At 44.9% G+C, this 127343-nt stretch overlaps 3 protein-coding genes across 4 annotated transcripts; 2 read left to right on the plus strand and 1 right to left on the minus strand.

Moving 5' to 3' along the window:
- Window positions 1–11525: 11525 nt before the first annotated feature.
- LOC308478914 (Krueppel-like factor 15) lies at window positions 11526–28006 on the plus strand. 2 transcript variants are annotated; one of them, XR_013987358.1, is made up of 4 exons: window positions 11526–11644; window positions 16539–17579; window positions 23338–25371; window positions 25583–28006. XR_013987358.1 is itself a non-coding variant. In XM_081009106.1 (3 exons), exons 2-3 carry the CDS (start codon window positions 16642–16644, stop codon window positions 23516–23518), a joined length of 1119 nt encoding a protein of 372 aa, XP_080865232.1. In that variant the 5' UTR covers window positions 11526–11644; window positions 16539–16641; the 3' UTR covers window positions 23519–28006. The 2 variants fall into 2 exon arrangements, 1 of the variants encoding a protein (XP_080865232.1); XM_081009106.1 differs by having other exon boundaries at window positions 23338–28006.
- A 2615-nt stretch (window positions 28007–30621) lies between these two features.
- Window positions 30622–52398, plus strand: ELK4 (ETS transcription factor ELK4). The gene is made up of 6 exons (XM_081009103.1): window positions 30622–30843; window positions 38316–38531; window positions 40202–41083; window positions 42051–42167; window positions 43980–49198; window positions 49302–52398. The coding sequence occupies exons 2-5, from the start codon at window positions 38325–38327 to the stop codon at window positions 44076–44078; spliced, it is 1305 nt and encodes a 434-aa protein (XP_080865229.1). The 5' UTR covers window positions 30622–30843; window positions 38316–38324; the 3' UTR covers window positions 44079–49198; window positions 49302–52398.
- Window positions 52399–53950: 1552 nt separating this feature from the next.
- On the minus strand, window positions 53951–98322 carry MFSD4A (major facilitator superfamily domain containing 4A). Its single transcript, XM_081009086.1, has 10 exons — window positions 97719–98322; window positions 81733–81931; window positions 79791–80030; window positions 68400–68568; window positions 64756–64871; window positions 62677–62850; window positions 59855–60002; window positions 59080–59150; window positions 56991–57111; window positions 53951–55170 (listed from the first exon to the last, which is right to left on the minus strand). Exons 1-10 carry the CDS (start codon window positions 97949–97951, stop codon window positions 55106–55108), a joined length of 1536 nt encoding a protein of 511 aa, XP_080865212.1. The 5' UTR covers window positions 97952–98322; the 3' UTR covers window positions 53951–55105.
- Between the last annotated feature and the right edge of the window lie 29021 nt (window positions 98323–127343).

Below are 127343 nucleotides of genomic sequence, written 5' to 3' on the forward strand. Positions count from 1 at the left end.
TCCCAACCCACCAGCTGAAGACTAGGAAGTTGAGGAAATGCGAGTGGTGCTAGCCAGGAAGCAGGTTTAGAGGACGAGAGCAAGCTGGGAAGTGGGAGAGGCTCCACTCCATCTCCAGTGTCAGGGGAGGGGTGTGTGTGTGTGTGTGTGTGTGTGTGTGTGTAAGATGCGCCCACAACACTGGTGCACCCCTTCTAAGAAGAATGGCATGCTGTTACTGGGCAAGTAAGGGTGACGACTGTGCTTGGAAACTGGCATGAGTACAAACTGGAATAAATCAGATCAAGCTTTCCTCTTGGGGAATTGTGCATTATGGGTGTGGTCCAAGTGATGGTTATAGATTACCATGTAGAAAAAAGTTTGAAGCTATTTGTACTCGAGGACACTGGCATCTGCAGCTAACGAGAGAGCCAAGGGCTTGAGGGATGGGTTTAGATGTGGGGGACATAAGGGCTGAGTCGAATATCCCAAGTAGAGCTTGTCGCCCAAAACCTAAGCTTGAGCCAAAATGATACCTAAAAGCAGAGTCTTGCACTCTTGAGCACTTGCAAGTATATCAGATATGGGGACTAGAGAAATGTCACTTGTGCCTGTACTCTGCAATATGAAACTTTGAAGCTGTGTGCCATCCTCTTTGAGCCTCTTAATTTCCTGTTTCCTGGAAGCAATGAAATTTCTGTGGTTGTGCAGCTGGGAAAGAATATTTTGAAACTTAAATCTGCCCAGGCTGCTGCTTTCTACCATATTTTTTTTGCATCTTAATTTGGGAGGGAAGAGAATGTTGCTGCTTCTAACCCTGCCCCAAGATGGATTAGAAGAATTTTACAGTTGGAAAGGACACTGCCTAGTCCAACACTGTCCAGTGCAGGAATCTTGCACTGCTGCATCCCTGGCAGAAGGTTGCTCAGTCTCTGCTTAAATGCTTCCTATGAGGGAGACCTCTCTACCTCCCAGTCTGTTCTGAGCATCCACCAGCTCCAGTGATCTGCAGTGTTGTATTCGGCAATCACCCATAAACCTTCATCCTCTAGCAAGTAGCCAGCTCTAAATAAGCACGGTTGTTAGGAACTCTCTCTTTTTACACTTGATATGGATCACTGAAGAATCCATCCAGCCATCGGGCAACGGATGGACACATCCCTACTATTGCTGTATGGCCAGTATTAGCTCAGATACATATGGGGTCCATTTTGCAAGCTTTCTTAGAGATCAGCTGAGTGGCAAGTTCTGACTCCTATGTTACTGATGTGCTTCATCTGCCCCCCCCCCCCGCCAGCTTTATTTAAAGGGAATTTATTATCATTGTTTGGGCCAGTGATTGGGTGGTGCCTTTACTTCTCAACAAGAGATTCCTTTGGATCATTTGTTTTGGGGGAATGTATTTCCCATTCTGTGTCTTGCAAAGCACTGTCTGCAAACAAATTGTGATTCTATTTATTTAGGGAAGTAAATATTTTGTACAGTTTATGTGCAGGGGGTATTAAAATTTATTAAGGAGTGGAAACCTTTAAAAAAAAGTGTATGTGCTTGTTTCTTAAATTAACGGATGCCAAGTTTTTTTTAAATTATTAAAAACAATTTGTATACCGCTTTACTACAATGTCTCTAAGCGGTATACAAGAAATAAAATACAGAAAAGGTGAAAATCAGTTAAAACGATAAAATCTGACTTCAGCCAAAATGCCTGCTGGTAAAAGGATATAAAATATAAAATAATATAAAATAGACACTGGATGACCTCAACTGGAAGAGAGCTCCACAAAATTGGGTCCATGTGGTGGATACAAACCGTGCACCTGAGTCATTGGGGACCACTAACAGTGACTCCCCCAAACACCTCAGTGATCAGGCAGGGATATAAGGGATTAGGTGGTCCTTGAGGCACCCTGGACCCAAGTTGTTAAGGACCTTATAAATTCATACAAGAATATTGAACCTGGCCTAGTAGCATATGGGCAACCAGTGCAAGCTTTTGAGCACTGCTGACAATAGTCTTTCCCCATCAACAGTTTACCTGCAGCATTTGGTGCCAATTAGAGCCTCTGGACCAGGCCCAAGAGTAGACCCTCATGGAGCACATGGCCATAATCAAGTCTTGAGTTACTAATGCATGAATCACTGTGGCTGCACTACCCTTTTCCAAGAATGGCTGTCGTTGATGCACAAACTGCAGGTGGTAAAAGGCACTAGAATGGACCCAGGAACATCCTGAAAATCTAAGCCTGTTCTTTCAGTGGGAATGCAACCCCATTCAGAACAGACTAATACCCTTGTAGTGGAAAGAAAGGTTACGTTCCAGCCGTACACATCCATGCACAAGAAATGGAAGAAAGGGGAAATTGTGAAGAAAGATTATACATGAGTAACCAGCAGTTGTAGGGTGAAGGTCAGGTGGGCTGAAGCTCAGAATGAGATAGGTTAAAAATAATATTACAGGCTTATTCAGCTATGGGGCTACCTTTGAAGGTGACCCGGAAACTGCAATTAATCCAGAATGCGGCAGCTAGACTGGTGACTGGGAGTGGCCGCCGGGACCACATAACACCGGTCCTGAGAGATCTGCATTGGCTCCCAGTACATTTCCGAGCACAATTCAAAGTGTTGGTGCTGACCTTTAAAGCCCTAAACGGCCTCGGTCCTGTATACCTGAAGGAGCAGCTCCACCCCCATCGTTCAGCGCAGACACTGAGATCCAGCTCCGAGGGCCTTTTGGCAGTTCCCGCATTGCGAGAAGTGAGGTTACAGGGAACCAGACAGAGGGCCTTCTCAGTAGTGGCGCTCGCCCTGTGGAACACCCTCCCTTCACATGTGAAGGAAATAAGCAGCTATCCTATCTTTAAAAGACATCTGAAGGCAGCCCTGTTTAGGGAAGTTTTTAATATTTAATGCTGTACTGTTTTTAACATTTGATTGGGAGCCGCCCAGAGTGGCTGGGGAATAAATAAATTATTATTATTATTAATATTATTATTATGTTTGAAGGAAGACGAAGAACGTGCAAGTAGGTGCTTTGCATTGAGAAGGAGAAATGCTATTGGGTGACAGAGATGGCAGAACTGCTCAACGTCTCTCTGACTCTGTCTTCACCCAAAAGGAAAGCAGTGCCCATGCTTGGGATAACAGAATAAACTACGCAAGGAGTGAGATGAAGCCCAAGATAGAAAAAGACGGAGTATGAGAACACCTGACTACTTTAAACCAATTCAAATCTCCAGGACCTGGTGAGCTGCACCTAAGAGTACTAAAGGAGTTTGCAGATGTAATCTCAGATCTTTGAGAATTATTGGAGAACAGATGAGCTCCCTGGGGACTGTTCTCCCCATCTTCAAAAAGGGGGGAAAAGAAGATCCAGGTAACTACCAACTTATAGCTTGATGTCAATACCAGAAAGGGTCCTAAAACAGTTGGTCTTTAAGCACTTAGAAAAGGATGCTGTGATTACTAAGCCCCAGCATGGGTTTCCTCCAAAACAAGCCATGCCAGACAGCTCTACAATTCTATGATTCTGTGAGCCTTCATCCAGGTAAGTAGGATAATTACACAGTTCAAAGATGCATTCCAGCCAGGCAAAGATGCTCAAGGAAGTCACTGAGCAGGGGCAGTGAAAGGTGTGGCCTACAGAGAAAAGGAATGGCCTAGACTAGAGAGAGCCACAAATTGGCCCACATGCCAGAAGCTCCCCACCACTGATATAAACACACACGTGAAAAACTGAGCTCAGTATTTTCTTTGCTAAAGCTTCTATATGGAATTCCATTAGCAGGCTTCCCAGAGAACTACATTGGATGTGGGGGGATGGCAGATTTAAATTTTACCCACCACTGAATATTCATGCCGGGGGGGGGGGAGAAAGCCACCCACTGATTGCTGCCTGTCATGCAGCTGTTGGCACAATATCAAAAAGGCAAAAGTGTACACAAACAGAACAAGACAAAGGGAAGTAGAAGATATCAAAACATGTTTGCCTCAAGAAAACAACCTTTGGCCTCTCTTACAAATACCCAGAATTTGCTGAGGCAAGGATGGTGAATTATTTTTCTTCCTGAGATCTTATATTAACCTAATTTCTACTGCAACACTGAATAAAGAAATAAGTTGAGGGATCATCCTTTGAGGCTATTTCTGAATTTGCAAGTATAAAATCATAGAATGGTAGAGTTGGATGGGACTCTGAGGGTCATCTTAAGTTCAACTCCCTGCAATGAAGGAGCTCAACTAAAGCACCCATGACAGATGGCCATCCAACCGCTGCTTAAAAACCTCCAAGGAAGGCGAGTCCACAATTTCCTGAGGGAGTCCGTTCCATTGCTGAACATATCTTACTGTCAGAAAGTTCTTCCTGATGTTTTGTCAGAATCTCCGTTCTTTCTTGTAACTTGAATCCATTGGTTCAAGTTCTACACTCCAGAGCAGAAGAAAACAAGCTTGTTCCATGTGACAGCCCTTTAGATATCTCAAGATGGCTCTCAGATCTGCTCTCAGTCTCTGTTTTTCTAGGCTAAACATACCCAGCTCCCTCATAAGGCTTGCTTTCCAGACCCTTGATTATCTGGTTGCAAAAATAAAGGCTTTATGGACAGAAATCTGACCAACACTTATCTAGTATGGTAACCCTGATAAATATCCCAGCGCTGATAAATATAGAAGACAATGGGAATAGGGGATGTAGTACTAGATATAATATAGACTAGTAGAGATGAGTATGTGCAAAGGGTTCTGCTTTAACAGGTATTTTCGCACTTAACACTTTTTTTTAAGGTCTTAATAGAAAAATAGGTACCGCTCTGGTGGGAAGGTAAATGGCATTTCCGTGCGCTGCTCTGGTTCGCCAGAAGCAGCTTAGTCATGCTGGCCACATGACCCAGATGCTGTACACCAGCTCCCTCGGCCAGTAAAGCGAGATGAGTGCTGCAACCCCAGAGTCGATCACGACTGGACCTAATGGTCAGGGGTCCCTTTACCTTTTAGTATTGTATGCCAATGGGTATAAAGAAAATGTACAGTTTCCCTCCCTAGTTGATGCTGTCACTAATAAGCTCTTAGCTGCCTGTATGCTGGGAGTGTAGCATTTATCTTGCCAAAAGCTGAGCATATCTTCAAAGCAATTAAAGAAATTAGTGGAACAACAACAAGCCATTGGCTGAGGAGCGGCTTAAAGCGTGGAATGCTATGCTGTTGAATAAACTTAACAGTAGTAATTAGATCTAAATTAGGGGGAAATCTCAGCTATAAATGATGATTTTGAGAAATGGAAGGAGGGACTCCTTTGGGGTATGCTTCCATTTATTTAAGCATTTAAAAAGGAGGAACAGCCCAAGAGAAATTTGGCAACCGACCCATTGATACAGGCCCATGCAACTTTAGGCTTGGAAATAAATCTGGTTTGTTTCCACTGCTTCGGTTGCAGACCAACTTCCTTTGGCAACAGGTACCTGCTGGGGCACGGGTGGTGCTGTGGGTTAAACCACAGAACCTAGGACTTGCCGATCAGAAGGTCGGCGGTTCGAATCCCCGCAACAGGGTGAGCTCCCGTTGCTCGGTCCCTGCTCCTGCCAACCTAGCAGTTCGAAAGCACGTCAAAGTGCAAGTAGATAAATAGGTACCGCTCCGGTGGGAAGGTAAACGGCTTTTCCGTGCGTTGCTCTGGTTCGCCAGAAGCAGCTTAGTCATGCTGGCCACATGACCTGGAAGCTGTATGCCGGCTCCCTCGGCCAATAAAGCGAGATGAGTGCCGCAACCCCAGAGTCTGTTACGACTGGACCAAATGGTCAGGGGTCCCTTTACCTTTACCTTTACCTGTTGGGGAAAGTGAGTGCTGAACCTTCAGGCTGAAGTCCAGTGTCCCACAGTCTAGCTCCCCCCCCCCATTAGTATCCAGAGAGTGGCAGATTATGGGGGTAGAAGCAAACAAGCCCTATGTCAGCACCTAGACCCAGGTGGTCATGTTTTAAAAATATCTTTTGTAGACAGGAGGTGACCAGCCAGTTATGTAGATTTTGTCAGCATCGCCCTTGAGCCAGTGCCACCAACTGGACTCATCCACTTCAGCCCCGACTGGGCTAGGCCAGCTGGGTAGCACTTCCAGAGACCACCTTCTGCACAGGAACAGGTCAAAGTGCTGTGGACTCACAGCTTAGAGTTGTGAGCACTGGATTCACTCCAACAAGAAGACAGTCGTCACACAGCAGAGTACAGCAGAGTCTAGCAGAGTATATAAACAACTCGGAGAGCAGCTCTGTAGAATATCTTCTTTATTCTATCTACAACTATTATACAACTATATGCAGAGCTAAATAGGTCTAAGCATAAATGAATGCTGCACTGCACTGAGTGTCTGCAGCTGCTCTTAGCAGCAACCTTATCTCTACACACGATCTCTAACACTCAGTCTCTCTCTCTCTCTCCCTGACACTGACTGACTGACTGACTCTGGTGCTGGAGCTGAATAAGTAGAGAGCAGAACACGCCTCCTCCTCTCTGGAGAATCAGCAGACTCCTCAGGAGATTCTTGGATATGGGAGGGGTGAAATCTCCTCAGATTTATTATGTTTACTACAGTATATGCTTGTTATAGTATTTTTACTTTAAAATATATATTGGACATTGGCCAACAGAGTAGTTCCTTGAACCAGTAACAGTATCTCAGCCTATCCTACCCCACAGGGTTGTTGAGATGAACTGGGGAGGAGGATGACTATGTGCTATGTTCAGCCAGGAGCTCTGGCCAGCTCCAGTGCTGGTGGCCTTGCTTTTTTAACTAAGGCGTTTTTGACTTTTCAACTCATCAAAAACTGAGGCTGATACACATCTTGTCCTGTAGGTGGTGCTATAAGATGTTGTAAAATCTAGAAAGAAGCACTGTGGTTAGGATTTTACATTCGATGAAGTCCCTTTATTTTGTGGATTTCAGCTAGTCCTCTGGTTACTGTCAGTGCATCAGTCCCTTCTATGTTACTAAACTTTTGGTCATAAATCCCAGTTTAGTGATCAGCAAGTCCAACTCTGGAACAAGCTGCTGCCAGCTTGTTAAACCTGTAATGGTGTCTTTGCTCCTTCCCTTGTTTCTCTGGCATACAAGAATAATTATACATTTCTCTCGGTCTAAGTAAGCCACTACACCACTTTTTGATTATTCTGGATGGTTAGCAATTAATTAATTACTTTAACAGATTCATATGCCACTCCTCTTCAAAGCCTCAAGGGTAACTAATAATAAAATATAACAACAGCAAACTTGGTTCTCTTTGTGGGTCCTTAGGCGGCAGCATCATCAGTACACGAGATAAAAATAGCTGCAGACTCAGGAACATCCCAAGGTTTTCAGAAGTACAAAAAACACCTTCCTGAGCAGGAGTGGGGAACTGTGGTCCTCAAGATGTTGCCAGATTCTAAACAGCCAATACCATTTTTCCAGAGAACTATGGGAATTGTAGCTCTCTGAGGGGGAAAAGGTCTCCAAACAGCTCTCAGCACCCTTAACAAACTACAGTTCCCAGGATTCTTTGAGGGAAACCAGTACTGTTTAAAGTGGTATGATACTGCTTTAAATGTTGTAGTGCAGATAGGGCACCAGGGAAGTCCCCACCAGCACCATATTGACAAGACATGTTGCCAGGCTGGCAGCCTTGAATTAATGGAAGTTTCTAAGCCCTCTTCAAGGGCCTTTGTTTATCTCTTCCCCGGCATTCCCACACATCATGGCTGAGCATCACAGAAAAGTTGTACTCTGCAGAGGGCAATGCCTGTGCAATCGCAATGCAATTGCTGGGGATGCTGGAGTTGCGAGTTCTCCAAGTTGCAGATTGGCAGGCACAAATTCAACGGGTGCCCCTTTTGCAGGATGGCAATTGCTGGGGATGCTGGAGTTGCGAGTTCTCCAAGTTGCAGATTGGCAGGCACAAATTCAACGGGTGCCCCTTTTGCAGGATGGCAAAAGGGGCACCCCTAGGAATTATTTGTGTCATACAGGTATTCACCATGTGAATTTGATACATTAAACCGAGAATCAGCCCCAGGCTACATGATTACATGCCGTAAAACCTACAGCCATAGAATCACGGTGTTGTAGAGTTGGAAGGGACCCCACGAGTCATCTAGTCCAAACCCCTGCCATATAGGGCAGGTGAGAAAATTTCAAAATAATCATCAGCATTCCATTCATGTTTACTATTGAAATCTTCTTAATTTCATTAATATCACAGTCATGCTATTATTTTGTTTGCATTTCATATGCCCTTTGTCTGCATACCTGCACCTTCAATTGACATTCCCAGGGTGGCTTACTTTTTAAAAACAACAACAACAACAACAACAACAACAACTAAATCAAAAACCACAATATCAACAATAAAACTGCTTCAGCCTATTTAGTCCCATTGATGTCAATAGAGCAACTGCTTGTAAGTTACTGCCTTGGAAAAAATGGGCCAAAAGTAAAAGCTTCAGGCCATTAAAACTCATGGCTGTTCCCTGCCTTGGGGGCACTACCTGTTAAAACATGCAATTTCACTGTGGCAGAAATCTGGGCAGTTCCCTAAATAAATTAAAGAAAGATCAGGCATGCTGTCAGCCTGCAGAAGAGAAGTTAACGATGGCAACTTCTCATTACCATTCCTAGTAAGCTAATTATCTGCAAGTTAATGCAAGCACCTAAAGCCTTCTGGGGAAAAAGGGGTAATAGTAACGATCATGCCGGATCATGCTCTAGGGATGAGAGAGTACAACTGCCATGGTGAATGAATTAAAGAATTTCATCCTGTCATGTGTGGCATGAGACATAGCAGTCCTCTGTTGACAGGATGCTTTCCCAACCTGGTGCCCTTCAGATCGGGGCGGAAACACCCGCCATACCTGACCATTAGTCATGCTGGCTGGAGCTGATGGGTGCTGGAGGCCAACATCTGGAAGGGACCACATTGACTACCTCTGCTCCAGATGTTGCTGGATCCCAACTTCCACCAGCCCCAGCCACCATGACCAATGATCAGGGAAGATGGGAGTTGTATTCCAACATCTAGAGAACATTAGGGTTCCTTCTGGATGAAGGCTGTTCATTGAGCATTCGTCCCGATTTGTTCCCACCAGGTTTGCAAGGGTGCTGGATGATGTTACATCACTCAAACCGTTATTCCATTACGTTGCATTGCATTTCCCCTCTGTGCTGCTACTTATAGGAAAAAGATGGATCTTTTGGTGAAGTGGGTTTGTTGCGCAAGAGCTCTGAATCAGTTTTACTTGTGCAACCTTAATTTGATGGTATGTGATTGAATCCCACCTGAAAATAGTGACTGTCTGGGAGCATCACAGGTTGGGGAAAGCTGCTATAGACAAGCCCTGTCTTCTTCTTCTTCTGCTGCTGCTGCTGCTTAGCACTAAAATATTGCTATTTGAAGCATTTAACACACATTGTCTCCATAATCCTTAAGACAGCGCTGTTAAGATAGGGCATTGTGATTATCCCCACACTGCAAGGGGAGAGGGGGCTTGCGGAAGGCCGTTTATGCTGCAGTCCTGCACCCATTTACCAGGGAGTAAGTCTTCATGAGCTCAGTGGAGCTTACTCCTCAGTAGACATGCTGCAGTGCTGTTGAACTCCCAACTCCCATCAGCCCCAGAATGACCAATGACTAGAAATTATTGCAATTCAGAAACATCTGGAGAGCCACAGGCTCCACATCCCTTTGGCCCAGTGTTTAAATCACTGGGGGGGGTGTAGAGAGAGGAAAGGACAGGATTGGCATCCGCAGCCAACATCATTGGGCAACTGCCAGGACACTAAGTCCCACTGGTGCTGCCCTCTTCCCTTGCCCCCCCCCCCCATACTGGGCAGTCTTAGAGACAACATTTAAAATTTCTCACAATGAACTCAGGCATTGTAGCTGCCCTACATTACAGCACTGTTGCCCATTAGGCCTAACACAGAAGGAAGCCTTCCAGACTGAGGCCAGTTTGCATAGGACCAGGGCCTGACCAAGACATTTTGCTGCCTGAGGTGAAGGGAATTGGTAGGCCACATGCCCCAAACTCCCATGCAAAAACTGATTGGACCATCAGGTGAGGACAGCAAGTTTATTTAAGAGGTGCAGAGCACTCACAGCTGTTATCAAAACACCTTACCACTAGCTCTCGCCCTCCAGTGACTGCCACCTAAGGCAGCCACCCTGCCCTACCTAATGGTAGGGCTGGTCTTGTGAGAACTCTCTCAAAGCTGCACATGCCAAAGAGGGTCTGACACACACCCCTTTTTTATTGCTTGTATTTATATCCCACCTTTCTTCCAAGATGCTCAAGGTGGCATACATAGTTCTCCTTCCCATTTTATCTTCACAGCAGCCCTGTGTGCTGGGTTAGGCTGACAGGCATTGACTAGACCAAGGTCAAATAGTCAACTTCGTGGCCTAGTAAGGATTTAAACACTGGGCTCCCAACACTCTGACCACTACACCACACTGTGATGACCCCATGGCTATTCGTTTTAGAAGGCTACCAGGAAGGGTGAGGTATATGGATGGCCTCATACTTCCACCCCACATAATCCAAGCGAATTGTTTGGAATCATATTTGGAAGTTGAATCACATAAGAGATGCTCTGGCAAGGCTTAAATTGATGATTTGATATGCAATAGCAATAGCATATGGTATGTTCGAAGTTCTCAAAATTAATGGAAATGAACAGCACCAATAAACATGTGACCAATTTACGGCACCATGCTGTGCTGTGTATATTGTACACCACACAACTCGTGATACAATGCTGAACCACTTTGAGGCTTTCTTGTTTAGTTTCTAGAATCAAGTGGAATATAAATTTAATGAAATACGTATGATGTGCAGATCATATAATAAACTGCAGATGATCTTCCCACCATCTAAGTATAACATTTCATTCATTTGTTTTTTAAAATATTGTTAATGTTTAACTTACATTGGACATATTTTTTGGAAACACATGCACCCCGATCTTCACATACCTAGATCTGGGGAGGCACACACACCGGGTTGAGAAACACAGATATAACTAAATTGAAGAATATATTGCCATGATTCAGAAGGTTTGCATGCTATCAGACTTCATTCTCTGATGGGATTTCAGCATAGCTGAGCAAGGGAAGGACTTCCCCCAATGAAACCCATACCGACCCTAATAAACAGCTCTTGCAGATGTGTCCACAGACGTGTTCCTTAATTAATGCCAAGCTGTGTGACCCAACAGCTGCACAACTTTTAATTATGGCATTATAAGCTTAAAATCAGTTCAAATGAGCCAAATAAGCTAGGTCTCCGACCTCAAGACGGACAGCTTATCGCATTTTGAAGTAAATGACCTAATACACGATCAGGTGACGTTATGTGTTCGCACACGTGCGCGCATTAAGTCCAATTAGCGACCTGCGCCCCTCTCTGCAGCCACGCGCCGCCGGGCCGTGTTCTCCGCAAGCGGCCGCCACGTGGTTCTCCGGGACGCAGGCGAGCCCCTGAGACGGCCTGCCCAATGGGGCAGCTAGGATGGAGCCAAGCCTTCGAGGGGGCGGCACCCTTGGCTCCAGCTGGCACTTTCCCCGCGTCATGTGAGCGGCAAGAGCGCTAGAGGCAGACCGAGCGCCAGCAGGGAAAGGAGCGCGACGTCGCTGGCAGCTGGGCGATGGTAAGGGCGAGCGGAGCAGCCGAGCCGGTGCGGGGGTGCAAGATAAGCGCCCCCCCCCCGGGATACGGCCCGTGAAAAGGGATGGGGTCGATGGGGTGCGCGCGCGCCTGGAGCGAGCCAGCGGCGGAGTTCTGCCCCCGAGTTAGAGACCTGGTGGGGAAGGGGCACTAAGTGTAGGGATCGCTGGGGCGCGCCTGACTTGCCCCATCCTGTTCAGCGCACGCGCCCTTTCCCAAGCTAAGAAGTTTGATCACAACTGGCTGAGTGGCGGGGATGGAAATTTGGGCTCACCTGCCCGGCTAATCGAGGTGTGTGATGTGCTTGTTGATGAATGTGATAAAAGACGTTGCCCAATCACTCCCACTGAAATCTTTCGAGTTCAGGAGGCGTATCTTCCTGTAGATTTATTCTCATTTTTATCCGCCCTTTTTGAGTTTATTTGGAGCCCGGGGGAAAAGGCGGGGGGTGGAATCTCGCGCGCCAAGTTAACTTCGGGCTTGCTGTTGAGTCCCATGACCTTCGGAGGGAAATCTGGACGACGAGCGGATTTTCCAGCCGATCTTCGCCCTGTGAAAGCGCTACTCCAGAAATGCAGACTATGCGCGTCGCTCCCTCCCCGCTGACAGATGCAATCGGGTTTTAAGTGCGGGAATCCGGCCAAGCACGCTCAACTTCTAGGGCAAGGGAGACGTGTTGCAATCGCGTGGAGCGAAAAAAAGGCTGCCTGGCGGACGCGCAGGTCCCTCAACAAACAGTGGCAACGGGGCGGGATGCAGCCTTGCGCCGCCCTATGGGAAGCGCGAGGACCCGTTGATTGACGGCAAGCCTGCCCCTGCTGCTTGATTGGAGGGCGGGGTTCCAGGTTGCCCTGAATGGGGAGGGCAGAGGGGGAGGGTGCCGTCGTCACCTCTCCGTAGGGCAAGTCGCATGAGCTCGGCGGTGCCAAGAGCGCTGCCCGATTGCACGGGGTGGTCTGCGCCGGGCAAACGCATGATTTCCGACTGAGCAGGGTGCGCGTGGCCTGCGCGGTTCCTATTTATGCCCTTCAGTATCTGATCGGGACAAATAGGCAGAGGAGAAGCTCGGCCCCGCCTTCTCCATTCCCCAAGCCCGGTGGTTGCTGGAGTGAGACACTTTTCACAGGGTTTCTACCTCCCCCACCCCGTGTTTAACCATTGCCCAGGCCAGAGGCATATCTAGATGCTGGCGAAACCTGCCTCCATTGGGGGTGCAAACAACCGCCACTCTCGAAATCTCTCGGCAGTCAGAGGATCCAACTCTGAGGGGCAGAGGCCCCACATAAAATATTTGAGGCGGCCAGCCATTCAGCCAAAATATTTGAGGCGGCATTGTCAGTCAAATGATGTGTGTGCATCATGTGATCAAGTATGCAGGGTGGGGCTTACCTGCTCCCCCCCCAAATATTTTATTCAAGTTGGCACCCCTCTCTCCAATTATCTGCGTAAGGTCATGAGTTTTAGATTAGAGCTGGGAGCTGAGGGGTGGGAAAGTAGTATGAAAGTAGATCACTGGAGAGTGGAGACTATGGGCTGTATGTCATATACATGTGTGGCGATGCATCATTTTGTGTGTGGGGGGGTACCTTATTTTGTTTTCATGCGCCATCCTTTATTTGTATTATGGCCAAGGACAACGAAAGCTGGTCCTGAGCCTCTCGGGACCTCGTAGAGCCTTGCCCATCACTTGCTACAATGGTTATTTTGAATGGAGATGTTTTTATATATTTAGTTCCTATCCCACTTGTCCCCTCAAAAGAGCCCAGGGTGGCAGACACCAAAGTGGAACAATTATGCAATTAAAAGTAAAGTAAGAAATATAAGCAAAACATTTAAAAACATTTCAAGAATTTTAACATGCAAAGCAATGTGCTCTACCGCTGAGCTGTGGTTCTTCTCCTAAATGGAGCGTGGAAAAATCCCAGAACTTAAAAACTGAGGTCATATTGTAGTGATCTTGGTTATAGCTCTTCAGGTTGCAAGAGGATTAAAGAGGAAAAATATGATAGAGACATGACACTAATTAAAAGATCTAACTGGCTATTTTGTTTTTCAGTGTTTAGTTTGGTAAGTTGAGAATAAAAAATAATAATTTATGTTTGTTGGCAAAAATAGGCAGAGCACACCTTAACTCTGCTCACAAAACTTTACTTATACCTTTATCTAAACCCAGTTCACACATCCAGTTTTCATTTGACTGTTTGTTCTTGGGAATGCACACAAACATCCAAAATAATTGTACACAACTTTGTGTATATAGACAAAGGCCATTACAGTGCCAAAATAAATGTGTAGCCCATTAAAGATAAAGTGAGGATACTTTAAAACACAGGTGAGATTTTAAAAATGGATTGTAGCAAAATTCCCACAAATACAAAATGTACCTTTCCTGCCTACTTAAAATAAAGTGGGACTGAGCCTTGACAGTGTTCATTTTCTTTACCACCTGCCAGAACATTAATACGCGAAAAGCCCTAACAAACACCTTTTTAAGGAAAAAAGGAAGGAAGGGGCATGTAATTACAAACAGGAAACATTTTATCAGTGAAAAATGAATGGTGTCGACTGAAAACTGGCCTGTATAAAACTAATGGTCAGGTCTCTAGCTCTTACTATTTCTTTGTTGTGGATTTGTAGGGGAAACATACATGGAATGATTAAGATTCAACAACCTCTGGACTTAATTTTAATCAAAGCCTGCTACCAAACACTCCTAGAGGGAGGGGAAACTAAGAATGAGGCTGGTTCCTCCCATTCTGTCCTTTGTAAACACCTGGAGTAGGTGTTGATCTAGTGTGGGAGCAAGACAAGAGGCACTTCCAATCTTGTGAATGGGGTTATGAAATGCATTGAGCAACATCAGGTCTTTGACCCTGTGTTGCCGCTGGCAGACCTTGAAATACTTTAAATGCTGCTCCCTTAAAGGCTGGGTGTGTTTATTGAAGAATGCTTCCCCAATCTCCAGCGGGGCTTTCAGCAATATGAGAAGATAGCAGTGGCAAAGAGCAGCATGGACAAAGCTGAAGGAATTTCATGCCTTCACACTCTCAGAGGCTGTGGGTTCTCTTGATCCAGTCTGGGTTACCTCCTCCCCACTTTGGCTATGTTGTTGGCACCTTGCTAATGCATGATCTCCTGGGATGCAAGCCAGGGCAATGTGTTTGGAGGTCCTGGGCTGCCCAGACTACAAGACCGCTCCACTCAGCCTTGCTGATGTAGTCCAAAGGAAAGCAGATCAGTATGTTTGGCACCAGCTGGGCTGCAGGAGTTACCAGAGGGCATCATCCAACCATTGTAGCGACTTCACTCCCGATTTGTGTAGGGTTTACTCCTTAGCCCTTTCTTCTCTCAAAGATATCTTGCAAGGCAGTGGAGGTTTAGGGTGAGAGTTTTCCTTCTCCTAGATGGAAACCTCCTTCCCAGGTTGACCATCTGCCTCTCACTCCCCTCTGCAGCACGTGCAGAACCTGCCTTCCTGACAGTTGAACCCACTATTGGTCTCATCCATTCAGTCCCCTGGAGCCTGTCTTCTCATGTGGGGGAAGTCCCTGACACATCAAGGGTTTGAGACCCATCGGCTACCCACACCTGGTTTAGACAGCCAGCTGAAACCACTTCCTGGGGTGTAGCCACTGTCACATGCTGCCAGCTTTCAGGAGCCCAGGTGAATGCTGAGTGCAGGGTGGGGACCAAAGATGGAGAAACTGCCCAAGAAGGAGCAAACGTACGCCCCACCAGATTTTACAATCCTTCCCTAACATCCCATACACCCCTTTGGCTATATACACATCATATATTTAAAGCCCAAGAATCCTGGGAACTGCAATATGTTAAGAAACTACAGCTCCTAGGATGAACTACAGCTCCCAGCGGGGAAACTACAGCTCCCAGGATGAACTACAGCTCCCAGTGGGGAAACTACAGCTCCCAGGATGATTTGCTGGAAGCCATCTGCCTTAAACATATAGGGTGTACCCAGTGCTTTTTTTCCTAAAAAAATGTTTTGGGGTACTCTCACTTCCGTGAGACTTGGGAAACACCGAGAAAGGAAAGGAAGCTGCCAAAGGGGATAAGAATGGAACTGACAATTAACCATGCTAGAGAAGAAACTAAAAATTTAATTTTTTGAAGTTTCTTCTCCTGTTAGATTCACAAAATGTTTAGGGGTATGAGTACCCCTGTGTACCCCCAGAGAAAAGCACGGTGTACCAATACAAGCCCATCACAACTAATATTGATGTAAGTGTGAAGAGAGACATGGAACAGAATCTGAGGTAACCATTGTTTTTTGGAATGCTTTTCACATTGACCCTTTCTAACTTTGGGTGAAATTGAGAAACTGCTAATGGGACAAATACGATTTTTCCCAGGCAAACCTGTCTATCATTACCACATAGTTTTGTAATCCATAGTATGACCTGTTTGAGGTTAACCAATATTTCTTTTGATTCGGTTATCAGATGCAGGCCTTATTTTGTTTCAAAGAACTACATTCTTGCTTTCAAGTGGGAAAGAGCCCTGGCAGATAGGCCTTGAGTTGGACCCCATTAAAGAAATTGCCTCTGTTCTTCAGTCTGTTAAACCCTTAGGGCACATCCTTCCAGATGGTTCTGAATGAGTGCATTCAATGCACTGTGTGCTGGCTAGAGTTCAAACAACGGGTGGATTCTCAAACAGATTCTTGCAAATTTGAATTTGTATTATCTTTTTTTTCAAAATAAGGATTTTAAAAGGGGGAGGAGAAGTGGTGTTTTTTTTTTTAACACTGAATCAGTTTATAGTAGTAAATCAAAGTAGTATATAGATCCCTTCAGGTGTTCTGTATTCCCTGTATTACTATTTTTAAATTGAACCTCCTTGTGGTTGTCTTCCTGCAGGTGGATCTATAACCAATATTCATAATTTTCAGCTCGTTGACATAATAGTTATATTATATACAGCGATCAATACATCTTTTTATGAGGAGGCGGCGGCAAACCAATGGTCTCAGTAAATCATAGCAAACTGGTGTCTGCTTCAAGTCAGCTGACGGCTTCAGCTCCCATTCAGTTAGCCAACGCTGCAGATGCTCTCAAGCATGAGATGCCACCACTGAATTTGTTGCAGGACTGCAGCGGGGAGCAGGCTTCTAACCCATCAGCTATCTCCAACTTAATCTGCACATCAGAGACGGGTGTTTCGCAGTCCAAGGTAAAGAAGGATGGGGAGAAACCACAGACCACTATCTACGAAGCCTACCTCAGACTTCCTGATTTTTGCCCGGAACTCTCCCGGGACTTTAGCCCTACACTGGAGGAGATTGAGGAGTTCCTGAATGAGAAAATGGCAATTCTCAAAGATGAGCTGAATGACAAGCAGCAGGCAGGAGGACAGCTTAAGAGAAAGTCTGAGATCAGCTTGGGCAGCCCCGGGGAACAGTCTGTTCCTGTAGCTGTTCCGGATGAAGGCCTTTCCTGCTCTGCTCAGTCAGGAGTGGTAGTTTCTGGTGGTACAGGCAACCCAGGGACTGTGGGGACTGTCCCAGTTGTCCTTCAGATCCAGCCCAACCAAGCGAGTGAAGGCAACTCGCCAACCCAGAGCCCTGTTGGTGGTATTAGGGTGGCTCAGTTGGTCATCAGAATGCAAGGGCAGAGCCTGACCGTTCTTCCCCAGGTCATCCAAAGCCCTTCAACAGGCACAGAACAAAAATATGTACGGATAGCCCCTTTGCCTGTGACACTGAGGCCTGGAGTTCTTGGAAGCGTGAAGAATGTGGAGGCCAGGGCCCCCAAAGCCTCCCCTCCTGTCATCCGAGTCCACAAGTGCACACATCCCGGTTGCACAAAGATGTATACTAAGAGTTCTCACCTCAAGGCTCACTTCCGACGCCATACTGGAGAAAAGCCTTACACCTGTACTTGGCCCAACTGTGGCTGGAGGTAAGTGTGTGGCAATAAAAACGGCCTGGTTATTTGATTATTTTTGTTAAAGTTGACAATTAACTTCGTTGCTCAATGAAAGCTTTGTGGGATCAGATAGGCTCACTTAACTACTGGAATAAACTACCGTAGTACTTCCAGCCAACAGTGCAATCATGTATATTTCTCAGGCACCAGTCCCATTGTGTTCAGCAAGGCCTACTCCCAAATCCTGTACAAGTGTGTTTAGGATTCCAAGGTTACGTATTGGTTGAGAAATAATTTAAAATGTATTGCCTGAACGGAAGTATACATGCGTCCTGGACACAACCCACTAGACATTTCTCTACAAGCTCTGCTGAAATGGATTGGAGCTGTTCAAGAATATCGGTGATCATCATTGCTGCTTTTTAATATCACCACCTGTGTCTTTTTAAAGGAAACAATTCCAATGAAAACAAACAAATCTCATATTTAGTCAACAGTGAATGAATCTTTCACTGATGGGATTTAATTAGCAATTCATGTTATTTTTCCATCCCTGGTCAGATAATGACTGATCCATACACAGCACTGTTGCCATACTTTATTCTTTTATTTCTTCAGCAAGGTTTCTGTTCCTCCTTTGACTGCCAGGCAGCTCACAAATGATAATGCTAGGGATCTTTAGGAGAGGAATTGAAAATAAGACTGCCGATACCATAATGCCGTTATACATATCTATGGTGCAACTGCATTTGGAATACTGTTCCATACGGTTCTGGTGGCCTCACCTTGAACAGGATATTGTAGAGCTGGTAAAGGTTCAGAAAAGGGCAACCAAAACTGGTCAAGGGGACGGAGCAACTTATCTATGAGGAAAGGTTGCAGAATATGGAACAACAGAAAAAAGTAAAAGTAAAAGGTGATGTAATAGAAATTCATAAAATGATGCATATCATGGAGAAAGTGGCTCGAGAAAAGTTTTTCTTCTTTTCTCCTAACACTGGAGCTTGTGGACCTCCAATAAAACTGAATGTTGGAAGATTCAAGGCAGATAAAAGAAAGTACTTGTTCACGCAGTGCATGTGGCCTAGGACCCACATACCTACGGGACCGCCTCTCCTGATATGCCCCGTGGAGGACCTTAAGGTCCACAAATGACAACATTTTGGAGGACCCAGGTCGCAAGGTGGTTAGCTTGGTCTCAACTAGGGCCAGGGCCTTTTCAGTACTGGCCCCGACTTGGTGGAATGCTCTGTCACAAGAGACTAGGGCCCTGTGGGACTTGACATCTTTCCGCAGGGCCTGCAAGACAGAGCTGTTCTGCCTGGCCTTTGGTTTGGACTCAGTCTGACCCTTATGTTTCCCTCCCCTTATGGTCTTGATCTATCGGCTACTTTTAAAACGAGGCTGCGTTTTAAATTGCATTTTAACCTGTCTTTTAATTTGTGGTTTTTTTCTCCCCTCCCTCCATTATGTTTTTACTGTGATTTTATTGGTGCTAGCCGCCCTGAGCCCGCCTCTGGCCGGGGAGGGTGGGGTATAAATAAAATTTATTATTATTATTATTATTATTATTATTATTATTATTATAGTTAAACTATGGAACTCACTCCCCTGGGAGACAGCCATCTAACTGGATGCCTTCAAAACAGAATTGGAAAATTCATGGAGGAGAAAGCTATCCAGCAGCCATGATGGCTCTGCTTTGCTTCCATGGCTGGAGGCAGTAATGCTTCTGAATACAATGAGGGTGAGCCCTCTTGTGCTCAAGTCCTGCTTGTGGGTTTCCCACAGGCCTCTGGGAGGCCATTGTGAGAAGAGGATGCTGGACTAGATGGGCCATGGACCTGATTCACCAGGTTCCTCTTCTGTTGCTATTGCTATGATTTTATTTTCTTTGGGGGAAAGGCCATAGCTCAGTGTCGGAGCACATGCTTCAATGGAAAGTAGCCCAGGTTCAGTTCCCAGCTTCCTAGGGAAGGACCCCTGCCTAAACCCCTGGAGCCAGTTGTAGACAATACGGAGCTGCATGGACCAACGGTCTGATTTGGTAGAAGGTGGCTGTCTGTCTTATTAGCAGTACAGTGGTACCTCGGGTTACATACACTTCAGGTTACACACTCCGCTAACCCAGAAATAGTGCTTCAGGTTAAGAACTTTGCTTCAGGATAAGAACAGAAATCGGGCTCTGGCGGTGCGGCAGCAGCAGGAGGCCCCATTAGCTAAAGTGGTGCTTGAGGTTAAGAACAGTTTCAGGTTAAGAACGGACCTCCGGAACAAATTAAGTACTTAACCTGAGGTACCACTGTACGGGGGAAAGGCTTCCTGTGTTGCATTTTTGCTTATCTTGCAACTGTTCGAAGGCATAGGACCTCTTCCCTGATGGGAGAGGAAAATAAAAGGGTCCTTGCACTAGCCTCCCCATGCACTATAATTGTGCAACCCACCATTCTTTTTCAACAGCTTTGTGAATAATTTCACCTTAATCGTTCTTCATTTCCCAGAATTAAATCCATTAGTAGATTAACCGCAGTTTACAGACTTCTGTGACCTGCTAGGGTGTAGCTGATAGTCTAGGTACAAGCTCAGGACAGTCATGTGGCAAGGAGTTCCATCTTTTAATAGGTTCCCTTCTTTGCTGATCCTTCCCATGGGGAATACATCTGATGTGCTGAAGTGGCAAAGCCTTCAGGGATTGCATTCATGTCTGCCCATGCTGCCCCTTGTACCTTTTCCTCAAGCAGATGGTTTTGTTTAAAATTTGAAAGCCTCCAGCTGTCGTGGCATTGGTGGCAGGGACTTTCCAAATGTGAAGAGGCTGCTCCTAGTGAACCTGCAGCTGCCAGACTTTGCAGGGGCTTTGCAGCCATTGCTCAGGGCATCTTGTGAAAAGAGGAGCTCAGTAAAATATCGATATTGTTTCCAAAATACGGAGGGCATTTTCCAAGGGTACCAAACAGGGGAGAAGGGCAGGGACTAGAACAGGCCCCCAGGCAAGGGTTGCACATATTTGCTCCTCTCAAGCAACCTGAAATCCTTAATAACATATAGGGTTGAATTTACTGTTTCCTTGAGAATCATTCTCAAGGGGGTCCTGTGTGATCTTGGCTGATCTGCTTCCTTCCAGCTTCTTTGGCTGTAATGACCTGAGACTTTGGAATGTATCCCTGCTTAACTGCAGAAAGTGAACTCAGTGGGGCTTCTTTCTCCCCCTTGTAGCTCTGGTAAATGTATTAGGAATCTGTTTGATCTCTGCAGTGCTCTATAAAACCAGACTTCTCCGCTACATTCGATATGAGCTGCAAATGGAGGAGGAGTCAGTGAGCATAACAAGCTTCTGATTCCACATTCTTTTGTGGACATTATGGATGGGCCCATCTAATGACTCTACCATATGTCTGGGTCACTGAGAATGCACGGTTTTTAGTTCTTTCCTGCAGCATGTATGCGTCTCCTATATCAGCAATGGGGAACCTGTGGCTCTGCATATGTTACTGGACTACAACTCCTAATAGGCTCAGCTACAATGGTGGATGGTTAGGGATGATGGGAATTGTAGTCCAGCAACACCTGGATGGCTGTTATAGGTTAGCCACCCCGGCTTTGTATTTTCTAGATTTTTAAATAAGATTGAAGGAGCATCTCCACCCCGATCGTTCAGCCCAGACACTGAGGTCCAGCTCTTAGGGCCTTCTGGCGGTTCCCTCACTGCAAGAAGTGAGATTACAGGGAACCAGGCAGAGGGCCTTCTCGGTTGTGGCACCCGCCCTGTGGATTGCCCTCCCATCAGATGTCAAGGAAATATACAACTATCTGACTTTTAGAAGACATCTGCAGGCAGCCCTGTTTAGGGAAGTTTTTAATGTTTGATGTTTTATTGCCTTTTTAATATTCTTTTGGGAGCCACCCAGAGTGGCTGGGGAAACCCGGCAAAATGGGTGGGATATAAATAAAATTTTATTTTATTTTTATTAAATAAGTTTTCAGTAGCCCAGTGGGTTAGAGTAGATCTCATAACTGCCACTGAGTAGATTACCCAAGGTCATCCAGGGAATCTGAGAAAGCAGATGATCCAACTGGATTCCTTCTTTCTAGGGTTGGTGACTGTGAGATCTCCTTCATAATTGTATATTTGCCTTTACAAGGTGCAGAAAGTTATGAAAGGGCAGTGTACCAGTTGGGATTTCTGAACTGTTTTCAAAGGCTGCACATGTACTGGCATATTTGAAACATATAACCTATCTGCATATGCGCCCTGAGGATCTGTTGCCAATTGCCAAATTCAGTGGCATGTACTCATGGGTGAGATGGACACATACCATTTCAAATGCAAGAATGTATGTTGTATGTGCATGCACAAAATCTTTAATATGTGATATATTCATTGAAAGTGTTTTATTCTGCTCTTCATCCAAAAAAGACTTCTAGAAAGAAAAGGGATTGGGAGAGAAGAGGTGTGGGGGATGGGATGATTTCAGGCACTATTTCCTAGTTACAGATTTCTAATCATCCTTAGTCATGAGCTATTTCTCACGATCTGAAGTTGCAGGGTTTTGTCTGCCCATAAGTCTTTCTGAGATTAGAAAAAGAGACAAAGTTATTCCCTTACATTTCCCCGCTCAATGGCACCACTTTGGTTCAATCAAGGCCCTTTGACAATTAAAAAAAAAAAATCTTGTCCAGGGTTGTTTCTGATGTGACTCTGAGTGGATTGTCAGTGAGATCATGTCTGGTCTGTTCCTGAATTATTATGTAACATTGGACAAGTTGTGCTTCCTTCTTCGTCTTTGTTTTCCTCACTCCAAACAGAGAGACAGTATTTCACAGAAGCTTGATGACTTTGTTAATCAAGACCTTTGTTTGTCAAGGTCTTTGAGTTCCTTTGTTGGAAGGCACTCCTTGAACTTGTTTTAAGGCTTACTGCTCTTGTCGAAGGCTGATTTTGTTCTACATCATGTCAGCCTTGGTTCATACGTGAAAAGAAATGAAGGAACCAATAAGGGGTGGGAAGGAGAGAGACAGACAGAATGTCAGTGGTACACAAGAATAAAGGGACAAGAATGGGCCATTAAACCTCTGTCTTTGTGCACCTTTGAGAGGTTTATATTTTATTTATTATCACCTTAATATCCCACCAAGGAGCTCAAGGTGACATACATAGTTCTCCCTGACCCCTTCATGTCCTCAAAGCAACCTTGTGAGTTTGGTTAAGCTGAGGGACTGTGGCTGGCCCAACCTCACCCAGTGAGCTTTATGAACCCTGGGCTCTCAAGTCCTAGTCATCTCACTCTACTACATTATCCTTTTCACCTGAGATGGTAAATCTGTGACCCTTCACAAGCTGTTGGGACTCTAGCTGCCATCAACCTTCATCATTGGCCATGCTGGCTGGGGCTGCTGGGAGTGGAAGATGAACAACATCTGAAGGACCATCAGGTTGTGCCATCGCTGCCCTGTCTGAGCCCAAGAGTGGTTCATGACCTATAGTCCCAATGCACCAGAAGCCAATGAATTGCACCTGTCTGTTTCCAAGTGGCAAAGATTCATGTCTAGAGAAGCTACTTTCTAGCATCTTGCGGTTTCGAAATGTGAGTAGGGAGCATGTTTTTCTATTTCTGAAATAGACACTGGATTCTTGAGAGTCACACTAGAGCAGCATCTGCTAGACAAATCTGCTTTATATCCCAGAATCCTCTCTTGTAGTTTGCTTTGACTGCTTGTGAAGCCATTTGGTGAGAACAACCTCCTTGGTTCACACAACTGTGCAGTAAACATCTCTTCTTCTGTCTGGTAGGTTTTCCCGCTCGGATGAGCTCTCTCGCCACAAGCGCTCCCATTCTGGACTCAAGCCTTACCAGTGCCAAGTGTGTGAGAAGAAATTTGCCCGCAGTGACCACTTATCCAAACACATGAAGATCCACAAAGGGTCATTCAGTTTGGGAATCCGGACAGCTCAGGGTTGTGGTCATAGCTGACTCTGCTTTTCCTGCCTTGCCAAGAAAATAATTCCTGCCCAAGTGAGATGACAAATGCAAATATAAAAGACGGCTTTGTTTGGAAGGGAGGAAAGGAATTGACTTGTGTAAAGTCTATTGGGAAGACCAAAGCCTGCTTCTACCTGAACATGCCTTTCAATCAGGACCTGCCTCCAAACAGGTCTCTGATACTTGTGAACTCTTGTAAAACTTGTAATTAAGTTTGTGGGAAATATGTGACAATAAAGGATGTTGGGGTGGGCAGGGTGAGATTCACTGTTTAGATCTGAATTTTAGAATATGGACTGTTTGGGCCAAGGATGGAAGAACCTTTGGTCCTCTAGACTGTGTTGGTCTACAGCTTCCATTATTTCTGACCATTGGCCATGCTTGGTGAGATTGATGGGAGGTGGAGTCCAACAACATCTGGAAGGCCACAGGTTCTCCACCTGCGGTTTAGGCATTTCTAATGCTTTTTCCTGTGGTGTACACATAGAACAGTATTGGAATGGGTGGGTGTGGGTTCTTTTGCATTTCCTTCTGATTTAGCATCCTGCTTGATCACTCAGCCACTGATTCTGAAACTGTAACCAATGCAATGAAATTACAGGTGAAATATTCACTAAAATGGCAAATCTCAAAGTTCAGAGCTCGAATATCAGTACCAGGAAATCATATTTTCCCAAGTCTTTATTTTCAGACTATACCTCTCTAAAGTCATATTTTGTCACTCCAAATTGGTTTCATGGCATTCAGTGTAATTTGTGTGGTGCGTAATGGTTTGTCTTTAGGAAAACAAATTGCTTTGTTGAGTACTGTGAGTTGTTATTCTATAGCCCCAATTTAAATGTTTATTCTGTGAGCTGTACACCGCTTATGCCTGAGAATGGGACTTGGGGCCCAAGACCTAACCTGTACACATGTTAATCGATGGTGGGAAATGTAATCTGATTTGCCTCTGAAATAAGGCAAACAAGAGTGTCCTGAGTCTGCCCCAGACTGTAAAGCAGAAATGAGGAACCTCCGGATTGCTGGACTACAGCTCCCATTATCCCTAGCCGTTAGTCATGCTAGCTGGGGCTGATGGGAGTTGAAGTGTAATAATAGCCAGAGGGCCACAGATTCCCCATTCTTGAATGAAGTTTGGTGGTACAGCCTTAAGTATTGCACACATTGCCTATGGTTGCAATTCTATGCCAATTTGTTGAAAGTGAGCCCCACTGAATACAATGGACTTGTTTTTGAGAAGACATTTATAGCATTGCACTGTAAATGCCTCACATGCCTTTCATTTGAACTTATTTTGATCATTGTTAATCCACCAGAGCTGTCATTATGGTTTGTTTTGCTTTTATTATTCAGGTTGCTTAACTTACCTTGCATCCATGGAATTCAGGGCTGGAGAGAGAGAGAGAGAGAGAGAGAGAGAGAGAGAGAGAGAGAGAGAGAGTGATTGATGCAAGTCCCAACACAGTCAGTCTCATGACTGGGTGGGGATTTAACACAGGTCTACAATGGTGTTTCCGTGCGCTGCTCTGGTTCATCAGAAGCGGCTTAGTCATGCTGGCCACATGACCTGGAAGCTGTCTGCGGACAAACACCGGCTCCCTTGGCCTATAGAGCAAGATGAGCGCTGCAACCCCAGAGTTGTCCGCAACTAGACTTAACGGTCAGGGGTCCCTTTACCTTTACCAGGTCCCCTGTGGTAGCCATTATGACAACTTCCACCTGATGATTTGTTTCTTTAGTTAAAACGATGAAGAGTTGTGCAGCACCTTAAAGCAGGAGTGGGGAAGCTGTGGTGCTCCACTTGCTGGGCTCCCAACTCTCATCAGTCCCAGCCAGCATACTCAGTGGCCAGGGGTGGTAACTGCTAGCCATGATGGGTACATTCTACCCCCACTGTTGGACGCAGTATTACCTATGAATGCCGGCTGCTGGGAATCACAAGATGGAGGGTTGCTGTTGTGTACAGGCCATGCTTGTGGGCTTCCCACAGGCATCTGGTTAGCCACTGTGAGAACTGGATGTTGGACTAGACGGACCTTTGGACTGACCCAGCAGGGCTTTTCTTATGTCGTTGTTATGCATAAGGTTGCAGGTTCAATCCCTGGCATCTCCTGGTAGGGGTGGAGACCCCAGAGAGCCACAGATAGTGTAGACATTTCTGAGCTAAGTGGACTCATAGCCTCACTCTGTATAAAATAGCTTCCAATGCTCATGTGTCTTGAACCTATGTGGCAAGATGCCTTGTTTGTTATGTGTCTCCACCCTGTTTTGATGCAATGGTTCTTGCCAGAAGTTGAGAACAATAGCTTACCAAGTGCAAGTCTAGTAGCCTGCTCTCAAACATGTTTACTTGGAAGTGTTTTGATTCTGAGATACATATGTTAAGCGTGCTTCTTGTTGTTGCCTGCCTTGGTTATTCAAGCCTCCTTCCCCTGCGGGCACCTTCTTTTTTCCAGTCTGTGCCAGCCTGAGTGACTCATACACCACCTCTTTCTCTTTCCCTTGCTCCAGCTTTCTATACATAAAAATAACTTTCCTTTCTCCAGCTTCATTATCTCACATTACCTTCTTTGGATCTGCACACACTATACCTTGAAAGCACATTCTAAGCACATTCTTTCCCTCAAAAAAAATAAAAATAAAATAAACATAGGCACTGTAGGGTTGCTGGGAATTCTAACTCTGAGAGGGGTCAACTACAGTGCCCAGAATTCTTTGAGGGAAATAATGTGGTTTGAATGTGCTTTCAAGGTAGAGCATGTACTAATGTTCAGGCTCTGAACTGGGCTCTAAATGAACATCTAAAGAAGCTCTGTCACCATTATTCCTCCCACAGAATGAGCTTTTGTTGGCAATATCGACTTAGTCTAAAAGGATGTTTGAAAAGCACCTCCTACGGGAAACTGTGCTATGACAATTCTAGCTATTTAAAGCCCTGAAAAAGAACTTGTGCTCACAGGTGCAGAAATCCAGGAGTCATGCCCAGCCATGCAGACAAATATATTTGCATATGTCACAGTAAAGAAAAACAAACTGAATCAGTCGTCATAGCTGACAGAGTTACTTGTCAACTGCTGCATTCCCTCTCGGAAAGGAAAATGAGGTTTGGCAATCTGTGTGATTCTTCCCCGCCCTCACTCTTTTCTTAGTTTTCATATAAATATCTCTTTTTAGGCATCCATCAGTCATCCTGTGATAAAAGCCCTTTATCTCACATTGGCCTCAGATTAACTTCTTGGCTGTGTAAACAAAGTACATGTTCAAAAGGTCAATCAGAGGTTGCTGAAAGTTGAGAGAGTCCACAATCCATGGCAATACTGGAATCCCCATTTTCTTCCTTTTCATCCTAGCATGACACCATCATGTCAATACTACCAGAGTCATTAACAGTTCACAGTTTCATAGGTCGATTGCCAGTCACAGTGATTTTCTAAATTCAGCCCACAAGGAAGGATGGCTGGAAAACAGACTGGATTATCATTTAAGCAGATGGGCGGTTAGCTCAGGATAACAACCTTGGGCTAACAAACCTGAGATAGCAGGTACCATTGTTTATTGCCTGAATCAACCTATAGATGGGCTAACCCAAGTATCTTCAGATATAACATAAGTTCAATCAGGGGCAAGCAACATGCCCTCAGCCCAATTTCAATTTGGGAGACAAGGAGGGGGGAAAGGGGTTTACAGACAGAGAAAATTGAATGAAAGAGGGAGAGAGGGTAGGGGAAGAACCACAGAGGAAGGGTACTTCTTCCTACTTTTAACTCTAGCCCTTCCCACTACCAACATTCAGCTGCCAATATGTTCTATGTTTGTTCATGACGCTTATAATTTGTCTTTCTTCCATCATGGAGCCCTAGGCAGTGTACATCTGGTTTCCAGGGAGGCACTCATTAAAGAACTCTGCTTTAACTTCAGCAAGGTGCTGGCATGTTGTGATATTATCTTCACAGGAATACAACCCATTGCAGAAAGAAAAAAAAAAGGTTCCTGGACCCTGATTTAAAGGGATAAAGAACTGTGATAAAACTGGCATGATGACCTTTTTTTGGCGTTGGCGGGAGTGAATTCTTACTTTCACAAAGATGCCTGCAAGTTGGGCTTCAAAGAAAGGAATGCCTGGCTGACAGCAATAGTTTTTCAAGCAAAGACAAGGGATGTGGTGCACTTAGGCACGCTTGGCTATCTGTGCCAGACTTGTCAAGGCTGCAATTCTTGAGGTCTGTTTAAATTGCCTGGTTTTTTGTTTTTTTAAAAAATATTTACATTAATACATGTTGGATAGGGAAGACAGAGTATGGCTTCACACAGTAGCTGTATCCTGCTCCTGTGTGAGAGACGTCTTGCACTTGGGCTGCTACATGATGCATGAGAGCTCTGACTGTATTTATGCAAGTGCTAGAGGAGGAGGCAATACAAAAACCTACCGCTGTGTGGTTTCCAGCTACCTACAATAAAGTATGGGTCAGTTATATGCAATTTTGTTCCACAGAATTACTTGGAACTCACATGTCACAATTTTCCTCATAACCTCCACCATTTCATAGGGGAAAATAGGCCTAGACCTGTGAATATGTCTTTGGGTGGGCCCAGGGGTGTGACTTAGCATATAAAGGCAGCTCAGGAAGGTGTGGCATTGCAAATGTACCACAGGCAGAATACAAGGCAAGTGAGGCACATAATACACATGCACTGTACTGTTGACTGTTTAGAACATGGGTAGGCAAACTAAGGTCCGCGGGCCGGATCAGGCCCAATTGCCTTCTGAATCCAGCCTGCAGACGGTCCAGGAATCACGGCATGGATAGCCAGTACGCACATGCTTTCCCTCCCCCTCTCACTGCGCTGCCTCCTCCCTCCCTCCTCCCGGCTTCTCCCTCCCTGCCTATAGGAGGAAGGGGGCTGGGCTTTGTTGGTGCCAGCAGCAGCAGCGCTCGAGCGGCCATTTTAAACAGCCCCTTTCCAGAGCCCTTTAGCGTGCCGCTCATTGTCCCTCCGCCTCCAGTCCCTGCCGCTCGAAAGACATAGGTAAGCAGCCACTGGGGCTCATGGTGCTCTTGCATCACCCCCCCCCCATATAGTCGGGCCCCCCCACAAGGTCTGAGAGACAGTGGACTGGCCCTTCTGAAAAAGTTTGCTGACCCCTGGTTTAGAAGATATTGTCCCATTTTATATGCAGATTGTACTTAAGTATTTATTTATTTAGCCTGCTTCACTGAATGACATGGGGCTACTTGGTTATCCGCGTGCTTTCATTCGGCTGTTTCCAGTCAGCGAAGCCAAAGCTAAATAAATAAATCCTTAAGCACAGCTTAAGTGATATTAGTTGGACCTGTGTTAAAATTCCTATTCTGCTATGAACCTAACTCTGACTGTGGGCCAGCCACTTTCTCTTCCTGTATGCTTGCCTCCTAGGGTTGTTGTGGGGATAAAATCACCATGCCTAGCACTTTCAATTCCTTGGAAGAAGGGTAGGATGCAAACATAGCAACATATAATTCAGGCTCTTTATGTGCTTACACACTGGTGTTTGTAGCAGAAAAGTGTGAAGAAGGCAAGCTTGTAAATGCACAATTGGCATGTACCAGGAGTCTAACCATAATTTTAACTTCCAGAGCATTCCCACTGCATGTATGCCGATGCTGTGTGCCTTTCCTTTATAGTTTACGGTGTTTCCTGCAGCAAAAACTGGCACACAGTGGCAGATGCTCTAGTGTGCGAAACATGAAACAGCTCCAACAGCATGTAGCCTCATCTGAATTGTGTCTCATCTGACTTCATCTAGATTGCACCTAGAGGTTAAAGTGCTAAGCAAAGCAAGCCCAGAGGAGAGTTCAAAAAAGTGGCTTTTCATGGCTGCATCTTGTGCCTTTTATCTTTATTGTGAGCAGGGTTACCAAATAATTGTGAAACAAGTTACTCTTTGCCTACTTTGTGCAATCTCTGTAACTCTTAGAATTTTCACTTTAGCTACTTGAAATAAAGGGTTGCCTTTATGGACACTTGTGCTATATAATCCAATATAGCAGAATCAATCTTTCTAGTTTTACAGCAAGACACCCAATGTTCTCTCTCTACTCATCCTACCTCTGCCTTTGAGGAAGGCACATCATCATCTGTAAACCAATGAAATAAATTGAGAAAAATAAATTGAAAAACACCACAGGTTTCAGTGTTTTATTGCAGCCACAGACTTTGGCAAAGTGTCCACAGGGCAGCTTTTACTGCGGCAAGTGGGGGGCAAAGTTTGTTCAGAACATGAATTTTACTTTAGAAAGAGTATAGCCACCCATGCCCCTTTGTCTCTGAATCCTTGCCTTTTTCCCTATTGAAAGTTATCTCCTGCTTGTTCTCTAACATCAGACAATTGGCAGAACACCACCTCTCCTCTTAAATTATTACATATCCATCCTGCAATCACATCCTCTGGCCTAGAAACAACTGGCCTCTATCCCGGGTGCCAACTTAAAAAAATAATAATGGGGGGGGGGACAGGTAAGCCCTTCTCCCACATAATTGATCACAAGACACTATTTGAATGGAATGCCCAACAACCTGGGAGGGGAGGGGGCTGGCCCCTCAAATAGTGTGTGTGCAAAGGTACCTCGGCCCCCAGGAGCTGGCTCCTATGCTTCGTATGGGTTTTGGTCTGTGGATTTATCGCTTTAAAGCTCTGCAAAATGATCGTGGCATTAAACGTGAATAGAAACAAACTAAATAGATTATCGACAAGAAAGTGGGCGTGCCTCCACGGGCGCCCTTGGCCACTTGCTTCGAGTCCATGCAATAAATATTACAAAATGACAAAACACAAGCATACACCACTCCTCCTCCTCCTCCTCTCTCTCTCTCTCTCTCTCTCTCTCTCTCTCTCTCTCTCTCTCTCTCTCTGGCCTGTAGAGGCAGCCAGCAACCACTTATTAGAAGGGGAAAAAACTCCAATCCCCACAGTGCCCTGCGGGCGGGAGGCGGGCCGAGCGTTTTCATTGGCCCACCCTCCGACTGCGCCTCCATACGATTGGCTTGGCCCGCAAGCTCCATACCTCCCTTTCCCGGGAGGGTGGAGGGGCGGAAGTGGTGGGTACGGCGGCCGTAATGAGACCGCGGAGTCCGCCTGCTACGGAGTGAAGCTGCTGCCCCGTCAGCCCCCTTTCGCGACGCGGCTCGCTGCTTCCGCGTCGGCCGCGAAGGGATGGGGACTCGCACTCGGAGTCTCCGCGGGGACTCCCGGCCATGAAAGGCAGGGACTCGGCAGGGGGCTCAGCACCTGCCGCCGCACGGGGACCGCTTGGCGCGGGCGGGCGGGCTCCGCCTAGGTGAGTGCCGGGCCGGGACCCCTTCCCCGTCGACCTCCGTCCCGCCCCGGGCCCCGGCGCCACACCCCCGGCCCGGCCAGGATCGCCCTGGAAGACGCTCAGCCCGCGCGGTGGCCTCTGCTTCCCTAGGTGGGACGGACGGCTGCGTCCTCGAAGGCTGGCAGAAGTGCTCTCTGCCCATGCTCAGGGGAACCGCCTTGTTATTAATCCAGGGGCTAAGCTAGGGCTTTCGTACAAGATTAAGCTCACCCCCGCATCGCCCGCCCTTGTGGTTCCATGTGGGGCTGCTAACCAGTTTCCCCCGTTCTCTGTTGCAGCTGCTTTATGGGTTTCTTCCCATTCCTTCTCTCAACTCTACTCACAGAGTTGGCTGTGTTGTACCTACTCGCTTCTGTAAATAGTAAAATCAAATTGGTCAGCATTTGCTGCCAGTTACATTAGTTCCACTTGCTGGTGCATAGGCTTCTCTACAGCGTGTTATCTCGCTGGCTTCTTTCAAGCAGCCCTGCCCAAACTACTGCCATTTTTTTTACAGGTGAAGGAAGGAGGGAATGGGTGTGAGAGTTCTGGCTAAGCAATAATTCGGAAATGCCTTCCTGGCCCGAGCAGCTGAAATATTGGCAGAAGCCCATTAGTTTTTCTTTATAACTGATGTTTATACATTGTCCTGCATCCCTTTGGGGCTTAACTACAGACCCAGCCTATGGAATTTAATCTCAGTTTTGTCTTCTGGTTTCTGCAGAAATCTTAAGATGTGGTTCCTCAAATATGTTGTTATCTTCCCAGCTGCATCGCTTTTCAGAATCTTTCATCATGGCTTTCCTGGAGTTCATGTCTCCCTATTTTGTGTTGTCTGTTTCTTCTGGTTTCTAGCACTTATGACAGTCAGTTTCTTGTTACCCGAGGCTGCATTTGCATGAATGTGAGTAAACTGTGTTGGGTATTTCTGCAGGGTTTATTCAGGAGGACACAGCTTCTATACTGGTTGTGTGTGTCATAACAACAGGATGTCATACACAGCTATCCGAGAGTTATGTCCTTCCTAAAATACACTCTGTAACTTACAGTTTGGGAGTGGAAAGAATAAGCCCTTCTCTTGTAATGCTCATGTGAACAAACACCTCTTTAAAAAAGAGTCTGTGCTCACTTTAGCTTCTCTTTTTGCATGTTTCAAGAGGTTGTGACTTTAAAAATAATTTGTTAGTTGAAATTCCTAATGGGAATATGATCTGGACTTGTATCAAGGTGGCTAACCTGTGGCTTATCAGAAGCTGTTGGACTCCTATCAGCTCCAGCGTGTGTGGCCAGTGGTCACAAATGATGTGAGTTGTAGGCCAAATACAGGTTAATCACCCCTGCAGAGCCTGCCATTATACAAGATCACATTGACTGGCAAAAGAATCTGAACTGTGGCCTGGCAGTTGCACAGTGTGGCAGAGACACCTCTGCATCCATAGCCCTGTCACCCATACCAGCTGCTGCGAGGGGAAAAGGAGCTCTGTACCAGTGGAGTGATGCAATCCAAACACACACACATACCCCAGTGTGGGCAGTGGGGGTTGAATTATACCCTAAGCCTAGTTCTGTGTTTCTAGCAGAGGCATACTTAGGGCTTGGCAAGGAGCTGTATCAGCTCCCCCCCCCCCCAGTAAAAAATAAAAATAAATAAATCACTTCTGTGTTTGGTCTTGCCACGACAGTGGCATCATGTCGCCACACACATATATGCCATACACTCCATAGTCTCCCATGGTCTGCCTTCATATCGCCTTGCCATTTCTCCTGCTCAGCAATGAAATTCATGGCTAAACTCACAACCTTACGCAGATAACTAGGGTATGCTTCTGGTTTCCAGTCGTTAACACAAATTAGCATTGTTTACCTATAAACAAGGCACTTGGATATATGGGTAAACTCTGGCCTATTACCTTTTTCTATAACAATCCTGTGGTTCCTAAAACCAATTAGAAGAGATAATAATTGATCTGTGTTATGTGATCTGAGTTATGCATCCCAGACATGTCCCTCTGTTACCATTTGACTCTCCTGGTGTCCTGTAATCTCTATTGTCTTTTCTTCCCACTGCCCCATAGTAAAATCCATTCAGCCCATAGATTGCTACTTTTTTCTGGACCCCTTCCTAATTTCCCCCCTCTTACACAACATGCTTACTCTTTTCTGCCCCATTCAGATTTTCAGAATCTGTTAGTATTTCCTCACATTCTTGTTCCCTTTAAGTTTACTTTAATCTACTCCTGCAGCAACTATTCTGCTTCTGTTCTAAGGGAGTCCTATCTTTCCTTAAGTATCCCCATTTGCTTCATTGCATGTGGCCCTCATCCATTGTCACTTTCTTCTTATTGCCATTGTGGCAAAATACAGTGGTACCTCGGGTTAAGTACTTAATTCGTTCTGGAGGTCCGTTCTTAACCTGAAACTGTTCTTAACCTGAAGCACTACTTTAGCTAATGGGGCCTCCTGCTGCCGCTGCTCTGCTGGAACACGATTTCTGTTCTCATCGTGAAGCAAAGTTCTTAACCTGAAGCACTATTTCTGGGTTAGCGGAGTCTGCAACCTGAAGCGTATGTAACCTGAAGCGTATGTAACCTGAGGTACCACTGTACCCCTTGCTCCTCTTTGCTTGCTTTATACCCAGCTGCCCTGCTTTGTGTTGTGTTTGGTTTGCTGCTGCTAACCTGGCCAAGAGATGGGACAGCAGTTGTGGGCAGGAACTGGAGCAGGGAGACATAGCGGGATGTTTTTGTGGTTGGTAGGAGCAAACTAGAAAAATAAACAAATGTATATTTTTGAAAACTTAAACTGGCAGAGGGGTTCATGTTTGCAAACTGCTGCAAACACTTGAATTTGCTTATTATGGGGATCTTTCTACCTCTCTTCCATTGGAAAAAGTTGCAAAAAGTATATTAAGAACTCTTTTCATTGACGAAGTAAAAAAATTCCTTCCTGTAGCACCTTAAAGACCAACTAACTTAGTTCTTGGTATAAGCTTTCGTGTGCATGCACACTTCTTCAGATACAGGAAGGAATTTCCTTCCTGTATCTACAGGAAGGAATTTTTTTACTTCGACTATGGCAGACCAACACGGCTACCCATCTGTAACTCTTTTCATTGAGTGTGCAAGATCCCTTAGAAATGCTTCTGAAAGCAATCAGTGAGATGGGATGCTCTGTCAGTGTCTGAGTTATTTGTATGAAAATCCTTGGGCTTCATTTTTGTGGTGTGAAGTCTGGTGTGTGTGCGTGCGCGCATATACAAGCCAGGAACTTGGAAAATGAAAGCAACTGCTAAAAGCATTGAAATCTTGCAGTTCTGTTCAGGACTTTGATCTCTGTAAGGTTATGGTAGTTATTTGTAATCAGCTCTGCAAGCCTACCCTTTCTCCTGTGAACTTTGATTTCCTCCCCGGAAATGCTTACTGAGATCACAGCATTTTCTTAAAACAAAAATATCTGAACTACAATAAGGATGCATTTATAAATATTCCCCCCTATAATAACAAAGTGAATGGCTCTGTGCCAAAAAAAGATGGCATTGAAATGGGGCCACCCAGGGAGAATAGTTTTGGCATATTCAAGGACAGAGCCATCAAAGGGGGTGGGATACAGGAGCTGCTGCTGTATTTGTCCCCAGCAGGGGACCTAGACTCTAAACCTTGCAGAATGAAAGCCATGAAGCAAAATGTGCAGGCACCATTTGAAGTAAGCCCATACTGACATCCTTTTGGCACCAGGTGTTGAAGGAAAATGTCATTGTAATGTGGGGTGGAATTGAACGTAGCTCTGACTGGGGTATGCTTGCATAATAGGACCTCCATGCCCCCTAACCCTCCAGAGCTGGTGGGGTGTGTGTGAGGGGAGGAAAGTTTAGTTGCATGAGCAGACCTTGTTCCATGGCATATGCAACAACTTAGTTGAATTTATGCTTCCGTTTTCAATGTAAACCACCTGGAGACCTTTTAAGTAACAAGCAACTAATAGGACTAGTAAGTAAGAATACCTTTGCAGCTGTGCTGGAGTAGAATCAGAGTTGTTGAGGGATGAAAAGGAAAGTGTACTAGTGCACAAAGTTCCCACCCATCTCTGTAGTGAGGATGCATGTGTATTTTTGTCCTAGCTATAGGATAGTGGCATAACTATAGGTTGTTTTTTTACCTATATGACATCATTATTTGCTAGCAAAATGCCTGAACAGAAGCAAAATGGTAAGCAGTTCCTTAGAAAGGTGGCTTCTATACTGAAAAGTAAACACCAAATCATAGTTTCTTAGCTGGATTAGTGCAAAGTGACAGAGTTGATCCTTTGCATGTAAAACTGGGGTTTCCTCAGTTATCTTACCTGGTTGTGTCTTGAGGCAGATACCGTATTTTTCGGACCATAGGACGCACTTTTTCCCCTCCAAAAATGAAGGGGAAATGTGTGTGTGTCCTATGGAGCGAATGCAGACTCCTCGGCTTCAGCGATAGCAATGCGAAGCCTCCGAAGCCTGCGCTCCGGAGGCTTCGCGTTGCTTCCGCTGAAGCCAGGAGAGTCTGCTCTTTGAGGCTGGCGGTGGGGGAAAGCAGCGCTTCCCCCATCGCCAGCCCCAGAGGATGGGGGGCAGCGAGAAGGCGCGCGACGCCTTGCCGCTACCCTCCAACCCGGCTTCGAGGCTGGCGGTGGGGAAAGCAGCGCTTCCCCCATCGCCAGCCCCAGAGGATGGGGGGCAGCGGGAAGGTGCGCGACGCCTTGCTGCTACCCTCCAACCCGGCTTCGAGGCTGGCGGTGGGGAAAGCAGCGCTTCCCCCATCGCCAGCCCCAGAGGATGGGGGGCAGCGGGAAGGCGCGCGACGCCTTGCCGCTACCCTCCAACCCGGCTTCGAGGCTGGCGGTGGGGAAAGCAGCGCTTCCCCCATCGCCAGCCCCAGAGGATGGGGGGCAGCGGGAAGGCGCGCGACGCCCTCCCGCTACTCTCCAACCCTCCTTTGGGCTTTTGCGGGAGATGGGGGAATTCCCCCACCTCCCGCAAAAGCAGGCAAAAGCCGCGCGCTCTTTAAAGGGGCTCCGCGGCTTTTCTAGGAGGTGGGGGAATTCCCCCACCTCCTAGAAAAGCCCGCAGGAGCCGCACACCCTTTAAAGAGCAAGCGGCTCTTGGGGGCTTTTCCCCAAGGAGGGAGAAGGGACTGACTGGCCGAGTCAGTCCCTTCTCCCTCCTGCGGGCTTTTGGGGGAGATGGGGGAATTCCCCCACCTCCCGCAAAAGCCCGCAAAAGCCTCGTGCTCTTTAAAGGGGCTCCACGGCTTCTGCTGGCTTTTCTACGAGGGGGGGAATTCCCCCACCTCCTAGAAAAGCCTGCAGGAGCCGCGCACCCTTTAAAGAGCGAGCGGCTCTTGGGGGCTTTTCCCCGAGGAGGGAGAAGGGACTGACTGGCCGTTTCAGTCCCTTCTCCCTCCTGGTCGAAAAGCCCGCAGGAGTCGCGCGGGGCTCCTGTGGGCTTTTGCGGGAGGTGGGGGAATTCCGCCACCTCCCGCAAAAGCAGGGAGAAGGTCTTGGAGTAGCGGACAGGCTGCGTGCAGCCTGTCCGCTGCTCCCAGAGCTGCGGGGGGGGAAAAATCATATTTTTTTCCTTGATTTCCCCCCCTGAAAACTAGGTGCGTCCTATGGGCCGGTGCGTCCTATAGTCCGAAAAATACGGTAATCCTGTTGGTTCTAGTCAGAAGTGGAGTTGAGGGGGGGTTGTGATCTGCTGCTTCTGAATATCCAGCAAGAAACAGATTAAAAGACTCAACACAGGCCTGTTCTTTTAACAGTATAGTCTGCTAGTGTTGCATATCTGTGTAGTGCGTGTCTTGAGTTCTTTAAATGACTCCTTTCCTTGGCAAGGTCCCATTAAAAACAGACGGAATGACAGACTCTACCTAAAGGGGGAGCAGGGAGAAGTACCTGCCCCAAGGCAAAGTTTAATTAGGAATGTTTAACCCTGTTTTGTCATGCTAGATTGTCCTGCGAATCCTTTTATAGAGCCAACTACATTCCATCATCTCCTTTGAATATGCCGAAGAGTTTCTTCTACAGAATTATTTCTTACTTTTTGTGTTGATTCTGTAATATGTACATGCTACCAAAGTTATTCTGGGTATCAATTTGCACCACCTGCCCTGCAACTGGCAGTTTGTATATCTCAGCACTTAGTTTAGTGAAAGGACCTTGAGGATAGTGGTGGGCCAAGACTTCAGCTCCATCCTCATAGTGACCTTCCAGTAAGTCCTGCTGCTACAGCCTCTGCTGTGTCTACATCTCGCTTTGGCCTGTGTGAGAGGAAAAGATAGCCCCCATTAGACTGGACTTTGCACACTGTTTGCCAATGGTGAATTTCACTCAGGTGAAATAAGAGCTAGGTGAGATGAATATTTCCACCACTGAAGAACCTCTTTATTTCAGTGTGCTGTATATCTAACTGGGTACCTCTCCTGCTTTTTTCAGTTGTAGGAGTTTGGAGGACAATATAATATTAAAGCTAGAACTTGCAAGGTGCCTGCACCAGCGGGTAGCCTGGCTGCCCATCTCTCCTTCTTTGAACAGGGATGTGGTAGCAGGTTTCTGTCTGTTCAGACACTACAGTTTTTCAGGTGTACATGTAAGGTGGTAATATGTGAATATGACCCAACACATGTTTGCAAATGTGTAGATTTACTTGAACATTCATCAGAGAGCCAGGATTGGTGGTTGCTTATGAAGGGTATATTTGTTTGCATAATATGAAAATTGGCCTGGGCTCCTTTCATTCTCTAATCCAGAGCTGGCCAATGTTGTTTGATTACAGCTCCCTTTATCCCTGACTATTAGCCGTGCTAGGAGAGGTTGATGAGAGATGGAGATCAACAGCATCTGGAGGGCACCACACTGACTATCCCTTCTCTAATGTGTTATATTTTATAACTCAGATTTCATTCAGAAGTAGAATTTGAGTGCTAAAATTAAAAGCAACATGGTGGCCACTCCTTGAACAAGACGACACCCTTTGCCCCTCCAGTATCAGTAGTAATGCATTTTTTTAAGAGAAAAAAATGTAAATTGTAATTGTGGCTGTTTCGCTTTGTGTGTGCTGTTTGTGCTATTTTTGTTTTGAACGTTCTGCAAAGAGTCTGATCTGGCTGCTGCACTGGCACAGTTTCTGATGAGCAAAGCTAGACTTATGGAGGGACTTTTCATAGATAAATGTAATGAGTTAGTGTGGCTCTCCAAACTGTTTTGATTTAACTAAATGAGACTCTAAATAGTCCCAGTGTAGAGAATGTGGCCCTCCTAAACTTTTGTCTTTTGTTTTTGTTGGTAACTCGTGTTTCTCCTCTGGCAGTACTGATTATTGCAAACATATCATTTATTTTAGGAGAGATGTGCATGTGCCCACCCCCCCAAGCATTGTGCATGACCCCTGTGAGAATCTTCTCAGCTTCTCTTCTTCTGCATTTCAGCTCACTGCTATGGACAGTGCGATCACGTTGTGGCAGTTCCTTTTACAACTCCTCCAGGAGCCTCGGAACAAGGATGTCATCTGCTGGACCTCCAATGACGGAGAGTTCAAGCTGCTGCAGGCAGAAGAGGTGGCCCGCCTCTGGGGGATCCGTAAAAACAAGCCCAGTATGAACTACGACAAACTCAGTCGTGCTCTCAGATATTACTATGTGAAGGTAACTCCAGCATTTAGTTTGTATCAGATGTGTAACCCTCCTTTCCTTCTGCCTCAGCCTAATGAGCTTTTCTGTTTTCCAAGGGTAATGCAATGCTATACAGTGGCACCTTGGGTTAAGTACTTAATTCGTTCTGGAGGTCTGTTCTTAACCTGAAACTGTTCTTAACCTGAAGCACCACTTTAGCTAATGAGGCCTCCTGCTGCTGCCGCCCCGCCGGAGCACGATTTCTGTTCTCATCCTGAAGCAAAGGTCTTAACCTGAAGCACTATTTCTGGGTTAGCGGAGTCTGTAACCTGAAGCGTATGTAACCCGAGGTACCACTGTACAAGCTTGGGTATCATGAGAGCTGTTTTCTGTGGCTGAGAGTTTAGCTTTTCAGGCCCTGAACTACTTCTAAAGAGTTATTAAGTGTCTTAGACGTTTAAGTGAGGCTTTCCAAGAAAATCACCTGTCAGGCTGCCAAAAATGAGTACAAATTTCAGGGAAATGAAAGCCCTAAAACCACAAAGTAATTACAACTTGCTATACTCCTGTGATGCCATTTTGTATTTGGCACTGTCCTAAAATATTTTGTTTTAAGTGTGAATTCAAGTAGACTTTAATCTCCCCCACCCTTTTACTTCACACATATATATGCATTGCCTTTTCCAGAATAGTGAACAACATAGGAAGCTACCCCACCTCCTGTGCAAGTGCATTCCTTCCCCCCCAGAAGGAGCCTATTCAGTGCTACTCATGAACAAGGAAGAGGGATATTTTCATATGATCTTATTTTGCAAACTGTCCTTGTGTGGGTACATGGCATAAGAAGTTCCGGAGGCCTGCAGATTAGAACTTAAAGTTGAGATAACATTGGCTTGCTCATTAAACTTACAATTCAGTACTTCAGTAAGTACAGAAGGAAATAAGTGTTGCTGAATACGGCTTAGAGGCATTGAAGTGGCTGCAGTTCATGCTGTTCTGCTGAATGTCAGCTGCTTATTTCCCATCAGCTACATAAAAGTTACATAAATCTTCTCTCATTTGAGTACTTAACCTTGGTGCTGTAACACAGTGCGCCCACAGATGCAAACACAGTGCCCATCTTCAGTATTTGGGCTTAAGCTTCCTTGCCTTTTAAATCAAGGCCATAAAATGTGTAGGTAGTAGACTGAGTCTGGGCCCATTACGTGTGACATAAGTTCAGGGCCATTATGATTTAATGCACATTGCGGATGGGCTTTTTAGTGTGTGGGTGGCCAGACAGGAGAGAAATGGCAAAACTTTCCATGATCAGTGAATGTTCTGGATTCAGCCAATGCTGTAGCCTTGTTGAAGCTAACTGTGGGTGTGCCCTGATAACTGCAGGGATGAACAGTACCTAGGACTCCCCCACCCCCTTAAGCCACTCTGAGTTTCTAAATGGAAGGGTGGGATATAAATGTAGGCAGAATCCAGGCTAAGCTAGTTGTACTTCGTTTCCATTAAAATCAATGGGGCTTGGTCGTTGCTGATTAAGTGTTAGCAACTTAGCCTGGATCTAACACATAATAACTATTTAACTAAGCTTGTCCTCAAATGTAAGTAATTTTCTTATTGAAGTGGGGCGTCCTTGGGTTGAGGCTCCGAAGCAAGAATTCAAATGAGAGGAGTGCCTGACGCCTTCTTATTGTTTGATGTTTCCACAGAACATCATCAAAAAAGTGAATGGCCAGAAGTTTGTTTACAAGTTTGTGTCTTACCCAGAGATTTTGAATATGGACCCCTTAGTGGTTGGCAGGATTGAGGGTGATGCCGAGTCTCAGACGGGCTTGATAGACGTTAGCAATGCTGCAAAGGACGTGGAGAACTGTGGGAAGGAGAAGTCTCAGCCCTGTGCAAAGTCCTCCAGCCGCAATGATTACATCCACTCAGGCCTATATTCTTCATTCACTTTGAACTCCCTGAACTCTTCCTCTTGTGTAAAACTCTTTAAGCCAATCAATATGGAGAACCCGACTGAGAAACCGGTGGAGAAGAAAGGTCCTCAGGAACTGACACCATCGGTCATAAAATTTGTGACCGTGTCCTCCAAAAAGCTTTCGATCTCCCCCCTCGCCTCTACTGCTCAGCCGCCCTCTACTCTGTCAGCTGCTTCCACTCTCCCTTCTGGCTCAGATGAGAGTCTCCAGGCTTTGGAGTCCCTGGTAACACCGAAAGCTGAGACGTCCACATCCTTGCCATGCTTGACCACCAATTTCACCCCTACGCCTCCTGCAGCCTCCGTTTCTCCTCCTCTCCAGGTTCCTCCCAGGTCTCCTTTGCCACCTTTAAGTTCTGATCTGGCTATAGACACAGATCCTGAGCCTGTGTCGTGCCAGCAGCTGGAACATTCTCAGAACCAAGTCTTCGAGTTCAAAGAGCAGGGTTCTTCCATGCTAGAAAAGGAGTTTCGTCATAGCCGAACTAGAAAGCCTAAAGGGCTGGAAATTGCTCCCACTCTGGTCATTACTGGCAGTGACCCAAGTCCGCTGGGGATACTAAGCCCTTCTCTCCCTACTGCTTCTCTTACACCAGCACTTTTTTCACAGGTAATCCTGTCTTCCGTTACTTCTGAACCAAATCCTGTATGTGTGCAGGAAGCATGGCAGAGAGATGACCTCTTCAGAAGAGGTGTGCTAACTTTTCTAAAGGTTTTGAGTGAACAGACAGGGATTTTTCAAAGCTGGATGGAAATCTAACCTGTTGCCTGTGATCAGGTACATAGCCAACCAGACCAAGGTGTGTTTAGTGTAACATGCACTGATCTTTACATGATGGAGGTAGAGCATAGAGTCAGTTCAGAATGCCTCAAGTTTCTGGAAATTTTTGGCAAGGGTGGGATGAAAATCATTTGAGAGATCCAAACTTCCTAAGCTGATTTTTCATGTTTGGATACATGAAAAGCCAATGCAAATGTAATGCTCTTTTTGCAGTGTGTCTGTGCTAGCTTAATTTCAAAGAGAGAAAGTATACAGCAAGGTTTAGGTGCATGGTTTTGTTTTTTTTAAATACTAGCTGTGTGAGTACAGCATGAACAAAGCTTAGATGTCAGAAATTAGTTCAGATCACTGTTAAAAGTGGCCATCTTTGCTTGAATCTGTTCTATCTAGCTCATGTTCAATTGTAGATTTGCACACATTCACCAAAAGCTATTAAACTGAAGTATTGACTTTCCAAACTTGATCACCTGCTGTTTTGGGTGTCTGGTGCCGTCAGCTGATGCTGAAACAACTGCCTTGGCTTCCTTGGAGCGTGGTGCTGATAATGCCAAGGTTTCAAGTTTGATCCCCATATGCTGCACATTCCTGCATTGCAGGGGGTTGGCATAGATGATCCTCAGGATCCCTTCCAACTCTACAGTTCGATGATTCTAAGCCCAGGTGACCTCGGTGGCTTGGAAGTGTTAAATGCTTGCTAGTTATACTGCTGGTAATGGAAGTTCAGGTGTTCAATAGTTTCTTATGTTAAATTCATATATTAAACTGGTGTTGTGACATTGTTTTGTATGTCTCACAGACGCCTATTTTGCTGACCCCAAGCCCCTTGCTCTCCAGTATCCATTTCTGGAGCACTCTCAGTCCAGTTGCCCCTCTCAGCCCAGCAAGATTGCAAGGTGCTAACACCCTTTTCCAGGTAAGTTCCAGTGGATGACTTCAGAGGTGGAGCTAGCTGCTCTGGCACTCGGAGTGCCACATGTGCTGTGTACCCGGGGGCGGGGTAAGCATCCCAGGGGGGCGGGGGGCGATGTCACCCCCCCTTCAGGGATGACAGCAGGGGCGGGCAGCACCCACCGCACCCCCCTTACTCCACCAGTGGATGACTTATGTAAAAGAGCCAGTGAGATTTGCAAAAATAGAAATATCTCCTCTTCTTATAGGTTCATTTAGAAGTTCATCTCAATTCAGATGGTTCTCCATTTGAGAAACATGCCACGGGCTCCTGCGCTCCCTCCTCTTCTGCACAGTTTCACTTTCACTTTGCAGCTTACTGCTGACTTTAGATGCTGTGACAGTGAATCAGAAAACTGTGGTTAACACTTGCTCTGCAAATCAGAATTTTAAAAAAGCATGCTTTTCCAATTCTGACTTGGAGGGTGAGTGCTAACAATAGTCCATGTAATCCAGACTTTGTAGTACCCTTAGTTCTGGAAGCCTTCCAGTTTAAGCACACTGGACTGGAAAATGTTATTTTAATATGTTCTTTTTAGCTTTGTTCTTTTAATGGAAAATCCTTAATGAAACATGGAACATGAGCACAGTGGAGACCGTGTGTTAATCCCGAAGAGTAAGCATAGTTTTGTCATTGGGGATAATCCAATGGTAAGATGAGCAAATAATGGTTCGCTTTGAGTACCACACCCGATTCCAGGTGAAGGATAGCGTTTAGTGATTGAATAGGAACACATTGAGTATGTTGTTATGTTGTGTACAGTGGTACCTCAGGTTAAGTACTTAATTCTTTCCGGAGGTCCATTCTTAACCTGAAACTGAAGCACCACTTTAGCTAATGGGGCCTCCTGCTGCTGCTGCGCTGCCGGAGCACAATTTCTGTTCTCATCCTGAAGCAAAGTTCTTGACCCGAGGTACTATTTCTGGGTTAGCGGAGTCTGTAACCTGAAGCATATGTAACCCGAGGTACCACTGTACATAAGAGTAATTTTTGTTGTTGTAACCGCCCTGTGATCTTTGGATGAAGGGTGGTGTACAATTTTTCACTATTATTCAAGCCTTTCAGAAAAATTAAGGTACAGCTTGTATCTTTAATTTGTGTGACGCGGTGTACATCAAAATGGCGTAAGTAAATTACTCAGTTCTTCTATATGGATGCTGAGATGAAAGAACCAAGTTGTGATATGCAGGTTCAGGTATGCGTATGAGATATATATATATACATAGAGAGAGAGAGAGAGAATACTCAACGTAATTTACAGCAAACTTTGAAGCTTGAAGTGGCATTTATATATTATGTGCTGGCAGGAGCTAAGAACAGCTGTCCAAAGCTGCTTTTTAAAAAGGTTTTCCAGTTGATCTGTTAATGGGCAGAATAAAAAAAGAACAATCTCACAAGCATTTTGGAGTAAAAGAATTCAACCCAGGATAGCCTTTTATCTCAGTTACTGTAGTCAAAAGTGGCCCAGTGAAAACGCCCTCTAGTGACAAACTGTTATAGTACCAGGTTAGAAAAATGGAGGCATTTGTCGCCACGTCATCTTTGGTGGCTTTGCTCCCCTGGTTCGTTTCTGTAAGATCATTTTACAGTGTGAGTAGTGAACTGAAAAGGCAAGTATGAACAGACGAGCTTCTTAGAAATGGTAATGTTAAATTGTTAATTATTCTGCTGAAATGAATAGTCTCAACACACCAGCTATCAGTGGAAAAGATAAATGCTAGTGCACAGAAAACTTTTTACACTGGTGCAATCTTGGTATCTGTTTCTGTTTTTCAGTTTCCATCGGTGCTGAGTACTCATGGACCATTTACGATGTCTGGAATGGACGGGCCCTCCACTCCTGGGCCTTTCTCCCCAGATTTGCAGAAGACATAGGTTATGGCCTTCTGGGAAAAGGACAGGTGGAAATCAGGATAAAGAGGTTTCATCAAAATGATGAAATCTGGTTTTCAATATGGGGTTTGCAATTCCACAGAGACAATATGAACAGGCTTGGGTTTTTTTTCCTATTCCCGGTTTAAATGCCTTTTAAAAAATTCCTTTCAAGACATAAGGGAATTTTTATGGAAACGCCTTAATTGGAGACTGTTCTCCAAGATCACTTTTCTCACCTGGTTCTTCTGATTTAAGAAGGCTTCTCTTGGTAAAGCGATTTTTCTTGAGGTGGGTGGAATGCAATGATTGACTCTGCAGCAGCTGATACCAGTCACAACTTTCCTTTTTGACTGGTAACCTTTTGCCCCTTTGCTTCTTGTATAACCTATCAAAATATTAATCTCCATTGGAAGCTGGCATTCTAAGAAATACTTGGAAAATGTTTTTTTTTTTTGTTTTTTTTTAAGGCTTGCTTTAGGGTTGATAATTTCTCTATTAGTAATGCAGGAATGCTGTACGAAAATATATTATCTCTTTGTAAGAGGAAACTTTTCAGGAGCATTTTATAGTGATATAGAAGAACTGGGCAAAATTTTAAGGGTGTTGCCTGTAAATAGAGAAGATCTAGCTGTGTATCCTTTAGCCAAAATTGTTGATTCATCTCCAGAGAAATGCATAGCACATGGAATGAATGAATCGTTTTGGTCTTTAGAAATATTTGGATGTTTTACGTCTGATGTTGCTTGGTAGGTTTAAAAAACAAAACCCTGATATTTAAAGAAGCACACCATTCTAATTGCAGATCTTGGCGACTGATGTTTTGTGGCATTGGGGTAACCGTATATCTGATATGCTGTGTGTGGTGTTGTCTTGATGCTTGATAAGGTCGTATGTAGATCTGACATTTGAGCAGTGAATGTTTGCTTGTATTCTATTATTTTATTCTCCCCTGTCCCCTTTTAACAAATAAGGTAGCCAAAGAACAGTCAGTGCTGCTTTTGGCCCCTGATACCTCTGGGTGATCCACTTTTCTTTTTGGCCACACTCTCACTCGGATTTAAAGTTTGAGCATGTTGATGCTCCTAAAAGTAGAAATAATATGTGGTTATTTGAAAGTGTTCCTGTTGATGAGGAGGGTGTGAGTGGGAAAGGGCAAGGTGGTGTGGGCTGCTTTATAGCCTGAAAGAGCTAAAAGCTGCTTTCAGACTGCACTTAATCTTGCGGCAAGGGAGTGGTTAAACCATACTTGAACTGTTCTTGGATGTCTCCACTATGAGGATAGTTTAGAGGTAATTTGGTGGTCATGTTATGCTGGCTTCCTGATGAGGCGGTCTGGCTTATATGACTGGAAAGTGAAAGTATGATGGGAACCTGGATAGATGTTTACAGCATTAGTTGTTATCTCTCCATAGAAAGAGATTCATTGAGAGGCATAGTATTTCTGCATAAGTGCTACCCTTATCTTCTAGATTTGGGCCAAAGTCCCAAAAGTACCACAAGACCTGTAGCGTCACATAGCTATTTGATGGAAAGGTAAGATAAATACCAGGAATGGTTTTTGGCAGGGTTTTGCTTTTTTTTTTTTTAATTGGGAATTGTTTACCAGCTACTTATTAAGGACTAAATGCAATTTCCCACCACAATTTTAATGATGACTTTTAGTAGTCTGCAGAAGCAGAGAGTGTGAAAAGCAAGCAACTATTTGAAATGGCACCTCCAGTGCAAGATTAAACCTACTGGATTTGAGAGAAGCTTGAAATGCTGTGCTTTGCATCCATCCCATTCTTTAAGATCAGCAGGGGACTTGAGCACAGTCATCCAGGCTCTTCTGCAAAATCTCTGTTAATTTCAAAATATGTACCTACGTATGAGAGTCCCCTAGGGCTGAGTACCATGCTAAAGGAGAAGACATTGGCTGGTCCCCCCCCACGCCCACTGAAATACATAAACTAAATTTCTCCTTCTCCCATAGAGTTTGCGATGCACCATTCACAAGAACAGTCAGAAGTTAATTTCTTGGGACTGCCCTTCCAAAACCACTTCTGGTAAGAGGAAAGGAATGGTGTAATATAGCTTAGAACCCAAAGAGACAGCAGAAGGTGTGTTCTTGTCTGTTACTGAAGGTGCATTGCTGTCATTCATTTTCCAGACATGATCAGCTAAGTCATTTGAAAGGTCCATGTCTGTTGTGCCTAAATTGAATGTGCAATATTTCCATATATTCTGTTTAATGCAGACATGCAGAAAAATTGCTGCAAGTAGTAAGTGAGAGAAGGCAACCTGCGTTCCCGAGTTTGCACAGGGGGTTTGTATTCTGCCTCATGAGCTAAAGTAATGACAGCACTTTTTAATAGCAGCCAATCTAGGCTGGCTGCTTTTGGCATATGTATTGGGGGTAGGAGAGAAGTCAGAGCGAGGTTTTGTTTTGCTTTACATTTCTTCTTGAGCACTAAAGGAATGCAATCAAACTATTTGTTCTTTTGTCTTCTTTCTCCCATCACCAAAGGAAACAGGCAGGGTATCTTCAAATATTTCTTGTGTGGTATATGGTGCACCTGTGCCGTATGTATATTTAAGAACATGTAAGTGAACCAAAGTTGGGCCATCTTGGTAGCAGTTTTGTTTACCCAGGTTTCACAATCTAGCCCCATCAGTCTCAAAAAGGCACACTGTTGTAAGCTGGCTTGTTATACTGGGCTGAGGTATACATACACCTATTGCTCTTCGAGTGATTTGATAGAGCTCCGTGGCTTCATTTTGTAGAGGCTTTGCTTTTCTACTTGGTGTTGACTAGCTCTCTGCTTCATCCTTGACATGGCAGGTTGTTGGAGGGCTTACAGCGAACAACTGTCTCGTGCTTTTAGCCACTATGCTACAGCACCCTCCCTCCACCCCAGTGCCCCCTTTGAAGGGTGGAATTGGTGCACCTCTATTCTGTCAGTGATCCAAGTGCTAGTAGAATTGGGATTCAGTGCTGCAAGGTTTCAAAAGAGATAACCAGCTAATATAGATATTTTGTATTTGTGTTTCAGCCAGTTCCAAGGTTGGACAGGTTTTTTTTTTTACTTTCATGCATGTTCTCTTTTAGTTTTTTTTGGATGTGTTGAAAACATTTTAATTTACAGAAGAAGTTTTTCTTATGCTTTCAGCTGTGTGCAAACTTAAGTTAGAGTCTGATCTAACTTTAAATGCTGAATATTTGTATGTGTGTGTGTGTGTGTGTATGTATGCGGAAAAGAAAATAACCAGGTGTGTCACTGAGTTAAGGGAGTTAACTGTTTCTTATTTGGGAGTTATTTGGGAGAGAAGAGCAATCCTGATTTGTATTCTGCATACTATGTTGGCATGAATTGGTGTCTGATTGCTCTTTACCTCATTCGCTCAGTTTTGGCAGTCTTTGGGGTAGCCTAAATCATTCATTGTATCTGCTAGAGTTATATTGTTGCCAACTGTTTTATTGCCTTTTGAAGTATCTAATTGCATGTAAGCACTTGTTCACACAGCACATCTTTGTATTGTAGCAAGAGGGCTGTTGTTTGTTTTTAAAACAGAAAGAGTGATTAAGGGATGCCCAAGAAACTAAATGTTGTTTTTCAAGTTCTAAGTAAGCAAAAAGGACTTCCTTCTCTTACTTTGTGTCAGTTCCCCCAAGTACGTGTATTGGATTTCAGCCGCCATTCACACTCATCACACCAAGTTTTACAGTAGTTGAGGTTGAAACAGATTGCGAGAGGGCGCAACGAACCCATTATTATCTTTGATTCTATATTGAGATTCCTGCATTGCATGGGGTTGGACTAGAAGACCTTAAATTCTGTGATTCTAAGAAATGCCAGAGAACTTTAAATTCTCCACAGCTGTTAACAGCAACATAAATAGTATCAGTAAGCCACAAGGGAATGACCTAATCTAGTGCTGCTGAACACAACAGCTCCTAATCTTGCCAATGTGTGCAGCCTTTATTTCTTGTGGAGAAAGCATTAGGCTGATGTCTGTGGCCCTGGAGAAAAGTGTGATGTGGTCCTTAAAAGGCTCAAGGTAGAGGAGAGTATTTAACACAGTCATTTGCAAAGTGAAACTGAAGTACAATTAATGGGTTGTGGCCTGATTTGGATACACATCTTCTCCCCCCCCCTCCTTCACAGGGACTGTAGTGGTTAGACCTATCTTAAAAGATGGATGGATATTATTTGATTACCTTGTATTGTGCGTTGCTTTATTTTGCTTTTCACATGTTGTGTATCGTATTTGGTAGTTGCTTGGAGATGCTTGGGTAAAGTTACTAATAATCTTAAACAGTACTAATTCCCAGCTTGCTAAACCATAGCTTAGTGGGTGGAATCGAGCAGCTTGACTATTTCACTGCTTGCTTCTTGGTTTAATAAAGCGACGTTTAGCTGTTGCATCCCAAATGGGGAACTGAATGTTCACCCCGATCTTAAACCATCTTCAAGCTCTAGTTTAATATCCTGGCTAGTAAATCAACATTAAACCACAATTCCCCATTTTTGACATAGCAGCGTGCTGTGGCCGGAGCACACAGTTTTGTCATTTGTTCCCCAGCTACTGAACAGTGGTTTAAGCAAGCTGCAAACTCAGCATCCAAAATGGGCCAGTATCTGCTTTGATATATATATTAATGCTTTCTTCCCTTTAATTCAGGGCTAGGCAGTGCCACAATAGGAATTATGCAGAAATGATCAGGGCTGGCTAACCATTTTGGTCTCAGAGCTTCTCACAGAAGATCAGTGAGTAGCCAAAATCCTGCTGAATCCTGCTAAAAGGTCTATATAATCCAACATCTTATCTCCCCCTGCATAGCTAAATGGGTACTGCAGAAAGTCCAAAAGCAGGAACTTAGTGTTGCTTCTAACAACTGATATTTGGTGACAGCTTTTCCCTGAAAGGAGAAGACCCTCCCTCTGTTTCATGAATTGATTCGATCCCCGCTTTAAAGCCATCGGCCATCAGAACATCTTGTCACCGTGAGCTCCGTAACGTAAGTGGAGCACTGTATTAATAACTGGAAGCTTTTCTTTTCCCATGTGGGAGTCTTTAGAAAGTCTCTCTTTGGGAAGCTTTGTGTAATCAGAGGAGCAAGTAGTGAGTTGAATGCACAGGTTTTCTAGCTGGTCCTTCTTGAGTGGTGAGATTTCTTTGGGGAAATGTTTTGAAATTGTGGCTTGTGTAATCAGAGGAGCAAGTAGTGAGTTGAATGCACAGGTTTTCTAGCTGGTCCTTCTTGAGTGGTGAGATTTCTTTGGGGAAATGTTTTGAAATTGTGGCTTGGCGTTGACCTTTGGTCTTGCTGTTCAGTTGCACCACTTTTAAATGCTACATCCTAGAAGTTTTTTGTTTGTTTTTTATCTACTCTTTCAAACTTGTATAGAAAAGTCTTGTTCTAAAGTATTTTTAAAATAGTGTTTGTATTTTTTATAGCAGTGTTACCAGATGCCTTATGTACGTCACAGTGTGGGTACAGTAGCATAATTCATGCATTTCCCCCCCTCTGTATTTGTATTCGTAAATAGTATGCTCATGTGTATCTAAGAATACGCAAAAGGTAGAGGCTTGGGAGCTAATGAGAGAAGCTAGAACATAGTGCTCTAGCATGAAATACTTGGCAAATGAAAAAAGCCTGAATTAATATTGTGAAGGAGCCGATGACTTTACATAAATTCCAGGACTCCAAAATGCTTCAGTGTTCTGTCTTTCTGTCAGGACACTGTCTTGTCTGTAAACACACCCCTGTGTCGCAATATAGACAAGCTGAACAATATAACACAACACGATGGCCAATAACAATGGCACTAAACACTATTTACAGACTAATACAAATGATCAGAAATTACAACCAAAGTCTCTAAATCTTCTTCACCAGTCACGGTGGAATAATTCAAAAGTTTGATATATACATAATCTGTCGCCAAATATCAGCGGAACAGAGTTTCCGGATAACCAATCTGTTTTGTTCAATGCTTCATCAGCCAATCTTGATCAATTCTTCATCAGCCAGACTTGTAAGAATTAATATGAGAAGGATGCAGTTCAATTTCTCAACAAGCCAATCTTACATGTAAGCAAATATAAACGCTGTAGAAAATATGCTCTGGATCAGTGCTCATGTGGTACTGTCTTGGCTGATGAAGCATTGAACGAAACAGATTGGTTATCCGGAAACTCTGTTCCGGTGATATTTGGTGACAGGTTACGTATACAGTGGTACCGCAGGTTAAGTACTTAATTCGTTCCGGAGGTCTGTTCTTAACCTGAAACTGTTCTTAACTTGAAGCACCACTTTAGCTAATGGGGCTGCCGCGCCGCCGGAGCACGATTTCTGTTCCCATCCTGAAGCAAAGTTCTTAACCTGAAGCACTATTTCTGGGTTAGTGGAGTCTGTAACCTGAAGCGTATGTAACCCAAGGTATCACTGTGTATTGAACTTTTGAATTATTCTACTGCGACGGGTGAAGAAGATTTAGAGACTTTGGTTGTAATTTCTGATTATTTGTATTAGTCTATAAATAGTGTTTAGTGCCATTGTTATTGGCCGTTGTGTTGTGTTATATTGTTCAGCAGGACACTATCTAGTGCATTGGTTTTCAGTTGGTGGGTTGAGAGTCATTACCATGATGGGAGACTTGATCTGAAGCTGGCTGCAGCAGCACCTCTACCACTATACAAATATATGGTAAAAATTAAGGACGGTATCCATCGAATTAGTTCTGTTAGTGCCATGGAGCTTCCTCTCCCTTACCTCTCAGAGGACTTGGGGGAACCCCCAAACAGATTTAGGGGGCATCAGAGGAGAAGTTCTGTAGCACAACTGGAAGTCCTTGCACAAACAATTACTTCATTGGATGCCACCCAAGGGGATCGGTTTCCAAATGCATGTTTGAGGTAATGCTATGTCTGAAAAGGCTTGAGGACTCCTGGTCCTAGTGCATTTTATAGGCACCATTTTGTGGCAGGAGGAGCACGTTTGGAGGCTCCTGATGAGTTTCAAGTGGGGGCTCTGGGACATTACTTTTCAGATCTGAGCCTTCCATCTCTTTTTGTTTGGGTTACACCTGTTTTAAGATGGCAGAGCATGTTCCTGCAATTGCCATTTTACTTATAAGCTCATGCACTGCTGATTTCTCTCTCCCCCCCCCCTTTCTAAATGACTGCTGTTCCTAGAGCAAAGTCTCTGCTTTTGCTCAGTTCTGGCATCAAAAGTAGAACTGTCTTGAGTCTTCAACTTAAGGGCTCCAATTGGTTATCCCCCAAGCTGACCAATGCAGGGCAGAGCACTGGCAGTGGATTACGCTAGGTCCTCAGGTTATTGTTACTTACAAGAAGTAACAGAGCAGGTTTACAGAAGGGAAAGGGCCTTCTTATTTTAGCTCCCTTTGGGAATCAAGTCCCCGTTCTTCTCCCAAGGCCTTTGTGCGGCTGGTTGTAGAGAAAATAAAATTGGCTCTAGCTTCTACCAGGCAAGTACTCATTCTAGTACAGAGGACCTTGGGCTGCATGTGTGTTCTGCAATATGCATGCAGTCTCAAACATGGAAGGGACTGTGTTGGTGCATCTTAGAATGGATTCAATATATGAACCTCCATGTGTGGAAGGTTTGGCTGGCTAAACAGGATTTATTTGGAAAATAAGTGAATTTAGCTGGGGGAGAGTAGGTTGTTGATGTTTTGTTCCCATTGTTTTTTTTTTAAAAACTGAAAATCTGTACCATTTGATATATATCCGGTATGTTACTGCCATTCTGTAAAATATTGCTGATATGTAATGCAATTGCATAATAGCCAAAGTTCTAAGTATGTTCTCAGTGTTATTGTTTTGACTATATAAGCACCTCTGGGTAAGATATGAGGGAGGCCTTCAAAATGTTAACAGGTTGGTTAGAAAAGGAAGAAAAATCTGCCTCTTAAGAAACAATTTTATTACAGGAGTATAATTCTCGGTCAAAAGCTAGTCTTAAAAGTCTTCAAGAAACTGTACAGTGATGCCATTTTTGTGGATTGGTTTGCTATTAAAAGTCGGTATATATTGGCTGTTGCACATCCAAACATAATGAAGGTCTTTGCTGCAAAATCAGGTGACTATTTTCTATTGCTTAGACTTTTGTGCAAAAAAGGTTTAGGGTAATCTTTTTTTTAAAAAAGTAAAGTTTGGAGGAAGCATTGCTTATTTTGTTTAAGAACTGACAGAGGGATATGTTTTGTATAATAATGCAAGATGGCTTTAAACAGTGTAGCAAATCATGTTAATATGTGCAACCAGACTTGCAAAATAATTGTATTTTTTTAAATAAATATTTTTTAACAAATGTCATTATTTGGAGTGTTACTCTTCTGCAGTGGAAAGAAGTTGTCACTGCAGTGCAGTTATAATAGCCATCTCACTCTGCATTCTTGAAATAGAGGTAGCAGCAGTGTAATCACCAAGCATTGTCTGAACCGTGTAATATATAAATGTAGATGTGCCTCTTCTCTATCAGTAGTGATGGTACCATTCTCAAAGATCTGAATGTATTCAAATGATGCCTATTCATTGCTAAGTACTGTTCTAGGTTTCTCAGCCACAGCTGTAGCGCTGTAAGCAAAAATAGATTGGTGGCATCGTGGTACAATTTGAGAAACCTGCTTTGGAAGAAACAGACTGAACCTCTACTTACTTTCTTGCTTTCTGGCATTTGAAGTATCTGAGACTGTTAACCCATTTGTGGTTTGAAGAACATGAATAGCAAGGAAATCAGACTGGAGAAGCAAATTTAGGAGACCAAGGCTATTTACAAACCATACATTTAAAACACCTCCCCCAAATAATAATGGAAACTGTAGTTTGAGGGGTAAACCACAGTGCCTAGGATTTTGGGGTGCTTTAAAGGGATGTGTATACAGCCGTTCAGTGCCAGTTTACGACAGTTTTCTGCTTGAATTAAATTACTCCCCCCAAAAGATTCCTTTCTCTTAGAGCCCAATACCTTAAAGCTTTAACTCATTCAGACTTTCTGCATTCATGTCTCTTGCCTTGCACCCGTGGTGCATCTGAAACAGTTCAAGAGAATTTATCAAGGTTCCAGTTTTCTAACTGATATTTCCTGAGCAGGCACATGTGTTGTTTTTGTAGTTATTTTTAGCTATTACAGCAATATTTTTTCAAAATTGAGATTAAAACGTATACTTACGTAGTTCATACACCTTTTCAGTTACAGAAGCTATACCTATTTAGTAGAATAATTGTAAAATTATGCTTGTTTGTCTTTTTCTCTACACTTGAAAGGGACACTAAAGAATTAACTTTCTATAAAGGCTGCTAGCTACTGGGATGAACAGTGATGCTGCAGTACATGTAAAGTGTCTATGCTTGTTAAATAAGTAATGAAGTAGGTATGGATTAATTGCATGTGAGGTGTAACCTCAAAATAAGCCAAATCAGGAATGCAACTTTTACTCCTGCTGTTAACACAATGGTTGCTATCAGATGCAACAGCAAAGCATGGTTTGCCATAAACAAGCAGGTGTAATTTTTGCTCAAGCATGTTCTTCATGTGCACAGTGGAATGAAATTAAGTCCCCACTTCTGGTTTATGGCAAATGATATTTTGCTGTTTCACCCACACCTGGTAAACCATGGCTTGCTGTAAACCAGCATGAGAACTCAATATTCTTGCAATGCTAACATTCTGTTAAAGACAAATTATATTGTTGCTCAGGTTCACATGAGAAATACAACGTTTTGCTTAATCGGATTGAGGTCTACCTGGTTCTGCCGCCTTGTCCAAGAATCCTAGGGAGCAGTTGCTGTAGGGAGTCCACTGGAAAAGGCTGTGGTCCAACACACATATATAAACTTAGAGCACAAGATGACACAAGCTCTGTAATCAAGGCGGGTATATTTTAAGGATTGGACAACATGGAAATCAAAGATGAGGGCGCATACCCATGCAACATAGCAATTGAAGTCAAATGACAACAGAAAAATTCAGTATAATGCACAATTTTGAAATGAGCAGTGCAACAAGCCTCTAGGGGGAAATAGCTACTTGAGTGAAGTTGCTGGGTCCCATCTTAGTTACTCCACGAGTTCATGCGACAAGAGCAATCACATTAAACATTCCTTTATATATACACACACATGTATATCTATCTGTGGGACAGAAATTGCAACAAAGCCAGCTCAAGTTTGCTAAAGCTAAGTTTTGAACTATCCCAATACCTTCTCTCTTTAGAACAGTCAAGAACATGGCTGCCTTCTTAATATTCAGTACCTCTCAAGTTCTGCTTCCGGAAGGCACCTCATTATATTGCACAAATGGAAGAGACTTGATGTTTGGCTTCATGTACTTCAAAATTTTCATACTTCATGGGTAAAGCTGTCCCATCAACAGAAGTAGCCTACAGCTCTCCTGTTCCTTCTACTCTACTAATTGTGAACCGTCAGTATATTCTGGTTCTACTGAACTCAACCCACCATTAGTTTCACTGTACCTTTCCCACTGCCCTGGCATTTCCGCCATGTGAAATCCCATCTGGAGATGCACAAAACTTGAATACTTCAACCTGGGTGATGCAGTATTTTTTAAAAAATAAAATAAAATTCTGGATGCCTGTTGTACAGCATCAGTGAATAGAGTTCATAATGCTGCAGCAAACGTTTTGCAACTTGATCAAATTAGAAATATCTACAGCTGCCTCTTGGTTTGCAGTGAATGAACTTTAGGAAGCCTCCCGCCACCCCCAAGGTTCTAAAGTGACAGGAATACACCTTTCACTGCCTGTGTTCCTGAAGGGATATGGGAGGTTACCAGAGGAGTTAAACTTTCACATGTCAAGATTCCAGCCCTTCTAGTCTTCATTCTTGCTACAGTGATTCTTCTCTAGTGACGGACCGACTGGCTGATGTGAATGAGTTGGAACCGACAAGTCTGAGAATAGAAAATCCAGGTAGTTTTAAACCAGACGGTAAGAGCAAATCTTTCTTTTGGTTGGTGTGACGGTGTGCTTGATCCAAATACAAACTCACGGCTTCCTTTAGCTCTGATAAAGTCCAGGTTCTTCCATTGATGGTGGCGGCTTGTCCGGTGACAGATCCAGATCTGCAAAACAAGATTCCTCTCAGCAGCCATTCAGAAACGAAACAGCCGGTGGGTGAGCTTTGACTTTGAAGGTGGAAGTCACTGGCAGGCTACATACCTTCTACCCTTTCCAAACACAACCATGTGCACACATCAAAGAGAGCTACGTTTAGCTCTCTGCATGTTCTAAGACATGCATTTCCATTTCACTTTTCTTGGTTCACTGTGTCTTCATGGCACTGCACTGGGTGGTTCTGAGTCTTGCCTACAACTGGCTCTTAATCGGGTAGCGGGGTGAAGCTGCTCCCGTTAGCTTCCCAGCAGGTGGGTCACTCTTGTTTACTGCGGGAGGGTGGTGAGATCGTGCGGAAATCGGCGTGGCATGAACGCACCAGTGGAGTCAATCTGGTGCTCCTACCAGTGCATTTGCACTGTGTCCACAGCCTCATCCATCTCTCTCCTGGTAAGCAATAGTAACCCTCCTGCTAGCCAGTGGCTCTGCCCCACCTGGTGAACCACTTCAGCTCATAATGGGAAATTTGCTACTACTTGCATAATACATTCTACACCTAACCCAGTTGAGCTCATATCTCTATTTATCTGGAAAAACAATGGACTTAATACACTGTAGTAAGATGTTCATGTTCACAGCAGCAGATGCAACAAGAAGTGGAAACAGGATTAGTTTAACCATCCTATGCATAAAGCTCAAAGCGCACCTGCTCTGCTCCTCCCTTAATCAAGCAGGGAAAGTTCATGGAACCACTGGCTGCAGCCCAAACTCTGGTTTGTTTTGGGGAGAATAAAACCACGACTGGGAAGGCAGGAACAAGCCTTGGCTTCAGATCATGGCTTATTTTTCTCTCTCCATGCTACAAGTGTTGGTGCAGATGCAAAGCTACACCAGCTGTCTTTTGCCATGACTTAGATTGTCATTTTTAAATTATTGGTTCTACTGAGACTGTAATCTTGTATTCTCTATTGGTGAGTTGACAGCTTTGTGGCCTGTTTTCCCCATTCTACAGGGTGAGTTGTGTGCACCAGCCTGTAACATGGGTAGGTAAAACAAACCATGCTTATTTAGCTGTTATTGCATTTATATCCTACTTCTCCCCCAAAAGAGCCAGAGGGTGGTGTACATGGCTCTCCCCCTTGCCGTGTTAGCCTCCCAAGAACCCTGAGAGGTAGGCTGGGCTGAGAGTTGATCATGGGCCCAAGGTCACCCACTCAGTGAATTTCATGGCTGAATGGGGGATTTGAACCCTGGTCTCCCATGTGCAAGTGCAGCACCTTAACCACTACCTCCCAGTTTAGGATTTAAGAGCAGGCTGGCTAATCTGTGGCCTTCAAGATGGTGTTGGGACTACACCTCCCATCACCCCCCAGTGTCCGCCATGCTGGCTGGGGCTGTTGGGAGTTGAATTCCCAACATTTCCAGGATGCCACATTGGCTACTCCTGGCTTTGAAATGTTGAAGTCTGTCTGCAGCTTAAGCAAGGAAAGCTGACTCATGCTTGTTTTTAAAAATTGATTTAGCACCTTTTAAGCTCTTCCTCCACCCCCACTTTCCTGCTATATTGTTTTTAAAAAGTGCTTTATTTCACCCCTTAGCCACTTTGTCCAACAGTAAAGAAAGTAAAGTTCGGGGTGCCAGACAGATCATTGTGGGCCAAGCCAGGCAGGAAGAACAGGCAGGAAGCAGCTGTAAAGCAAACACTTCCTTGCATTTTCTCCTTGGAGCAAGACACCCTGGCTTGCTTTGCACTAATGCCGTACCCCCCTCCTCCATTCTTTTCAGAAGTGTGGAAGGAAGGGGGAGAGATTGGGCTGGCAGCCCTTACCTGATTGGGGTTGAGGGTGCATCCTGTGGGAAAACAGAAGGAAGATGTAGAAAACGAAGGCAAAGGCTCCAAAGATGGTCCCACACACTAGGAAACTGTAACTGCCCTGGTCATGAATGATCTGTCGCAAAGGAAAAACAGCAAGGTTCAGGGCAGCCTTTGCACCTAAATGAGTGCCACACATTGCCTTGAATGGGTCTGGGAGCCAGAGGAATAACGTCAGAGTGCACCAGCCGTGCTGACGGGGGTTGGATAGGATCCATTTCCCATGAGTGGGCTGTTTCAGACAGATTGTCTGACCTGCAGAGAAAGCAGCAGATGCCATCTGTTTCCCTAGGGTGTCTACCTGCCAGAAAACCTATCTCAGAAGGGAAAGAGCAGGAGTTCAAGAAATGTACTGCCCAGCTTTCAGCTGCAAAGGTGTCTTGAGCCACTCTATGCAATGCCTTGACTCAAAACAGAAAAACTTTCTTTTCACCCATTGGATGAGGAGGCTCTCTGTCAAGAAATTTGCTTGAGTTAAACCTCTGTGTTATTTCTTAATTTGGTATCCTGCCCTTTCTCCTAGCAGCTCGAGGTAATACACACCTTTCTTCTCCTACCCCACTAGCGGAGGAAGGGGGTGCAGTCTGCCACAGGTGTCATCCCTGAGAGGGGGTTACATCATCGCAGGCGCCACCCTCCGGTGGGACAGAGGTGGAGATAGCCGCCGCAGCCCCGTGGGACGCTTGCCTCGCCCCCGGGTGCATAGCATGTGGGCTGGTCCGGGTGCTGGAGCAGCTAGCTCCACCTCTGTCCTACCCCTCAGCTTTATCTTCACAACCACCCTGCAAAGGAGGTTAGGCTGAGCGAGGAAGACTGCCCCCACCCCAAATGCCACTGAGGGATTTGAGTACACACCACGGTGCCTTCCTTAAGGGTTTGAAAGAAGGCAAGACGGAGAAGCTGGACAAATGCGTCCTCCCAAGCAGGGGCATGCTTAAAATACCACCCAAGGGACTATGCTGCAGGACTGGTGACATGAGGATAGCTGCAGGTTGCATGTTCTGCCACCAGAGGCCGCCAGGTGATAGCCATCATGAGCGGTACTTCATACACTTTGCATACAGGAGATGAGAGATTCAATCCAGTTAAAAGTGGCAAGGGTTGTGGACTAATTCTTATGGAGACCCCAGAGAGCTGCAAACAATCCTGGCCTAGGTAGACAAATTGCCTTGGCAGAAGGTTGCTTCCTCTGTTCCTTTCACACTTTATTAGAAACAGATCAATTGCCCTTTGCTTCAGAACAAGCCTGGCTTTCTAAAAACTCCAGAAAACCATGAGCAGCATTTCCATACATGGTGAGTTCCTTCTTGCAGGAGTATTTGGATGGAGACAGTCATTAACATTATGAAGCATCTCAGGACAGTGGTGGGACACACAGGGTTGTAGCCAAAGCAGTGCTAAGCAATGTATTCCATTAGCACAATGGAGCTTCTCCTGCTTACCTCCCCAGATCTGCCCCCAATCTGCGCTGAGTTTTCCCCCAACCCCCTGGTAAAGATGTGGGGAGGGCATGGGGTGCAGACAGAGGGAGGAGAAGAGGAGAAGTTGCCTTGCACTAATGCTTGCACTAATGGAACAAGTACACAGGATATCATCCATGCTTTGCATGCACAAGGTCCCAGGGTCAATTGCTGGCTTCTGTAGATAAGGTTGGGAAAGTCTCATGTTGAGCTGCTGGACCATAGATGGGGAACCTGCAGATATTCTGGACTCCCAACTCCCATCATACGTTGCCACCAGCCGTGCTGGCTAGGGATAACTGAAGATGGTCAGAAATTATGGGAACTAGAATCCAACCATAGTTGGAGAGCCACAGAGCATCAGAAGCCTGTTGGATCAGACCGATGTACCATCTAATCCAAAATCCTCTTTCCCCACAGTGGCCCACCAGATGCTCATGGGAAACCAGCAAGCAGGTTCTCTGCCCTATTGTAGACAATACTGAACTGGTGCTCTAGCTGATGGCTCTGAGAATCAGTGTCCTAAGCACTGACCAACAGAAAGCTTATGCCCAGCAGGGCGTTGGTGGATTTTGCACACTTACCGACCCTACCAGCAACTGCAGAACCATCTCTCCAATACCTGCTCCTGTCACCAGCACAGTAGTGGCACAGCCTGGAATGAAAGTGGCACCACGTTACACTTTTTGCAAGAAGCAGATAAGGAAGACTGAACAGATGCAGCAAGATGCACATGTCCCATCTTTAAGAGATTTCTTGGAGATTTTTGAAATGTTATGTGGTATTGAAATGCTTTTAAATATACACATATCCCCCCCCCCCCGGGTGTGTGATAAAGTATGAAACAGAAGAGGGCACCCAAATGTAAATGGCAGACGTCTGTGGTACAAATGCTATGCTGATGGAAAGGACGAAGGCTTTCCTATTCCTATGCAAGCGAGTAAGATACATGAATGTTGCTCTTTAATGATAAACCAAGTGCTTAAAGCAGTCATCCTTGCACGTTCCCCTGGCAGTAAGATCCAGTGAACATAACAGGACAATGGTCACCATCTTGTTGCCTTCCAGATGCTGTTGGACTACAAGTCCCATGAGTCCCAGCAAGCAAGACCAGTGGTCAGGACTGATGGGAGTTGTAGTCCAGCAGCATCTCACAGAGTATGCCTACAGTTAAACAAATACGCAGAGGATTTGGTTGTTTGCTTAGCTTGTGACAAAAAAAATTAAAAACAAACCAGGGATTACCTTATATTGGAAAGTTAAAAGCATGGCCCTCATTTAAAGGGCTCTGCTTTTATTGTGGTTGTTGAAGCTATTCTTTCTTGGTAGAAAGAAAGAACAAGGAGAGACCTGGTTTACCTTTGTACTGGAGAATGTCTTCAGTGTAGGCCAGGACACTAGGGAAAGTGCTGCTGAGGAACAGGCCCAGGGAGGCAGTCCCCACAAACAAAAAGACAATGCTGTAGGAAAAGATCAGGAGCAGGAAGAATGTTACAAGCACTCCAAGCTGCAATGACATAAAAGGAATGGAGAAAAAAATAAAATTAAGTAAGATTTTTTTTTGCGCTCAGCTAAAAAGACCGAGTAAGCACCACTGCTACGGGGGCGGGGGGCGGGGAGGGACGACAACACACAACCCTGACTGTATGAGCCTTGCCTCTGGAGAGATTCACAGACATGTGGGCATCATTTGGTATCTCGTCTCCCGATAATGCCCAGCTGAACGTGGAAACTGCTTCAGAAGACACACGTTGAGTGTCTTAGATAAGAGAGCTTTAGCAGAAGGTGGCTGATCTGAGCCATTTCATGCATGAAAATCGCCACTTGATGCTACTAGTTGCAGCACATCGAAAATCCCCCTTTGATTTTACAGATATGGCCACCAAGCTCAACTAGTGTATCTGATGTCCCCAGCAGACATCACAGCGGGAGCAAAGAGCAGGCTCATTTCACTAACCCAGGACACAGCAAATTACTTCTACTCAGCTTGTCTGCACTGCTGGCTGTACTCCTTTTTTGCATTTTTTATATATATACATTCTGCCTTCCCTCCAGTGAGCTCAAGGTGGCATTAATGGTTTCCCTTTCTCTGCATTTTATCTTCACAACAATCTGTTGAGGTGGGTTAGGCTCAGGGCCACCCAGTGAGCTTCATGTCCAAGTGGACTTATGCCTCCAAGGTCCTAGTCCACATAATATCCTTCCACCTTACTCCACACTCTTGAAAAGTAGATTCAGAAGACAAGAAGTTGGAGGGGGGCAGATACTCTTTTCCTTAAGGACTAGAAGCTTATTACTTCCCTTGCTGACAGTCCTGCATAGTTAGTGCCTTTGAGACCAAGCAATTTAGGCTGCATTTTTATACACGCTTGTCAGGGAGTAAGCCACATGGAATTCAGGGGTGAACATGGGTAAGAGCATACACGGTTACTGTGGCATAAATCCATTCCTGCCTAATATAAGATTAAGGCATAATAAACGTGTTTGTTGGTGGTTGCAGTTTCTCTGCAGCTTGCTTGGGACAGGGGAAGCGGGGAGGGGGGGAGATAACTACTTTAGAGTAAAGTTAAGATGACCTGCTGCCTGCCAGCAGAGAGAGGCTGGTTTAATTCATTTTCTTTAAGTGTAGTGCTTCTTCACAACACACACAAATACAAACATGGGGCGGGGGGGAGACATACACACAGACAATCGCAGACCCACAAACACAACAGGGGAAAGAGGGAATCGGCTTTTATGCTAGAGCAGTGTGTTTTTCTTTTTCTTCTTCTTATCCCAGTTTATATTTTTACGTAAGAACAGGAGGAGAGAAGGGGACTTGGTTCCAGAAGCCATGCTTCTGCCTAAGCCACCTACCAGCCTGGTGCCTGCCTTTCAACAAGAACCTGGGGTCTCTGAGGGAGGAAGTTCCCACTTGGAGGCTGTCAAGCTCCGCCTGCTCGGGAGACAAGAGTGCTGAGGAGGGAGGCAGGCAGGGGAGATGGAGAGCTAAGGCAGAGAGTTACCCTGCAGTGCACACACAATTTCTCAAAGGGCAATTTTTGCGTCAGCTTGCTGCTGCCACTACAGGACGCATGGAAATGTAGCTAAGGCAGAGTTAGCAATAGCAACGTCTGCACAGGACAGGAAGCAGCACCAGCTTCCCAATTTTTGCAATACAGTCATACCTCGGGATAAATATGCTTCAGGATAAGTATTTTCGGGTTGCGCTCCATGGCGACCCAGAAGTAACGGCGCGCGTTACTTGGGGGGTTTTGCCACTTGCGCATGCACAGATGCATGCGCGGAAGCGGCGAAACATGACCTGCACATGCGCAGACGCGCAGATGCGTCTTACGTTCTATTCAGGATGCAAACAGGGCTCCGGAACGGATCCTGTTCCTGTTCGCATCCCAAGGTACCACCGTATCGTGTTTTTTGACTATTGCAAGCAAGCACACACACAAACGATTCACGATATACAGTGGTACCTCTGGTTGCAAACGGGATCCATTCCAGAGGCCCGTTTGCAACATGAAAACCCCACAACCTGAAGCGCCATATCTGCGCAGGTGCATGGTGCGATTTGGCGCTTGTGCGCATGTGCGAGTGGTGAAACCCGGAAGTAACCCTTTCTGGTACTTCCAGGTCGCCTTGGGGCGCAATCTGAAAAAATGTAACATGAAGCAAACGTAACGAGAGGTATGACTATTGCCAGGTAATTAAAATAAAACCCAAACAAACCATTATCACAAACTGCTCTTAATATCAATATAAGACAGTATATTGATATATCGCCTGACCCTAATAACAATTCCCTCAAGAAACCCTGGAATTGGAAGGCATGCAAGGACAAGGAGACTGCTTTGCTAGAGATCTCCAGTCAATGCCCCCCTTCAGCACAACTTCCAGGGTTCTCTGAATGAAATGTCCCAGGAATAGGGAGCCTGGGGCCACCCAGAGGTTGTTCAGCTGCTTGGGGCTGGAGGCCAATGATGTCTGAAGGGCCACAGGTTTCCCATTCCTGCTCTAACCAATTTGCTTGCATTGCCCTCAGCTGTAAGAATAATACGCTCTTGCTTCCAAATGAGGGTGCCAGTCGCTGGTTATATCCATGTTACTGGTCTGCCAGACACGCCATAGCCAGAATAAGCCTCTCTGCTACCTTGGAAGAGAGGGAGAAGAAGAAGATATCGCCATACCACATTGATGAAAACCATAGTTGCTGGCTTCATTCTGTAGGACACAGGGATGGAGATGAGCCGGCCCAGAGTGATGAATCCCCAGAAGAGGCTGGGCAAGTAACCAGCCACCTTGTGTCCCACGGAGAGTGGTTCCTCCACGGCGTAGCTGTACACAAACCCAGAATACTCGCCCTGCAGGAGAGACCAGATTTACTTACATAATCTATATATCACCACAAACCTCCAATCTAGATCTATATTCCCAGGACACACACACACTAAAAAGAAATGAAAAAGCATAATGTAAAATAATTGGTTTACTAACACATGTGAACCAATATACAAAATTAAACTGAAATCACAACAGTGCATTTAAATTTATTTTACTTTTTAGCGTTTAAGAATGCTTGCCTTAGCAGTTCTGAAAAGCCTGGGGGAAACAGAAATGCTTTTGCCTGGCACCTAAGTTCTAGTCATGAGGTCTGTGGGTGGGCTTCCTTGAAAAGGGCATTCCAAGGATGAGGAGCCATCACGGAAAAGGCCCTCCATCTGTGCCGTAACCACGCACCACACTTCAGACAGCAGGGGCCTGTGATGGGGATGTCGGTGAATGAACAGATTGAGATGGGACAAGGCAATCCCACAAAATATTTGAGTCCTAAGCCATGAAGGGCTTTAAGAGTTAAGACCAGCACCTTAAATCTCATTGGAAGCCAGGGATGGTGTTTCAGTGCAGCCAGATGTGAGCTCTTCACTCAGTCCATGTCAGGAAACGAAGTTAGTGTGCTGTGCTAGCTGCAATTTCTGAACAGTTTTCAAAGGCAGCCCCATGCAGCCCACCCAATGTTCCCAGGGCATCAAGATTGTATCTACTCAGGAAGGACTGCAGTTGGTGGATTAGCCACAACCAACAGAAGGAACTCGTGACCCTGGAGGCCCAAGAGATAAAGATGAATCTAACAGCACTCCCACACTGGCACCTTATCCTTCACAGAGGGTACAATCCTCAGCAAAATTGGTTGAACACCACCTCCCTGGGCAGACAAACTGCTGACCCACACAGCACACCTCTGTCTTATCAGGACTGAGTGTCAATTAGTGCTTCCAAACCCCAGATAAACACTTCTTCCAATTCAGCTGGAAGAGACAGAGATGAAGGACTTCACTGTGCAGTGACACCCAACTCCATTCAAACGCCTTCATAAAAATGCCATAACATCATGGGGGAACAGAATGGATCCCCAAGGGACCTCTGCCCCACAATGCCGTGGGCCAGTCTTGCAATTCTGCCTTCCAGAATGGGCCCTCCAGGTAGGAGTGGAACATCCATCCCCAATCCCAAACTCAGAAACCCTATCCAGAAGGAAACCATGGCCAATGGTATTGAGCACTGCTGAGAGATTTAGTAGAATCAACAGAATTACATTGCATTCCCCCCATCCTCTCCTAGCAGAAGTCATTTATCAGGGCAACCCTGGCAGTTTCAGTTCCAAATCAAAGTCAGAATCCAGACTCAAATGGATAATGAGTGCTTGAAGTTGACTAGAAAAGCAGTCACTCCACCAACCTGCCCAAAGAAGGGACATTTGAGATCAGCCAATAGTGGTTACAATTCTCTGGGCCTTGTTTCTTGTGGTTTTAAGAGTGCCTGCCTGCTATAGGTCACCACATTTAAACACTCTCAGGCCATGAAAGGCTTACAGGATAAAATTGTAAAAGGTGTGTGGTGGTGGGGTGGTCCTCAACTTTAAGTGGGTGAGAATTCAACATATAGTGTAAGAAAGCAACTGCAGTGCCAATCTTGGGCGAACAGCCCAATTAAACAAAGGGCCAATTCCTCATACTCTTAGGTGAGATGCAGTCAAAAGAAGGCAGAAAAGACCATGAGCTTTGGACTAAAGCAATGCTACTAAGAGTGAACCAGCAGGCAGTACCAGCTGGGCAGAGGGAGACAAGTTTTTAGCTGAAAGCTCTCCATGAGCACTCAAGCCAAGCTACACAGATCAAGTAAAAGACAGCCCATTCTAGTGAATCTGGAGTGCCCCAGTAGTGCAAATTGGGTAGGTCTGACACTGACTCCTCAATTGTTGCTCTTACCAGGATCCCATCAGTCATAAAGAGGAGAAGGGCACCCATCACATGGACAGCAAAGTAAGAGCAAGGAGCTCCTATGAAGTTCTTGCTTTGGCAGCATCCGAAGAGGTCCTCATGCCCTGGGTAGAGAAAACAATAGCACACAAGAGTAGTGAAGCTTCTTGGGTACCCAAATGGTCTCTCTCTCTCTGCAGCAAAGATTTGCCCCAGAACAGGCTCCAGAGTTCAGCAACAAGTTTATGACTAAAGTATTGTGTCTACCCTCCAAACCATCCAAGAGGTCTCCTCTGGTAAATAATAAGGAGGGGTTATCACTCCTGCAACCCACTTCCCACAACTGAAGGCTGGGAAATGTGGCATTATGGTTAAAATGAGTAGACTACATCCCTGTCACTCCCCAACTCCACCAAACTGTGGTGAACACAGACAGGGGAGAGGCTGGCCTGACGCTATATAAGCACACAAGTGAAGCACAGAAACACACAGGGCTGAAGTCTATGAGCCTTGGGAGGCCTGACTTGGGACTCTTTTCCTGCTGTCTCAGCTCTTCATCTATAGAAGTGCTTCTGAATTCAGAGTGGTCCAACTGAAAAAACACATTCAGGAATGTCACACAAAATTAATTTGGGTAGCAGAGGGGGGTTGTCGCTTTTGTGGCCAGGAGTTGTCTGGCTAGATGGTGCTGGAAACAGAATGCTGGGACTAGATCGTGGGTGGGCAGCCTGCAGCCCTAGAACCAAGCATGGCCCTTGGCTTAATTTCATGTGGCCCTCAGTTTAACTTAAAAAGCCCCCTGAAAGCAATTGGTTAACACCTCCAGCAAGAACAATTCCTCCCTCGACAGCCTACTGGACGGGAAGGAAGAGGGAAGAGAAGAGGGTGGAGAAAAGAAAGTAGGAAATGGATCGCCCCACATTCATTGATGGCTTCAGCCCCATCCACCACTGGACTGTGGCTCCTGACAGACAGACAGTTAGTTAGTTAGTTAGTTAGTTAGTTAGTTAGTCAGTTAGTTATTTGAGATTTCTTGGTTTACAAAAGTATGCGCAATGTCTCTTTTTTCAAATTACATTTTCCATAGGTCAGTTTCATTTGTTGAGACATTAGGGTTACATTAGGAAGAAAAGGGGGAAAGAGGTGGAGGGGGGGCATGGTGGGTGGGGGTGGGGTTGGGAGGCGATGTTTCTATTCTTCTTAGTGTATGTGTGGGGTTTTGTGTCAGCATCACTTGTGCAGGTTCTCTTTACTATTCGCTTGTGTTCCTTTGGTGGTGAGAGAAGTTGGGGTTGGCCTAGGGTGTGGTTGTTCGTTTGTGATTGGCTGTGGTGAACTTTGTTTTCGTGTTTAAGTGGAGGTGGGGGGGGTGTTTTTGGATCAGGTTAGCCATATTGATTCATAGGCTGTTGGTGGATTTTTGTCGTTGTGTTTTTGGGCTGTGTATGTGACAAAGGGGAGCCATATCAGGGTAAAGATGTCTTCTTCTATTCTGACAGGTTACTTCTGAAGGAATGAAGCCCTGAAGGAATGCAGTCCTTGGCAGGAGAAAGGCTGCCCATAATTAGACTAGATGGACCTTTGGTCTGATGCAGCTGGCACTATGGGAGCTGAGGCCCTAAGGCAGATACCATCATTTTACTGGTTTTCTACATGCACCAAAGTGGAATGGGCATTAATATTCTATGGCCTTTAAAAATGTGTCTGTGGGAGACGGGCTATTGGCTTATTTTGCTTTTGCTTTTATTATGTATTTTGTGTTTTCATTTTTTTTTTACGTTGTAAAATGTCCTGTGATATTCAGATGAAAAGCAGTATACAAATTTAATTAATAATAATAATAATAATAATAATAATAATAATAATGTGTTCCATCTCATTGCTGCATGGCTTGTGGGGTTAAGAGCAGCCAGAAATGTTTGCATGTATATAAATGCATCCCAGTGTGTGTGCATAGAAAACGACAGAAATATGCAACACCTGGCATTCTTGATGCATATGGGCAAATGCATCTGTAAGCTGCTACACATCACAGCAAAAGCCACCAAATAAATAAATGAGACATTTTTAGAAGGCGCACAGAAGTTGCTTCTTTCAGAGTTCCAGTAATAACCTTCCTGGCAGAAAGACAGGCTGCTTTTCATCTTCAAACCACTCTGTGTGTGAGATAATTGCCTCCCTTTTGCTCATGGGAGTTATCGCAATGCAGGGAAACAGATGCCTTGGCCCAGAAGGAAACACCTTCCTTGCTAGGAGGGCAGAGTGGGCATAAAACATCACTCCCAATTTGGCAAAGGCCTTAACATGGACCGGAACAAAGGCTGATATTAAATGCAGGACAGGTGAGAAGCTTTTGCAATCACACCGACATTCCTTCTCTGCTACAAACTGGGGTGGAATCTACAAACATATAAAAATCATTCTGAAAATGCTTTTTTTAAAAAGCATTTTAAAAAATATATTGAATTTTCTATAAGGCTCACGATCGCCATCTAGTGTCACATTTTATATTGCACTTAAAACAGATTCAAAACGTTTTATTTGCAGCTGTATAGCTGAGTCCTGGGTAAATGCCAGCAGAGAAACCTGCCCCCAGGGATTTCAATTCATTGCCTACAGAGCTAATACTAAACAGAAGCCAAGGACAAATAATGTACGATATTCTAGGATCAATAGGATTCAACCTATTTGGACTGGTTTGGCTTCCTTAGTTTTATGTGTGTTCTGGGAACATAACCAGACCTATGTAGCTGATAGCACAAATAGGGTTCTAGCCTAGTACTCAAGCCTTTTCAGTTTCCAAAATACCAATTCCATGTGTTTGACTCATTTGTCCATGAACATTTCAGAAGATAAGAGCATAAGAAGAATCTGGTGGATCAGGTCCAGTGGCCCATTTAGTCCATGTATAGACAGTCACTCAACTTATGTGCGATCGACTTGCGCACAACCGTGTATACATGTGGCACCAGGAAATAATTAAATGATCCAATTCAAACCCAGAAATGGCAGGAGAGAGCTGAAAAGTCCTTGTGGCTCATGAGGAGAGAGAGCCTGAAGAGGACCTCAGTGAGGGTGGAGGAAGCCCCAAAGAGGGGCTCTGGGAGCCGGAGGGGCAGTGGGAGCCTTGCTGACGCTGCTCAGCCTTTGCACCAGGTGTGTGTGTGGGGGGGTTGCAGGGTGCCATGGGGGCCCGTGGAGCCAGTGTCCGTCCCTCAAAAAGCCGGCTGAGCAACTGTTGGCAATGTTCTCCCAAAAAAGCTTGACGGCTTTTACCGGTGTCCTTAGAAAAGCTCAACCACTTTGGGCGCTCTCTTAAAATGTTCCGCCCCAGGCGCCAGCAGGGTTTGCTACGCCGCTGTCTCAGTGGCCACCCATGTAGGACCTGAGCTTGACAGCCCTTTGCCCTCTTGCAGTTTCTGGCCAGAAGCACACTGTCTCTGTCAGAGGAGGTAGAACACAGCCATCAAGGCAGTAGCCACAGACAAGGAAAAACCTGGGAAGCTTAATGCAGAATATTTCACTCTGTGCTTTGCTTCATCCCTTTCCCGCAGCAAAACAACACACCCTCTCGCTACAACCTGTGGAGAGAAGAGGGCTCTGATACCATGGTAATGGGCTCTGCATGCACAGCCCGGATTGGCAGCTCTCACCTATTTCTGGCTGAGTTCTTGGCGAGGAGGTGGAAGAGTCATCCCGGTCGGCTATCCGCGTTTCCAGTGCCAGCTCATCCGCAGGCAGTAGTGGGGGGCTGCCGCTTTGACACCAAGGCACCAGCCTCTCCTTGTAGAGCAGCAGGAAGACCGCAAAGGGGACTGGGAGCTGCAGAAGAACAGGCAAAAAGAAAAGTCAGCCGGGCGCACCCTAGGGTTGATACCTGCCCTTCTCCCCGGAGGGGGCTGCTGTTGGCTCAGATTTTTTATTTATGCAGGGCACATCTTAAAAGCCAGAGCTTGTAAACCTTTGCACCTCCAAATGCCATTGAGCTCCCGCCAGTCCCAGCTGGCATGGCCAATGGTCAGGAATGATTGGAGTTATTTAACTGTTGCATTTAGATATCACTTTTTCCCTCCAAGGAGCTCAAGGTGATGTACGTGGCTCTCCTCTCCCCATTTTATCCTCACGACGATCCTGTGAGGTAGGCGAGGCTGAGAGGCAGTGACTGGCCCAAGGCCACCCAGTGAGTTTCAGGGATGAGCAGGAATTTGAACCCAGGCCCCCCAGGTCCAAGTCTGGCACTCTGTTTCACACTGGAGCTGCGAGTTCAGCAACATTACTTGTAGCTGGATTGATGAAATGTGGGCTATAAATCTTTAAAATCAACAGTTTTGTAACAATAACACCCCCCACCCACTGCGTAAGGAGGGAGAGAGAGAGAGAGAGAGAGAGAGAGAGAGAGAGAAAGAAAGAAAGAAAGAAAGAAAGAAAGAAAGAAAGAAAGAAAGAAATGCCCTGGTATACTGGGACTCCCAGCAAGCCAAGCTGTAAAAAACTTAACCTAGAACATAACATTTCAGACATCTTCTGGAAAAAACTCCTCCCACAGCTCACCACCACTAAATGGCCCATTCCCTTTTTTAAAACCTAACTTTCCCTGTGAGTTATAAAGAATACACCCGTTTTCAGTTGATATATTGACGTCGAGAATGCAGTGCCATTTCTTGCTCTGCCGGCAGATGGTAGGCGTGCAGCATAGATGCCCAACCCAAACTGCCTTGAGAAGCTACACATTTAGAAAGGAGGGGCTTACAAGCCACGGTGTCTCCTCGCCTCTCTCCCCACAAATCTGAACAGGCGTTGCCTAAGCTTTCACATGGGACAATTCAGTCCTGCTTTACTGTAGAGACCGCTGTGTAATTCTGTGTTCAAGTACACAGAAGCAGCGCCCTCTGCTGTTCCTCTGCGGCCCCAAGACAGAACATATGAATTTAAAACTCTGAAATGTCACAGTGCTTACTTTTAGTTAATATCTGCTGGGGTGTGGGATGGTGGTGGGGCATGAAAGGAATAAATGAAGCCATCTTCCTCCTCTCCCCACCAGACTGACGGCAGAAGCCAGGTCGTCTGTCATTAACAGCTGGTTTCACATATATTGTTTTTGCTCTCCTCTGTGAATGAGCAGGAGCTGCAAGTGCACATTTCCTGGTTTTTGTTGGCTGGAGGTATTCTTTCAATGTATGGAGCATTTGCTCCCTCTTGATTCCCCCTCCTCAGCTGAATTCAGTTAAGAGCCCTCCATTGTTCACAGAACAATAGGAACAAGAACAGCCAGTTCGGTCCCATGGAAGAAAAACGTTTTCCCCTAATAGTTAGAATCCTTCCGGAGGTCAGGAGCAGTTTGCGTTAATGGCCACAAAAATCAGAGCAGAATAAACAGACCTCACGCTGCCCTTTGGGAGAACAGCAGGCTAGACATGTATAAGGCCGGTATCCTGTATTTCCCCTACTGTCTCAGCCTTTACTTTGCCCTCTGCGAAATGGCAATAGTGACTTTGTTTGCAAATGCTGCAAAGGTGAGTTCTAGCCAGGAGAAAGCACTATCAAACATTGAAGTAGCATACAAAATATCCCTACTAATCTTCTTGTGGGATCCCTGTGGATATAACTAAGATTTGGTCTCTGAATTGCACACAAGTCGTCGCAATGCTCCAGAATAAAATGAGGAAATCAATCTCAGGCTCCCAAGAATGGAAAACTCAAGACAAATGGAAGGCTTGGATTTTTAATGAACACAGATAATTAAATATGTGAAGAGGAATCTCATCTAGAGTGTCACCTCTGTGAGCAAAGGTTGGAAGATTACCCCAGAATTGCCGTGATTTGCTTAACTGGGTCAGCATGTTAGTCCAGTTCAAAAGCAAGAAAATGGTAATTAGAATCTTTGCTACAGCTTTTCTTCTGCTAGCTCCTCTAAAAATAAACAAAGCCAAATTAGAGAGAACACATGCAGCACTGCCTTCAGATATTACAGTCTACCGATATCACACACACCCAAACCCTACATGCACAACCGTCTCCTGCTTCTGGTTTAAGTGTTGGAGCAGTAAAGCTGAAATGATAATTTTTAAAGGTAGCATTCATTAGCTTGTGATGCACCTCCAATGTCTGCTAATCTGTTGTTGGCCCAAGCTCCTTTTCTGCCTATAGAGCAGCAAACACTACTGGGAATCCGAGCCATGTTGCCTATGCTGAAATATAGGATGCTGCTCTTAGGGGGAAAAGGTGACCCCAATGGAACCTTCAGCACTACTGTCTGCTAGATCTGCATGGTTCATTTCACAGGTGGCACCTGGCACAGCTTTTGCCCATGCAAGCCACATTCTGAGCCCTGAAGCTGCAACTGCCAGAATTCCTTGGGGTGAAAGTTTCTGCACACACCCCTGGAAAGTTCCCAGTATCAGCCAATAGTCAGGACGCTGAAAACCCCACTCAGAACTTTGATCCTGATCCACAATTACAGTAAGCCTGCAACTTACACAGAGGTTACATTCTGTGGATCGCGCCTAAAGCCAAAATTGTGTAGAGTCAAAATTCATTGGGTGCAATGGCAGCTCTGATTGCCAACGTCATTTCCCCCGGAACCCCAACCCTTTTAAATTTATTTTTGCCACACACATAAAACTGAATGCACATGTTCAATGTCCGTAGGTTGCGGGCTTACTGTACCAGAACTTCAGAAGTATCAACAAAGCTGCAGAATGCATTCTATGGTTGCCATATATCCTCCTTTTCCAGGAATTAAAACTTAAAGAGAAATTTGGGGATGTTGCTGGTAGAGCTATGAGAACAAATGAGATCTAAAGCCTGCATACCTGCACAGACAGCTTCTCTCAGAAGAGTGTGGGTACTTATCATGTATTTATTGAGAAATCAATATTTAGTCAAGAGGAGTTGTTGTTTGGTCCTGCTTTTCCATAAAACTATGCCCAAAGCAATTTTATAATGCAGAGGGCTGTGATTTATGTATTTATTTCATTTCCATCCTACCCTGCCTCCAAGAACACTGTACACTGTTCTTTTCCCCTCTCCATTTAGCCTCCAACAGACCTGCTTGGTAGTTTTGGCTGATAGGCTCAAGATCTCCCTGCCCCTCCACCCAGCCTCATTAACAAATGAAGATTTGAATATGGGTGTCATCTGGGATGCAGGTGGTGCTGTCGTCTAAACAACTGAGCCTCTTGGGCTTGTCAATCAGAAGGTCGGCAGTTCGAATCTGTGTGATGGGGTGAGCTCCCTTTGCTCTGTCCCTGCTCCTGCCAACCTAGCAGTTTGAAAGCACACCAGTGCAAGTAGATAAATAGGGAAGGTAAACAGCATTTCTGTGCGCTCTACCACTTGTCACGGTGTTCCGTTCCGCCAGAAGCAGTTTAGTCATGCTGGTCACATGACCTGGAAAGCTTTCTGTGGACAAACTCTGGCTCCCTCGGCCTGAAGTGAGATGAGCGCCGCAACTCCATAATGAGCGCCGCAACCCCATAGTTGCCATTGACTGGACTTAACCGCCCAGGTGTCACATCTAGTCCAGCATTTGAACTGCCATGCCACATGGCAGGATAAGGAGCACATGGCTTCAGCCAATTTCTATCCTGAACTCAAGGGGAAATGTGAAGGTGGCATTCTGCCTCCCAGATAGTGGGAGCACCATTGCCTTCTGCAATAGTGGTGCTGGGGCAGCCATGTTGCAGGTGAGGAGAAACAATCCACAGATCAACCAAATTGGAAACACACAAGTGGAAGGATCAGTTTTGCAAATGCAATTTTTATTTTGCAAAGTTCCAGGTGCAAAAATGCAGCTTGCGAAGTTGAGCTCAGACTTGGTAGGAAGGCATCCAAATGTTAAGAAAAAGCAACAAATGTTATTGAGCATGGGCAGAGTGCTGTGCTTTCCTCTCCCCTCCTGAATAAGCACAACCCCCACTCAAAACATCTGGGGCAAGGGAGCTAGGCCTCCACTTGGAGGGAGTGAAGCTTCCATGCAGGCAACTCTTTCTTTTTCTTTGTTAAAAAAAGGAGAATAAAATAATATTGTGGCCCCTGAAAGACTTAACAGATTTATTGTAGCACAGTCTCAGATAATAATAATAATAATAATAATAATTTATTATTTATACCCCGCCCATCTGGCTGGGTTTCCCCAGCCACTCTGGGCGGCTTCCAAAAGAATATTAAAATACTATGTTACATCAAACATTAAAAGCTTCCCTAAACAGGGCTGCCTTCAGATGTCTTCTAAAAGTCTGGTAGTTGTTGTTCTCTTTGACATCTGGTGGGAGGGCGTTCCACAGGGAGGGCGCCACTACCGAGAAGGCCCTCTGCCTGGTTCCCTGTAACTTGGCTTCTCGCAGTGAGGGAACCGCCAGAAGGCCCTCGGTGCTGGACCTCAGTGTCCGGGTAGAACACTGGACAACTGAATACTATGCTTGGGTGAAATCCCTCTTCCAAGTCCATCCAAGTGTTTCACAGGAACAACGACCCCTTTTCAATATCTGCTTGTGTTTTTCACCTTTAAGAAAAAGGGGGGGGGGGAGGGTAGGCTGAATGGTGCTGATGAGCTTGTTTGGCTTCCACAGCTGGGTTCATCTGCCAAGGTACACACAGGCAGGGCCAAGGCATTTTATTACAGGATCTCACAACTCGGCATGCTTGCTTTGGGGTAATATACTAGACCTCCTGGTACACTGTTTAATGCAAGGCCTTGGCACAGGCCTCACCAGCCTAAACAAACAGCAAAATCATTTCATGGCTAAATGCTCTGCCCACAATGCGAAGCAAAATCCATCCTGTGCATTGATGGAAAAGGTCACGGAAAAGGTGGCTCTACCTATCATATGTCTTTGCGGCAGAGAATGCTAATCTAAGAGGTTTTGCTATCCTGTGGATGCAGTGGGTTGGCTTAATTATGAATTCACATTCGGTATGCCGTATAACAAGTATTTATTGTTATTGCTGGCATATGGTCCAAACAACTAATTTGATCTGATCTGAAAAGTGTAACAGTATTTAAGTAAGTAGGTCTTTGCCTAACAAAACTAGCAGTTTCACACTTGGGTGACATTGCTCTTCTGAACATCAAGGGTTCTGTTGGTCACACATCTGCCGCTAGGAGTAAATCACACACCATATTTTTAAAAACACTAGTGGTGTTCAGCCATGCACATTGGACATGATAAACACACACACACACAAATCTAAGGGTGCCTTGAACTGGGTAATTTTCAGGTGATCATCAGGGGCTGAGTGATGCAACTTCAGTTGCCAGCTTTTTCTTCTGGCCCTGCTCCTGTGCTATTTACAGCAGTCTGTCACGGAAAATTTGGCAGGTGAACCTTTTCCTACAGCCAGCTCTGGAATATCTTCATTTGATAAATCTCTGCATATCAAACAACTATTAGAGGAAAGGAGAAGCCAGGGATTGAACCTGAGACCTTCTGCATGCAAAGCAGATGCTCTCACACTGAGCTATGGTCCTCTCCCATTATATCCTTTGGCCCATCACCCATTTGTTTTTATTTAGTGCTCTACCTCCAAGCTTGCTCAAGAAAAAGCTTGCTGCTAGGTACAGTCATACCTCAGTTACAGCCGCTTCAGGTTGCATTTTTTGGGGGTTATGGACCGCCGAAACCCAGAAGTACTGGAACGGGTTACTTCCAGGTTTCGGCGGTCGTGCATGCACAGAAGTGCTAAATTGTGCTTTGCGCATGCGCAGACGCGCCGAATCGCAACCTGCAGATGCGCAGACGCAGGTTGCCAATGCTGCAGGTTGCGAACGTGCATCCCGTACAGATGACGTTCGCAACCCAAGCATCCACTGTATAAAAAAGTACAAATCTTGCCTCGTTTGTCTACTGTAAGCAGAAGACTAGCACCCCCACCCTCACTTAGTACCTCCTGCCCTCTGTCCCAGTTCTAAAAAAGTCATGATCCCATTTCAAGGTGCCTCTACCAATATGTGAGCATACTTTTCAGCACAATGCACCAAGTTTATTAGTGTGTTTGGCCTTCAGGAAAATAGCCCAGATATGGTATATCCCCGTAAGAAGTGAGGTTATAGATATAGATACAGTCATACCTTGGAAGTTGAATGGAATCCATTCTGGAAGTCCGTTCGACTTCCAAAATGTTCGAAAACCAAATCGTGGCTTCTGATTGGCTGCAGGAAGCTCCTGTAGCCAATCAGAAGCTGCAGAAGTCCCATCAGACCTTTGGGTTCCAAAAGAACATTCGCAAACTGGAACAATCACTTCCAGGTTTGTGGCATTCTGGAGCAAAAATGTCTGAGTTCCAGGGCGTTCAACAACCAAGCTATGACCAAGCTTCTGAGTTCCCCAAACACAGAGATTTCTATGGACTATCATCCCAGTTTTTAAAAGTCCCTTGTTTTCCTCATTACTTCATTACCAACATATGGCCATATCCATTGCTTCAACAAACAAAAGCCTTTGGGACAAGGGTCCATTTTTAGAAAGGCCCCCAAAGGCTCGCCTTGAATTGCACATCAGGCAGCTCAGAGGAGGACTTGCTTGTTCATGCAACACATTGAGATGAGCCCAGTTGCTCTTTTTGCTGTCACCTGCTACATTCACCTCCAGGTTCTATTACTCAACAGGTTGGTGTAACAGGAAGCAAAACGTAACCATTTTCAGCAGAGCTGTCAAGTGTTTCCGTGCTCAGGTGCCAACTATGACAAAGTCTCTGAGTTCATGTGGCGGGAGGTTCTCCCTTTAGCCAAGACCTGTTTTAAGAGTGCTGCAACTGCTCGTTTCTATAACCAGGGGAGAGGGTTCATGAACTTACACACAAACCTTGCCCAAAACCAGCACTCAGACAATTTAAGAATGACTGTGGACCTTTAAGAGTACCACTGCTGAAATTTTAAGTTCCCACTTATCAGATACAACTGCTCTGTCTCAAAAGCTGCTGTGCTATGCTAGATGCAGGAGCTATCCAATGCAATATTGTCTTCCCTGAGCAATGGTATTCAGTAGTTCCTGTGTCTTGAGCCTAACCAGACCTTGCAACCATCATCTGAGGCTCTTCTTCATGTGCCTCCTCCACAAAGGGCGGTAATATGAGAACAGGCCTTTTCTGTGGTGGCTTCCTGCTTGTGGGATGCTGTCCCCAGGCAGACTCACCTGGTACCTTCGTTACATATCTTTAGGTGTCAGGCAAAAACGTTCCACTACAACCAGGCCATGGGCTAATTAAGCAATCAGTGGCCTTCTAAACTGTTTTTGTTTGTCACTATCTTACATATTTTTATGTTTTATATATTGTAATCTGCCCTGTATTCCGCTACCAAAGAGAAGCTACATAATTCACATCATTTTAATAAATTCCATGTAATATGTTGACTGTTGATGCCCATTTTCACCTGTTCTTTCCTCTGTGACCAGAGATTCTTCACTTTTCACTGAACCTGGTTATAGTGCTTCTGTTGCATTTTGCAGAATCTCAGGCTGGAGCTTTTCACCAGCCTCCTCTTTAGGCAGAGAACATTCATGTTCTCCTTATCCAACCAGCTCCATATGTTTAGCTTGACTACATCAGATCTGGCATACAAGCAGGTGGTTCTAATATTTCACAGGCGAGGCAGAAAATAGAAGTTTCAACGCCCACCCAAGAGCTAGAAATCCTTGCAGAGGCTGTGAAGTGTTAAAAAATTATGCAAGCATATTGTATGGGATATCTTTAAAAAGATGAGGCTTATGATATCAGGAGGAAATAAATATAACCAACTGTCCCTTTAGCAACAGAACTTACGGAGGTGCTACCCAGAAAAAATTACTTTGGCTGCTTGAAGTTCAGTCATAATTTGGTATCAAAATGCTGCTTTAGAATACCTCCAAAATGTATTCAGAATACATTTTTGATGTATTCAGAAACATATTCTGAATGTATTCGGGGGACGGGACTGACACTAATTACCTAATAATGCAATATTGTTATGGCTACTAGCCAGAGATTGCTGGCTCTCCGCCCAGAACAGTTAGCTCCTGCAAGTGAATGGTCAAAAGAGGGTCAGAAATCTGGGTTGAATGAGACACCTACCAGGTCTTGGAGAAAGAGACTTCACCTGCCCCCATCCTGGCGAAGAGAAAAGGGCAGAAGTGTGTCTGCACATGAACAGATATCAGTTTGCAAGAGAAACTGAGTGTGTGTGCGCGCATGGAGAAGAAAATGAACTACAAGTTCACTAAAGCTGGGATATAGGGCAGACATGGGGAACCTGTGGCCCTCCAGACATTGTTGGACTCAAAGTCCCACCAGCCCCAGTTGCTATGGACAATGGCCAGAGATGATGGGAGTTGTAGTTTGGCAACAGCTGGAACCCCATTTTTTATTTAGGGAGTGTCACCTTGAAGATGCGATGTGGGCCAGTAGATCAGCTGCCTCATAGGAACACCCGCTGTTCGTAATTTTTGCTCTAGGTAAAACTATAGAGGCAAAGATACCCCGTGTCTTCAGATGCTTTTTCATCCAAACCAGGCAGCCCTGTCCCTGGATCTTCTCAGCAGTCAAGGAAATGGGAAGTGCACAATAATCCAAGGACACACATAAGCATAAGGCACAGTTAATATGCATCTTACCAGCAAACATGCTGGTGAACACTGCACAGATCACTGATGCCCACCCTTCCTTTGCTGTGCTGGGAACAAACCGTTACAAGCAAACCAGTATTCCTTGCTTGCTCTTCTCAAACAAACAACAGGGACAAGCCAAGAACAAACCATGGCTTATTCTTAGCTCGTTCCTGTAGCTTTCCCCTTCCCAGTGTGACAAAAGGAGGAGGGGACAATTTGGGCAGTGAGCACCAGGGACCTTACTCTATCCTGATAAGCCAGTTAGTTAGAAACTCTGGCATGCCATTTTTGCATCCTTCTGTTCATCCAAGAAGCTCAGTGTGGCTTATATTATTTCCCAAACAGTCTCCCATCCAGGCAGCTTAGGGAGCCAGCCAGGTTAGGTTCAGTGCCAGAGCTGGCAAGGAGAAGCTGGCAAGGTGAGGACAAATCAGTGATGTAAGAAAACAAAGCCTTTCGCTAAATGTGAACTCTTGTCCTGTTTGCTTAGTTTACACCTATATTTTCTCAGTAACGTGGCAGTAATATTTCTGAATCTCGCCCTGCTTCTCACAGAGCTCGAATAACTGGTTTAGTTCATAACTAGCTGCAAAGCACAGGGAATGAGGCTAGAGAGAAGAGAGATAGGGAGAAGAGATAGAGAGAGGGATGGAGAGGAGAGGAGAGGAGAGGAGAGGAGAGGAGAGGAGAGAAGAGAAGAGGAGAGCCTCTGCTTGAACTTGACACTCAAAAACCAGCAAGAACCTTAATAACAGAGATGCTTTAAAAAAAGCATTTCCATTTCCTTAAATATTTCCATTTGTCTCCCAAGTCTTTCCTACCTCTCATCATGAACCAAGCATAGTGAGTATTATCGTATTGGAAACCAAGAGGCATGTGTGACAGCTGTACCATGCATAATGCTCACAGTGGAGGCTGTTCCATACAAGACAATGTTCAAGATGGAGGCGTTCCTACCACCCAGCTTAGCCAGGCTGCACTAAGCACATTTGCTGAGACATCCACACCATACATTTAAAGTACACCTAAACATACATGTAAAGCACATGACTTGCCCCAAAAGATCCTGGGAACCGTAATTTGTTTAGCGTACTAGGATCTGTAGCTGTGTAAGGGGAAAACTCTTAATTCCCCAGATTCTTTGGGGGAAATCACATGTTTTAACTTGCATTGGGTGTGCATTGGATCCCACCATTCCTGACCATGGGCCATGCTGGCTGGGGTTGACAGGAGATGGAGTTCAACACCGTCTTGAGGCTACAGTAGGATGGGGAAGGCTGCACACGAGTTTCCCGTCAACTGCTTTTGCACATGCATGTATGTGCAGATCATTCACACCCCAAGAGAAACACAACCATACGTCCAAAGCAACACAGACCCTTTTGATTCTATGGTAACCGGCAGGAAGACTGGAAGCTACACACAGGCAATTCCAAAAGCAGGAAGAAAAGCGGAAAGGCAACAATGCCCCTGATATCAGTATGTCCAAAGCCTTCTATACGCTAAGGGAGGTGATTGCCTGTGTTTCCTATGGTATGTGTACACAATAAAATCGTGCCATAGGTTTGTCATGCTTATTTTGTCCTAGAGACCTTCATAACAAGGGTCAACTTTCCCAGGAGGGTGATTTGCCATGCCTGTCTGTGCCACCTGTCAAAATAAATTCCTTCTAGTGTTTTCCAGGCCAAGGTTATCACTCCCTGTGCTGCCACTCAAAAGAGGTTGATCAGTTCTTTGCTCTTTGGACTTCCATTAGCCACTGAAATGAAGTCAGAAATGCTAATGGGGGCAACATAGCTGTGCGTTGCTTGGTAATAGGTGGATATTAGCCGGGTATTGACTATATTGTGTTTGTGGTTTTAAAAGTATTGATTGTATTTCAGATGGCTGTAAACCACCTTGATATTTTTGAATGAAAGGTGGTATCAAAGTGGTTTTTAATTTATCATAATACAAAAAATATAAAATATTAAAGCCCAAAGATTTGCAGAAGTATATATATATATTTTAAAGAAATAAACCTGGTGTAGACTCTCAAAATGGCCCAATGAGACTGAACAAGCCCAGAGGCCAGAGAATGCTGACTGGCTGCATGGGGCGTGTGGGTAGATGTGGGAAAGGATAATGGAAAGAATGACAAATGATGGAACAGCATGGCTGAAATCCTGGACAGCAACATCCCACACTGCCACATTTTGTTGCAGTTACTATTTCTTTCAATACTATTTCACTTTAATGAGAGAACAATGAAGGCAGGAAGACAGAAGAGCTGATTTGGTGCCAACATAAAAACAAAAACGGTTTTAGACGTGCAAAGTGGAATCAAGTTACTTTCCCTGACACACCGCCTTATGCGGGCTCCTCTGAAGAAGACACATCCCGCCCCCCCCCATGCCCTGCTGGTCAAACCACTTTAAGCGCTGGGCTGGAACGATCAGCCAGGAGGAGGGTGTCACTACTTACGTTGATCAAAGCCATAATCCAGAAGGCATAAGACACCCGCGTCACCACCAGCCCTTTTGTTGGCAGGTCGTAGTGTGACAAGTTTCCAGGATGATGGGGGACAAGCGACTTCCGGATGTGAGGGAGGTTGCTGCTGCCAGTGGCCGTGCTGTTTGTCAGGATGCAGTTGGTGTCCGAGAGAAAAGGGTCGGCTATCAGAGGGCTCAGCAGGGCACCAAAGCCCACAAAGAAATGAAGGGCCTACACAAAGGAATTAGAAAATATCCTTATTATGTCCAGCAACAAGGCACACACTGCACCTCTGGCAGCACATTAGAAACCTTAACAGTAAGAACCCTCAACTCAGAAGGTTCTGCTCTAGCATCCTTCCTGGAACAAGCCTTCTCCCATCACCACTGGTGCATTATCTCCAAAAAACTCCCAACATGCAACTTTTAACGGCACACAAATCCTTTGTGGGTTAGAATGTGTTATTTCATTAGGTCTGCAAAGGATTTTATATGTGATCCTCAGCAACTGAAGTGCTCTTGCTGCTGTGATACAAGTGACTGGCGTATTGTGCGTCTATCAGGTGCAGACATATGATGTGCTGCAAACAGTATGAACTAGGACTCCAGCTAGCACAATTAAGACAGCGTCAGTGCTGCAATAGTATTGGGTGAGTGTGAAGGGAGCCAGCTTTACACCACAAGGTTACTTCTTCCCATGCTTTTTTGCTGGGGGGACGCAGGGGTACGCATACCCCTAAACATTTTGTGGATCTAAGTTTGACCTCATTGAGGGGCAGTATTTCAATATGAGTAGGAAAACGAGAGTACCCCTAAGCATTTTTTAAGAAAAAAAGCGCTGCTTCTTCCACTTCGAGTCCATGTCAAAGCACCTGGATGGGGGCATGGGCTGTGCAGAGATGCCCCAAGACACACAAAATTGGCAATACCTACACAGACCAGCTTCTGTGCAGCTATTCAATGTTACCATGAACTCTTCCAAAACAGAATTGAGTAGTTATATCTGAACCTGCTTATTTAGAGTGAGATTATTAATGGTGCAAATAACTTCAGGAAGACAATGGTGATGCAAGTGTGGCTACACCACCATCTTCAGTGCACAGGATGTTGTGCATGTGTGAGGTAACTGGATGTGCTTACAGAGAGCATTCAGTCCCTGTGTTCTCAAAAGACATATGCTCTGGTGATCTTCACTGTCTATGTGAAAGATGGGCAGAACATGGAGGCAGCACAGCAACGAAGGAACAATCCAAGCAACTAAGGAACACTCCGTGAGTTAGATTCTGATGCTAAATTGTACCTTCTTTTGGAAAGTGATGCCTGGAAACTGTTTCCAGTTTCACAATTAAATGCTAAGCTGAAAGCAGGAGAGGTTCTGTCCTGATGTGACTCAACGATTCTAGCTGTACAATAGGGATAGCATTCAACCTTACAAAATACAGTGTGTGTAGACAGAGAGGAACAAGGATTTGGGACACAAGGAAAGATCAAAGGTCCACAAATGCACCTGCCATTGGTGACTGCAGATTGTTCTGGCCACTAGTCCTGAATTAGGGAGAGTCCTACCTTTCCGCCAAGTTTAAAGACAGGGTAGGGACTTTTCTTCTGGCTGCATTGATTCCAGAGCCACCCAAGAAAGCAGCAAGATTGGCCAGTTTTTCCAAGTGCCTCTGGTGTTCAGCAAAACAGAAACATACCCCTCATCCTCCTCTCCTGCTAAAAAATGGCAGCGCTGGCAGAAGTTACTCACTAATGGTCTCATTCAGTGTGGCAAATCAGAGGAGATGGCAACCCCTTCCTTGGTGGGAGGGCGCAAGGATACCAGGCCAGCCAACATGTGTGGGTCCCTAACAAGGGCTCAAGATGGGGAAAAAACTCCAAGCATCTAGAGAGAGTTAAAAAAGGGGCCAACCGCCCCCTGTTACTTGTCTAACCTGTAGGAAGACAGCAGAGTCCTTCTGATAAATCTTCACCAGCTGCATATTGGAGAGGGTGTCGATGCAGCCCATGGCCAGCCCAGCCACGGCCATGACCACTGCAAGCACCACCACATTGTGGCAGACTGGGATGATGGCAAAAACCACAGAGATCGCAAGTGATGACACAAAGAGGGCGAACAGAGACTGAGCCAACCTGGACCAAAAAGAGAGAGAGAAAAAAAAGCAGTTTCGTTATTTAAAAGATAGACAGCCCACCGTCCAACTGCAGCCTTTGAGGCATTGTGCATTAAAAGAAAAACTATATCACACACACATATATTATAAACAGAAATGTACAGTTTTCTGCAGATTAAAAACAGCAGCAGAGTTGAGCACTTGGACCTCCGGTACAACAAGATGTTTACATAGTACCTGAAAACAATCAGTGTAGGAATCAGAATAGTGTATAAAGGAGATACAGCTGAAGCACCACCACAGAGAAGGCCCCGTCTCTGGTTGCCACTACTTTACCTCCAAAAGTAAAGGTGGGTTTCCATTTTTAAAAAAAAAACAAAAACAACCATGAAGGTGGGGAACCTGCACTCCAGCAATACCCAGAGGGCCACAGCTCCCGTTATCCTGGACCCTTGGCCATTCTGGCTGGAGATGTTGGGAGCTGGAGTCCATCAACATCTGGAGATCACCAGGTTTACCACCCCAATCTTAAAAATATTGGTAATGTTAATATGGGACCAGACATACTGCCTCCTATTTCTACCAATCTGCACAGTAGCAGCTGTATTTGGGACCAATCAAAGTTACTAAACTTTCATGAGCACTTCCTCATATAGTGCATTACAGTAGTCAAACCTGAATGCTAACAGAATATGAGTCACAGCTATAAACCAATCAACTTTGTCTGGAGGTGCTTTACGCTATAAATGACACGTGAGTGTCTGCAGGGCTGGAACTAATAGTACCAAGTTTGATTCTTTAGGGCAGCCTTGGGACTTGACACCTTCTAGCTGTCTTAGACTATATCTGCCATTGACAGCTGTGCTGGCCAGAGCAAATAGGTCCAAAAGCGCTGGAGGGTTGACGAAGGCTGCTTTGGGGGCAGTGCAACCCAACCTAGAACAAGCCGTATCCCAAGTCTTTGACCAACTGTATCACCAGCCAATAGGATGACCCAGTTTACTGGCACCCCATTGAGCCCATTATTGATTTCAGCCACCTTTTCAACACATCACTTCACCTGTATTTGATATAAAAAAGGAACAGAACTGTCCACCCCCACTATGCTGATAACACCTAACTCAAAATCCTCAAATAACCTCCCTCAGAGCTTTTCAAATACCCACAGTATGGCTCTGCCCTTAGACTAGAATCATGTTCCAATCTCACATGGAGATTTTAGCCTGGCCTTAAAGCTCAACTGGGGTATCTTTTGGGCCAAACAGTATTTCCACCTAACCTACTGGAAGGACAGCCATGTATATTTGCCTAAGCTCCTTCAAGGAAGAGTGGGATAAAATCTTTAAAAAATAAAAATAGAAAACAACTTCAAGTCAAATGCCTTTAGGTAAAATAAAGGGAGCCTTGTTGTGTTCTATGGTTTTGTGTTACAGAGGTGAGACGATAATCTTGCTAACCTCATAAAAGGCTATAATCAGTTAGCAAAATGCAGAAAAACCAGGAAGGACAGCTATAAGAGGCATCAATAAAACTGGATAGCAGCTGGTGGAGTGGGTGCATTTTGACTGAACCACTTGTAGAATCTAGTGATTCAAGACATGCAATTAATTCTGCATAGAGAAACAGGCCAAACCATCCTTTTTTGAAAAGAAGAAGTTTGAATCTGACTGCAATCCCAATCCCACTTGCCTAGGAGTAAGACCCACTGAATTCATAGAATGCTTCTATGTAGATGAGGTTAGAATTGCAGCCAATGTCTAGAAAAGGGGGACGGACGGACTTGTTAATAAGCTAACATAATAGCAGCTTTCAACAGGGGAAAAAAAGTTTTCCTATGTTTGCTACAGTAATCCCTAAATTCACATGCATTTAACGTGCTTTCAGCTTTACGTACTTGGCTAAATAAATAAATAAAAAGGGGGTGGAAATTCGGGGGAAATACTTTTGTAATCCCACCCCCTATTGAACCCAGTGTGTTTTCACTATACACGATTTTGGCTTTAGGTGCGACCCCCAAAACATAACCCCCATGTAAGTTGCCTGATTGCAAAAGAGGCTCCATTAAATAAACTGGCCTCACATTCTGAATTCTACAATTGTCACTTGAATAAAGAAAAAAGCCTAAATATACTCAGGCTGCCACATACACTGCAGGAAGAACTGCATTTAGAATGGGGGGGGGGGCAGAACCTGTCTCTGGATCTGCCCTGCATCAGGCATGAACGCTTGTGTCGATCTCTATTCACTTGGGCTTTCCAATGTGGCCTCTTATCCTGAAAGCAGTGCTACAACCTTCCTAACTAGTAGGCATGATGGAGAAAATAATAATCTTTAAAACTGTATCATTTTAAAGATTCCTTTTTCTTTTGAGCCTGTGGTCTAGCTAAATTGGAAAGGCTCGTGCCTAACTTTTACTGTGCAGAACCAACTAATTGCTTTCCAGTACAGTACTGTTATGTGACGCCTCTTGTATCTGGAATGCTGAAAGAATAAACTGATGGAATGCATAAAACACTGTATGCCTTAAGAGAAAATCGGCTAGGTGTGGCAATTTTGCTTCATCTTGCATTGTTTTGTAGACGGATGAAAGAGGGTGCTGGGAAACATTTAATGAACAGGAAAATTACTCAAAGTCTTAATTAAGAAAGACATGGAAAAATGATTATATGTAATCACAAGATACTATGAGGAGAGCTGATCTGAACAGAGGCATATCTAGGGCTCCTTGAGTCCTTGGCCAGGAGCTGCAATAGCAGCTCCCCATTACTTTACCCACCAGCCACCAGCCGAGAAAGCCCCACACAAGAGCTACATGCCGAGAGAGAGGGAGGGAGGCAGGCCTAGTTGGGTCCCCAGGAAGGGGGGACTTCGAGGGCTGTGAACACACACAAAATGTTCAGAGGGATTCTGTTCCGCCCTCTGGCTCCTCATGACATCACACACGTGACGTCAGGATGTCCTGTGACATCACATGCGTGGTGTTGGGACCCCTCAATCATCCGGAGAAGATGGCGCCTTTACCTATAAATATAACAATGAATAAATCACAATGAAGGAAAGAGCAATGCTGACAACAGCCCAGACTGGCGCTTCCTGGTCCAGCTCCCTCCTGCAAGCAGAACACCTCACACTACGGCCAAGGAGCTGATCAGCCCACTGCTAAGGAGGAAGCTGCTGAAGACTGAAAACAGGCAGGCAATAAGATACCAGGCAGCAAAAGGCTGGGAGAAGCAAAATCAGTGTGGAGTCAGGGAGCAGAAGCAGCCGCATATAAATCTCCCTTAGACAGGAAGAGTGATGTCTTCATTCTCAGTGGCTTCTAGGGCACACTGCTGCTTTGAACAGGGACATGCATCTGTCAGGTCAATGTTCGGCTTCTGCTAGACCTGGGAAGGAGCAGGAAGTGAGAGGCAGCAGACGGGAGGAATTCTGCTCAGCATCCCTCTGGCGCAACTGAACCAGACATCACTCACACTTTAAAGCCTACCTTTGTAATGTTAGGGACAAGAAACTTTAAAAGAACAATGGAAGGTGAAATTCTTAACAGTTCTTTTTAGCAGCAGTTCTGTAAGTGCACTATATGGGCTCAGAATGACTTGGGACAAAATCTAATGCTTAAGGGTTGCATAAGCTTGGGCCTCAGCGACCACCTGAACCCTCCCTGAGATTATTTGCAGGAGCATCTCTGGCTGTGCCCATCCCCTCTGCCCTGTGTTGGTGAGGCTCATTGATATGAACGTGAAATAGAGCCTCCAGTATCGCTGACCCAGTCTTATGGAATGCTCTTCCAATAGAGATTCACTAGGCATCTTTTAATGTGAAATTTTAGGTGTTTGTTGAAAACTTTACACTGCCAGGGCTTATGCGGACAAGCCTCTTTTTCACAGCTAGGTGGTGATCTGCAATTCTGGTTGTTTGCACATGGGGTTGTGAGTGTGCATTTATTCATTTATTTGAGATATTTATATACCGCTTCTCAGGTCGACATAAAAAAGCGGTTTACATAAACTTATTGCAGCAATAAACACCACTTCTTTTTTTTTAAAGTTACAATAAAATGGAAAAGAAACTTCTTTGTTTAGAAGAAACTGTGCCTGCTTCTTTCTGTGTCCCTCAGGGCAGGATAGATCTGCAGAAGCCCGTGTAGTGGCAGCTAGGGAAGGGAGGGGCCAGCTACAATGGGTGGTGGGTGGCCGCAATGCCTCAAGCAGGTGAACCTGTGTGTTGGCCGTCAGATGTAGGGAGCACATCTGTGTAGCTGCAGATACATTTCGGAGAATGGTGGGGGGGGGTTGTTTTTTTACGGGGCTTCCCTTGAGCACAGGTCAAATTTCAAAGGGGCAACAATTCACACATATCTATATTTATATACAGAAAGAGAGGATTGCCGGGGGGGGGGCAGGGGGCAGGGAGAATATGTATGTTTTTGTGCCCCTCCCGTGTGGAGTACCATCATGTTTTTCCTGCTGCCTGCAGTAGCCATTTTGTGCCAGAACCCATGCCACTTTAATCAAGATGGGTAATAGCACCTCATTTTTTAAAAATAAAAAGCTCTTTCTCTCTGTGTGTATGAAATTGCAGTAGAAAAGTATTCTTACAAACAAAGAAATAAGAGCTACAGCTCCCATACTGGGTAGGAAATGCAATTCATACTTAAAAGCCTGTTCATCTATTTAGTTATGGCCACATTGTGTGCCTGCAATCCCATACAAGGACTGCACGCTAGGTCCAATGCAGCTAGCGGATTGCAACAGCTCTTTCTCCAGCTGCTGGGATCATGATACCAGAGGGAGACATCTTTCCACTTTCTCCCATTGAAGTCAGTCAAACCGTGGTCCCCATGCCTTTGGGATGCCCTGACACCTGGAGGCCAGCAGACCTACTCAAAAGCTCTGAAGGGACACCTGATGTTCTTGGCCTTCCCCAGGAAGACCAGTTGAGCCACGGTTGGTTTTAGTTGCATTTTGTTACCGAATGTCGTTTGATAATGAACATTTGTGTTTCTGGATGATTTTATTGTCTATGGTTGCCTTTATAAATTCATTGTGGTATGTTTCCATCCTGTAAACTGTATTTAAGCATTTTACACAAATAAAGAAATTAATATTGGGCCTAATAATGAATTTGATGCAAGTGATGAATCAGTAAACTGGACCAGTTTACTCACAGTATTTGAGGTGAACCTAGTAAAACAAAACAAAAAAACAAAAAAACCCAACCCACTCTGAAATAGCAAATGTCCTCAAGACTTGTCCAAATGCAACAGATTTCCTACATAGGAAAGACTTGCTGTGTTTGCAGCTACATGGATGTACTCCACACGTGCAATTTCTTACAAAGGAGGGCATCATGTAAGCAGCCTACCGTAAGTTGGTGCTTAATGTAAAAACACACAGCCATGCGAACAAAATTTAGGATCGCCAGACGAAAAACAACTGCCAAATGCTAATGCTGCCTCAGCAACAGGTCCAGAACTGCAGAATGACACCTCTGGGAGACAAAATAGCACACCAGGGGATAAAGATGCAGGTGCAAGCAACAGATACGCTGGAGATGGGAACTGCGCCAAGACTGGAACTCAATGCGTGCTCTGTAGAATTAACAGGAACAGCTTCCCCCTCTATCTTCGCCTGGCTTAAGAGCACACAGAGCAGTTAAGCAATCAATCATTGCTTGTGGGCAGCAGCATAAAGATCTGTGCTACTTAAAAGAGTGTGTGTGGCGATGGTGGCAATTGGGGAGTAAAGACCAAGTTTCGTTCCCTCATCTATAACAGAGATTATGAAAAAGCTTTGTTATGCACTGCCAGCAACCATCGCAATAGCCTGCTTTTTGCTCCACTGCATCGATCCCCTGGGCCTGGCCATGAGGAGGATGGAGGAACTGCTTGCCTCCTAATATCGTATCTGAAATTCAATTGCCTGTTTGTCTTAAGAGCACACCACAAGACGCCACCTCAATTGGAGAGCCACAAATTCTTTTGAGATTTTTAGGATTCTCTGGGACGGATGCTAAGTATCGATCAGGGCCCATTGGAGGCACCAGGAACACAAAACAGTCCTCTCTATACCACTTGCTTGCAGTGCCGGCCCACCCACAAGGCAAGGTGAGGCAACTGCCTTGGGCAGCAGGGTCAACAGGGGCAGCAGACAGCTCAGAGGCTGCAGCTAGTGCAAAACAGCATCTGGACTAATGACTGGCACTCCTATCACACTGCTTCTGATATAATTGTATTGGCTGCCTATCCACTTTAATATCTTATCTTTGATCTATAAAGCCCCAAATGGCTTGATTTCCAAATACCTGAAAGACTACTTCCTCCTTTATACACTAGCTCAGGAGTTAAGATCCACAAGAGACACAATGCTGGCAACTCCAGTGCCCTTGGAGGTCTGCAAGGTGGAAGCATGCGAGAGGGCCTTTTCTGTGGTGGCCCCAGATTTTGGAACAACACCATTCACTGTGGAGCATCAGGGCAGCAGTGTTTAGAGGCTATTCTAACTTGATGATGCAGACATAGTGGCTCTTGGTGGCTGCTCAGTGGCTTAGCATCAAAGCCTGGCCATCTGCATCAACACAGTGTCACCACACAATAAAACTGCTCTGAGGTGAAGAAGGGCATGTTTAACACTCCCTGCTATAAGTTGGAATCCAGGTCTAAGAGAGAATAGTATAGGCTCCTTCACACATACTGCTAAATAAACTTATTGCATTTTCCTGTGTCTGTGCTGCAAATATAAAAACTCTGTTCACTATTATGTCCGTTCCTCCCCTTAGAACTCTTGCTTCCCACTAGCACTGCAAGAGGAGGTTGAAAGTGCTTTTATGAAAGCCATTAAGGCTAGCAAAAGGTCTCTAGAGGATACAATCAAAGTAAAGCTTTCTAAATGGAATTTGGAACACACAAAACCATGTTACTGAGCCTCCATGTTCAAAGGCAGTGTACCTTGAACACCAGGGCTTCATATACAAATGGGGAGGGCTGTTGCACCAGTGTCCTCCTTGTAGGGTTTTCACAGGCATCCAGCACCTCTGGCAACAAAGTATTAAACTAGGTGGATCTTTGGTCCTATTGAACAAGATTCTTCTGATGCTCCCATGTTTCTCTCTGTATCTCTCTGTCTCTCTCATGTTTTTATAAATGTACATTCTGGACAGACTTGCCTAGAAAACTCAACAGAAACTTCTGCTTTCAGAAATGGCTCAAAATGCAATCATAAAGAAAAAAACCCCTGCTTTTAAAAATCAGGGGTGGGGAAAGAACTAAAACAAGCAAGTGCAGTCATTCCAAAACATGCTGAATGTTTCCAACATCTCTTCTTCTCAGATTGTGCTAAAGGAGGCTTTTCAGTGGGGAAAAGAATGAGCCTCAAAATGCATAATGTGTAAACTAGGAAAGCACTTTAAGAAAACCCAGGTAGGATGGAAGGCAGATGAGAAGGAGCAGCGAGAAAATATATGTGTGTGTATGTTTTTGTGTGCATGAAAAACACAGAGGAAATAGCAGGCAGAAGAGCAGCAGACTCCCTTCTATTTGCAAAGGACGGGGGGGGGGGGGGAGAGATGCTATATGCACAAAAACAGGACTAGTGTTCAGAGCTATTTCATTCTTTGCAGCATCCCAAATCAGAACACATCGGAAGGCTCCATATTAAGCTCTCTTAGAAACCTGGCTCAGGGAATATTGCAAAACAGAGCTCTTTAATACGTCTTGCCAACCTTCAGTAAAACCACAGAGCCACTTACAAGGCAGCAGCCAATAGCAATGTACAGGCTGGCCAGCCCTTCCTTGCATGATTAAAGAAGTTCAGATCACCACACACTACTTCCCCCATCATCTCAACAACAGGGCATTAAGAGCTGACAATACAGAAAGCAACATCCCTTAACACTTACTAACATATGGAAGGAAATATTACCATGGGGTGGATGCAGTACAAATCTATGCATGCCTTCAGTCCTAAAATGCGTCGTGTTGGGGTGGAGCTGGAGCTATTAACTGGTCAGCTTCTTCCAACTTGAGAAGCTTTGCTTTTAGCAACATCCTGTTGATCAGCACAAGAGGGGTGTGCAGTGAGACAGACAAGAGCAGCAGAATAGCATTGCCAGGTCTTGTGATAGCATCTTGAGCCTTATTGCATTTGGTTGTGTTTCCCCACCCGCAACGAGCCAATCCAGCTTCAAAGAGTCTTGGGAGTTGGACTTGGTCAAAAACATAGAGACGTCTAAAGATAATAAAAAACTTTTGTGATGATCTAAACCTGAACTGCAAGCCAACATTTCCCTGAGTTTGGGTTGTTGTCACTTTGGCGTGCTTGGGGTCTGCAGCTGCTAAGGCCAAAAATGCAGTGTCTTCCAGCAGTACACTTCCAGCAGACTGCAATTCTCTCTCCAAATATAGTAAGAATAGGATTCACCACAGCCCAATGTGCTAGCTTGCTCATTTACTGTAATTTAGATGATGGATGGACTGATAATTTTTGAGACACAGCAGGCCGTTGTGTGTATTAGCATAAGCTAACTGATTACAAGACTCACAAATTAGATCTCCCTAGTAGGGGGACCAAGACGTACAGAAGTCTCTCACCTACGCTGCATTTATTGCAGAAGAAGAAGAAAAGTTCCAGTAACAAAGATTCATGCTGTTTTGGGGTCTAAAAAGACCCATCATGGTTTGGCTGCGTTTCTATACATAGACATTAAAGCTTCTTCAAAGGGCTGTTACTGAGATGAAGCAGAGAGTAAGATCTAAATTAATGGGTTCAAATTTCAAGAAAGTGAATTTTGATTAAACATGAGAAGAATCTGCTAACAGTTCAACTTGTTTAACAGTGAAACCAGTGTTAGAAACAGATATGAAAGCTAGGAGCTAAATGGCACCTTAATCCTAGGCTATGGGTACAACAACAGAATGTCTAGGCACTTTTTGTTTTATAACGAGAATACAAAGCTGAAAATGAATGAACTGCAGCTAAACTATTATGTTCATTTTTCACGTGGTCTAGTCCTTCCCCTGCCCACCCCCTAATATTCTTAAGAGGGTCTCTTCTGCAGTCTTCAGAGAGTAGCTGGAAGTGGGGAGGCAGAAACAGGTCCTCCTTTCCTTCCAGTAGTGGCAGTTTTCCCTGTCGCAAAATGTGCCTAGAACAATGGGAGTTTCAAACACTGAGTGAAGCAGACTGCCATGGAAGGAGACAGGACTCTCCTTTGTTAGAGGTTTAATAAGAGACTAGATAGCTGCCTATCAGTGATGCTGTAGCACCAGATTTCCTACACTGTCAGGCACTTGGACTAGACTAGAGGACCTTTGAGGTATCTTCCAATGCTTATGATTATATGAAAGAGTTACTGAAAATATAGTGAAGAACACAGGAAACCGCCTTACACAGAGCCAGGTCATTGCTTCATTTGGCTCCCTATTGCCTATACTAGATGTAGCTTTCCTCCATGGGTTTCAGAAACCAAGTATTTCCCCGTCCTGCTTGGAAGAGCTGGGGACTGATCAGTTGTGTCCATATATAAAGGTAAAGGTAAAGGTAAAAGGTAAAGGGACCCCTGACCATTAGGTCCAGTCGTGACTGACTCTGGGGTTGCGGCACTCATCACGCTTTACTGGCCAAGGGAGCCGGCATACAGCTTCTGGGTCATGTGGCCAGCATGACTAAGCCGCTTCTGGCTAACCAGAGCAGCGCACGAAAATGCCGTTTACCTTCCAGCCGGAGCGGTACCTATTTATCTACTTGCACTTTGCCGTGCTTTCGAACTGCTAGGTTGGCAGGACCATATACAAGTACTACTATTCCAATGGGATGTGAGGGGAAAGAGTGCATATCCATTCAGACTATGCAACTTCCTCTCAGCATGCTTTGAGGGATGGTTTTTTTTTTAGTGACTAATAGTTTTTATTAGGATGGGACACAGCTTATTTGTTTTGAGCTTAATGATTGTGTGTTTGATCATTTACATAACTGAGCTACATTTTAAAGCTCCTTTAAACAAGTATTAGCAGAATGGAATTTACATTATGAAATAAATAAGTACCAATTCATATATGTCCATGCTGAGAGCTGGCACTGTTACATGGGATGGGCAGAAAAGCCCCCTAGAATCATTTTTGTAGGATGGCAAGTAATTAGCTGTCTTCTGTTTTGTAAGTTTTGTATGAACTTCTGAGAATCAGTAAATAGGATACAAATTGGTCAATGGTGTCAGTCTAAAAAATGTGTTCTAATTAGTTCTACTGTGCAGACAGGCTGGAGAATCCCAGCTCAAGATCAAGAAAGCACATCACAGAATAGGAAATAATGACCACAGCCTGATTACAGCCAAAGAATTAATCTCTGCTACAGCTTTTAAATGTTGGAGAACTGGCTTCCCACTCTCAATAGGAACTGCTGTGAATATGTAGATTTAAAGCATGGATGGTGAATGTGTGTGGTTCTCCATCTTGTCAGATCCTGACTCCCATCAACCCCAGCCAGCAAGGATGAGGAGAGCCGTTGTCCAGGAGAAGCTGGAAGGCTACAGGTTCCCACATCCCTGATTTTGAAACCTTGATGTTTTTACTCAACCAGTAACATGAGTCCATAGATAAGTTTGCCTACCGAGTGCTTACTTCCTATGTCAAGCTGCTCATACACAAAATCCATGTGTAGACAGCACATGCACAAAAACAGAGTTCTCTGGGTGTATTTATGGTGTGTGTATGGTAAGGAGCTGTGTCATAGTACATCTGTACGAAGCAACACACACACACACACACACACACACACACACACACTTGTTCTAGCTGCCAAACTGCACACAGGAGGTGGTGAATTACTTCCTGCATCATGGAAATACTTTCTGCTTAGAATAAATGTTGCTGATGAAGCCAGCTTCTGAACACATAGTATCTTGGGCAGTAACTGGAGTCAAAGGAAATTAAGGAGTCATGCACTTTCCAGATGCTCTGCAGAGACAGGCCTGTGCTCAATGTTTTCTCAGTGACCTCAGATGGAAGGAGCACGCTTACGACCCACTGTCAGCGCATCACCAGCTCTCATGAGGAGTTCAAAGGTATGCTGCTCCCCAGGTCACCAGATCCACAGAAGACATTAAGTATCTATTAGACCAGAAGACCACGTATCTGGCATGACTGCATCAAAGGAGAGCAGTGCAGGTAGCACAATCGAGAATTTAGTTGGCAGAAGCAAGGGGTCTTCTGCACTAAATTTCCAACAACCTTCTGACAGCAAGAGCTGTTCAGCAGTGGAACCATCTCCCTCGGGAGGCTGAAGATTCTCCTTCCTTGGAGGTTTTTCAGCAGAAGTTGGATGGCCACCTGTCATGGATGCTTTAGCTGAGATTCCTGCATCACGGGGGGTTGGACCAGATGACCCTCAAGGTCCCTTCCAACTCTATGATTCTATGGTTGCAGTTTGGGGAGCAGCTTTCTGCCTCTGTTTCCAAACAGTGTCCTGGACTACTACACCCCAATGTTGCAGCAGGTCAGTATGTGTGTATAATAGCAGCCAACGTCAACCTGGTGTTGATGTTTTGGACAGAAACTCCCATCAACATCGTCAGGTTTATACCAGGTTATTATACGGGATAAAGCAAACCTTGGCATATCAACAGTTAAAAGAGCTGGAGTTGTACTTCTAATGTGCTGTGCAAACAACGTAAAATTATATAGGCTAGTACGCCATGATAGCTGAGTAACCCAGTCCATAATTGTAGGGCTGAAAAATAATAATTGGTGTAATTAATTTTAATCAGAACGGTTCCCTGTTGAATTGTGCTCTCTATCTAGAAGACTATTTTGATTACTCTACATGCTTGCCCTGATTGGAGCAATGTGTTTTCAGAGGGATCTTTAAAGCATGAATCAGTAAGGAAATAGCTCTTTAAATATAATGTAAATATAATATTTATAAGCAAGATAGGGGTTTTCTGCTTGATTCATTATTTTTTTTTTTTACATTTATAGTCTGCCTCTCGTCCAATGTGCTCAAGGTGACACAGATGCTCACAGCCCTGTGACGTAGGTTAGGCTGAGAGTGAGCGACTGGCTCAAGGTCCCTCAGTGAGTTTCATGCCTTGCTTAATAATCAGCTGACTGGTTTAATCAACTATAACTCCAATCTTTAAAATGCTCAAGATTAGATCCAGGATAAGTAAGTTGCACTTGGGTCCCTTTAGAATCTATGCAAAACTAACCATGAATTCGTTCCCACTGAAATAAATGAGAACTAAATCAGGATTAATTTTACATATTCCAAAGGGATCTAAGTGCTAATAACTTTACAGCAAAATCCTATGCATGTTTACAGATAAGTAAAATCCATTGTGTCCCCTGAGGCTTGTCTAAAGCAGCAGACTTTAGCCTGGGTTCAATTCTCAAATTTATAATCCTGAGAAAGCCAATATATCTGCAGACCAGTTAAACAGTAGTTTGAAGATGTTCATAAGCTAAATGCCTCAAAAGTAGCACTTAAATATTAGCATGAAGTTTCAGTCCTAAAACAAATCCAAGCAAGATTGGTGCTCGACAGCAGCTAAGGAGTTACAGCAAAGGAAGATTGGGGTGTGTGTGTGTGTGTGTGTGTGTGTGAGAGAGAGAGAGAGAGAGAGAGAGAGAGAGGAGTCACCACGCACAAGCTGTTTGTTTTAAAGTGATCTCTATGCGAGAGACACTAATTCCTCATTGATGGTATCATTGATGAATTGTCAAGCATAACACTGTTCTTTCCAGCAACGCTGTGTGACAATGGAATCTTTACTGTGCCTGTTTTATCCTACGTCAACCTTTAAGTGCTTGTTTGACACTGGATGTTGCTTGCCAACTTTCTGGAGAATGGGAGGCCAGCTTGAGTTTTGACATCAAGGTTATTAAAACAGGTCCTTTACAAGAGAACCAATGGGTTACAGAAAAACACATTGAGAAATCCCTGAGCAGATTTCTGCAGCCTGAGGATTCTTTGTCCGTGTACAGCAATGTTCTGTTTCCTCAACGACATATGTTTTTGCATGATCATGCCATATGCCCCCAGTTTCCCAAATTCTGAAACCAGCTCCATGTGGGAAGAGACCTCAGATATCCATGCTGACATCACAGGAACAGCAAGCAGATCCGAGAGTCTGCCTGCGTAGGCTCTGCAACAGAGCCAGGGTCCCACAGAGCAAAAATCCTGCAGCCGTGGTGATTTCAGGGGAGTCACTCAAGTGACTCAGGGCTCTAGAAGTTATATAAAGCTCATTCTGCATGGCTTCTGTGTCAAACCAGTCTAAATTATTTTTGGATCGATCAAGAAGCACCCAGATTACTTTGATCTTATTTAGATGAGCCCTTTGAATGCTTTTGAAGATATGCCCTTAAATAATTCAAGAGAGGAGATAAACACAGGCAAAAAAGGAAGACGGAAAGGAATGGGGGTGGTGGGAAAGGTTTCTCAGATGCCAGTGGAACAGAGACACTGGTGAAGGGCTTAGGCCAATGGGGAAAGAAAGACAGGAAGGTAGCAGGAGAGGAGCAAAGAAGAGTATTGAGCTAAATGTGAATTTAGCTCACAATAGGTGAACAAATTCCATGACGCTGCTACCAACACTAGTCAACTTTTGTTTTACTGCCTCTGCTGCCTTTAAACAACCTGATGGTGGAACGCTTGCCAGGAAAACCTCCAACTTTTCAATGTGGAATAGCAGATATTACCTGCCAATTTACTCCTACAACAAGGATGGAATGTGTTGCCATTATGAGCTATCAAATCTTGAAAAGTACTCAGAATACAACCCCCCTTTGATCAATAATAGGAACTCTCCAAAGTGCATCCTTTCTGCTTATGACTGAACTGTTACTCATTGAAATGGGTGTCCACATTAAGCTATTTAACTTCTGATACAAATATTAGACATAGGAGACACAACATTATGATCAAGAGTATTGTAAGCTTTGTCTTTTTAAAAAGAGGGCTTTCTTGGTTTCACAAGACCATAAGGTCCTTTCTTGGTTTCACAAGACCATAAGGTCTGCAGTAGCAAAAGCTCTAGTTAAGACAGAGGGAGAGATGCATTCACACATACACAACCCAAGATATTAAAATCAAGTTCAGTCAAGGCTGCCTCCTGGAATCATATGCTCACACACATTTTGGATGAGAAAGCTACCAGCTCTTCCAAAAATACCCAACCAGGAAACCTCTGACCCTCGTGCAATTCAGCAGATGCCTGGCACAGTCCCAGGATAGTAGTTACAGTAAAATTCCTTTAAAATCTGAGACATTGTACAAGACCTGCCACATTGCTTATCCCAATGCCCGCTGTATAAAGAATTCAGAAGCAAAGACTTGGATGCAGTGGCGTAGCATGGGGCGGGGGGATGGACAGAGAGGAAGTGGCCCTGGGTGTAAAATTCGGAGAGAGGTGCAAACAGGTTCCCCCATGACAGACTCCCTTATCAAGACCACGTGGCTGAGCTCCTGCCACCTTCCAGAGACACTGGAAGGCAAGCTGTGTCCAGGCCTTCAAGGCTTGGGTGCACACCTCCACCCCAGCTGCCCAGTCCACCAGGGGTGCAACACTTGCCCTGCCCCAGGCGCTGGCAACCCACACTACGCCACTGCTTGGACGACGACGACATGCTCACTGAACAGGACCCATCTGCAAGAACCTGGACTTGCTAAAAAAGCAACAAAATGGAAAAAGATAGCCTCTGTTGTATTGACAATCACAAGAAGGTCTTGGGGGAAGCTTAAGTGGTTAATTGTTCCCAGGGCAACTGAATTTTCACTTCTTCTGAAATTGTACTGCAAATATGCCTCATTCTTACTTTATTTTTGAAAGTGGTCTACACAGATAAACATGTACTGCTGGAGCTGCAAGATTTTGACAGGGGGGGCTGCTACTACAGGCACAGAAGCATGTCTGGCAAAAAATAAATTTGGCCACTCTGTCTCTAGAACTGGTTAGAGGTGTCATGGCATTGAGTAAACACCACTGAACTAGAGCTGTTGACCACCAAAGCTCTACATGACCATCGTTCTACAATATCTCCCATTTTTTCTGTTCCATTGCCATGCACACACTCAAAATTAACCCAGGCACAGTGCATCTTACCATCCATGCACAAGGTCTGAGCAGCCACACCGTTGGGCTTTCTGCATGGCTGCCCAACAACAGCAGAACTCCTTGTCCCTGGAGACTTCAATCAAATTCCCCAAGCCACAGTGATGAATGTGTAGCAACCATCAAGAGACCTTCAGGTGCCCGTGTTATAAACAGGCACCACGTCACTTTCACAGACTACGTTTCCCCCCAGGCGGCTTCAAGCTCAACGGTTCCTATGCACATCCATTTGTTCTGAAACAAACCCTGCTGAGTTCATTCACCCAAGCGTTGGCAGAAATGCAGCTGTGCATCCCGGTTCTACCACTGCTCCCACTGGGTCCAGGTGCACCTAACTTTGCCCGGGATCCCTAAGTAAGAAGGGTTAGAGACCCAAGATAGAGGCTGGAGCGTCACAGAGGGTGATAGGAATAGATCACTGTAAGGATGGGGTACTGATTTGCAGGGCAAAGCCTGGCACAGACCACGTTGCAAAGTAGACTTCTCAGGAGGCTTTGAAAGGGGGACCAGGTGAGAGATGGGGCGGGGGGGGGCACGCAGCTTCTCATGGGCATCAGGACCCTTCTCATTCCAGAAGGAAAGCGGGCTGGGGGGGGGGGAGTAGGTAGGTAGGCAGGCGACGCTAATGGCCGGAGAGCGAAACACCAGCAACTGGGGGAGGAGAGAGAAGGAGATGCGGGGCGGGGGGGGGGTCGCCTTACGTTCTCTTGAAAATGCCTCCCAAGCAGCTGCCGAGCAGCAGGCAGAACTGTTGCGAGAAGAAGACCCAGGTGATCTGCGAGAGGGAGCTCTGGGTCTGGCAGCGCAGGTCCAGCAGGGTGGGCCCCAGGAAGGCGATGCAGAGGCCGAAGCTGAAGAAGACGCTCCAGTAGGTCAGCGTGGGCTGCAGGTTCCTCTTGAAGAGCGTCGTCACCCGCGCATCCCACCACCACATCCTCGGCTCCCGCGACCCGCCAGGAAGCAGCGTCCGCGGCAGCTCGCTCTCCCGCCACTGCCTGCCTGCCCTCGAGAGCAAGTCCCTGGGCTAAGACCGAGAGAGAAACCGGAGCGGGCGAGTGGCGCCCCCTAGCCGCGCGCAATCCGCCGCGGCCGAGAGGCAGAGCCGGGTCTTCGCTCCTGCCCCGGTCCTCGCGCCGGAATCCCCTCCGAAAGCAACACCTGCCCGCCGGATCTGCCGCGTCCCGCCCTGGGCGAGCCCGTCGTCGATCACATGCGAGGAGCCTCCGCCTCCGCCCGCCCCGAGGATCCGGCGCTCGCCTCCTTCCGCGGGCGCTGCAGCCTTGCCCGCGTCCCGCTCGCCGGGCTTGCAGGCAGCAGCAGCAGCAGCAGCAGCAGCAGCAGCAGGCGGAGTGCCGCGCGCGGGGCGGGGACTGGCTCCGCCCCTTCGGCCCGGGGAGCCGCGCACAGGCGCCAGCAACGCCCGCCTCCCGGGCCAGCGGAGCGGCGAGGGTCCCAAGCTGCGCTCGCCGGGCGGGCAGCTCTGGTTCTCCCCCCGGCCAGCTCCCAGGCGAAGCCCCGGCGGGGTCAGCTTTGCAAAAGGGGCGCCGCCAGCTAGCAAAACCTTCCGGGCGAGGAAGCAGCTGCAAGTGGTTTCCCTACAACCGAAAACACCTGCGCGGCTGCCCATCGCCAGGTGTGATCACTGCACACGCGTCTCCATCACTTCGGAAACGCGGCCCGCCTGCGAGAGAGCTGGCGTGGCCGAGCGCAGCTACCTGCCTTTATCTCGTTTTGCACGCAGTTGAAAATACCCGCAGTAATTACACGCGACGATCATTTGTCGTACACGGGATGGAAGTAAATCGTAACGTCTGAAACAACTCTTTTGCGCTGGTTTCTTTTCCCTCCTTTATTCTCTCTCTCTCTCTCCCCCCCCCACTCGTAAGTGAGACTCGCAGGTGACCTCAGTCTCTCATCCACACCATCATCATTCCCTTATTGAAGTCAGCGCTACTGACACGAGTAGCTTGCTTACCATTCGCTTCACAGGGAGAGACTCAAGTTGAGCACGTGGGTAAAGGTCGTGGAAACGTCCCTTGAAATGCACATAGAAGCTTAGGAGAGGAGATGGTTGTGGAGACCAGGGCAGCAAAATTTTCCTCTCTCCTCCCACCCCCGCAAACAGGGGTGCCAACTTGAATAAAATATTGGGGAGGGGGCTGGTAAGCCCCGCCCTGCGTAATCAATCACATGACATTATGCATTCACACTATTTAAATGGCAATGCCCATCAAGTATGGGGGGGGCCCTGGCCCCCTTAAATATTTTATTGGGGGGGGGGGCGAAGACCCCTGGGCCCCAAGGAGCTGGCTCCTAAACTCACAATTCTGAGAATACAGAGGTTTCCCCAAGTCTGCTGCAGACCCTCCAAGTGTCCCTGTTTCCCAAGGACAGTCCTGGATTTACAGAAGCCGTCCGATTTCTGAATTGATCCTGGAATGTCCCACTTTTCCTTAGGACTTCCTTATTTTCATCAGAGAAATGTTGGAGGATATGGAGTTATGTGACCCCCCCCCCCCAGCCAAGGAGATAAGTAACTATACAAATTCAGAAGACATCTGAAGGCAGCCCTATATAGGGAAGTCTATTTAATGTTTAATGTTTTATTGTGTTGGAAGTTGCCCCTAGTGACATGAGCAACCCAGTCAGGTGAGTGGGGTATACATAATAAAATTATTGCTATTATTATTATTATTATTGAAATGTTGGAGGGTATGCTGCTATGTACATAACAAACCCAAAGGGGCAGCACACTGATACTTGCACTCACTAGGTCTAGTTTGGCCCTAAGCCTGTAGAAGCTACACTTAGTCAAAGACCAGTCTTTCATCTGAGTTCAGTTGAACCCTTTACTGATCCTGCTTGGGGATTCTGACTTCCCTTAATCTTGGGCCTTTCCACCCAGTCTGTTAGCTGAGTGCGATATCAGAAAATAGCAGTAAGATATAAATGGGTTGGGTAGTGTTCTTGAAGGTACCAGCATGAGTCTGACCAAACTGCGGGAGGTAGTGGAAGACAGAAGTGCCTGGCGTGCTCTGGTCCATGGGGTCACGAAGAGTCGGACACGACTAAATGACTAAACAACAACATAAATGGGCTCACCTGATGATGAGTCTGATATGCAATACTGTACTTCATGTAAAGAGTAGGAGGCAGAAAACACACACACACACACACACACACACACACACACGGCAACCTCTGAATACTAATACTGTAATTAGCACACTTGCAATATAGGCAGAAAAACATTTTTTTCTTTTGTCGATTCTCCATGGCTTTTTCATTTGTTTGCTTAAGGGATATATGTAACTACTATGACTGTCAAATCTGGGGCTGGGTTGGAGTGGTTGATGCTTTTGCTTACGCAGAAAACTCCCTCTGGAGGAGGCTGAGTTTATAAATATTTCACCTGCTGCATTTGAGACGCTAACTGGCAATTTTTAGAACGCTCTTGCTTTGCTTCCTCTCTCTCTTCTCCAAGGCAAAGCAATACACAGACGTGCTCAGCTGATTCAAGTGCATGCTGGAGCGCCTTGCGGTTTCTTTCCTCTTCCTGTGCCTGAGTGCTCTGGGGAGGCACGTAATGTCATTGCCCACTTTCTGAGATGTGTATTTTGACAGGCTGAAGGTGCCAATTTGTGCGACGCAATTGTTGTTTTAAAGCTCATCTTATCTAAACAGTACCTACCTCAGCCTGTTCCTTTGCCAGGCATCCAAGCAATGTGTGGGAGGTGGTTTTGCTGCCAACACCCCCACATCACAGGTTTTGTGTGTGTCCCAGAATCCAGATTATATAATCTAGAGAACATACTTCAGTTTGACTGAATGCAGGCTAACGCTGGCTAGAAATACTTCTCCACATGGACAGAGGATCTGTGGGTGAGAGGTTCCCAGATCTGCGAAACGGTTCAGTTACCTCCAGGGATTCAGGCAGGGAGTCTTTCTCCAGCCTACCTGGAGATGCCAGGGATTGAATCTGGCTGCAGAGCAAATGCTTTACCACTGAGCCACAGCCCTTTCCTAAACATGCATAACATTCCCATAGGTAAAGGTAAAGGGACCCCTGACCATTAGGTCCAGTTGCGAACGACACTGGGGTTGCGGCGCTCATCTCGCTTTATTGGCTGAGGGAGCCGGTGTACAGCTTCCGGGTCATGTGGCCAGCATGACTAAGCCACTTCTGGCGAACCAGAGCAGCGCACGGAAACACCGTTTACCTTCCAGCCAGAGTGGTACCTATTTATCTACTTGCACTTTGACGTGCTTTCAAGCTGCTAGGTTGGCAGGAGCTGGGACCGAGCAACGGGAGCTCACCCCGTTGCGGGGATTCGAACTGCTGACCTTCTGATCGGCAAGCCCTAGGCTCTGTGGTTTAACCCACAGTGCCACCTGCATCCCATAACATTCCCATAGATATTAGTATATATGATGGTTGTCCGGTTTTTGGAAGTAGATCACTGTGCTCAGGTTCTTCAGCACTTCAGTGCATGGCACCTTCAAATCATGTTAGAAGAAGCTAAAACCAGCAATATAAATGCTTTCTTGCGACAAGGCAAGTAGCAAAACAGGCTCAAACTCCTTCAGTATTGAGACAGTTAGGGTGCTACAGCTGAACACATGTCTCCTCAAAATCACACAAATTGACAAAAACACATATACAAACACACTTCCAGCTAGCTATCCCTCTCTGTCTCAAGGGCAGCATGCCTGCCAATAGTTATCTGGAGGCTTGTGCAAACATAGCATTAATCTTGCAGTTCCTTGTGGTGTCCATGTTTATATCAAGAGCAGGGAAATTGGTCTTTCAGATGTTGGACCACAACTCCCATCAGCCACAGCCAGCATGACCAATGTTCAAGAGATTAAGGGAGTTGTAGTTCAACAAAATCCACAGGTTTTCCACCCTGGTTTATACTAAAATTTGAAGGACACTTTCTAGTACCAGGAGGGTCTCCTAGCAGGACTCACATAAAATGTAACAAACGCATAAGTAGGCAAACATATGCAGCCAAATAAAAACTATGTATCAGTCATCTTTAAAATATGTCTTAAAAAACATTCTCTATTGCAAAAAGTTAGTATGCATTCCTAAAATGAATAGTGGAAATTGAGTAGGGACTGGGAGGTTTCAGAAAATCAAACTAGAAAGCCATTTTGTGTGTAGGAAACTTTTGGCCCTCCAAAGGTTACTGAACTACAGCTCCCATCATCCTTGGTCACTGGCCATGCTTGTAGGGCTGATGGGAATTGTAGTTCAGCAACATCTGGAGTGTGAAAGGTTCTCTATGTGTTTGGTCTGTTTTAGTTCGATTTAGTTCAAAGGAGAATCTGACTAAACAGAAGAACTGAGAAGAAGCTTTTTGCCAGTAAGAGCTGTTCGACAGTGGAATGGACTCCAACAAAAGGTGATGGACCTTTTAAGCAGAGGTTGGATGGCCATCTGTCATGTATGATCTAGTTGAGATTCCTGCATTGCAGGGGGTTGGACTGGATGACCCTTGAGGTCCCTTCCAACTCCACAGTTCTTTGATTCTGTTATTCGATTGTCTCTCAGTGGCCATTCCTCCAGTTGCACCAGAGTGAGAGATAAGGCAACAAGGCCTCCTCCACTGGCTCAGCCAGGACCAGCTGACAATTAGCTCCTTCCTCCCCAGAACTGCCTCCAGTAGTTCTGCTTAGGCAACTCCACAATACAACATTGTGAAATAGTTGGTGATTTTAATTTGCTTATTTCCTTCACCCCTTTTCCCTCTAGTAGCATGCCTCATAGACTGTAAGCTGTGGTATTAAACGGCAAGCAACTTTGGGAGTGCGTTGGCAGAAAGATGTTAGATAAATGAAGCAAGAAAATAAATTTAAGAATCAAAACATTTAGATAGATCCCATTTATATTAGTGCTAATTAAGAGGAGTGGCAAGAACGTGTCACTGGTGCAAAACAGTAATTTCAAAGGAAAACATCATTAAAGAAAGGATCGTTGCATTTAGGTTAATGCGCTAGCCGGGTGAAGAGTGTGAGGCTGGTTTTGACTCATGCTCTAGAAGTGGTGTGCATGTTACAAAACATTCTTATGCTTATGACAGCCTCTGCAGCTAATAGGGTGCAGTGGGAGGTAGGAGAGTATGTTGGCTTCTGAAAGTGTAGATCAGGCCTCGTTGTAAAAGATTTTATAGCATTGATTAGCATGCGGAACAGAGGAGGTAAACAGGCCAAGTTGATAAACAACTTTGAACCACTCAGAGGCTGAACTGAGGAAATATCTCAGCACCATTAGATTATAAGTCATCTACCAAGTTGCTAGAGGAATAATGGCTGGAGCAGAATGACAGCCTTGGGCAAGTCCTTTATACATTAATGACACAGTCAGAAATACCTCTCTCTCTCTCTCTGCTGTTCACCCATGACCTTGATGCCTTTCAATTGCCTCATGGGACATTATCATTTCAGAAGAGAGGTGTGGCCCTCTAGAGTTGTTCTTCGTTTCATTTTGTAAATCTGCAAGGGTGTGTGTTTGTGTGTGTGTGTGTGTGTGTGCATGGGGACAATCATGTTAGCTAGCTCCACTTCCCATTGCTATTCCTGTTGCCCTGAATGAGTTCTGGAGATTCCCTGGAAAATCAGACTTCCAAAAAGCAAGGGAAGCCCACTTTGAAAGATGGCTAAGTGTTCAGAGGTGGCATGCCACTGTATATCAGTTGCAGGAGGAACAATCACTTGTGGGCTTCCCAGAGGCACCTGGCTGGGAGAACCAGGACTTGATGGGTGAGGCATTTTGTAACTGAACTAATGTGTCTGCTGATTTTATATTGGTTTTTATATAACCCATCACAGGTTGAAGTCCAAATGTTTGTGAGCCGCCCTTGTCCAGCTCTTTTCGCACCATATCCCTAAGTCACTAACATGCTTTGCTGCACAGAACAGATCACTGCATGAAAACGAGTACAAGCATGAAAATGTGCTTTGTCATACACCATCTGGCCTAATTAAGAACAATCTGTCCACAGAGAATACATCCGCAACATTCAGCCTTCCAAGTACCCTCTCATCTCCAGGTAACAAAACTATCTCTGGCTTGTTTTCTCCCAGGGAGGATGAAGGCCAGATTCAAAACTGGAAAAGATAGAAATTTATCTTTAAAAGCAAAGCGGTAGAAGGTTCAATGGACTTAACCAACAGAGCCAAAGGGAAAGAGATGGCAGGGCAGTCTCAAGCTGAAATCTTGTTGAGATATTCCAAGCAGAGTACGGGATTCAGTCAGAAGTTTTATGAATTTTTCTTGCCACCAATCAGCAACTGATATTTGATCAATCTAAGCCAATAGTGAGAATTGCTACTAGATGCAGTTTGCAGATAGGAGCATAGGAAGTTGCCTTATACTGAGCCAGACCTCAGCATCGTCTACACAAGCTTCCCCCCAGCTGGTGCCTTTAGATGCTTTGAACTACAGCTCCCCAGCAGACCCTGTCAGCACGGCCTCTGTAGCCCAAAACATCTGGAGAGTGTCAGGCTGGATAAGACTGGTCTACACTGGCTGTAGTTGCTCTCCAGGGTTTCAGAGAGGAGCCTTTCCCAGTCCTACCTAGAGACATCAGGGATTGAACCTGGAACCTTTTGCCTGTGCTACTATTGCAGGCAGCTTAAAGAATGGAAACAGATACCAAATAGTCCCATTCCTGTATCTACTTGCAATGTGTATCGTTCTTTATAGGCATCCTTTGAGCAGGGTTACTTTAGTGCTTAGCCTTGTTGTTTTAACAGCAATTTTTAAAGGATGAAGCGAAGCAGAGCAAAGTATTATTAGTTAATGTACTGATCATCCTGTCACCCTTTAAACCCTTTGGGTATCTTTCAAAAGGCTGCAGATGCATTTCTCTATGAAGCTGCTTTAGAATAAAGGCAAGGGATGGTTCTGATTCCCTGGAGTTCTCTGTGCAACCTCATTCTTTGACCCTATTCTCAACCGGCTTCATTTGCCCCCATTACAGCATCACAGAGCCAGAGAGGATTGGCTACTTCACACTATGATGCCATCACATTTCTTGTGGGTAAGTTCCCTAATCAAGGGGCAGGTAAGTTGAAGGTTGTAGGTAAGTTCCCTAACCAAGGGGCAGGTGGGAATTGTGCCAAAACAGTAGCAGATTAGGCTGCAAACAGGAATGAAAAATATGAACATTTGGAATGGAGAGGGGTGGGGAAGAACATTTCATTTCCCCCTGAAAGCAGCTTCTCTCCCTCAGTATGCTTGTGGTGCAAATCTATCTATCAGTGTATACAGCTGCAACTGACAAACAATAATATGGTTCACCCTTGCTGTTTCAGTAGCCTCAGTGACACTGAAGTCCTTGAAGGACTGAACAGCATGCAAGTTTTAAGTGGGGTATCAATGATATCATGTTTCACTTTTGAAAATTATAGATTGCCCTGTCACTCAGGCCTTTTTGGCAATTTAATGTCAAGTGACTGGAAACCCAGAAGGCACATTCGTCAGATCTTATCCATTTACTCCAGGTTGATTAACAGAATAAGTACAACTTGTGGTTCTCATTGCAAGTTAGAATCACTGCGCCACCGATAAGCAAAAAAAGTAGGGAAATGCTACTTTTGGTGACCAGGGTAGCTAAGTCAGGTTCAGCTCCAGGTCTGAGGGACTTCTGGAGTACATGTACTCTGGCGGGCCCCCTCTTACATTGGCGAGTCCCCTCAGGCTTATGTGGCAGTAGTGGCAGCAGCAACAACATTGCCCAAGGGAGGCTGGAAGCTGCCATTTACATTTCCCACAGTGCCCCAACATAGTGTCAGTCTGGGGCATCATGAAGCTCACAGGCATAACATGCAAAGCCTAGGACAAGATGTCACTGCAGATGGACCCTACTGGGGCCCTGGCAGCAGCTGTCGGGTGTCAGGAGCTGATGCCAGGACTGGACTAAGGCATTGAAAAGGCCTGTCTCTAACTGCTGAAACTCTTATTGATGTTTAAAACAACATGGTCTAGCTAATGGAACCTTACTGTGCCTGCTTCTCTGTTCACAAAATTGAGACAATCGAAGCTGCTATATACTTCAGTGGGTTTGAGATTAGCACCACTGGGACTAAACTAGATATGAAGGGTCAGGTCTGCTCCTGAACCCCATGAAGCAGCAAAGGTACACCTGCACTTCTCCCCCAAACCTACATTTAAGCCATTTTCTGCTCTGGCAGACATAATCCCAGCTGAAAGAAAATGAGACTGAAATAGTGGTTTGGGGAGGGAAAGCACTGTGGTGCCTGCTTTCTCCCTGGCAAGGGGAGCAGGGCATTTACTCATAGAACAGAGGTAACATCCCAAAGAGCAGGAATCACAGCAAGGCAACTCCAGTAAGACTAGATGCTACCACAGCTCAGACAGGGCCAGGCAGAGCATAAAATACCTTATCAGCACCCCGGAGAGCTCACAGAAGCCTAGCACTCACTCAGAGGGAGCTGTTGCCTCAGCAGTATGCTGAAGCTTTCTAAAGGCTGGCTTGAACCCTCCGATTGGCCCCGCCCCCTCTGAGGAGCAGTCTGCTCTTTTAAAGGTCCACTGCCTTATTCTGTAAGTGCTGAACATGGAGATGGTGGATAGTCAGAGAACAGGACAGATAGGAAGGGATCAGCTTTCTCCTCCTCTTCTCCCATGTTAAATGCTAAAAATCACCCAGCTCCCCATTTCACAGGGAGTCACCAGGACCTGTCTGATACATTCAGGTGGGTATTGCAATTACACCTCCTACTACCCAGAACACGAGCCTTTCTTCTGCAAGAGCACAAAAGTCTCTCTTTCTTATTAAACGTCTCTCATTATTGCAAGATGGTTGCCTTTTTCGCAGTTGGCGCAAGCCAAAGCCTGTTTAATGTAATGGGACGTGACTTACAATGACTGCATTTTAATAGTGCTCTCAGCAGGAAGCCAGATGCTCGCATTCAGCATAATGTGATTATGGTGTGGTTTCTGTTGCTACCTCTCTCACCGGACCATTTTCTAAAGGAGAAAGGAAATGGTAGCTTTAAAAGAAAATGAATTAGGACCTTGCAATGCTACAGAATAAGAATTTTCCACCATTGAGGATAACTCACCTTGGAAGACAGAAGAGGAATTTTGGAGCCGGGGAACTTCGGAGATATTATCTGATAACATGTTCAGACTTCACAGGTAGCAGCTACATATTTATTATAGAGCAGAATCCACATTATATGAATTTCAGTTATGATCCCTGTTTTCTTCTGAATCTGTACTGTGTTCCCTATATTTATAGCACACCCACTCACATCTAACTGCTCCCTGTTCTGTGTGCTGGACCTTACTGATAAATGTATATTTTGATTTTATTTGAAAATTGGAGGTACTTCTAAACGCTTAGGGGCAGCAAAAGGGAAAATAACAGGTCTGTCTGGAGTAGTGGGAAGTTATTACTCCTTGTTTTGTGATAGGTTCATTTACTCGGTGACAAGAACACTTACATTTCTGAGTGTTCAAGGCAAGACATTGGGGGGGGGGGGGGACACGACCACCCTGCTGAAAATTATTAATTTGGTGCTTCCTTTGAGCACTCCAGAGATTTCCAGCCGGGGGGAATGCATTGCTGAAGGGGAAGTCTTCTTGCTCCATCTAGTCCAGTATAGCCACAAAAATAAATCAGTTTTTCCTAGTTGAGGCAACAGACGGATATCTTTATACAATGGGACTATTTACACAATAGATGCCTAAGCTTCTGCTTTTCCTACTTAGGGGTGTGAACTTCAAAATCAAAGCCTTTCAACATTTGTGGCTAGGCTAAGACTCACTTAACAAGTTGGTGTGGAAATGGAAACTCCCTGTTCTTGAAGCCTGCCCTGTACTTGAAATGCACTCTGAGCACACCCCGTCTAGAAAGTCAGGATTTGTTCCAGATCCTGAACCTTGGGCTCAAAGGCCCAGTTCGTTGGCCAAATAAAAATGCCTCGGCCTCAGAAACCTTTACAGTTAGCAGTGAGGTGTTCTACTTCAACAGCGAAGGAGCAGTATTGGCCTGAGAGTAAGGGTGTTGGCTGGGAAAGGTTGAATTTGGGTTTCTGTTTTCCTCAGACTTCTTATGCAACCTTGACCAAAGAAGCAGCCTTCTCCCTGAATCACTGCTGCACAGTCATACGTACGTGTTCTGAGGTACTTATCTCAGGATCTAACTTGAGGTGCTAAGCTTTCTTATGCAGAGAGAATTACATAAGAATATAATAAGATCAGGCCAATGGGCCATCTAGTTGGGAATCCTATTTTCACAGTGTCTGTGAGAAACCGTCAAGTAGGAGCCGAGCACAAGAACTATCTCCCCTTCTGTGGTTTCCAGCAACTGGCATTCAGAAGTATTACTGCCCCTGAAGCATAGCCATTGGGGCTAGTAGCCACTGATAGACTTATCCTCCATGAATTGGTCCAATACTTGTTTAAAGGCATCTAATTTGATGGCCATCATTGCCTCCTGTGGGAGAGCGTTCCATAGTTTAACCTGATGCAGGGGTGGTTTTTCAAACAAGCAAATTCCCACATACATTCTGAGGTGGTAGAAACCATCCATGAAGATGGAGCACCACACAGCCAGGATGTCTGACAACAGAGGTGTCACTTAATGGCAGCAAAGGGTGGTGGGCATCCTCCCCTCCTTTGAAAAAAAAAAATGCCTTGCTGTTATTTCCTCAGCTCACCTATTGATCAATGTTGACAACATTTGTTTTCCTTATGCCCTAAAACTGCAGCTGGCCCTGGCTACTAGGGACAAACTACATGTAACATCTATCTTCAGTTTCAAAACAACCTCACTGGCTTCCAGGAGGTTTCCCATCCCAACTCAAGGTAGTATCATCTGGTTGATGCTTGACCAGATAGGCCCTTGGTCGGACCCAGAAGACCTCTTCTTATGTGCCTATGGTTTTCTTATTTAGTTAGTAAGTTATAAAAAAAATCATTATACAGTGGTACCTCAGGTTAAGAACTTAATTCATTCTGGAGGTCTGTTCTTAAGCTGAAACTGTTCTTAACCTGAGGTACCACTTTAGCTAATGGGGCCTCCTGCTGCTGCTGCGCTGCTGGAGCATGATTTCTGTTCTCATCCTGAAGCAAAGTTCTTAACCTGAAGCACTATTTCTGGGTTAGCAGAGTCTGTAACCTGAAGCGCCTGTAACCTGAAGCGTCTGTAACCTGAGGTACCACTGTACAGTCGTACCTTGGTTGCCGAACGTCTTGGAACTCGTACGTTTTGGCTCCCGAACGATTGAAAACCGGAAGTGAGTGTTCTGGTTTTTGAATGATTTTTGGAAGCCAAATGTCCAGTGTGGCTTCTGTGGCTTCCATTTGGCTGCAGGATGCTCCTGCAGCCAATCGGAAGCCACGCCTTGGTTTTTGAACAGTTCCAGGAGTTGAATGGACTCCCGGAATGCATTCTGTTCGAGAACCAAGGTACGACTGTATACCACTATATCATACAAATGCTCCTGCTCTTTGTTGCTTCTCTGATGGTGGTGCAAAGGATGAACATGCAAAACTAGTCCTTTTTGCCTGTGATACCAACCTTATGAAACTTGTTCCACCTTGCTCCTTCTTTGGTAAGTTTTAGACATCTGATCATGGCAATTTAGTTTTAGAGAGCTTTCAGGATCAATTGAGCTATGGATTTATGTTAGCAGCTGCTGCTTTTGCCAGACTCTTGGGTTTCCTTGTTTTTATTTGCTTTAACAATGCAAATAACTTCCTTATTATTTTTAGTTGTTGTAAATTTATTTGTGGACCCATCTGGAGTCAAAAGGTATGGTATAAATGTAGTAAAGGATTTGTAGCAAAATATCTGATCATCCAGTAATGGTCTCCACAAAGTAGGGATGCACAAATTTGGGCAAATTTGACTTTTTTTAAAAAAACACACACCACACCACTCTCTGCCTATTAAAATGAATTTAGATAATTTAAGCTTTATGTCTCAATTTACTTGAATGGGTAGAGTTAAAAATGCTGCAGCTCCAACAATGGCTGGAGTAGGGCTTAACTCAGCCTCCTGCTTGGGCCAAGAGGATCTTCAGTAGTGGATCTTCAGCTTTTCATCCTGCTGCAGCCATTTTCAGAGCTGCAAGCTTTGCAACCCAAGATCATGGATGCTCATAGCAGCTGGTGATGCAGCTAGGTAATTTAGACCCTGGACCCTTTAGATAGCCATGTGTATTGATGCAAATGAGAAGCGCACACTCAAGAGGACTTTCCTCTGCTGTTCCATGCTTTACAACTGCTTCTAATTCCTGATATGTTAGAGAAAAAACAAACAAACAAACAAACAAACACAGTTGCCAAGTCCCAATTAAACAAGTGTATATATTCTGAGCATTTTAAACCCACTTAAAACCATAGCACCATCATTACAGAATTAAAATGGGGTCTGCTTCTGCTGCCCTGATGCACACATTTACTAGGGAATAAGCTCCATTTTGTTGCAGAAAAGGGTAGTATTTATATAATGTAGAAGTAATAAAGTGAGCACCTGAAACCCTGTAGATGCCTACCTGGTTGTCCTCCTGGCTGTATATCTTTTCTAAAAAAATAAAAAATGCTGCTGCAGTGACAAGCATCATACCTAATGGGCCCTGACATTCCTAGGCCAGCCCAGCTGGTGATGTGAAGCCTGTTTGCCACTGCCATAGGCACTCTATGGATGTCCTTTGGTGGCTCCCTGCACTGTGAGGCTCTGGACTTTGGCCCCAAGGTCCAGTGCTAGTTGCACCACTGACAATAGCTATGGTGTTGGGCTGCAAAAAGCAGTCTGGACCACTTAGCCAGAGATGAGGCGTAAGCAGAATCAAGACAGGGGACCTGCTCAAGGCAGGCACAATAGTCCATTTGCAATCAATCAAGCAGGGGTGCTTGTATAGTTGAGCATCTCAGCTTCAAATGCTTGTCCCCATCTCTACCACAAACCTATGGCACCAGACAAATTACACTATTTTTCTCCCTCCCGCCCTCTCTCTCTCATAGCAGAGAATTTAGTTAATGGTCTCTGGAACCTCTGTGGAGTCAAGAGGGAGATATTACGTAACTATTTCACACAAACAACTCTGAGCAACTGCCTGCCTCATTTCCCTGCTATCTCCACCCTGTGGATAATTAATAAGCATTTTCTAGGTCACACTCGGTGTGTGTTTGTATGCTTGCACACATGCCCAAAGCAAAGAGAAAGCAGGAACTTGTTAAGGGTGTGAGGCAGCAACAATGCTTACAAAAGCCCCACACCACAAACCAGGTAGTTCTTTTCAGTGAGTCAGCTGTGAAAGAGCAAAAGAGCTGGGGAATCTGGATGGCACAGTGAGAGGATTTTTTTGTTTAGAGGATGGCTTCTCATCAGAGGTGAACACACCGCCAAAGGACCAAAGAGCTGTGGCTCACCTGCAAATTGCCTGTGCATGGCAGCCAAAGGATTGATTCAAATGTAATGGAGGGGGAACATGGTACATCTTTGGAAGTGCCTGCACCACCACATAGGGGCCTGGTTATTTGAAAGAAGCTCTGCTTTTAAATCCCGCTGATTGTAAAAAGCTGAACACATTAAGAAGGAGCCAGCAGCTGGAAAAAGTAGGTTGTATGTTCTTGGTTCATCACCTGGCAGATCGATGGTTTTGGGTCAGGACATTTTTAACACCAGCACCTCTAGGTGTGTGTTTTTTTATGAAGAGCAGTAACATTTTCATTTACTACAGGATGGGGAATCTGTGGCTCTTCAGATGTCTTTGGGCTTCAGCTCTCCTCAATCCCACCTAGCATGGCCAATGGACATCATGGGTGAAAGGAGTTAAAATCCAACAACATCTGGAGGACCACATGTTCGCCATCCCTGATCTAGAGAAATCTCCCCAGATCCCTTTGAATAACAGAGAGAGTCCAATTACCTCCCATCCTTTTGGTGAAGAGGCAGGGGGGTTACTATCCCTTCTACAACCTATTAACTGATCATTTGGTCTTGTTTTTTGTTTTACTAACAAATTCTAACCAATCTGGTTAGAATTGGCCTTGAAGGATGCACGTCAGCAGCTGATTGCCACCCCGCATCCTTTCAGCAGTGAAGGGGGCATTCCCTCACTGCTGAAAGAAAGTGTGTGTGTGTCTACCTCAGACAGTTTGGGGAGGTAGAAGGTTATCTTACTGCAAAGCCAGAGTCTTTCCTGTCCTACCCTGTCCTGACTGCCCCCATTCCCCATTAAGTGCTATGCAGCACATCCATTTTCCAAGTGATGCGACAGAGCTGGGAGAACAGGCAGCTTCTTTTGCACACTTTGAAATGACTCATCGGCTAGAAATGAGGTTAAGTTAAAAACTCAGCTGAGCAACATAAAACTCCCTTCAATCCTGACAAGGCAGCAGCTATAAGGATTGTTGGTGTTTTTGGCTGCCGTTAGAAGCTGAAGCTTTGTAAAGAGATGGTTCAGCCAAGAGTGGTCACAACAGGCTGCGGGATATGATTGACCAACGTGGCAGCAATAAGCATGCCTCCCATTGATAGGATAAAATATATTCACAAGATAAGAGAGCTCTTATCTTGTGAATCTCCACTTTCATGATTTTGGAAATCTGCTGTCCTATGACAGCTGCATGATGAACATAAGTGGGTGACTCATCCATTAAGTTGACTGGGTGTATGGGAGACTGCCCTCGACACCTCTAAGCCTAGATTACCCCTGCCTTTGGACTTGGTAACATCTCTGCTCCCTTTGGTTCTCCATGGGAATGTTGCAGGTGCCATGCCAGGGTGCCAAGTCTGAAGCAATATTAAAGGAATGGCAAATGGAGGAAACCTGTTTGGTGAACAGTTGTCACCCACATTTCATTCGTATGTGTGACTCATACCTGTTCCAGGCTGCATCCTTGTTTGAACATGAGCACAGCTGGCAAGACACCAACATTCCTTCCAACATTCAGTGGAAGTTCACGTTACATATTAAACCCAGCCTGCAATGTTGGAAGCTTGCAGTCTGCTCCAACCTTTGTCATAGAGTCTCTCAGTGTAAACATGGCAGCCCAGGTATCAAATTATTACTTTCAGAGAGTGCAAGGTACTTGGCTATGTGGTCCTTCTGGGATACTTTGTCCACCTATGGTCCCTACCCTGCACTCAGCTCTCATCCGTAGCTCCTAACACACAGTTTGATTTCACCCCTGGAGGTGCACTCCATTGTCTCTCGAGACAGATGGATGCCAAGTTACGTTAAGTTAACAAGAAGAAAACTAAGCTACTTCTTAAAAATCAAAAAGAAGAAGAGAAGAAAGAACTATCCCAATAGTTAGGAATAGAATCATAGAATCATAGAATCATAGAGTTGGAAGAGACCACAAGGGCCATCGAGTCCAACCCCCTGCCAAGCAGGAAACACCATCAGAGCACTCCTGACATATGGCTGTCAAGCCTCTGCTTAAAGACCTCCAAAGAAGGAGACTCCACCACACTCCTTGGCAGCAAATTCCACCGTCGAACAGCTCTTACTGTCAGGAAGTTCTTCCTAATGTTTAGGTGGAATCTTCTTTCTTGTAGTTTGGATCCATTGCTCCGTGTCCGCTTCTCTGGAGCAGCAGAAAACAACCTTTCTCCCTCCTCTATGTGACATCCTTTTATATATTTGAACATGGCTATCATATCACCCCTTAACCTCCTCTTCTCCAGGCTAAACATGCCCAGCTCCCTTAGCCGTTCCTCATAAGGCATCGTTTCCAGGCCTTTGACCATTTTGGTTGCCCTCCTCTGGACACGTTCCAGTTTGTCAGTGTCCTTCTTGAACTGTGGTGCCCAGAACTGGACACAGTACTCCAGGTGAGGTCTGACCAGAGCAGAATACAGTGGCACTATTACTTCCCTTGATCTAGATGCTATACTCCTATTGATGCAGCCCAGAATTGCATTGGCTTTTTTAGCTGCCGCATCACACTGTTAGCTCATGTCAAGCTTGTGGTCAACCAAGACTCCTAGATCCTTTTCACATGTACTGCTCTCAAGCCAGGTGTCCCCCATCTTGTATTTGTGCCTCTCATTTTTTTTGCCCAAGTGCAATACTTTACATTTCTCCCTGTTAAAATTCATCTTGTTTGTTTTGGCCCAGTTCTCTAATCTGTCAAGGTCGTTTTGAAGTGTGATCCTGTCCTCTGGGGTGTTAGCCACCCCTCCCAGTTTGGTGTCATCTGCAAATTTGATCAGGATGCCCTTGAGTCCATCATCCAAGTCGTTGATAAAGATGTTGAATAAGACTGGGCCCAAGACAGAACCCTGTGGCACCCCACTAGTCACTCTTCTCCAGGATGAAGAGGAACCATTGATGAGCACCCTTTGGGTTCGGTCAGTCAGCCAGTTACAAATCCACTGAGTGGTAGCATAGTCAAGACCGCATTTTACCAGCTTCTTTACAAGAATATCATGGGGCACCTTGTCAAATGCCTTGCTGAGATCAAGGTAGGCTACATCCACTGCGTTCCCTTCATCTACCAGGCTTGTAATTCTGTAAAAAAACGAGATCAGGTTAGTCTGACATGACTTATTTTTCAGAAATCCATGCTGACTATTGGTGATCACAGCATTCCTTTCTAGGTGCTCACAGACTGTTTGCTTAATGATCTGCTCCAGAATCTTCCCTGGTATTGATGTCAGACTGACTGGGCGGTAATTATTTGGGTCCTCTCTTTTCCCCTTTTTGAAAATAGGGACAACATTTGCCCTCCTCCAGTCTGCCGGGACTTGGCCTGTTCTCCAGGAATTCTCAAAGATGACTGCCAGTGGTTCTGAGATCACATCTGCCAGTTCTTTTAATACTCTTGGATGCAGTTCATCTGGCCCTGGAGACTTGAATACATCTAAACTAGCCAAGTATTCTTGTACTATCTCCTTAGTTATTCTGGGCTGTGTTTCCTCTGCTGAATCATTTGCTCCAAATTCTTCAGGTTGGGCATTGTTTTCTTTATCGGAGAAGACTGAGGCAAAGAAGGCATTGAGGAGTTCAGCCCTTTCTGTGTCCCCTGTTTGCATTTCACCATCTTCTCCTCTGAGTGACCCCACTGTTTCTTTGTTCTTCCTTTTGCTACGAACATACCCATAAAAGCCTTTTTTGTTGCTTTTAACCTCTCTAGCAAGCCTGAGTTCATTCTGTGCTTTAGCTTTTCTGACTTTGTGTCTACACGTGCTGGCTATTTGTTTGAATTCCTCTTTGGTGGTTTCCCCCCTTTTCCATTTTTTGTACACATCCTTTTTTAATCTTAACTCAGTTAAAAGTTCTTTAGATAGCCACCCTGGCGTCTTTAGGCACCTTCCATGTTTCCGTCTCATTGGTATTGCCTGAAGTTGTGCTTTTACTATCTCCCTCTTAACAAACTCCCAGCCATCATGAACTCCCTTTCCTTTTAGTATTACTGTCCATGGGATCTCACCCAGCACTTCCCTAAGTTTTATGAAGTCGGCTTTCTTAAAGTCAAGAAATTGAGTCCTAGTATGCTTGGTTGCTCCTTTCCGCTGTATAGTAAACTTCAGAAGAGCATGATCACTCGCGCCTAATGATCCTTCCACTTCTACCCCACTAACCAGGTCATTAACATTGGTTAGGACCAGATCTAAAATGGCTGTTCCTCTTGTTGCTTCTCCCACTTTCTGGACAATGAAGTTGTCTGCAAGGCCAGTGAGGAATCTGTTTGACCTTATGCTCTTGGCTGAGTTTGACATCCAACAAATATCCGGGTAATTGAAGTCCCCCATTACTACTATCTCCCTTCCTTTTGCATGCTTGGCTATTTTTTATGAATAGAAATTCATAAAAAAGTAAAGTACCTAGGAATATGGTTAACAATGAGAAACATAAATATATATAAAGATAATTATGAGAAAATATGGAATGAAATTAAAAGAAACCTAGAAATCTGGGGAAGGATGAATCTTTCCCTGTCAGGGAAAATTGCAGCAATAAAGATGAGTGCTTTGCCAAATATACTATTTCTATTTCAGAAGATCCGGATGATAAATAACAATATATTCTTCAAAAAATGGCAAAAAGGTATTTCAAAATTTATCTGGAATGGAAAAAGACCAAGGATAAAACATAAGATACTAACAGACTTAAGAGATAGAGGAGGCTTTTCTCTCCCAGATTTGAAATTGTATTTTGAAGCGGCATGTCTTGTTTGGATACGGGATTGGATAAAATTAGAAAAAGAAGAAGAGTTAGAACTAGAAGGACACAACAATAGATTTGGCTGGCACTCATATTTATGGTATAGGAAAGGGAAAATACACAAAGGCTTTTCAAACCATATAAGAAGAAAGTCATTATTAAGCGTGTGGGAAAAATATAAAGACCTGTTAGAGTGGAAAACACCATGGTGGCTGTCACCCACTGAAGCATTTTCACTTAAGTCGACCAAAAAAGTAAGCTGGTTGACATATAGAGAGTTGTTAAAAGAAGAAGAAGAAGAAGTTAAACTCAAACTAAAAGAGTATGATGAGCTGAAAGGTTATTTACAAAGTTGGTTACATCATTGGCAATTAAATGAATTTTTCAAGGAAGACAATAAAAAGGGTTCAGTTATACAATCTCCAGATTTCAAAAAGAAATAGTGGAAGAGAATTTTAAATTGTTAAAAAAGCATATAGTATTTTATTAGAGTGGGAAACCAAAGAGGCAGAGATTAAATCAGTTATGATTAAATGGGCTCAGGATGTGGGACACAAAATCCAATTTGAAAGTTGGGACAAATTATGGAAAGTTGATATAAAATTCACAGATTGCATACTATTAAGAGAGAATTACATGAAAATGATGTATATATGGTATATCACACCAGTGAAAATGGCAAAGATGTTTAGGAAAGAAAATAACAGATGTTGGAGATGTAAGGAAAAGGAAGGAACATTTTATCATATGTGGTGGGAATGCAAATGCATTAAAAATATTGGGAAATGATATACAATGAATTGAAAAAAATGTTTAAAATGAATTTTGTTAAACACCCTGAAGCCTTTTTGTTAGGTATCTCAAATCAAGAGCTACCAAAAGAAAAATGGACATTATTTATGTATGCTACAACAGTGGCAAGAATCTTGATTGCACAATATTGGAAGATGGAAGAAATACCATCAAAGGAACAATGGCAAGAAAAGCTGATGAACTATGCAGAATTGGCTAAACTAACAGACAAACTACAAGAGAAGGACAAAAAGGACTTCAAAAGAGTCTGGGATCCATTTACAGTTAATTTGCAGAAACAACAGAATGGACTGGATTCACTGGCAGGATTTGAATAAACTTTCACAATTTCATTTGAGCAACAGATATTTCAGAGAAATGATAAGGGATTTTATTTTTTGTGTAGGAAAAGCAGGATACGATAAATAAAACTAAACAACTCAGCAGAGGGGGAGTTGGGGGAAGTCCAGAGGAGGGAGAATAAATTGTAAATAACATGATGAATGAGATTTGTATCGTTAATTGTTATAAAATTCAATAAATATACAAAAACAAAAAAGAGACAGATGGATGCCAACAATACACACACCCCACATTTTTATATATATATATATATATATATATATATATATATATATGCTGGAGATTGAACCCAAGACCTGCTGCATGAAAAGCACTTGCTCTGCCACTGAGCATCAGTCTTTCCCACCTTGAAATGTGGGAGGCAGGGGTGCTCTTCAAGCAGCTGTAGAAATGTGTGTCCATGTTGTGGCCATTTTAAAACACTTTTCTGATTCCGGTAATCTGTTTTGCCTACTAAAACCAGGTAAAGTGATGGGCCTAAGGCTGCAAACATACTGGGAATTAGTTTCATTGGGTTGGATCCAAACTATGCTATTTTGTTCCCATTGAAATCAATGGGACTTTAAAGTTAGCTGTGGCCAACTTTTCACCTTGTCTCCCCCCCCAAAGGGACCTTGCTTAGTCTGGATCCAATCCATCAATCTCCATTGATGAATTGACATGCTTAGGGTTGCATTGCATGTAGTCTGGGTCCCCCTTGTGTGGGGTTCACACAGTACTGAGCCATCTCAGCCACTTGCATCCATTAATACTTGTTGGTTTGATGTCAAAAATACTAGTGCGCTTCATGCAGCAGATTCAATGAGAGCGCTGTAAACATGAAACACTGCAGTGCTTTTGACAAAACTGCACACTTTGTTTTAATTAGTTTTGGTGGCAACTCCAACCATTGCATAATAACATGCAGTGCTCGTATTTCACCTATTGCTCTTGCATGGTTCTCTCCCGGGCTTCAAGTCTTCTTCTGAGCTGAGCTGCGTCTCCCAACAGATGGGCCCAGTTTGTGATTGGCTTGTGGCTTGTGCAGTGTCTCAGAGGAGAAACATATTGCCAAGTACAGCTGTTGCTAGTTCCTATTTCAGTATTTGGATAGCAGGCATAATGACACCAAGAGATGATGGAGTGAGTGCAAGCCCAATAAACTGGTTTCTTCTCTGTTGATGGCACACAGAATCTATAAAATTGTATTGGTGTTCATCAGCAGGGATGTCAGGAAGTAAGTGGTAGCGAACTTGTCCCAAATATATATAGGGGTTCTTTTTATTAGATTGTGAGCCTGTGGGCAAGGTTTCTTTTTTCTTAACTTCGGAACAGTGCTTAGATTTTTTAAGGGGCTATCAGTCAAAACACATTCTTACTGCTGTGCTGCAAGCCAGAGAGCTGTTAAACATTTTGAGTTAACTGGGAGCTTCTCTGCCTTTCTCTGTATTCCCCTCAATTCCTTTGGCAATCCTTCTTTCCTATCTGCAGGGTGAGTCTTCAACAGGCAGGCCTGGGAGAAGGAGGGGCCCAGAGACATTGGGGGGAAAGGGAGAGAACCAAAGAGGCTAGAAGTGACTAAAAAATGTTAAAGGGATGTGCAGGTTTTCTGGATTACACATGCCAATGGGCAAAAGGAAGGGGGACAGGAATAGAAGCATAACAAGTAGTAAACAGTACAATGTTCCTGCTTGATACGATACAATACAATAATCTTTATTGTCATTGTCCCATACAGAACAACGGAATTGGGGAAAAAAATCTACATAAGACATTCAAAACCAACAAGCCTGCTATCCCAGCTATCCCAACCTGGTTAGCCCCCTAAAAACTCTGATACCTCATTTTTAAAATACAATATACTCCCATAGAGACTCCTTACACTGCGTTTAAAACCAAAATTGCATTTGGATAGAAACTATTTCTCAGGCGGATAGTCCTAGTCTTTATAACCCTGTACCTTCTTCCAGAAGGCAGAAGCTGAAAGAGATCATTTCCAGGGTTCGCACTATCCTGCACTATCTCTGCAGCTTTCTTACAGCACCTGGAAGCATAGATTTGATCCAAGGTGGGAAGAGTGCACCCAATTATTCTCTCCACAGTCTTTACAACCCTGGACAGCACTGGTTTTTCCCTGACTGTGCAGCTCCCAAACCACACATACAGACCATAAGTTAATACACTCTCAACAGTACAATGGTAAAATGCCATCAACAGGTCCTTTGAGAGATTGTTTTTCTGTGTATGACACTGTTATTCTGTTCTGCCTATGAAGCTAATTATAATGTAACTACATGGGTTAGCGGAGACCGGGGGAGGGGATTTTCACAAGTATTCAATATCCACAAAGATTATTGAGAGGCATTGAAATTACTCAATTATCTGAGGTCCCCCCCCCCAGCAGAAGCCTGCCCTCCCGACAGAAGCAGTTCAAGAACTTTGGCTGCCCCCCCAAAAGAATTCCTGGATACGCCCAGGGGGGTAAGCTTGCAAGTCCTGTTCCACTATAAAGACTCACAAACAGCATAAGCTTCGGTGGACTACAGGCCACTTCATCATATGCATGAAGCGTCCTCCTAAATTGCAAGAATACCTGGTGGGTTTGGTTTTTTTAGGGCGGGGAATGTGAACAGTGGGATTAGAGGGAAGTGAATTGCAGAAAAATGCAGAGAATGATAATAACATAATTAACTGGGAATTCACAAAGCTGGGATAACAAAGGCATCCTGGTTTTGGTAAGCCAGTTAACATGTTTAATGTGCTAAAATTCCCTGTTTCTTGCTTCAGACCACAAGTGATAGTTTCCCACTGAAACTCCTTTGCCTTAGGAAGGTCACTCTAATGTCACAGAGTGCCCTGGGAGGTTGAAATATTCTCCCTCTAGCTTTCAAAAATTGCTACTTCAGTTTTTTAAAAAATTGTCATTCTTTTGTGTACAGCAAGTGTGTGGAACTTGATTTGCCCAGTGGGTAAATTTTGACAGGTCCGGCACTTGACATCACAATGACATAAAGTGACCTGGAACTTTGAGCAACAGAGCCTTGCATAATGCTTTGAAGGTGCCCATTGGGGGACTCCAAAGCATTTTTGCCCCTTGCAGAGAGCCCTGCATGGTGCACCCTGTTGACCCAGGCCAGCCAAACTTTTTGCCTGCCACTTGACACCAGGTGAATGGCAGGTGGGCATGGCTTGTGCCAAAATGGCCTGCTGGGCCTAATTATACATGTGGGCTGGAGGTCACCCACTCCTGGTACAGAGACTGGCCTGTTTTTCCTACATGGACTGCAGAAAGGCACTGCTGGCAGATATCAAATTGGAAGACAAGCAGGTGAATGAGCTCAATGTTGTGGATGGCATTAGTTCTTGTAATAATGTTCCCAGAGCATATACAGGGACAGTGTTGGCATCTGGGCATGCCCCAGGGGCTGGTCCCTGTGTCTGCATCGTTGTTATGTGTGGTCTGTTGTTGCTGTTGAGTAGAGAGAGAGAGAGAGAGAGAGAGAGAGTAAGCAAGTACAGTGGTACCTCGGGTTACAGGCGCTGTAGGTTACATACGCTTCCACTAACCCAGAAATAGTACCTTGGGTTAATTACTTTGCTTCAGGATGAGAACAGAAATCGGGCAGCAGTGGCGCGGCAGCAGCAGGAGGCCCCATTAGCTAAAGTGGTGCTTCAGCTTAAGAACAGTTTCAGGTTAAGAATGGACCTCTGGAACGAATTAAGTACGTAACCAGAGGTACCACTGTATAGCCCTACCACCCAAGGCCTGTGCAAAGTGTCATTGGTCAAGAGACGTTGCAGATCACTAATATGCTGAAGTGGTTTTAGTTGCAAACCAATACATATGGTATTCTGTTGTTTTCTTTTCTAAGTCTGTCTGTCCTGTAGATGATGGTTCCTGGGTACAAATCCTGCTTTGCTGATCTGTTGTTTCCCCCCATTTACTCGGCAAGTATTGTACTTTGAGGAATTCTTACATTGTGAATCACTGGCTGGTGAATCTGAACAAATGTGGTTGCATTTTATGGCTTGGCTGGAGACAGTGGGTTTTGTGGTGGGAGCTGGAAGCATGTAAGGATGCGTAGAATAGCTTCCTGTATAAGGTAGTGGTTTTCATGCTCATTATGTGACTCTCTTATATGGGCTGTTCTAGGCGTAGGTCAATATTGCAGTAAGGCTTATTGAAATCCTTGTGCAGCTGCTCAAATGCCTCCCTTCCATGAGTCCAGATGATACAGATGTCATCAATGTGTATCAGACACGTCTCTTTGTACTTTTCTGTAAGCCACTTACAGGGCTTTGTCCTGAAATGTGGCATATAATTACCATAAAGAAATACATTAAACTGTCAATTTAATTTAAGCTACCAACATGAGTTTAACCAAACTGCAGGAGGCAGTGGAAGACAGGAGTGCCTGCCATGCTCTGGTCCATGGGGTCACGAAGAGTTGGACACGACTAAACAACAACAAATTTAAGCTGTGCAACTGTTCTATTATCATAAAATGCACCTTCCTTTTAAAAATGATTCTATCCACACCAGGTGGGAGGGATTTGGAACAGCCAGCCTTTGCAGTTTAAAGCAAAAAACAACACGGAGATTGGCTTTTCATCTTTCTATTTTCCAAAATAAAATCTCTGATCAGAACAACCTGGTACTCAGCAAAGTTTATTTCCAGTGTTTGTAGCATTTATGATATATTTGCAGTACAAGCCTCTGTGAGAAAATGATCAACATTCACAATAATCCATGTCACGTCTGCAATACTAAACGCCCACACCCACCCATTCTTTATAAAACACTCAGACACTGCGCTGATAAATGAACACAGTTTTTATATTGGTAACTTTTCCATTTATTCCAAAACTCTCCATTAAAAACATCATTGCTTCACTTGGAATAAATCTTATACAATCACCTCCCCTTTAAACGTATCTTTTGTTTGTACAATAACAATACACTTAAATATATTATCTGTATTTTCAGTATGAATCGCACGAGAGAATGTTCACAGTAGGATATATTGTGCCGTCTTGAATACACATGTTTCCTCCTCTACTTTATGTGGAGGCTGAGGCAGAAACCAAAGGAGGCGTTTCTGACCTCAGGGCTACATTTGGGCCTCTTTGCTGCAGGGCACCAGTAAGCAAGAGACAAGAAAGGGAGCATCTGGGCACATTCCACATATTACTCTACAACACAGGAACTAAGGTAGATACAGGCACAGCCAGAGCAGTATGGTTCAGGCATCGGCCTGTGGCTATTGGTTTCCAAAGCCTCATCTGTTTCACATCCTGGCCTCATCAAGAAAAGTACGGTGCACATGAAGTACGGTGTACTGATTTTGTACTTAAACCCAGTATGTAGTGTAAATGGGCCACGTGGATTCATACCCATAACCAGACAAGGGCAGGAAAAGGACCAAAAGCGAAGCCATCCCATGTCTCAGCAATTATGAAAGCAGGACCACAGGCTGGGGCTCAGAAAGAGAGCGTGAGGCAGGCGCCAGTGAGCCTGAGTTGGACAGTGAAAGCGTATTCAAAGGGGACCTTCAAAACATGACATTGCAGGGCCCTGTGCTCCTAACCTGCCATCAGCTGATCTTAGCACCTGCTGGAAACACATGATATTTGCCTGCTTGCCTGTACTGCCACATCTGTGTTAAATTAAATAAGTAAACAATTTTTTTAAATAAAAAAGCACACCTCAAGGTCATGTTCTAACACAGTCTTGTTTTGCTTTTAAAGTGAAAGCAATGCATGAGAGGGAGAGAGAGAGAAAGAGGGAGGGAGAGAGAGGGATGAAATGAAGTGATGGGGTGGAGAAAATATGCAACAGTTTCCCAGTATATGCTGGAGGAAAGGGAGAGAGTCAGCATAGCAAAACGGTTAAATTGTTGGACTAGGACTCAAGAGAATGGAGTTCAAATCCCCTCTCAGTCACAGCCATGAGGCTCACTGGGTGACCTTGGGCCAGTCACTTACTCTCAGCCTAACCTACCTTGCAAGGTTGTTGTGGGGATAAAAGGGGAGAGGAAAAGTATGTACCTCCACCTTGAGCTCTTCAGAGAAAAGGTGAAATATAAATGTAATAAACAAAACAAACAAATTCATCCTCAGAACAACCCCATGAGAAGCAGAATAGTTGACAGATTGGAGATTTGAACCCTGGTCTCCCAGGTCATAGTTCAACACTCTAACCATCACAGTGCACTAGCTCTCTGCAGAGAGGGAGCTATGCATGCAACTTTGAGTTCCCTGGAGGATTTAAATGTAATCATAATATAATCAAAAATTTCAATTATGCATTAATAATGTATTTTTCCCGCTTCAAGTTTTTGCCAAGATCTGAGAAGGCAAAGTAGTTGGTCACGTAATCCCATGCATGTCAACTCAGAAGTAAGCCCCTTTGAGTTCAACAGGTCTTACTCCCAGGTATGAGTACAAGATTTCAGGCTGAAGGTGGAGAAGGCAAAGCTTTGTGTTAGAAAATGGGTCCCATCTAGCTCCCTCAGATTGTGGTTTTTTTTGTTGAATCAATATAGTTATTAGGAACTGAATTCTTCAGGATGAAGAAAGGAAAGGAAAAAATGGCATTACAATATATATATATATATATATATATATATATATACACACACACACAGTGGTACCTCTGGATGTGAACGGAATCTGTTCCGGAGCCCCGTTTGCATCCTGAAGCGAACGCAACCCACATCCGCGGGTCACGATTCGCCACTTCCACACATGACATCATTTTGAGTGTCTGCGCATGCGCGAGCAGCGAAACCCGGAAGTAACACGCTCCGTTACTTCTGGGTCACCGTGGAGTGCAACCTGAAAACATTCATCCCGAAGCTACTTCAACCCGAGGTATGACTGTATATATAGAGAGAGAGAGGGAGAGAGAGAGAGAAAATATGTATAGGACTGCAGCTCAGGGCTGGGGCTGCTTTGACCCTCCAGACATTGCTGGTCTACAAGTGCCATCACCCCTGACCATTGGCCATACTGCCCGGGGCTGGTGGAAGTTGGAGATCAACAACACCTGAAGAACCACAAGTTGCCCAAGTAGCTGGATTCCTTTGCAGTGGACATAGGTAGTGTATACAGAGGAGTCAAATGTCTCAAAATAATTAGGGCAGCCACTTACCACTGTGCTCTAATAACAGTCTGGTCATCTCCAGTGAAGAGAATAGAGATAGTGCATATAAACAATCAGAGGGACTAGGTGACTTTACAAAAGGGAACATGCCAGTGTTGTTACTGCCTCTGCTAGAATGATACCTATGCAGACTTACTGACTTGCAAGTGCTTACTCAGACACAAGGGAAAAGGAAAAGTCATACAAGCAGTGTGTGCGTCTGAACACAAACAAACACAGCCACCGACTGGAACAGAGTCTGCCAAGCCACATGAGTGGGCAAGCAAAGCAGGATTATAAATCAAGGCTCACACAGCCTAGAGCCAAATATTTGCACACAATTATCACTTAGCTGAATAGGAGTAAAGAGCCATTGAACTGCACTGGAACAAAAGCGGTTATCTCAAACTCACACAGATAGCCAGACATGACCTAATAAATAACAGCGTCCTGACAATGAGAAACCCTTCAGGAAGGAGCTGTGGGGGAAACCTGGCTAAATTATTCAATAGTAGGCAGAGGAACAAGTTACAGGAACAGGCTTCCAGCTTCAGAGAAGGTTCCTAATTCCGCTCTCCCTAATAGTCATAGGAAACCACTTTTCAGCTCTGGTCTTTTGCTCAGACATTTCCTTGCATTTCAGACCCTGGATCTGCTCTGTACTAACAAAGCCAAGAGGTGAAGGATTTATGTTAATAGGAATGGCAAGATTTAGATTGTACTGGTTCTCTATTACAGCATGCTGCAGCTCACCATGTACTTGGTGGAGTTACAGAATGGCCACATTCCATGCTACACAATGCCGGCACATGCTCCTGCTTCCCTTTACAGGTCTTGCATCAAACAGAACCTGCTGATATATTAAATCACTTGTTAGCCACCATTGTCCAGGTCTCCTGAGGCCAACGCTGGTGTTGGGCAGAGTGAGGCAGCTGCCTCAGGTAGCAGACTTGGGACGTCATGAAAGAGCAGAAAATTGTTAGGTTTTTACATTTACTTTTTGTTGTATTTTTACAGCCAGGGTGGTCGAACACCTTTTCTGCTGCTCTCCCACAAGTAGCAAAATTTATTGGACCAGCTGCCCCAAATCCATGGTCACTCAAAGTTTTGGCCATGCAAGAATTGCAGAGAGTGAGGCTGAAGCAAAATTTGAATAGAAAAGTTGGGCATGTGAATGTGCAAAACAGCTATAATAATAATTTATTATTTATACCCTGCTCATCTGGTTGGGTTTCCCCAGACACTCTGGGTGGCTTCCAAGAAAAGATTAAAAATACATTAAAACACCAGTAATTAATAACTTCACTAAACAGGGCTGCCTTCAGATATCTTCTAAACGTCAAATAGTAGTTTATTTCTTTGACATCTGATGGGAGGGCGTTCCATAGGGTGGGCGCCACCACCAAGAAGGCCCTCTGCCTGGTTCCCTGTAACTTTTGCTTCTCACAGTGAGGGAACCGCCAGAAGGCCCTTGGCACTGGACCTCAGTGTCAGGGTTGAATGATGCCGGTGGAGACGCTCCTTCAGGTACACTGGGCCGAGGCTGTTTAGGGCTTTAAAGGTCAGCACCAACATCTAGGATGCTTAAAGATAGATATCTTTTATTAATTTATTGTTGATTGAAGAACATTCTGAATAAGATGTAATGTCCGTAGCTATGAATCACCATGTAGTTTAAACGGATTCTTTGTTAGTTGTGAATACTGAACTTTTAAAGCATGTGATTTTAACTTCGACATGTTTTACAGTGCATTGTTTTGTTTCTTTTCTCTCTTTTTTGGTCAGTAGAAACAAAAGAGAGTTGTGTATTACTCCCTCTGCTGAATCGTGACACACATTTGCACTCTTGCAGAAAAACTACATACAGTACCTTCAAGTTTTATGTAGGATTGCCAGCGTCCCCTCCCCCCGCAGCAAAACTCCTAGATCTTTAACAGCAGACTGGCAAAAGGAAGTTCAGCAGGAGCTTTTTGCATCATTGCATATACATGCCAGGATAACCTTTCCCTGCTGTTCAAGGACTTTGCAGACACAGTTATAGTATCCCTTAGGTCAGGTTTTGTAGGAGGTGGTTACATGCATCAGTTGCAATGAGACTGCATTAAGTTCTGCTGAGGTTCTGTGGGCATTTAAACTGAGGACACTGGGATTCTTTTCACAGGAAAATCCCACTGAAGTGAATAAGAATTATGGAACAGCACTAGAAAGCTGCTGGTGTACATGTGCAATGAAATCGCTGGGTCAAGATGAGAGTCGCTTTCATAGTCTCAATTAAGCAAGCTCTGGGATTATGTTCAAAGGCGTTAGAAAATGTGTAGATGAAGACACTCAAAGAAGTCAAGAGGGATGTACTGATTTCACCCGGGTGGCACTGACTGCTACTCCTTACAAGAAAGGAGATTCCGACTAAACATTAGGAAGAACTTTCTGACAGCAAGAGCTGTTTGACAGTGGAACAGACTCCCTTGGGAGGTTGTGGACTCTTCTTCATTGGAGGTTTTTAGGCAGAGGTTGGATGGCTTCCTCAACCTTGGCCCTCCAGATGTTTTGAGACTACAATTCCCATTATCCCTGACCACTGGTCCTGCTAGTTGGGATCATGGGAGCTGTAGGCCAAAAACATCTGGAGGGCCGAGGTTGAGGAAGCATGAACTAGATGATCCTCAGGGTCCCTTCCAACTCTACAATTCTATGGTTCTATGGTTGGGGAATACTGTACTAATTTGACTTTGGCCCCAATAGACACTGCACTACATTAATTTTGTTATCCCCTCCATCAGCCCCAAAAGGATAGGTGTATGTTACACTGCTCTTATCTCTCTCTAGGGAAGTGTTGTATTAAAGCTGATGCTTTTTCACAGGTATGTATATTTGTTTAGGTCTG

This window comes from Podarcis pityusensis (genome assembly GCF_964106645.2).
Source record: "Podarcis pityusensis genome assembly, chromosome: 6".
In the NCBI taxonomy this organism is placed as follows: Eukaryota; Metazoa; Chordata; class Lepidosauria; order Squamata; family Lacertidae; genus Podarcis; species Podarcis pityusensis.

What these genes read in the sequence shown, in the direction of transcription:
- MFSD4A (XM_081009086.1), bottom strand. Translation starts at nt 97,951, where the DNA reads ATGTGGTGGTGGGATGCGCGGGTGACGACGCTCTTCAAGAGGAACCTG. An exon ending in GGAGGCATTTTCAAGAGAAC is followed by an intron (nt 81,932 to 97,718) that starts GTAAGGCGACCC and finishes TTTTTGGTCCAG; the next exon opens with GTTGGCTCAGTCTCTGTTCG. An exon ending in GGATTATGGCTTTGATCAAC is followed by an intron (nt 68,569 to 79,790) that starts GTAAGTAGTGAC and finishes GTTCTTCTGCAG; the next exon opens with CTCCCAGTCCCCTTTGCGGT.
- ELK4 (XM_081009103.1), top strand. Translation starts at nt 38,325, where the DNA reads ATGGACAGTGCGATCACGTTGTGGCAGTTCCTTTTACAACTCCTCCAG. An exon ending in TCAGATATTACTATGTGAAG is followed by an intron (nt 38,532 to 40,201) that starts GTAACTCCAGCA and finishes ATGTTTCCACAG; the next exon opens with AACATCATCAAAAAAGTGAA. An exon ending in CACCAGCACTTTTTTCACAG is followed by an intron (nt 41,084 to 42,050) that starts GTAATCCTGTCT and finishes TATGTCTCACAG; the next exon opens with ACGCCTATTTTGCTGACCCC.
- LOC308478914 (XM_081009106.1), top strand. Translation starts at nt 16,642, where the DNA reads ATGGTCTCAGTAAATCATAGCAAACTGGTGTCTGCTTCAAGTCAGCTG. An exon ending in TGGCCCAACTGTGGCTGGAG is followed by an intron (nt 17,580 to 23,337) that starts GTAAGTGTGTGG and finishes TCTGTCTGGTAG; the next exon opens with GTTTTCCCGCTCGGATGAGC.